We start from the raw sequence: 134,253 nt of genomic DNA on the forward strand, positions 1-134,253 counted from the left end.
CGCAGCCAGCATTTCCCTCTATTCAGAGCAATAAGCTTCAGCACATGCCCACCTTGTGAGGAGCAGTTGCAGAAATGGACTGACTGAACACACACACTCACCCCGGCACTGAGCACTGAGCTGTGCTCCCACAGACCCGCTGGCAACGCTCCCCAGGGACCCCCACGGGTCCGGTCTGAGCAGGCTGCAGGGGAACAGAGCGGAGGTGCCGGCTCCCTGTGATCAAACACCATTTTTTTGGCCTCGCTTCAGAAAGGTTAGGAGACTGTTTCCCTTTATGCATGAAGGAGAGTAAGCGCTGCAGGGGGAAAGGGTGCGGGCAGGCCGGTTACACTGCGGCACAGCAGCCACAGAAAGGATGCAAAATAAAAGTGAACAATGCTCCCCTCTGGTTCATTTCTCAGAGATAGGAAATATTAGGAATGCAGAGTCTGATGGCTCTATTTAATCTTTACTCCTAGGTAAGCAGTTGCTTTACAGAGCAGTTTTTCACCAATCATAAATAAACTTTGGAGGCGAAGGGAGAAAAACATCAAGTAATTATTCTCTGCCTGCTTGTGGACTGAATTTACAGTAGGCAATTTCAAGAGACGTGGCCCTGAGCTTTCTTCTGCTGTGTTTGATGTCTCAGACCTGCAGACCAAGTAAATAATTTGATTTCATTTATTGGACAAATTCAGAGGTCAAAGCTGACAAGCCTTCAAGACCACACAGGTTTCCTCCTCGGAAGCCAACCCGAGGTGCAACGTGCCATTCAGATACCGCAGGGAAGAGCCTTCGTCCCCTGACATATTTCCATCAGCAAGGCTTGAGAGCTTGCAGCAGCAGTTTTATGATGTGTTGGCAACTTCTTCCACCTAACGGGTACGTGTTCAGAGCTTAAGGGAACCAACAGAAATGAGTGGGTACCATGGAGCAGCCTTATGTTCTGACCGAGCTATCCGCACCGCAGCCAGTCCCACCACAGCCGTCCTTGACGGCAGTAGTTGTAAATTGTAAAGATTTTTATTGTTTTACAGTAGCAAATAAAGGTCTGATTTGTATCGAGGAGAACTACTGCCCTAGCTTCAAACTGTGCAGCAGCGTAAAACTCTTGAGTTTCACGAATAAGCACTTGGCTTCTTGTTTCACAGAGCCCTAAGAAAATAAAAGCTTGCAATAAGTACAATAAGCATGAAAAAATAACCCCAATAGTGATAATCTACAGTGCATATTTCACGTATGAAAAACCTTGACTTCTTTTTCTCGAGAAGTACTCCAGCAAACACATTTATAGGCCGACATGTTCAACCTGACATTTAAAGTAAGTGTGGCAAAAATCCAAGCATTTTATTTATAATTGTGGGTAGTCGTGATGGATACTGCTGCTAAGTGCAATTCAGCACAACCAGAATTAAAGACAAACCCTGCGACCTGTGTCCTAACCAAAGCAGCTTGAATTTTGCATCTCCAGCTTACCCAATACACAAACAACAGTAGCAGTCCTTATGTGGGAAACAGCATGGAAGAAAGGTGCTATAGCACTATGCAAAGAAATCAAGAGGATTTTATGTTTACTCAGTTACCTACACACTGCTGTATTAAAACAGCAAGCTTACTGAAATATTTTTATTTCTGTAGATTGGGAGACTTAAAAATCCAGAAGAAGTTTGCCTTCCAGAATATTTTTGCAAAATATTAAGCATGGACACCACGAGCCAGGCCTGCAGAGCACTCCCACTGCAATGGCTTGGGAGGCTGAGGGCCAGACCCTGCCCCAGGAGCTCAGCGCCCACTCAGCACCACAAGCACCCATCGGGGATGGCACAAAAGCCCAAAACGTGGTTGAAAGTGTGGGGCCCCAAACCCTCAGGGAAGAGAAACCCAGTGCTGGCTGCAGTTCCCAAACTGAAGACTGACTGAGCAAGTGGAATTGCATGGAGCAGTTGGACCCTGTGTAAGGAAGACAAGGATGAAAGTTTAGAAATAAAGAAGAGACTCAAGGGATTTGCAAAATACACAAGTTAACTTGGAGTCTCGTTTTAAACAGATTTCCTTTAGAGCTAGAATTGAGATGAATGCACTGGCACACTCTGAACAACATCCCCAGATGTCCCAAAGTCCCTATAACCAAACTCTACACAAAGCTGCCCTCCTCCATAGCTTACAGGGATCATGCTGGGACCTCGATCTCACGACATGCTTCATGCTCCAGAGCTAGCTCTGCAACAAGCTTTCCAGGTCCTCAGCAAGATCTGGAAAACCAAACTGAAGTGTCTGCGATGCTGAAAGCAAGTACAAGAATTAGGCAGTGTGATCTGAGAAGAATACAAACGCTTCCTTTCAAACCAGTCTGTTGCAGTATAAATGTTGTGTGTTTGTTTTTTTTTTTTTAAGCCTGTTAGGGGCAAAAGACACCTTGAAACCTTTGCTTTGGAGACGCAAAAGCAACGCAGCTGCCTCCTTTGAGGCCGCTCCACGCTTTTCGCCAAGGTGACGCGCTTGGGGGAAGGTGTGCACCCAGCCCGCCCCAGCGTGGAGGGAGGCCGCACAGGAGGGAAAGAGGCAGGGAGGGAGGCGAGCAGGGAGGCGAGGAGGCCACTCAGGAGGGAAGGAGGCGAGCAGGAGGCAGGGAGGCCACGCAGGAGGAGGCCGCGGGCGCTGAGCGCGGGGAGGAGCCGTGGCCGCCGCGCCCTCTCCATTGGCTGCGCCCGCGGGAGCGCGGAGCCCCCAGAGCAGGCGCGCAAATAAAGACTGCACCTGGGGACACCACCTTAAGTGGGCAGAACTTCCCCTCGCCCGCTCCAGCGCTTTTTAAAGATTTTTTCCCCTCCCTTGCACTTTTTTTTTTTTGGTGCCTCTCCACAGCTCTCTGCTCCTCTCCCTACCGTCCCGCTCCCTCGCCCCAAGTCTCCTTCCTGCACCTTGCCGCTCGCTGCCTGCCGCTGGGAGAAGCCGGCCTGGTGCACCCAACGAGGGAGCCCTCCTCTCCTCCCATCTGTTCCACCTCCCTTGGAATTCTGCGCAACAGAAGGAAGAAAAAGAAGAAAACCATAGCCACTGACAGTACCTATTTACCAGCTGTTTTATTTTAGTTCCCTGTCTCCATAGCCCTCTGTCCTGTCGAGTTGTTTTTTTTTTTGTTTTGTTTTGTTTTTTTTTTTTTTATTTCGGCTGAAGGGTTCAGTAAAGCAGTTGCCAGCCGGGAGTTGTGCCCAGCTCACGAGCCAGGTGAGTGCAGAGCGGGGCACCCGCAGCGTACCATGCTTGGAGCTGGGGGAGCGGCGTGGCTGGGAGGCTTTGCGCATGGCCGGGGTTTCTCTGGAAGGCTGCGGCACGAGGAGGATGCAGGCGGCTGCAGCCAGCGGTATCGGTCCTGCTCCTGCAGCAGAGACACTTGCTGCTTGTTCAGCACCAACACCAGAGCCGCTGCCCTTTGCTGTCTGGAAGCTGAGGCCAAGAAAGCGGCTTAAAGAGGGAAAATTGCAAACATCTTAAGCGTTTCGTATTGGTGTTTTAAGTTGTTGCAATTAACAGCTAACTCATTCAGAGCTAACTTATTCAATTGATGATGCGTCAAGAGCTCCCCTAAGAATACTTACTGCACTGGTGCTCGTTAGGAGCCATGTAATTCCATTAAAACCCACGGAGTTGCTCTGGATTTATACCAGTGCAACGAATAACAGGTTTGATCTGCCGTATGTAACAGTTTAGCTCAGTTCAATGAGTTGATTTTAACTCAATTTTCTATGCAAACCACTTGAAAAATGGGTTCTTATCTATCCAGAGATACAATGAGAAATTGGAGAGCTTATTGAGAATGTGGATTTGTTATTTTTCCCTAGAAAAGTTTAAACAAACACGAGCTCAATGATGTTTGCAAAGTTCTCTGAAGTCCTAAATTCCTGTACTGCCGGGTGGCTTCAGGGACGCTGAAGCATGAGGGTAGCTGAGCACTCTCCTGAGCAGGCAGAGCTTATCTCTGCGATCAGAGGAGCCAGTGGCCTGAGGATGCTTCTTCCCCTGCTGTGCACGTCTACTTTCCTCTGGCTGCTGTGTACGAGTGAAAGAGAAGAGTCCAAAGGCCTTCTCAGTCACTTAAAACAGAACCAGAGCTTTGTAAATGACTTCAGCTACTGCTGTAAGAATGGGGTCCTCTCCTGCAAGCAACGCACAGTTGCAGAGCTGACCACATTTAAATTACCGTGTTGTAAAACTGGCTCAGCAGTAAGAGAATAGAAAGCTGTTTTATCTCTAAAAACCAATAGCAGCTGATTTTAAACAAAGGCTTTGCAAAAGTGTGGAGCAACACCAGAGTGAAAAAGAACAATGGAAAACCCAGAATGAGCAGACCACACTTTGAGCATGTTCCCTAGAAAAGGCCGGGGCAAAGGTCATTTGCAGACATAGCTGAAGCAGGTAAGGGTAGCAATGCATTGCTTTGGACAGTCACACTTGGTGACAGCTTCAAAGAGTAGTTTCACTGATGCTAATTTTAAATGCAAGCCTATGTTACAGTGAAACAAGTTATCATATACTTTTCTAACCAGGAATCCCATTTACAGGCACTTTTGGGAGCATGAAGGGTATTGGACTGAAAATTTCAAGGGCTTGTAATCCCTGGGCCTAATGCAAAGTCCTTTTAATACAACAAAAATGCTGTAGACCTTGGTCAGTGCATCTCTCGGTGCCCCTATAGAGAGAGAAATATAGAAACATTTGCTCACATTAAAGTTCAGGGAAGTCCACTACACTTTATCTGACCTTTAAAGGGCTGCCACTTGTGAGGATGCAGTGGATCGCAGCTGCTGCCCAGGTAGGAGATCCCTGCAGCAGGCTGCAGCCTGACTCTCAAGACTTCTCCCCAAGGAGAAGCAAAGACCTCATGGTGCCTAATTAAAAAAGCTTAAAAAAAGACACTACTGTTCACCTTGAATGTAGTTTAAATGAGTTATTCAAGATTGAGGGGTAGTCAGTCAGATACAGGCCTCTAGAGCTTGTATTTCAGGTTTTTATTACCATGTTTTTATGCGAGGCTTTGTTGATATGCACCTTGACTTCACAATCTGAGCTGTTCCCAAAGAAAGCCAAAGCCAGATTTGCAGCTGTTGCCTTCAAGAGAACAGAAAAGTGGATTCCAGGCACCAAGTGGTTAATAGCTGGAAGCTGTGCATTAGGCATTTATGGCACTGAAGCCCGTTGCAACTTGCCTGATAAAAGGCATTTCAAATAAGCCAGGATTGCATAGAGGAATTTCAGTTGATGAGTTCCTGCCTAGGCCACTCTTTCTCAGGACTTATCCAAAAGCTTTTAACATGTCTTGACAAAGCAAAGGGAGAGGCTTCAATGCAGCAGCAGACAGCAGGTTTATGTTTAAAAGGAAAAGAAAAAGTGAGAGAAACACCCTAAGCTATTTGTTCTGTTAAATCCTCTATCAGCACCTCCATAGCGGGTTTCTTTTTTTTTTTTTTCTTTTTTAAGTGCAGCCAAGCATTGCAGTTTATCTTCAAATTTTTGCATCCCAACCAATCTTTTCCTAAGCTGCAAAGTTTAAGCAAATTAAATTTGAAATTTTCCTAAGTTATTCAAGTGCTTGGGAGTACCAAGGCGTGCTGCTCGTCAGAACTGGACCCTGCATTTCACTAGGCACTTGGGGTACACTTGGTATATTAGAGGCACTTGGTATATTTTAACAGTTTTTTTTCTTTGTTTCACAGATAGGAAGTTCTTTGGAAGAAGATACACGTCTTCTGGAGGGTTTGGACAGCGCTTAGCTTAGGGCTTCAAATCTTCATAGTGCTTCTGGCACTCCCATAGCATAAATTCACAGATGCACTAAGGTGTGTGCAAGAGCAGCGGTAGGTTGGCACCACCATGTCGGGACAGGCAGAGTTCTCCCTGTTCTGCCTGCCCACGCATCACAAGAAGCCTCCAGCATCCATCTCCAATTACCATATCATGTGAGGCCGTTCATAAGATTATTTCTCCCCTAGCTAGGCTAAAGGAAAGCAGTAGCTTAACACAGGCTCAGCATTGCAGATACAACCAGGCATGTAGAAGAAAATGTCTATCTGCATTCTTTGGGTTTTGTAGATTTGGAGGTTTAAGGCAAGAAGGGACTATGAACATTATCCTGTTGAACCTCCCTCTTAAAAAAATGTAAATTCTCCATCAGTAGAGCTACAGAATATCATTTGGAGAAGCTTTCAGTAGTTTAAGACCTTCGAGAGACAGAGAATTGCCATATCCATTGGTAAGTTTTTCCCACAGTTAACATTACAAATCATACCTGGCAACTTGTTACGGGATAAAGGTAAAAATTGAAAAGAGGGAAAGAGGAAACAAATTAATCAGTGAGCAAACAAAAGATTCAGGCTTTTACATTCCCATGAGCATGGATTGTAGACAGTTTCACACCTCCTACGTAGAATTTGAACATTGCAGATGCACCAGCTGTACTACCCTAAGATGTATATTAACATGCGATGAGCTTGCCTGCATTTTCCAAGTGAAATAAGGATGATCCATGGGTTCTGTTGTCCTTCATTCCACCGGAGTCTGTCTCATACCTAACCAGATTTCAGTGGAGTGAAGCACAAGAGACATGGAGATGAATCAGCAACAAGAGGAACTGCTTCCCACTGCCAAAGAAAGGAAACTACATGGAAATTTGGATACACCAAGCATCCAGAGATCAAGCATGCTGGGAAATGGAGAGGAGCAGTACACTGAGCACTTTAATAACCTGAGTATTTCTTGAAAATCTCCAGTAAGAGCCCGTTTTGAAAATGTACTTACTTTTTACATAGTACACAAAAATTAAAACGTCTACAAAGACCGCAAGCTGCTTTCTTGAAGGCTTAAATACCTTATTAGCAGGAAATTAAACTCTAACGTGGATAAATTAGATGTGTAACCATTGCTTTCAGTCATCTTCTCTCTAGGATAGTACAGTCAAGTAAAGAAACCAGACTATAACTTTGTTTTAGGGCATATGTACCACAGTGCATTTCCTTAAGGATCTCTCTCTAAGCATCCATGGGCAATGCCTGCCTCCCTCCAACACCCCCTGCCCCAGTACCTTCACAACGTGGCAAAACACCATTAAAATTTTTGGTCCATTTATTTTGTAATAAAAGGGATGTAAATAAAACTCAAGTTGATGGAGAATTTAGATTTTTTCAGGCTGAACACAAGATGGTTCTTTTAAGGTATCCGTGTAAATTCCCCACAGGTTAATGCAGTTAAACATTTTGATGCGTAAGAGCATTGCATTCAACACACATCATTCACCAATTGTAATTGCCTTTTTGAAGTCCTCACCTTCCTGAGATGAATGCCCAAAAATATTAGGTCTGGCAGCTTTAAAACAAAACCAAAACGTCCTTCTACCACCAGAAGGAATTACTTGCTTTGATAGACTTAGTGCTGGATTTCAACAAACTATTATTCTGTATTACTTCTCAGCTGCTTGCCTAATCAGTGCCCTTCCTTCCTCCCTCTCTCACCCCCCACATTTTATTTGACTGACTTTAAAAGCACTCAAAAAATCTATTTGCTGACACTGTTTTCTTTCAAATGCAGACACCACAGGGTACGTATGCTCCTCAGAAAGCCAGCGGCCAGCCTCCACAAAGTAGCACCAAGCCCTTTCAGTCAGCAGTGAAAGTTCCCAAAGCTTCTGACATTTATTGCCAGGCTCATTCTTAAGCATAACACGCAGCCTGTCTTGGACATCTTACAAAAACGAATCTTCCTGTTTAATACTAATAATTAAAGTTACAGTCTTGATTCCAAACCAAATCATTACAATACCAGGAGCACAGCATATATTCAAACCAGGATCCTGCCAATCCTTTTTTTTTTTTTTAATACACTTGTCCATCAAGCATTCCATATCTGTAGGTATCTTGTAATACATAACCAAAAAGATTTTTTTTTCATTAAATATTTTTCTCAGGGAATCTCAGAACTGAGATTTTTAACCAGCCATTCCTTAGAGTTCTGGTTGTGCTTACTGCATGGCAGTAACAGGAACACTAGCAACAAATTGATCCCCTTCCTTATCTTTTTAAGTAAACAGAGTAAAAGTGCAAAAGTATAAGTATAATGTGCCAAACATAAGTAGATGAAAGATTTGGTAAACAAGAAAACTTGTGTGTAAAGGTAATAAAATAAGTGTACCTACCTTCCTACTGCCCGGGCAGAAGCTGGTCCAAGGAGCTGCACCCAGCACGGAGAAATTGCTTGGTTTTGCTCCAAGCCCCCCAAGGTGTGATGCTGCACAGGCTGGTGCTGCTTCCTTCTGATTCCTTCCTTCTGAAGGAAGCTGATGCTTCCTTCCCTGGCTGGCTTCAGCTTCCTGGGCTTGAGAGGCCTTCTTTATGGGGCACTGTGAGCTCTCTGAAGACAGAAATACAGTTGGGTATTAATGATATGCTAGGGAATGTTTACAGCACTCATAGTAATGTATTACCTAGCCATTTGTTCCCCCCCCTCCCCATACGAAGGACACTTTGGCTAACAGCTTTCCATACATTAAAGCAATGAACGTCCATACATTAACGTGATGAACATAACGAGACAGCAGACAACCTGCCAGAGAGGCACAGTGCTATGGCCAAGGCTTTGTCAATACACGCAGTTAGCACAACTCCTCGGCGATGACAGGCACTATGTAAATGCAGGCTCGTTATCAAAGAAACCACGGCTCATTGCTCACATTGATGCAGCACCACAGACAAGAAAAAACCCTCAAGTTACTCTTCTGAGCAATATGTGCAGTCTGAAGACTGAGTATTTCCAAATCTTAGCACCTAAGATGTAAATTTGGCTAATTAGACAAGAACTTACTTAAAGGTAAAAGGAATGAGATCAAAAAGAAAACCAGCCCAAGTATCACCAACACTCGGCTGGGCTCATGTGTTTGGCAGCCTCTTCTTGAGGTTGCCACTGCTGGTACCTGGAGCCTTCTTAGCTCCAGGTGCATCCATCCCCAAGACGCAGCCCTTTCCCAGCCCCAACAAGCCTGCACCTGCAGACTGCCTGGTGCTGACACGTGAGGTTCGGTTCCACACCGAGAACCTGGGACCCGGGGCCCTTCCCTGGGGATCCTGCGTCCTGAGCAGCGCCTGGCACTGAACCCCTGCTCCCAGGGGGCTTTGGCACCTCTCCAGCCATGGCCCAGCCCTCTGCTGTCCCAAGGAGCATTAAAAGAAATCCAAGCGTGGCATAGGCTGTAACTCGTACTGTTGAAGAAAATATTTCCAACGCCTCTACCCAGCTAGGCAATGCTCTCACTCAAGATTCACCTCCTGGGCAGCACACACAGGAGGCCAGCCCCAAGAGCAGCAGGTACGCAGCCACTCCACAGAAGTCCTTCCCTGTCAGAAGCACTGGGAGCTGAAAGATGCTTGGAAGGCTGTGAAGCACAGCTCACGCCAGCAGCCTACCTGCCCCCAGTCATTCTCCCCCACAGGGAGAAAGATCAGCAGGAACCCCGATGCCTGAGCTGAGGTGAACAGCCAGGGACACAGCTGGAGAAAGCAAAGTTTTTGACTCAACAGCTGTCTTCTAGTGATGAAGCGAAATTCCTTACCTAAAAGTAGTTTTATTATTTTACTCGAATACCCTCTGCTGTCTGCACTACAAACCCCGCAGCCCTTTCTTTGAGCCCTCGTCCCACAAGCACTGCCTTGTGGCTGGTGGTAACTCCGCCGAGCTCTGAAGCAGAGGGGAGGCTTGGATAAGAGGCCCTTTAGAAACCCTTTACAAATGTAGATTTGATTGACTGACTGATTGAACTTAATTGCAGACATTCTCTTAATTGTACACTTAATTACTGACACTGTGTCAAAAGATTTCTGATGCAGCACCTGGAGGACAACCTTGCAAGTGCCAGTCAAAGCCAGCTGCACGAGACATCGGGGAGGTGCTGCATATTGCCTGCAGCTTGGAAGGGGAAAAATCATAATATTTTAATAATATACAATTAGGTTTCACCCACCCTCAAGCGCGCGCGTGCACGTACACACAATCACAAATCTTTTTGCAGGGAGGGCATCTAATGCGTCGGGAAGAGAAAAGAGACAAAGAGTGCTAATTATGGGACCACGTGGCAGTTCCACCCTTTTGTGGTCTCTCCTAACACCCACAGTGCTGCGAGCGGCAGGGGAGGGCGTTATGCCATGGGTTTTGGCAGCAACGACACAGCTGCTGGCCACCCAATCTAGGAACTCCAGATTTTGTGCTCAAATTGTAATTACCAATAAAAGCCGTGATATTTACTCAAAGGTTAAAACTACACATTCTCAGCAATTCTTTTGGGTCACTGCAGGCCTTCCTGAAAACAGCCGTGCAGGAACACCACAAATCACAGCGTTGGTGCTGGTTGTAGTGAGGAATGTCTGCAGGAGCTTTGTGGCTACGACTCCTGTATTTCTCAGACAAATTAGCATTTTACTGAACACAAACCTTAAACCCCTGCTGGAACAGCTTGCATGTACAGAGCATGCAATGCACAAACAAAACAGATCTGTTTTTACACATCGTTTCTGAGTATTTTTATCACTAAAAAAAACTAAATTGTTAGGATTTCTCAGTAAAATAACAGAGTAAAGTCATATTTAGAAAATCTCCTCATTAACTAGGTGTGGCAGTTAATAAAAGGAACAGCTGCAGGGTGTTGGATGCTTCCACTGCTGCAGCATGTGAATCGTTGCGGGAACCCCCCCCATCAGCACACTCACCCTCACCACAATGCCAAGCACCATTACCACCGCCAGGGATCTGAGCACAGACTGACCTGTGACTCTTGTCTGCATCTCTGAAAACTTTCCAGGGCAGCAGCAAGCTCAGGCCACCCAGGAGCTCAGTGGCAGACCTGGAGCAACGTAGCAGAGGAGGGTGAACCGAGCACATTGTGATCCTTCCAGCACTGCTCCCCAGGAAGCATTTTAGGGTCGTCCCACAGGTATTGAAAGGTGTGGATCAAAGGGGAGCTGAAGGACTGCAGAAGGGATGAGGAGAGGGGAGGATGTCACCTGCAAAGCACAGCACAGGTGCTGCAGTAGGAAATAAGATCTGGGCTCCTGCCTCTGAATCCACCCTTCACACCGAGGCGCTTCTTGCAGCAGCTGCTGAGGCATCTCCTTAAAGGCCATGGGAGAGGCACCAAAATTCTCTGAATTAATGAGTGCTGACCTCAAAAGCAAGAGGGGACAGGGCACACAATTGCACCCGCTGGGCTGCTGGTTCCCAGTCACTGCCCCCATCACCGGCATCTCCCTCCAGAGGGCCCCAAGTGTGGAGCCATCAAACTGCCAGCAGCTGCGAGACTGACAACAGTCTGGATGCACAGGCTGGGTTAGAAAAGGGAACCTTTTCCAGAAAATAGCAGTACAGATTTTAACAACTAGAATTGAGGCTGTGCAATACACAGCACATCACAGACGCCAGTGCAAAACTGAAAAAATCCAAAAAGCGGCACACCAGAACTGCACAGACAGCTAGCAGAAAGGAGAGGAACTGTTCTACACCCACAGAAATGCAATTTGCTCAAAACACCTGGAGTCTTGTTAATTTACCTGTGACATGTTGCTACACTTAATTGCCTTTGACAATTAGCAACATTTCAACACCTTCTTTAATGGCCCAATTATGAGAACACTTGTCTTCCGTGCAGCAGATAGAAGAAAATAGATGGGTGAATTTCCAGAGCAAAACTCTCTGCGTATTGTAACAAAGAGCTTAAAAACAACCCCCAAAAAGACAATCCTGGGATTTTGTTTGGCTCACGCTGCAGACACACTTAAAGTGTGTGCATGAAAGGGACGGGCAGGCCCAGCCACACGTGCTGGTAAGCGGCACCTCCTCGCAGGCTCCACTCTGCTCCAGCAGTGGTGCAAGTGGGAGCGCTGTGTGACAGGACCAGGTTCTGCAACCTGCACTAATATCTGCTTGCTTTCCCTCTCCTCACTCCTTATGCTTTGTCAGCTTCAGCTCCAGTCCCCTCCTGCAGGCTCGCAGCTGAGCAGCACGATTCATCCTCAGACCCCTGTGATGCTGTTGTCAACTCTCCATCTCAACTCTCTGCTAAACACCGTTCTTCCTCTCGCTTCAGCACCTGCATTCCTCCTCCTAGATTTATTTCATTCTGTGAAGTTCCATGAGCTTATGAAGTTCAAATTCTCCACCAGCATCAATTGGTGCAACCCCACTGATAGGGTCAAGGCAGAGCAAGCGGCACGGTGCACACGGGTCACGTACCATGGAGAGTTTCACTGAAACCTTTCCTGCTTTTCCCTGCGGGCTCTCACACCTCCTGCAGAACAACTGCTAGAGTCAGGGGTGCGACCACGACAACCCACCTCTGCTGGTGATCTCCTCTGCTGGATAGTTTTTTGACAAGTGCACTAACACCAAGGGGAGCAGCTCATTTCATTCTCACTGCAGGGTGACAGCTCGGTGTCTCAGAGAAGGAAGGAAACCTGCCCTTGCTCTCTGTGACCTCCAGGAGGTTTCTTTCAGAGGAGCTGCAGCTGTGTAAATTGCGAGCAGGTTACCAGGAAGCTCACCGACCACAAAGCTCACCAACTGGCTTCTCCGTGTAAGCCAGGGGAGTCCTACTGCTGAATAGAGTTTATGAATAAAACAATGTTTTATTAAATTACTGTTACATTTTGATTGAACAGCATTTGGACTACATAGGAGTCGGCATATTCCTGAAAGTAATTGGTTTTCCACATCTGCTTTCCTTTCTAATTGGACTAATTACTTCAGTGTAGGATCATGTTCACTACTCTCCAGAAAGCAAGAAACCTTGATTTACAGTGAGAAGAGCAGCAATTAGAGAGAATTAATTCATACAGCAACATCTAAATAAATCATATTATGAGAAGACAGCAATGTAATTATTGTGACTGGTGGCTCCCTTGTGGAGAAACATCATCCTTAAGCCTAAATCAAGCAGTTCTGCCCTCCGATTTCTCAGAGCATGTACTACCCATTTTATTTAAGACCTAATTGAGGTGCATTGTCAAAAACAATAGGGTCTAACACTCCTCTGGCAGGTGAAAAAAAAATCAAATCCTTGACAACTCCATGTTTGTCTTCAGAATCAAATATGTGTTCAACAGCCACGGATAACAAATGCCAGCAGCAGCCTCAAATTAAAGGTGCAACATTTTCAGGGAAGTAATATCCTCCACAATGAGACAGGCTTTTCTTTCTCTCAAATCCAGCCCAACCCATCCAGATGGCCAATTAAAAGGTTTAGTGAGAAGGAGAACATGCTGAACTACGGGGCTTCAGAAGATGATCCAGCTCCTTATGTTGATAATTTATCTTCCTACTTATACATTAGCAGTCTGGTCCTATCTTGCTGATTGAGATGAGACGTCTCTTTCCTACCTTGGCAAGCTGTGAAAGCCATTTCGTGAGGCTGAGCTCCCTTCATCTGCTTGTTATTAGTTCTGTCCCTAACGTCATGCTCACTGAGTTGCTGGGACTCTGCCTCTTCAGAACACACTCAGCTTGGGAGGAATTCATCTCCCCAAGAGTCTTTCATTTGGTTCTCCAGCAAGCCTGCAAACCGTACAGAGACAAAGCGCACAAGCCCTGTGATCCCTTCTGAGCACACTCAAAAAATAGCTTTTGTTTCCAGTGTGAAGTGACACACAGCTAGACATCGTTCTGCTCTGCAAGCTGCTGTGACTCCCATTAGGCTGACTTCGTTTGATAGGCGCCCCGGGAATGTGCAGGGGGCGCTTCCCATTAGAGACGCTTGCCACTTTTACATGTTAGGTAGTCACATCGCCCTGCACCATCGTATGACGTGCGTGAGCATGACAAGGATTAGCATGCTGTATTATACTTTATGTCCACAACCTGACACATCATAAATCCCTTACGTCAGAAAACCAAGTTCACATCCAAACAATTACCCTCCTTTAGCAAGTGCTTGATCCATTAGGAGTTAGGGTGATAAATTGTCGGTTCAGACAGGTGGAAACTTATCCATCTTGATTTGCCATTCTTCTACCATGGCAGACAAATACAGCCATCAGTTACAGCACCCGCCTGCTACAACCAGGACTATGATTTGAGGGAAGGGTGTTATCGCTAGGCCTGAAAAAAAAAAAAAGCAGAGCTTGTGGCTTTGTGGTTTGAAGAATACATTTAGGAGCCTTAGCTTTTTCTGCACTTAGTGCGATTCAGAACTCCTCGCCCTTTACTTCAGGGTAATAATTTTCATGGCTACAATTAAAACAAGCATTAAAAAAAAATAATCAAGAAATCCAAAAATCAAATTGAAAGCGACCAAATTCTCAGGAGTTGATCCAGACTGTCAGACATTTGCACACAGGGTTCCCCTTTGCTGAGGCCCCTCCATGCTGCAACCTGTAGGGTCATTGATATGCAGAAGAAATACATGATGGGTGTAAAAAGCTGCCACCTCACTCCCGTTGCATTTCATAGTCCCTCTGCACTCATAACAATATCCACAGCTGGTAGAAATTTGGACTTCAGTGACAAGCAGCTTAGCAGCTCAGGATTAAGCCCACCTCTGCAAATACCTACCCAGAAAGTATTTGAGCAGTACAAAGTAGCCTGTTAGACTTCCCTAGATCATTTTTGATACCAACATATTTGGTGCATTATCCCAGCCTCAAAACAAAATAATGTACAAAGTGGATCTGATTGCTTTAGAAGCATGGAAGAAAATCAATTATTTTAGCCTCCTATGCCCATAGCAAAAATATGGATGCAGAATTATCATACAGGTCCTAAAAATATAATAAAACCCCCAAGAACCACATGTGTATTAAACAAAAGATGTACAAAAATAAATACATTCAAGTATCACAACAATGTAAGAACTATTTTGAAGGTAAGTGGAACAGCTAATAATTCACAGCCATTATTCTTTTATCATTGTTCAGCTGGAGGTTGAGAAGATTTTAAAACTGCAATTATCAACGATAGATTTGCATTGAAATAAGCTTCTCCACTGCAGTTCTCACTCCTCCACCCTCCTCCTCAATAAAGAGGTGGAAGCAACAAAGAAAGCTGCGTTCTTAATATAACAGATAAGACCTTTTCCAAAAATATCCATGCAATCAGATATACCAAAAAAAGGAAGAAAAGTAGAGTCACACTTTGGTCATTTTTCAAATGAAACCAATAAGGTATTTCCTTTGTGTCAGGTTGGTGACATAGGGAAAATATAAAATTTATACATGATGAGGATCAAGGAGGAACTTTTTGTTATTAAGCTACAGGGAAGCGTTTTTAATACCTTTTTATTCCTTTTGGCCAAGTTTTAGTTATTAGGCCTCGTGGGCCTCTCCCATCAGCTCACCAGTAAGAGGAAGTTTTGCACACTTGACTATAGGGAAAAAGGAGAAATTGGATCCAAGAAACCAGGCTGAGCAGCTGGACCAGGCTCGGGCTGGGGAGCAGGCAGCAGAGGTCTCCCAGCAGCTCGTGGAGCAGAGCAATTCTGCCACTTCCCCAGCCTCGACTGCACAGACCAGCTGGGGGTCTTCTGACAACATCCCCCTCCCATAACATAACCTATAAAATTTAAAACCCCTTTTCTAATAGAGGCATCACAGGAAAGATGCTACTCACTTTGGGTTTTTCCTTTTCTGGTGCTTTCTTCTACCAGTCTCCTAATAACCATAGATTAATGAACAATTACAAGGCTTCATTCTTACTGCCATGTAATTCCAAGAAAGGAAGAGCATCTTTCTGGAACATTATGCTTGAAAAAACAAAGGAGAGCTTTGACTGTCAAGTCACTGATGTTCCCTCTCCACTTAAAAGCTTTCCAATTTACTTACAAATTATAGTGTTTTTAATGCAAATTAAGCACTAGAGAACATTCTTTCCTTCCCCCAGATTAGCAAGAACCAAATTGACCAAGAAAGCCAAACATGGAATCGGGACACAATGAATATTTTAAATAATGAGCCTGTTTAATTATTCTGATTGGTGAAGTATGAGGTTATTAAAATGCCTCTGAACTGATGATGGGGTTTGAGCATATGGTTTTGCTTTCTGAACACAGAGAAAATGTTTTCTGATACTCTGTGTTCCAGTATTCTTTGTTGAATTAACTACTGGGATGAAATACAGCTACACATGCTCAGAGACCTTTGGGAAATATCTTTTGCTTCAGAAGCAAATAGCACATTGCAGAAGGCAGAGGCACTCTAGAAAACGGAACGACAGCACCCAATTGACCGGTTTCTACATAAATTACCTGGCTCATTCGAGCTACTTAGGGCAAAAAACAAAGTTCATTCAGTTCTGGTTTCTGTTCATAAAGCATCAGAAAGGTGACTTGCTCCCAGAAAAGAGGATAGCAAAGTTATTTCCTTGCTCTAAACATTAGGGTAAAATTTTCCCTGCTCTGCTGTTGCAGTATCCATCTGCACACCTCATCTTAGCTAAGAAATTATTAGGCTGTCATGTTCCTTCCCCACTACACACGAGTCAGCCCCTCCCTTTTTGGTTTTGCAGTTTTGTTTCTGGAGAGTTTGTTTACAAATGCTCTCAAGTTCAGGGTGCTTATGTCCAGATAGAGGGGAAAAGGTGAACCAGTTCCTACTGGAGGTGCCAATTGTTCCAGGTATTGATCAGCTGATGCTTCTCCAACTGCATGGACCTTTGGGGTCAGTGCTGTCTGCTTCCTGACAATCATCCATATAGGAAACCTAATTACTCTAAAATAACAAGCACACTTTGCACAGAATCAAGCCCAGGCTTGTGACCCACCTGCTCTCCCCGTGATAATCTCCACCAGCTCCTCACCTGGCTCTGGCAGCAACCTTCCAAAAAGCCAGCAATTTCAGGACAGCACCAAGGTCTCACTGTGCCCATCAACAGATTATGAGGGTGAGAAGTTCACGTCCCTGTGGCAGCTCATTCACACCTCCTGATTCCTAATGCCATCTGCTCATCCCCAAACCTATTTTCAGATTTAATTAGAAATTTTGGAACTTCTGGAGACTGAAGGGCATAGAGGTGAATGAGCACATCTGGTCTGTGCCTCCTGGCTCGATACCTTGTACTTTAAACATCTCTAACATCTAATGACTCCGAGCACTGGGTGACTAACTCTGCCCTTTGATGTGCACTGAGAAAGGTCAGAACCCGATGGAGAAATTCACTGTTCCGTGGCTTTTTAGTATGGATTCCCATTCTCCTGGTTTCCCAGGTTCCAGCACAGTCCGTACGCACCTGACTCCCATCTGCCATCCCATCTCTTGCACTGCACCGCTTCTGTTCCCTCGAGGAGAAAGCTGGAAGCAGCAGAACAGAACGCTGTGATAATTACCTTGTTGACATCTTCTCCTAAACTAGCACACGGAGCAGTTGGGAATTCATCTGAATTAAACTCCCACTTCCTCTTCCATTTCCTCTTGGCTTCATGCACACCAATAATGCAACATGTGAAGAACATTTTAACCTGAAGCCCCAAACAGGTGCCGTGAAACAGCACGGGGAAACAAATGAGAAAGAGCAGCAGGCGTTACCACACGGGCTCAGAAGGACCAGACTGAAAAGTTTTGGTTGCCGAGCAGATTTCTCCATTATTCTGCCAAGATTTTTATTGGTTTTAAATACTTACAATTCAGAAAGCTTTAAAGAAGCCTGATGCCCAACAGGCAGGATCACAGCCCCTTCTCCATGAGCAGGGCAACCAGCTGCTGAGCTCACAGTGTAGCCCCAGGACCCGCAGCCAGGTCTGACACTGCGCACACTGCTGCGAGCACAACGCTCCCTCATGCAGATCCCAGGGAGCTTGCCCACTGATACCAGAGGCATACAAATTTCCCTCATAAAAATAAAAAATAAAAAAATTTCAAGCCTCTACCTACATTAGCTACTGAGTGGAAAAAAGAAAAAAAAAAAAAAAAAAAAAACACAAAACCCACAAAAGCCAACTAGACAAACAAAAAGGAGATAAAAGCAGTTTGCTTTAAAGCAGCAGCTTTTCTGAAAGCCCACAGTAAATCTTTAAGATTATCAATAATGAACACATTCAGTGTCTTTTCTTGTTCTTTTAAATCACTTCTTCCAGTGGAGAGAAATCAGTCTGGGGGGTTGTTCATATGCGAGCTGCATTTATTATCAAGGGATTGAGACTGCTAGAGATGGAGGGAAGTGAAATGAGCATCGACGAGGCTTGGGAAGAAAGCACGCAGCCACTTTATAGTCCTTCCTCCACCTATTTGTCACAGCACCCCAGTAATGAGCACTGGAATTCATCTCTCTAATGACATTCACAGTGGTAGATGTTTTCCCAAATTTAGTCAAGTGACAATACAAAGTCTTTAATATGCAAAGGAGGCCTTTGTGTAACTCACCATAACTTTGGTGTCTTGTCATACTGTACAGAAATTTCAGGAGAAACAAATTGCAATAATCACAGGAGTGAACAAGTTGGAAGGAACATGTCACAGCAGTAATGAAATCTTCTGTTGATTTTCATGTATGTGTAGACATACATTACAGAAAACTAAATGTAGTTCCATGAATTTCTTATAAACTACAATAATTCAGCCGTATGGATACCACAGAGCTATCACATGCCCAAACAACAGTAAAGACTGATGTCACTTAGTCAGTTCCCCCATTTTTCACCCGCCTCAAACACAAGTATTCTGCCTTGAGCTCTATCTGCTATTCCTGTCACATAAATATTTTCCTCAGCTACGAAGGCGGTATGAAAACCTCAGCTCACGCTCTTTGCATATGTCAGATATTAGCACATTTAGAAACTAAGAGGACTTCTTCACAGGATTGTCTCCAAGCCACAATAAAAGCAGTGTTGCCCGCCCTCAGGTTATTTAAAGCACAAGCTGGGCCTTAAAATGATGAAATGATGAATTGAAAGGAAAAAAAATATGAGGTTAATGGTTTTAGCATCTAAATTTCTGACTATATTCACTTTTTTTTTTTCAGCCCACTGTACACCAGTGACAGGATGCAGCATTACCTTGTGCCAGCCAGCATCAGTTCAGCGGGCGGACTGTGCTACAGCAAGCACATCAAAAAGGAGCAGGGGTTAACTATCATGGACAAAAACACAGTATCAAGCAAAGCAGACACCCTGTACAAGTGCACGCTGCTACAGTACTACTTCAGGCCACCTCCCCGCTCTGCTCCACCAGCACAAACCAGAAGCTGCCCCACTGCATCACCAGCTCGAAGCTGCTTGAAACCACACCAACCTGATCCAGCCCAACGACTGCCTGCAGCCACAACGCGGCCAGCTACCGCAGCGGAACAGCACACAGCCTGCTCAGGGAATGATAAAATTCCCACAGTGAAGTTGTGTGAGGAAAGGATTAATCTCACCTGAAAGGAGATGTCAATTGTCTAAAATAAACAGGGAGGAGAAATCAATGGAGAAAGAGCAGCACCTCCAGAGAACAATTCATCATATTTTAAAACTTGCATCTGCTGCCCTATCGGAGGTATCTGTCTCTCTTTTGACTGCAGAGAGAAGCTAGCACAGACTTCAATCATTACTGATGTCCAATTGATGAATCCCACCCTGGATGTTTTCCATCAGTGTTTGAGGTGTTGTCAGGCTACCAGTAAATATTTTACAGACCCACACTACCGAGAAGTGCTTACAGTCAAGTGAGTACAGTTTATGCCGTTTGGCTACCAGCAGGCTTAAATCCACTTCTGGTCATTACACACCACATGAATGCAACTTTCTCCATCGCTGTGCACCTCCACCCTGAGTTTGCTTCCTACATTGCCAACGAGGCGATAGCAAGACAGTAAGTTTCCCCTTTAGTTAAATGGGGATGAGATTAAACAAAAGCACATTCTCCATCTAGCCCCTAATCTTTATGCTAGAAAATCCTCCTGGCTATGCATGTTATATTAAAAGAGTATGTCCTTTTCTCCTGATAATTCTTAATTGATCACATCTACAACATAGACAAAGCTGCTTGGCTAGCAAAGTTCCATATGAAAGTGTCCTATTTGTTGGTGATTTCCCTAGGGCATCTTTTAAACCATTAAAATTTACAAACAACTTGATTTCTTATTAACACACATTCTTAATTGCTTTCCTGGGAACACAGTAAAGTTATATGGCTCCAGGGTTTTAAAGCTAACATTTAAGAATAGCTTTTAAACAAAGTAAAGCAGAAGTACTGCTCGAGAAGCAGTTCAGGCTCAGATTGTAAACAGAGCTGTGTCCTCCTGACTTGCTTGGATCCTATACATCCTACTAGGCAGTTTTGAATATCAAAGCTGATGAATTTCACAAATAAATGGTCTGATTACAGGGACATTTTGTTGGCATGTTGGTGGACACCTGGCTATTGGCAAGACACCTCCAGCCTGCCTGGACTGCAATTCTACAAAGACGCACGAACTGCTAGCCACTTCTGCTGCTTGAAACCATTTCTCTTTTTAGGGCTAAATCCTGCTATCCCTGGTTTCGATTCTGCTGCAGTAAATCTTTCCCACAACATGACAGCCTTTTATCCTTCCCTCCCCATGTTTGATCACTGGAAACAACAAACCTATTTAAGCAGGAATGCTCATCCCGTAGGATGGTTCAGGACAGGAGAACCCTGAAGCACAAAGGAAGGTGTGGTGGCTTTACAAGGCTGCAAACACAGCAAAATCCACCCGCAACACCGGCACGGCACCGCTGAGGCCTCCCTGCCAGGAGGCCCACAGGCCCAGCATGCTCACCTCCTGTGCCACAAACTGCAGCTATTTACCACCCAGCAGCCTTTCCCAGCCACAAATACATATTTTCATTTGCACATGAACACTTCTGAGCACAACTGTACAACACCAAGCGCCTTTCCTGCCCCCCCCTTCAGCCAAAAGGCTCAAACAAGGGCAGCCCCAGAGACCTCCACCTTCAGACCCTGCAGTGGGGTTTTGGCAGAGTCAAACCCACAAAAAGCTCCGTGTTGACAACAATTCAGTGAGGATCCCCCTCAGTCACAGCATATTTCAGAGCACCGATCAGGAAGCACATTCTTATTCCAAGCGAGTACCTCATCATTTTAATGCATTAATCAAATCTGTGTTCCAGGCCTGAAGTCCCTGTATTCATCATCAATTCAAGATGAACCTATTATTTAGGTTCAGAAAATTACTCACTAAACATAATCAAGCATTACTTCTCTGAAGTCTTCATACCAGGAGCCCTCTGTCGCCGAGAGCGAGGCCGCAGCCGCTCGGCCCCTGCCGCCAGGGGTCCCCTCAGGGCCGGGCCGCGGCCTGGCCTCGGCCTCTCTCCCGCGCTGGGGAGGAGTTTTCCCCAAAAGCCGAATTTCCTCAACTACCTTTTCCCTGAGAGAACAGAGGGACGTGTTCTCAGCTGCTAAAATCCTTCCCGTGTTGACCATCACTGGCCCAGAGAATTGCCTTCGTGTGGTCAGCAGGCTGCCTCTGCGCAGCGCAGGCAGAAATTGCAGCAGGCCGAGGCCCACCCGCAGCCCATGAAGGGACACGGTTCCCCCATGCGTTCACCCCAAATCCGGGTTGTTTTCCATGGGCTCACAAACAGCTTAAATCATGGTTCAACAATTTTTCAGCAGTACACCCCATTTTTCACTAACAGAAATGCTTGTGGAAGGTGCTGCATTCCAAGATTTTTCATGTATGCATTTCTATTTCAGAAATGATCCAGGAGGATTTTTTTTTTTTTTTTTTTTGGTCCATCAGCATTCTGTGGGAACAGATTTAAAGGAAGTATCTTCGTCTGTAATGGAAATCCCCAACTCCTCCCACACGTTTTCCAAGCAGACCCACCACTGCCCTAGTCGGTCAGCTGCTCACTCTCACAAACCCCACAGCAAATGGCACAATTTGCCATAAGCTGAAAAATTACAAGTGCACTTTCCATATAAAGACTAAAATATAAATCCCAATGCTATCTCAAAGCTGGATATCACCCAAAAGTCAGGAGTCTGTATTTCTTGGCTTTAAATATCACTGAGAAGTATAAATGGATCCTTTTAGTTAATAGTAATTATTATTCAGTCTGTCATTAACAGCAACTGCACGCACTTTGATGGATGGGTTGAGAAGAAGCTTTGTTTCATTTTATTGCTGATTCTGTGACTAGTTGCCAAACTTTTCTTATTACTGATAATTAGATCCTGTTAGCCTAGCATCTGCTTTTCCTCCAGCAGCAAACGCAGAGGATTCTTTGTGCACGAGGGGTCTGCACCCAGGACAGGAGTGGTGGCTGAGCAGACTTGCCACAAATCTGTGTGAGCAGGCACTGCTGCCTGCATGAGGGCAGAAAGAATAATAATAATAAAAAAAAGAAGTTCTTCACCTCCCTGGATTGAGCTGATTTTAATCAGGTGGCACTTGCAGAACATTAAACTGCTCGTCATCTTTCCAGCATATATAATAATGTATACACAATAAAATGATTGGCAAATTGCAAAATTTAGGTTCCCTGCTGATAAACATGGAATGTCTCGGGTTTTGGTTTTGCACTTAGGACACCTTCATCAGGGTATGGTAAAAAGAGCTGGAGCACAGGCAGCTCATTGCAGAAGCCTGTCTTGGACTTCCTATCAGTTAATTCATTTTTTTTTTTTTTTTTTTTTTGTAAAATAAAGACTGTGCTGATCTCATGTCATAAGAAATATTTAGAAATACATATTACACATAGGGATTATGAGCAATTTGGAGATGTATTTCATATGTAAAAATGATAAGATCTCTAGAAAATTTAAAACATTAATTTTACGAAACACCAGCTTTGCAATTCCTTTGTTCTGAAAGACAATAGTAAACAATGTTCCAGTGACCTCCAGTGGGGACCAGGGAAAGTACATCCTTCCTCAGCTCTGGCTTAGCAGAAATCTTTTTTCCTCCCACAAAGCCTGTAGCATTTGGACTGATGTGTCCCTGGAAAGACTGTTCAGTTTTATTGCCTGATGAACAAACAGGCAAAGTGGTCCGAGATATCCTCCTTAGCATTTTTTTTCAATTCCAATTCATACCAACTTTTATATACAACTAACATGTAGACAACTCCAAGTTGAAAGTCTTCAGTGATATGACAAGAGGAAAAGAGTAAAAAGTCATGGAGATTTTGATGCTCTCTAAGCCTGGTTCTTGTTTTTGTGGGCTATGGGGGGGGGAAACAAAACAAAACACATGAGCAACATGCCTGGAGAAAAACCAATGGATGACTGATGTAAGGAGAAAAGTAGCTTTAACTCCTTTCAGCCCAAGAGCATTAATCTACAGGAAATAAGGACACTCTATTCATAAATTTGACATTACAGTCTTAAGTTCAGAATACTTTAACTTGTGCACTTAATTATTTCAATTGGTTTTCTCCCCTAAATTGAGTATATAAGGAAATGCTAGCCAAAAGCAGTGTACAAAAAAAAAAAAAAAAAAGTCACCCTTGACTCTCTTCAGTGGGGATGGGTGATCTGTGCCAAAGTTATTGGACATGTGTGGTCTGCAGAGCAAAGATCATCTCCATCAGCAGCTGACATTTTAAGGCTGTACTCTATCCTGTACAAAGCAGCCTGATCCCAAATAAAACATAAAAGCTTCAAGGTGGCTCACCCTTTCTTCTGTCAACACAAGTCAAGGTCTCTTACATTAGCCTCATTATTTGCTTATCCTACTACTGACTTCGGGAGGCAGGCATCAATAGAAATGCCTCTGGTCTAAGAGTAATCCTCCCCCTCTCTTTCCTGTGTGGGAAAGGAAAGGCCTAGGAGGAAAGGGAAGAAGGTAACTTAAAGCAGAGTAGTTCTTATCACCATCTGGCCCTCATGAACATGAAAGGAACTCCGCTGATACATTAATACAGCCAATATCACAGGTTGCAACAGACAGCAGGAAGAATGCGTCAGTCGTCAGAAAAGCCTCTGCTAAACTCAGAGCAATGACCTTGAAATTAAGAAGGAGCAGTAATAGTAGGGGAGAGCCTGTGTCACATAACACTTGCTGACCCTAACTCTGGAGCAGTTTGTTGTTTAGAAAGCCAAAAGGACTAAACACTTTTTTTTTTTTCCTCCTGATCTCATTTTTCCTTAGTCATCACCTGGGCCTAAGCCCTGCAGTAAGGTTTACCTACAAGTGGATGGCCTGGACCTTTAATGCCCCTATAGAAAAGTACCACAACTTCTGGATCTAGGAGAGAACTCCTACAGTTTATCACTGGCTGTGCTACCTCTGATTGACCCTTGTAATCACATAGCGATGCCAGGACCCACAGCGTGCTGTTTTCAGAGACATCACCTCACACCATTCCTTCCTGATAATGCAAGAAAAACAATTGTGCGTTTTGCCCATTTCTTTTTTATAATGGAACAACTAAAATTTCCATAAGGAATCATTTAGTGTCTCCAAAACATCATTCCTCATTGAAGTGAAACTTCACAGAGGGCAATTCTTCATCATGGGGGGGTGGGGGGGGGAGTACCAACACTAGCAGAGAGTCTCTATTCGCTACTGTCTGCACAATATTAATGTAGAAGATAATATATTGGCTTGAATCAATATTTCTATGACTTCTCCATCCATCAGCCCCCCTTCATTTGATAAAAGTCCTTCCATGTCACATTCTCTCAGACTGATGAGATCACAGTGCCTCTTTCTAGCATGACTGATGGTGTGTAGATGTGTAATTGCCCAATAAATCACCACCTCTGGATCAAAGATCTGAGATCCTCCGCACGCCAAGGAGGCACACGAAACATGATAACATACAATAAGTTAATTACAGTAAGATTTTAGTACTTTTAGACATGCTGGGTGTTATTCAACGTATACAGACATCTTGAAAGACTCAGCCACAACAACATTACTGCAAGAATCAGGACCTGAAACCATGGACATTTTGGGCAGGGACTGACCATTCACGGAAGCAATGTAGGCCAAGGACTCAAATGCTGTACTGCAACACAGAAACCCAAGAGCTATAAATAAGACAAATATCACTGTTACTCTATGCCTGCACAGTGCCTGCTTTAAGGACTTCAAGCAAGGCTTGTGGCTGTTACAGAGATCTATCTGCATCTCAGGAATTTCGTCACATGAACCACAACAACAGATTGGGCAAAGCCAGGGAGAACAGGTCTGCAAAAGGTACATCTTGTCCAGTGTATGATTTCCAGTAATGGGCACTAGAACATGCAGTGGGCTAATGCTGCAGACACCCTCTCCCTGGCATAATCCCTGCATGCAGCCCTGGGGTTCCCAAGGCGCCACCTCCTCTCCACCCCTCTCACCCGTGTTCCTCAGCATGCCAGCGCTATGGAAACACACATTCCAGTTTGTCCCAAAGTGATGGAAAAAGTATATTTCTGCTTGCTGTCTCACGGACCCTGTGCAGGTGCCAGGGGCAGCACTCAGGTCACCACGGCCCTGCTGGCTGCAGGAAGAGGAGCCAAGCAGACGCGTGCCATGTGCCCGCACCCCGCAGAGCTTCCTAATCCCAGCAGCAAGGCCACTTAAAAAAAAAAAAAAAAATTTTGAAAGATGATATTTCATAGCCCCAAGGCTTAGGCATTGTTTCAAGTATTTTTTAGTGGAATTTGATACCATTAAAGCATGAAGGAATAGAAATATTCCTGCCTGTTCCCAAGCCCACATATACCTTAACTCACACCAGCACCAACAAGCTCACCCATCCGAACCTGCTAACTTGAGCACAGGAAAATAGTGCCCACAACCCTTCTGTTGTACAGCCATCTGATCCCACAACCTTTAATCCTCTCTGTCATCCCTGCAAGATCAGGCATTAACATCTCTGTAACCTCTTGTACTAATTAAGATAGCAGATCTATGGTATTCGGCTCCGCGCTGGCTTCAAAGCCGAGCACTGACAGGCTGCTGAAGTGTTTGTGCATTTCAGTGAGTGGCCCTCGTAAGACAAATTATAATGAACACACCACAGGAAGCTTTAATAAAGAAACATGCAGTCATTAGAGAGGGGCTAAAAGTAAGAAAAAAAAATAATCCTGAGCTAGGCTTTGGAAATTAACAGGTGGGAAGCTTGCTGCTGTGGAAAGCAGCCCCTGTTTCTAAGCAGCTTGTAGGCACTCTGAAATCTGGACACCCTGTCCAGGCTCTGTCCTTTCTACAAAAGAACATTTAAACGGTCCCAGACCATTTGCTTCTCCAAAGCATGCCTCATATTACAAATGACCTTAAAGGCAGCAATAGCTTCCAGTAGACTCCCAAAAGAGAAGCCAAAGCAGTTTAAGGTAAACGTGAGCAGCGAATCCATCCCCTCTGTGCTAAAACGATTTCAGAGGTATGTAAGATATGTAAATGCATCCCCAATGTTTTTACTGTCTAACTCATTTCTCCAGCCCAGACTGCTGCAGCAATGCGGGGTGCTTCCTTCCCAAACCTCCCCCAAGCTGCACACCCAGAAGGGCTGCACCGCTGGGACCGACCGCAGCCCCAGGCTTTGGGATTCAAACAGCACTGCCAGGTCAGGAAGGTCTGACTCAGCTGGAGAGGAGGTTTGAGCTTAAGGCCCAGCCCAGGATACAGGATTGAATAAAGTTTAAATCCTGAAAGCTGCTTAAGTCTTCGTATTGCTATTTTTCACTTCACTGTACCCACTCATGCTGCACTGATGAGAAACCAAGCAGTCCCTGAATTTACAGGCTGAGACACCACTGAGTTACAGGGAAAAAGGAGCTATAAAAGACATTTCCTATGTAAATACCACTAAAACTCTTCACAAGCAACATCAGAGATAGAGGATACAACTGGCACAAGAAGAAACATTTGCAAAGAAGGCAGAGAAACAACAACAACAAAGCTGTAAGTGGCAGGAACTAGAGTAACTCAGGTCTCACTGAATGAAGAGAAACCTATTTGCTTTGCAGTTTCTTTGGTTACATAAATTGAGTTTGGTAAACAAGCTCCTGTCTCATAGCTCCAAGACCAAACACAAAAGGAAAGAGATACCAACTTCATCCCTTCTGCAGCTTTAAATAGAAGAATTAATAAACATTAAAAATATTACGATGCACAGATGCACAGAAAAGCAATTCTCTCTTCCTCTGATTACCCCTTCCAATAAGAAGGTTCGAGAAAATTTCTTCCAGACTTTTCTAACCACCTATCATAGAATAAAAAAGAGAGAGAGAGAGAGAGAGAGAGAGAGAGAGAGAGAGAGAGAGAGAGAGAGAGAGAGAGAGAGAGAGAGAGAGAGAGAGAGAGAGAGAGAGAACAAGAAAAGAAATGGGGAGAAGAGAAAAAAAAAAAAAAAAAAAAAAAAAAAAAAAAAAAAAAACTCTTTTCAATGTCCTGAACAACTTTTACTTTCCCCCTACTACCTTGACCACAGTCCTTGCTAAATAGAATTTGCTGCATGTGGCATTGGTGGAGCCTCATCATTTCAATGCCATTCACCTTTTTTCTTTGATTCTCCATCTCCTCCACCTGCTGGCTCAAGCCAGTGCCAGCCCTTCCCAGAAGACCTGATAGCAAACCAACTAATTTGGCCCTAGAAGTTCATATTTCTGTGCTTGCTTTCCCTGCTCTGCCCTTTTCATGGAAGCAGAATCAAAATAAAGTATTTTGGGAATAATAATAATAATAATAAACATAACCATAACTGGAACACTGAGATGAATTTAAAATAGGACCCCAGAAAACTTTCTCCCATCAAAAAGTGCCCCCAACAGAAGCCTTTGGGTACACCTGAACTCCCCAGGGGAGCCTTTACGCAGCCCCACATGCAACCGGACTCTGTCTTTGCTCTTTCCAAACAACCCTAAACGTTATAATAATAAACTATTTGTTTAATTTCATTACTTTCCTAAACATCTCTACTGGAGTTCACTTCATGCTAGTATACTTTGCCAACTTAACTTTTTAAAAAACTTTTTATTGATATAGTGTTGCACAGACATTTACATTTCTTGGAGGAAGGGAAAGGCAGAGAGGAAAATTAAATTACTTTGCTTAGTGATCTTAATTATCTGAAATAATTACCTTCAGTCAATTCTCAAACAAGAACCCTCTGGAGAATGGCATATTTTAGTTTGGATAAAGGAAAAGGAATTGAGTCCAAAGGAATACATTTTGTAACTTATTTAGATACACCTAATTAACCATCTGACTGAGGAATCCAATCAAAGCTTCTCTATTACACTTAATTATTAAAAGCAATTTAGAGGGGAAAAACTAAATGAGGGGTCTAAAAGAGCTCTCTATGACTCAAAGGAAAACTTCAGCAAAGAACTGAATAAATGGGTGAAAGGAGGCCAGAAGCAAAGTGTTTTTAATAAAAGTGATTCGATTCCTAGCCAGGCTCCAGCACGGAGGGATGGTAACCCTGGTGTTTTGTATACAGCTCTCCTCTGGAAGGAGCATAAAGATTTTTAGGCTTCCCAGAAATGGGCAGAGCTTCATTAAGACCTTTTCAGTGGAATGTGAGGGAAATGCTTTGTTCTTTAAGCAGAAGTGGTTGACAGCTTGCAGAGACATTGGCCAATTAAAAGAAATGATCCCCATTACATTAATTACAGAAAACTTTTAAAAGTCCTCCTAAGACTTTTTGCATGGATTTGTGCATCCAAATGTGTATCTCCCTGTCTGGAAAGGGAGAAAGCAAGTCTTGCTACTGAATGCTTATGACAAGATGTGAGAATTTGATTGGGGTTTGTTTTTTTAGCCAAAACACAATGGGGAGGTATTAGAGCCAAGAGCGAGGAAGCAGATGCCAGGGCTGGCAGAGGTGCTTTCTTTCACCCCACCTGAGCAGAGCATTGTTCTCAGCAGTGTGCCTCCTTCCTCATCCTGCTTCAGCCTTCACAAATTCATAAGGCAGAGAACAATATTACTTTATTTTGATGTGAATATATTTAGCAGGAGTGTCTCATTCCAAACGTGTAATGGATTCCTGCTCAGTGGGATATCCTATTTTTGATGCAAAATTGTATTTCTTTGTCTGTATCCCTGCGTTACAACTGCTGCATCTCACCATCCGCCTCGCCTCGCTCCAGCTCTGCAGGGAGAGGCTTCATGTGCCTCTGAGGGTGTACAGGATGGGGACTGGAAAGCAAGGAGGGTGCACAGGATGGTGCAGGCAGGACAACATTCCTGTCTCAATGCTGCTTGTACATCTTTTGCCAGTGACACAGAGAAATAAGGCTGAAGAAAACCTTACACGCTCATCCAGCCAGCCTTTACTGCGATGGAGTTAAATTCTGCTGTCTCCCCTTTTCTAAAGTGAATAACTCACTGCTCAGTGTGCCAGTTAATAGTTATAACAAACTCCAGGTCTCCTGGAAGCAGAGTAAAACATTGTTTTCATACAGCGGAGATAGCTCCTCTACACAGGTAGCTTCTCTCCTGAATTTCCTTGCGCAGAGAAGTTCAGCCTCACTTGTCAGCCCCCAGGGCAATTCAAGGACTTAAAAGCAGGATACTGTTTAAGGGTTCAATCAAAGCAAACAAACTGCTAAAAATAAATTGGCATCCCATCTGTTACCAGGCAGGGAATTTAGTCTTAGCAGTCAGGGGACGGGATGAAAGGCTGCAATAAACACCTTGAAATGGATATCTGAGAAATTCTGTGGCCTCAGGTAAATGGTCTGATTTTCTCTTCCTTCCTTTGCACAAAAAGTTTTTTTAATTTATTTTTCCTAAGGGAGAGAAGTGAGCACAGGCTTCTGTGGTACGAGGAGGGAAGCAAACAAATATTGAACATCCAAGTTTAATAATGTTCAAATGAACTACTGCTGATAAACATGGTTTCACTGGCAGAACATGAAGCACAGGGGGTGATCCAAACCTGGTGCCAGCCCAGCCTGCTCCCAGCGAGCAGCATGGCAGGCAGCGTGTTGAAATGCACTCCTGTAGCACCCAGGGAAACTATCTGATATTCTGGTCTCTCCTGACAGCAAAAGCCTTTCTGTGGCAAAGCCTTTCCTCAAGGAGTAAATATTTTGCAAATTAACAGCATGCTAATGGACTACAGTGTATGTTACTGCTGCAGCAAAACACGGGGTGCCTGTGAAAGTCTATTTACATGCGAGAGGCAGCAAGCAGCAGGAACCTGCCCAGTACTTCAGATAAAAGATAGCAGAGAGCTGTCTTCAGGCAAGCAGCACTGTTTCCTAAAGGTGTATCCAAAATATATTAAAAAGACAACAAAGAGAAATGGGCAGGAATTAAATGCCTGCTAACATGAAACGTGCCACCCTGCCTGCAGTGGGACCAGGCTGCTGCGCCCGCAGCGGGAGCTGGGAGGGAGCCCAGCCCGAAGGAGGACCTTAAACAGGACTGGTGGCACGGCCAGACACAGCTTCACGAAGAGCAGACAAGTAATGTGTGATAAAAAATAAGAACTCACTATTGAAACCCCAAAATGCTTCATTCTCAGCAGAGGATGTAAAGGATTTGGTGGGCAATAGCTGGGGAATGATGGAAAGGGTGGGCTGTGGTGCTGGTACAAACTGCACGTTGCATGACTGGTGCACCCCATTGCTGCTGACTTTGTTAGTTCAGTCGTAATAAATCAAAAACAAAGTGTTTTGTGCTGAACAAGCACAGATAATAAAGCCATGTTGAATCAAGAGTTTTCATACCAGTGAGATGCCTGGACATACCATTTTGGGATATGTCTGCAAATTCATTAGTAACTTCTGGAAACTCTCTTCCTTTTGGCAAGCATCCTTCTTGTCCCCCGAGGAGCTGGCATCCACATCCTCCAGGATATTCACTGCTTGGCTCCTTGTGTTGGCAGTGATCTGCATTAATATATCATGTCTGATTGGATTTACTTTTTCTAAAACCAGAGGGGGAAGGCAATTGAAAATAAAAAGTAGAAAGTGCTTTTCTAAGAAGTGTCCAGTAAAGCACAGACTTTGCTTTTCATCTGGTGAAAATATTATCATTTTAATTCAGGAAAACACCATGTGAGAATGAGTTCAAGTCCTCATTTGAATCTACAGAGGCTTTTCTTTTCCAGAAGGACCATATTTTCTTAGGGAGCTTGGTTTTTCCTGGCCACGATTCCCATGCCTCCTACCAGCTTCCATCATGTCTGGCCTTTTGCCTTTTTTTTTTTTTGAAATCTGGTTTTACTCTGTATCTCAAGAGAAGGCAGCACTCACTGATCAAATCACACACATGCACACAAGAAATATAAAATTTGACATTGTAATTATGGAGTTCTCATATTAAATCTATGTTCATTTTGTGTAGAAGCAGCTCTTGAGCATTATCACCATTGCCTTTTGTTGATTTTTCACAAATAGCCTTATGAGAGCTGCTTAGAGTTTTTGTTGCCATTCAAGCTGTGAGATCATTATGAACCAGAAGATTGAAACTTTAAGATGCAAGACAACATGGATCATAGCCAAGAAACATATTTGGGAAGCAAAAATAAAGCAGATGTTTAAAGTCAGGAGAGCCTGACAGACAGAGATCTGTGGAGCTCAGAAAATACAGGCTGGTTTAAGCAGAAAGAAAAAAAAAATAATAATAAAGTGCCAGCTCCTCCTGGTGCTGTCTGGGGCTGCTGGTGAGCACACTGACAGTGTTATGCTGGGGGTGCATTCCCCCCAGCATGCTGGTACGCTGCATGCAGCCCTGGGGCTCTGAAGCAGCCTCTCACGTGGAAATAGCACTTCCATTCCTGATTTTGCTCCTTCTAAAGCAGCCTCTTGAGCAATTTGCCTTTTACACCTTACTCTTTGATAGGGATGCTCAGAATACCCTGCCTTCCTCTCTGCCATTGCCAACCTGAAAATGGACACCTGACAGCTATTTCTAGTTCCTGGCTATATAAATAATGAATGGTTTCATACCGGGAGGAATCAAATAGCACCAGATGACTCTGGTAATAAATCAGGAGAAAGGCAGGTGGTCTCTTGTCAGGCATCTCAAAACCGATGTGCAGCTTTATGAGGAGGGAGGTGGCTCCAGTACAAAACCCATCAATATAAATCTCAGATGCTTAGAAGTTACAGCACTCTTCAGTGCTGTTTTAGGCATTGTCATAGTTCTGGTCTTGTATGAAGAGTTCTCAGCAAAAGGCTAGTTTAAAGAACAAACCTGCACCCCCTAACTTGTGGGTTTTGTTCACCACTGTTCCCTAAGCCTAACTTCATAGCATTCACTGGGGGAACAGCTCCCCTCCGCCAGGCTCACTAAAGAAAAAATCTAGTAAATGCGTGATACTTGGGGTGGGAAATTAAAACTCGCCTTCCTCCCAGTGACCACTAGGTAGCTCTCTACTCACTTTTAGACCTTGACAACAAGCAACCATTTTCACCACGTGCAACTGCTAGCACCTCTCCCATCGATCTACCCCCTGCAGCTGGTTTGTCCCTTCCTTTACACAGTTCTTCTAGTCTTAGTCTCTGTTCTGCTTAGAAAAGTTTTACTTTTAGGGGAGAAAAAAGGCAGGCTGAGGTCAGCTGAGCACGAAAGCCAGCATTCGTCTTTTACGCTGTCAGATGGGATAGGAAGGAGGTGGGAAGGATCCTGCTGAAAAGAGGTGGTTTGGATTTAATGCTGCTGTAACGAACTGCACGGTGTGCCTGAAGATGACAGAGCACCTGGAAGGTGGTCTATTTACCCATAAGGATAACTGTCATCTACTTACACAGAACAGAGAAAAGAGTGTCTAAATAGGCTTGGATATATGCCCTGTGCCACAGCAGACCATGGTAGCTGCCAGCAGGTGTCCCAGAGCTATTTCCGAATAGTCAGAAAACAGATACTCTGAGTAACTGCATCTAGCAGGATCCGGGAAGATAAAAATTTCTCCAAACATCACAAAACCAAGGTAATGGCTTATTAGGAGTAACAGCACCTTGGGAAATCATACTACACTGTTTCTTTGGCCAGGTTACACATAGGTGAGTAAAGCAAACGCTCCCGAGTGCTGCTGGTCAGTCTCATGAAAGTGTGAGGACAACTTCACAAAGTGCCAGTCCAGGGTGCTAAAGTGCAGTTCACGTTTTCAGACAAAGCCGGCTTTTATCAGTACTCCCACATGCAGAGGGATGGACTCTGTGACTGCTTATGAAATGTTTTGTCATCTCACTTCAACTTTTCAGTAAGCTGATGAAAAAAAAGCATAAATCCATCAGACATGTTGTCTTACCAATTCCTGATATGTTTTGGCTACTTACAGAGAGTATGAGAAGTCTTCAGAGCAGATGTGAGATTCAATCTTGTTTGCTCACTTGTCATCACTCAAAAACCAAAACAAACACGCCTGCTCCTGCAGGAGTTAGCCCCCGCGTCCTGTCTGCTCTGCCTCGCTGAGCTGTGTGCTTGCTCGTGCTGCCCTGGCTTTAAGGGTGACTTTTGGTCTGTAGCTCAGTTTTGTGTTCCTTAAAACTTGCTGCAAAGCAGCAATAGTGAGCCGAGGAAACTGTGGAAGAGGAATATGTGGCAATTATGCTGAAGACATCACTCATTTAACAAAATCTCAGATGACATCATACTGCACTTGAAAGAAAGGTAATCTGGAAGGAGTCACAAAAAGCTCTTTCGTGCATAACTTCCCAAACACTATCCCTAGTCTGTAGGTTTGTCAGCATTTGCACTGAGTTCCTCTACGTTGCCAGGGGTATTTCACAGGCAAGTGGAGCTCCCTATGAGCTCAGAATAACATAAAAGCAGACAGGATACAAGTTTATTATGAATGCCTGTTTTCTCTCTGATATTTCATCATGGGTTCCAAACTTACTGATGATTCTCATGAGAAGCTTAAAAATGCAGAGCTGGTTTGGTAGGACTTGCACATGTTTCTCCAGAAGTGCTGCATGCAGTTTTTCCGGAATTTATTTTCATACCTGAGCTGTCCCTTCCCAGTGTTTTGCCCTGTTCCTGCTGCACTGGCAGAGCCAGGGACCACCGGCTGTGTGACGCCAGCAGAAATAGAGGCAATGGAAAGCCAGGTCCAGGCTGTCCCCATCCTCCTCTGGGACTGCTGAGCAGAGCAGGCAGTGGTGTCAGTGTCTCACCTACAGACAGTGCAGAGGGTTTTTTTCTTGTGCTTGTGCCCGTAACTGCAGATAAAACAGAAAAAGTGATTTGAAGCTGCTATCTGGCCCAAGAGGGAAAAAAAGCTTAGCAAAAACACACATAATCCCAGATGAGACAAGATGAAAATAATCTAATTAGATTCCTTCTTAAGCTAAATTCTACAGTACTGTTATCTCCTTGGTTATTTACTGCACACAGTAATAGGCAGGCAAAATAAAAAATGTTCTTAGTATTTCAGCCAGATTTCAGCATCTTTAAATATTTATAACTGGAGAAACATATTTTTACTGGGAATTATTTAATACATCTTTTATATTTTTTAAAACATCTGCCTCAGGTGGCAAAATAATCGCTTGGAAACTGTGAATTTCAGGTGCACCTATTGATCTGTGAAGACTGACAGATGTAACTTTCCCCAGCAGACTAGAGAGGGGCAGCCCTCCCTACCCCTATCCCCCATCAGTTACCTCCATCCTTTGCTCCCTCTGGTGCTCCCCACATGCTGAGAAGCCCCAACCACAAGAGGCCGCAGAGCTGCACATCCCAAAGCTTCATGCCCACAGCTCAATAGCCAGAACTTGCCATGATTTCCTGGGCTTCTCCTCCCCCAGATGCACAGAATGAAGTTTTGCTTTTTATGGATGCATAATTAACCCCTTGAGTAAATATCTATTCAAACCTACATAATTAGTACTTAATTTTTCAAAAAGCTAATGAAAGGCCCTTTTAGGTTCCTAATTGGCTGCTACTTCCCATTAGTCAACATGGAAATTATCAACATGGAAAATACACTATATCACAGAAACTATGCAGACAGTGAATGCCACGCTAAAAAGCCCACAAGCAGGACAGCCAAGCATCTGGGGCATGATCAAATACACCCACTGTGGATTGCAGCTGTGCAATACAAACTAAAATTGATTCAAAAGGAGACATTCTTAACATGAAGACATTCAGTCTCAAACCCAAACCCACAGTGTTTGACCTTCAGGTCATAGGTTTGTTGTAAATTTGGGGATGGTGGATCTCGTATCACATCAGGACATGTCCCCAAAAGACAGGTGTCTATGAAAACAATGGCAATATAAGAGAAGTGCTACCCAGAATTATTTAGAGGCAGGTAATCAAACTATACAGTAAATGTACCACTGAAGAGCTTAATTAACAGCATGTGCTTATTAGGAGCTACTTACATGATTCTTTACCATTTTGAAATGAACGGTTACCACTTAGTTCACAGAACCTTAATTACCAGGTTAGGGAGAATGTGAAAAACCTGCTGCTAAATTCTTTGGGTATCTCAGTTAACAATTTAACCACTTCATTTACAGAAAATAGTCTGTAGAAAAGAGCAACTCTTTCCAATAAAGCCAGTATAGATTCAAAGAAGCATCTAGTTCCAGATCAACACACTCCAGGTCACGCTGTAGATGAATGAACCTCCTTGCCTCACAGCCAGTGCCTGTGTTTTACTCTTAAAGCAACAAAGGAAAGCAAATAATGCCTACATCCACTTGTGAGTAGTACATAATTGAATTACACGGTACTGCAAGGAGCTTGTCTAGAATAATACCTTCCCTTAACCGCTGCTCAGAAATACTGGCTACACAGCTTATAAAAGTCCCTATTTATCTATTTTTGCTCCAAACTCAGTGTTTTCATTGGCTGTGCTGCAGTGCTCTCTGCTGGCACCAGCCTGGGATTTCCTGCGATGCCACAGCAGAGCAAAGCCAGCAGCAGGGCCGTGCCGTGCACCCTGCACCCCATCACCTGCACCCTGTCCCTTGTCCCCAGCCCAGGGTGCTGGGTGGGACTTGGCACGAAACTTCTGCGTAGCAGGGGATTGCCCCGCTGGTGCTGTGCCAGCCCTGAGGGCTTACAACCCATGAGTCAAGCTCCTGGAAAACCCTGAGACTACCAACACTAGTTCTTGGTATTTGCTTTCTGACCTTGTGTTTACATTTCGGGCGTCACATCTCAAAACATTGCTCTGCTTGAAAACCACCCTGCTGATGCCTCCTGCACAAACAGCCTGGCTGCCCTGCTTGCCTTCTCACTGATGGTACTCACAGACATTTCCTTGTTTCACTTCACAAAAACAGAAGCGTTCCAGGTCCCTTATCACCAGCAGATACCTGAGCCAAGTCCCACCGCTTTATTTTTTCCAAGGCAAAGGTTTCTGGCATCATCTGGTGGCAAAACCCAGCACCAGGACCAAAGACCGGACGCGTTTTTCTTGCATGTCCCTCGCAGGCTGCTCCCTTCAGCCCCCTGATGCCAGGGCAGCAGCCGAGGCCTACGCGGGGCCGGGGCTGCAGGTGCCTTTCTGGCGTCTCCGTGAGGCCTGCATTGTGCTGCAGTTTCCATCCCACCTCCTCGCTTCTGATTCATGCTGTTAAAAACTAGATTGTTGCTGGCTCTCTGCGTCTTTGGTTAATAACTGCTATTTTAACGCAGGCCCATGGAGAGCTCGGCAAAAGTCCCTGAACTGACTCGCTTGTTGTCCCAGATTTCTGCCAGGCAAGGTCGAGAGCTGCCATCTCGATGGATTCTTTCCACCACAAAGCACACAAGGGGACTTTTTACCTCTCGCTCCCCCCGGGTTGCTGGTATTTTTCTCAGTGTGTTTCTGAAGGCCAAACCCAGAGCACTGATGATCTGGGAACTTTGCAGCTCTCACCATGTTTTCAAGCAAGTTTCTTCCTGCTTTTACTGTGCCTGGCATTGTCCTGCTGCAGCTGTGCTCTTTCCATAAGATTTATAAGACACTGACAGCAAGTGCTACAGGAGCAAAACAAGGAGTGCTTACCCACTTCAGCTGAGTTTATCGCAGGCCTCTCATTTCCAATAGAGCTGACAGCAGCACCCAGACTCCAAGGACTGGAGTGCAGTAAATGCTTCCCTTTTGTTCTCATTATCTCTACCTTAAACTTCTCTCAAGGCAATCGCATTATCCTGCATAGCGTCACCATTAATTTCATTTCCCCTTAATCACGCTGTGACCATCTCAGCCTGGCCTGACTTGGTGCCCCAGCTCTCCTGCGTCGTGCTCCCCAGCACAGCCATGGGCAGGGGGTCCTCGCACCCAGCCCCACTCCCAGCCACCGGCCAGGAGAGGCTGAAAAGATGGAAAATGAAGCAGCCCTGCCAAGCACCCAGCTAGCCTTCACCTACCAGCAGCTACCCACCAGCAGCACACAGTTGCTATTCAACTGCTAGTTAGCACACGACTTGCTGATAGCATGTAAGAAAGTAGATGAACTCCAAAGGATGTCAATAAGAAAACCAGATGAGGCCACTCAGTGCTGGGCTGAGGACCTGCAGCTCCTGGTGCTTCTATTCCAGAGGCATTGAAGGCAGGAACAGGTGAAGCTTTACTAGGGTTTCAAGATCAGATCAATGCAAATTCCACCAAAACCTGGAGCTGAAGGAAAGCTTAAGATTTGAATCCACATCCAGAAATTTTGACCAAAATCCCTCACACTGTGGAGCTTAGATTGCCAGAGTTCAGCCAAAAAGAAAGGGAGAATACTAAACAGCCTTCTTCTTGGGATTAAGCTAATGAAGATTTAAAAAAAAAAAAAAAATCTTAAAAATAAAGGATTTCCTAGTATTGCCTCAGAGCTGATTTCTGCCTGACATAAAACTAAACTTTGCAATGGTATGTACATTTTTCATGCATTATTCTAGATGGCAGTGTAAATCAACTGAGAGTGCAGTCAGTAAAGTTGTTATTGCCAACCCTAAAAATTCTACATTATAGAAAAAAATAGCAAATAATTAGTATTTCCTATATTCATATGTGCTGTGCTTCTCAGGAAGGCAGGGGTTTTGAAAGTCAAAATAGAGGCAATGAATGGTTTAAAATAGTCCAAAACTCTGTGGGTAGAGATTAATCTCTGCTGCAATGATTTTTCTCCATGCTTTTGTGCCATATAAAGATGGTGGAGAGCATCCTCTTGCCAGCCCTGGCGATGAGTGCTGAGGTGCCGGAGCACCCAACTTGCCCAGGTCAGTCCCCAGGGAGCCCTGTCCGGTCCCGTCCCATCCTGCGCAGCCCCACGGCCCTTCCAGCCTCACAGGAAGAAAACACGGTGTTTGTCTGATTAAGGCAAGTTACATTTGCATTCCACCCAGGACTGTTTTAATACCAAATTGGCTGCTCGAGGGCAGCTGCTGCAGCTGCGAGCGCCCGAGCATCCTCCAGGCAGCGGAGCAGCTTCCTCAGCCCTGCTGGGGAGCGCTCCTCTTCCCGCACCAGCGCTGCCAGGTACCGCCGCTGTTATTGACAGAGACGTGCACGCACATGCACACCCACAAGCAGCTTATTCTCGTGTCAATTTACTCCCCTGTAAGTGCTGCCTAGCTACCGGCACGGCGGAGACATCTCCTTCCTCCCTCCCTGCCAGCCGGCTGCCTGCCAGCGCCCAGGCAGGCTCCAGTCCCCCAGACCCACGGGAGCCGAGCAGGAGCACGGGGGAGCAGGAGTTGCTTTGTTTCTGCTGACTTGGGTAAGCGAAATATGATTTCCTTAATAACCGTTCGCCTTTCTGGGCAGCAAAGCAGGTGGGATTCTGGCTAACTGGTTCGTTTTTTTTTTTAATGATTTGTATCTCTTAACAGGAAAATCCTGGAGGACCTCTGTGCACAGGCTGTTAGTCCTAGTATCCTACTGCACTCGTGTGTTATATTTAGCAGTTTCATAGAAAGGTGCCTTCTGACATTTTACTTCAAAAGTATTTTAAGAATCTGACATATTTATATTGAAAAATGTGATTTTGCAAGTGGTCATCAAGGGCTACTACGTTAACACACTTCTTTTGAAACAATGGGGTGGCTTAATGTAGATTTGTTTTTAATGGCGAGCTGATGTTTTCAATTTCTTGTTCTTTTGTCCCTGAACACAGAGGCTGGCCTGTCAGTTAATTCATTCACATGCAGATTGCTTGTTTTGGTGTATTTTTTTAAAGCAAATCCTTTGACTTTGTATTCTCCCCCTTATTTTTCTTTAAACTTTTTTTTTTTTTTTCTAATTCTAAAGGCAGAATCATGAAAGAAGCATGTTTCTTCCCCCTACACATGTAACTTTGTCACAAGACTATTAATCATGCCTTACAATAATTTTGCTAGTGCAGTATATCCATTCAGAAGCAGAGTGTCTGTCTGCAGATGGATTTGTTACTGTGAGATATGAAAGCTGAACAAATTTCTACAGGAAATATTTAAGCAAGGTCATAATAACACTCATTATATTCTAAGCAATGATGTGTCATTTGCTGGATCAGACAGAGTACAGCGGCAGTCACATTTATTGACTTTGCCTGTGAAGAGCCCAAAGGTTAGACATTCATTTTGAAACTACTTACTACTTTCAGCATATACTTATTAGGCTGAAGTCCTGCATACTGCTTAATTTGTTATGATGAGGAAAAGGAAACTAAACAAATTAAAGCGGTGTTAAGTACTTTTTTTTCATCTTCAAATGTCTTTACATCTATTAATAGGTATTTCCATTTTATTATGTGATCCCAACATATCATTGCTATTGCACCATCAAAAGTGGATGGGCAAATGGGCAAACCCAGACCTTTCTCTGGATTGGGGGTTTAAAATGGTGCGTTCTGCAGGTGTGTGTCGGGTGCGCTCCATCCCATTCTCCCTCCACGCATCCCACTGCTGTGGCTGGAAAAGCTGCCCACTGAGGCAGGGGATGCTGCACAGGCAAAGGGGGTGTCAGGATGGAGCTGACAATCGACACGTGCTAGGAGCACGCCAGGAGCGTGCAGACGGACACATCACACGGCAGGAAAACCTGCCAGCCCAACCACAAAGACTGTTTGCCCAAGTTTTGTTACGATGTTTTCCATTCCTGTGGAAAACAAAGCCGCTTCAGCTATGCGAATAAATCCATTAAACCCTGTTTACCTGTACACTGTGTACTGGCACTGAGAAAGGTCTGGACATTGTTGGACAAGAGAATGAATAAATAAATTTACGTTTTTAAAAAAAGGACAACAAATGTATCAAACAATGCGTTTTCTCAAACTGTTGCAAAGTGCAACAGGTGGCTTAATCAGATCAAGAGATGAAGTGAAAGAGAAGTTCACAAAGCCTGCACCAGGAAAATCACAGGTCCCGTAATCCAGTATCATGGCCAGACTGCGAGGCCTCTGTGTTCTGCACAAAGCCCCCGTGCAAATAGCTCTCTGTGCATCAGGAGAGAAAAAAGTATTGAGAAGAATCTGATCCAGCATGAGGAAGGAGGAAGGTGGGCAAGTGTTTATCACTTGAGTACATATGCGGCTTTACATTTTGGGCAATTCAAACATTGCATTATTTTGCTCCCAAAATAGCACCACTTACTCCCCTTTCTCTCAGAAAGGCGAGCTGAGGCAGGAAATGACTTGTTCATGATGATACAGAAAAACTGAGAAAGCAGGAAATCAAATACACGTGTATGGAGTCAGAGCTATTCATCCAGCCTTTCCTCCAGATATCAGCAAAACCAAAATGCTGTAGACATGGAGTGACAGAAGGAGAAACTATAAGACGAACAGATGATTCACAGGAGACCAAAGAAAACACGTTACTATCTTCCTTCTAGAAGCAAAATCTATCTAAAATAGAAATTGCTTGAATTCATAAGGAGTGAAAAGTGAAAATACTAAGAGGATCAAGCTTAAAATAGCCAACATTGAGCGAATCTTACACTTGTGCTCACGCGGGGTGAGGTAACAGACACCCATCAGTTTCCATGATTTCCCCACCCTTTCAGCCACATCCCACAGCTCCCTCCAGGTTCTCCCCCAGCTCCCCAGGCCCTGGGCAGCACTCAGGCCCCTCTCGTGGGGTCTCTGGACCGGCTGCGATGCAGCGGCAGCCCTGAGCCCACCTGGCTGCAGCTCCCCTGCACGGCCTGGTCCCTCCTCGCTGGGACAGCGCAGCCCCCACGGGGCTGGTGGGACCAGAGGGAAACACAGCTCGTCCCCAGTGTCCCTGCTGAAAATTCTCTTTTGGGGAAGTTCCTGTTCTGGAGAGGCTTGAAGGGGTGGGATGGATGGATGACTACAAAATAAAACTTAACCGTGGGGCTCAAAATATTGGCAGAAAGAGGTTTCTACCAAGTCATCATCATTTTTGTGAAGAATTTTTGATCTTCACTGATTCTAAGGAACAAGTTATGGCTGCTTTATGTAAGGATTTGTATTTTTAACAGTTACACATTGCATTAGAATACATAAAGTAAATAAAGGTCAAGTGCACAGTGGCCTTTAGTGATTTTATAGACTGAAGCCCTCAGCTGTCTGCAATGGAGCCAGTTTTGTTTTCCATACTGTTAAATTAACCTTTAAAAATTGTGTCAAGGATCTCAAAATCCTGAACATGCTAATTAAGGAGATAAACTAGGTTCAGGAGGAAATCAGTGCCTGAGCTGTCTGTCACAAAACAAGATCTTTCAGCTTTTTCTCTGCTTTCGTACTTCCCCCTTTTCCAACCAGTTGTACACGAGAGGTTTGGTTTGACTTTGGTTCAGCTGCGCCCTGCAGGGCAACTGTTCTTGTTGCTGGGAAGGGAGATGCTCCACGTGCCAGAGCTGCTGCTGTTGGCACCCAGTCAGTTCCCTTTTGTCCAGGGATATTTTCAGTCCATTTCTTCTGTATCCCAATAGTGCGACAAGCCATGTTTGTTGACTTGTTTTCCTAATCTCAGGGCTTCTTTTTCACCTTGCAATGTACTCCCGGATCTGTAACGTTAGACCTGATCTTATTAGGAGCGTTTAGATGTTTGTATAACATTTCACACCTCCCAGACCTTGTGTAAGCTGTAACTAATTCTCCCACCATGCCGGCGAGCTCCCGCACCGCTGAGTCTTACCTTGTGCATTACCACAGTGCTGCTCAGCCCCGGCTCTAAAGCGCTTACAGGTGGGAGGGGAGGTGGGAGGCGGGCTGGGACCCGGCCAAGGGCAAGCTGCCCGGAGATGCTGCCAGACACATCGCAGCCGGGTGCTGACCCACAGGCAGCATTACGTGCACCCTCGTACTCCAACGCTGATGATGTGCTCGGCCGCCACCCAGCAGAGCAGGGGTTTTACCGCACGAGGCTGCGTTTTCCTCTTTCTCTGCTCTGACCGTTGTGCCACTGTGAGCCAAGGATTAGTCAGCCTGGTAAAAACCCGGCTGTGTTTCCCTTTTGCCTTCGTCCTTCCCTGAGCAGGGGAGGCTCAGAGAGGCAGCACCAGGCTCCCGGCCCCGTGCAGGGACACAGGCACCCCCTGCCACACCAGCAGCGGGCACTGGGGTGTGGGAGCCCTGTGAGGAAAAGGCAACGGGAAGGTCATGACTGAGAATGAAGCGAGCAGTCATTAACAGCAATTAAGGAAGACAGCATTGCAAACTGTCCAAGGCAGATCAACAAAGTGTTTTATATCAATTCCCTTCCCTGCAGTCACGAGCTCTTTAAACTATTTATTATTCAAGCAATAAAGCAGCTCAACTATAATCCGTCTGCATTGCTAGTTGTACCTAACTTTTTAATCCATTAAGTCATGGATGCTTTAGCTAAAATTAGCAACCATTCAGCAGGGCTTTTTAGCACTCAATATGAAGCGCAATATAAACATTTGTAATTGCCACCATGCACTAAAGGAGTGTACTGACAGGACAGGATTGCCATATGGCCCTGGGTTCCTACCCAGCTGATCTGGTGTTGCTCTGCACGGGCAGCTGGAGCTGGACGTAACGGCAGGGACACACTCAGCTCTAACATCTGTTAAGTAGCAAAAGTAGTACAAAAAGTACAAAACTTCACATCCTTCAAAGCTGTTGTAAAGTCTGAATGCAAGCAAGCACCATGCGTGGCAGCCTGGCTTGTCCTGTCCTCCCTGCAAGCCCCCTCCACCTCCCTCAGCTCTCTCCTCCTCTTCCTCACAGCATTCCCTGCTTCCACTCTGGAGGAGATGGGCCGCAAGGAAGAGGACGACAGCAGCTCCTGGAAGAAACAGACGAGCAATATCCGAAAAACCTTCATTTTCATGGAGGCCCTGGGATCGTAAGTACCGCAGCTGCTCCCCAGGCAGAGCCACACCAGAGATCTCCTCCCCAACAAGTCCCCCCTAGGGCAGTGACTCCCCCCATGGTGTAGGCCAGTGCCACAAGCACTCATCTCCTGGCGAGCCAGCAGTGCTCTCCTGATGAGCCTGGGGTGCTGCAGCCCAGCACAGGTTTCCTGCTGGTGCTGATGCTCACTGAGTGGCACCAGAGCCGCCCTGCATCCCCCTCACACGGCACCCCATGAGCTCTGTGCTTCCCTCCTTGCCCTCCAAGCCTGCAATGCAGCGTGTTTGTGATTCTGTGTGATTCTGGGCTTATGTTTTTGCTCTTTCCATTCTGAACGCACTGGTCTTCGCTGCTGCAAGGTCGAGTAAGGTCAAGGGATGGCTCTGAGAGCTATAATAACGTCTTGTATTTAGCTCATAAACCCTGAATCACTTGAGGGATGAAACAAGAACAAGGATGTTCAAGTTGTACGATATTTCTCTGTGAGTTAACAGCTTAATTTGCCTATTTGTGTGAATGAGACGAGAAAGCGTTTCCAAGGTGGCGGAGGAGGAATTGAATTACCTCCAATAGGAGATTCTGCCACGTCCAGATTTTCCCTGACTTTAGAACCCACAGCAAAGCTTCCAAAAAACAGCTACTCCAGAGCTCAGCTATGTTTTAAATTATCGTGTTCCTGGTCAGCCTCCGAAATTACTTAAATTACCCAGCAGTTTCCTGTAAAGGAATGAGGCTAGAAAAAAGGTTTTGCCTCTCCTAGCCAACTTGTTGATTCATCATTTTTTAATAAGGGGCATAATTATTATAAACTGTTTGGGACAGATATATAGAACAGATGCCCCAGCATCTGATTTGTAGGTTGTTCATTTCCTACTATTACATTAGTAGGAAAATTTAGTATAAGAAATTGGGATTTTTTCCACATGCACCACTTCAGCTAGCTGACAAAAATAAATGAAGATCGGGGACTTAAAAGTACCTGGAAATTTCCCATCATCTTCCCAGAACATCCATAACTGTTGGATTAGGGACCTTAGAGAGGACACCCCTGCCCATTCCTTGTTTTCAGGAACATGAAAGTATTTCCATGAACCAGCCTTCAGAGCTCAAATGGATAAACAGAGGCAATGTGTGAAACAAGGAAAAAGTCCCCATGCCAGCTGATTTTTGAGCCAGAGGACAGAAGGCCATTACAAATAATTCACTGAGTGAAACCAAGATTCAAATTCATCTGTTGGGGTGCTTTCCTGAAAGTAAACATTTTTTATTTTGTTGTTGCTTTTAAAGGAATTCCTTAACCTTGCTGCGAAGCTGTCCTGGCACAATCCTAATTCCTCACAGCCCCCATGGTGTTTCAGGTGTTTTCACAGCACTGAAGCAGGAGGGAAGCAGGGCCCAGCAAGGAGCTGCCCCGGGCTCCTGCTCTCCCTCTGCATCGTTGCTGGCTGCCAGTAGCTAACACAGACACACGAGCAAAGCAAAGCGCCAGATGGGCACAGCTCTGTGCTCACCAAACCCATCTGCACGGTGCCCTGGGTCCTTTGTTAGTGGATTACAGGAGGTATGGGTTTCCTGCCCTTGTTTACTGGGTTTGCTGCAATAGCATCCCAGCTGACAGCACGTTTCCACCCGCTCACCTTCCTCACTCTACCTGCTAGGGCCCTGCAGGGCTTGCAGACTCAGTGGCTTGTCCCATTTAACTGCCATCAATTAATCTGTTGTTCATTTGATGAGGATTGTTGGGGAGTGACCTGGCAAAGTATGCACTGTCACTGTCCCGAGACACGTGTTCTGCTGCCTGAGAAAAACCTTTAACAGGATTGCAAGCTTAAGACATGTTATAAATACCCGCTTGTCAGTGCACTGAGCTGAACCCCCTCAGGAAAGTACTAGGCACTCACTTGTCACGTTGTGACTAAGGTTACGCAGGTATAAACAGAGAGAAAAACCCATTAAATGCTGAATGGAAATACTAAGAAACAGGCTGTGGTTATCCAGTCATTTTCCTCTCTATATACACAAAACTTTGACTGATACACCCCAACTGCAACACAACTGGGCTCTCCTCACTGCAATTTGTCTGCCTCAGTCCTCAGGGCAATGCTGAGCAGGGAAAGTGAAGCACTGCTTCGGCTAAAACAAAGGCCCTTTGAGGAGACACAGTCTGTAGTAAGCAGGAATTTGACCTGGCTGGAACAGAGGTCTCCGATCATTCCCCGGGGCCATTAGCTGCAGCAAGCACTCAAGCTGCAGGCAGCCCCATTAGAGGGGTGGTTGTCTCTGCAGGACTCGCACCTAGCCTGGGAAAATTCCCCGTGGTCCCAAAGGATTGGAGAAGCCTGCTGCTGGCCGCCTGCCTCGCCAGCAGCCTGCTCCAAGCCTGGACAGCTGAAGTTCATCAAAGCCTGGCACACGCAGACAGTCCTGAAAAAAAGTGACTTAATTCCATCACAGGAGCAAATTCATCCACTCCCTCAACATAGCTTCTTGAGAAACTATGCAAATTTAACCTTTTCTCTACAGAGAAATTTTTTATTATATATATACATATTGCAAAATCTTTTATTGCATATCCTAATTTTGGGGCTGCTGGAAATGTAGTCCCAGCTTTACCATCAGCATCCACTTAGAGTTTGGTTTTCCTGCTTTTTTCTCTTTCTCTCTGTAACTATCCTCCCAGTTCACAGGAGCAGCATCTATTGAAATACAACTTCTCCTCTTTGCAGAGGTGCCTTTTCAGAAGTTTTCCTAGTGAAACAAAGAAGCACTGGCAAGCTCTTTGCTCTGAAATGCATCAAGAAGTCTCCTCTCACAAGGGACAGCAGCTTGGAGAATGAAATAGCAGTGTTGAAAAAGTGAGTATGTATACATGGTGTAAAGCGAAGTGGAACAAATATCCTTTCCCAGGATGTGGCTCCAGAGCGAGACTAATACAAAGAAATAAGTATGTCTTTTTAAAGCATATACAAATACTGGTGCCAACTAGTGGAGTAGGAGCATTCCTTCTCTCATTCCCCTGCTGGGTTTGTAACCCCACCACAGCCACGCTGTCCCAGCCTGGGAAATGCAACAGATTGGGCAGAAGAGCAGGCAGGGAAGGGAGAGCCAGAGTTAATGCTTTTACAGTCCAAGTAATACCCCTGATGCCGAGAAGGCAGCTGCTCAAAAACTGAGGGTTTGCCGCTGGGACAGAAGGTGCTCTGAAGGAAGCTTGCTGGGGCATCAACGATCCTGTGCTGCATGGATCAGCCACAAAACAACTCAGTGAACTTGCATTCACGATAAAAGCAAGACAACTGTTGGGTCTTCAAACTTTTTCCTTGTCAGCTTTGTTTCTGACCCGTGACTATCTTTGCAGAATAAAGCATGAGAACATCGTGACTTTGGAAGATATTTACGAGAGCACAACCCACTTCTACCTGGTCATGCAGCTGTAAGTACGAGCAGGGCTGTTTCGTGTAGGCCTCAGAGGAAGCAGGAGGCAGGAGCAGGGCAAGGCACCACATCTCAGCACAGCCCTGTGTGAATTTGTGGGTTTTACCAGGGGTGCTTGCTGGTTGCTGGTGCTCCCAGGGGAGTCTGCTGGCTCTGAGCCCTGTAGGGTGCTGCTGCTCAAGGAACTGCTCTTCTAGGAGGAAGTCAGCTCGCCTCAGAGGTGAAAGCACAACTGCCTTTGTTTAATTTTCTGGCTTTTTCTTTCTGAACTACCACTGTAACAGGGTGTCTGGCGGAGAGTTGTTTGACCGGATTTTGGAGCGAGGGGTTTACACCGAGAAAGACGCAAGCATCGTGATCCACCAGGTGCTGACAGCAGTGAAGTACCTCCACGAAAACGGAATAGTTCACCGCGACTTAAAGGTGAAGCCTGTCCCTCAGCCACAGCACTGCCTCTGCAGCCACCTAGCTTTCCCTTCTCTGTCCCATGACTTTCTGCTGTTTCAGTTTTCTACCACAAATTTCAGCCCCTGACTCTCTGTATTCACAGCCTGAAAACCTTCTTTACCTTACTCCTGAAGAGAACTCCAAAATCATGATCACAGACTTCGGCTTGTCTAAAATGGAGCAGAATGGCATCATGTCCACTGCCTGCGGGACTCCGGGATACGTTGGTAAGCCAAGGACCAGGAACGGGGTTGTACAGGTGGATTGTCAGGGAAAAAGGCTTTGCATTTACAGCACACTGCCTAGCAGAAAGGAAAAAATACATAATCACATTAACAACAACACATCAGTCACAGATACACTGCAGAGACACATAAAGAAATGGATTGCAGATGAGTTTAGAGACTGCAGAATCCCAGAGTGTTTAAAAGCACAAGAAAAAGATAATTCTAAAAGCAATAGATTTCTCTGTTACTCATGTATTTATTGAAAATTTACAAAAATAATTTTAACACAATGGGATGTTGTTTAATGTCAAACTGCATCGGCTTGATCAGCAGCTTGCTGGTCAAACCCTCAGGGTGCAGGCAGACGTCCTCAGTGGTTCTTTCTGTTCAATGCTATAAAGTAGGTACAGAAAGCAGAGACTAACTGGTACAGAGGGCTGTTAATGGCTTCTGCACTGATACCTCAGAGCCAAGTGTACAAGAAACTCCTCCGTCTCCCAGTATTGAGTCATTTACTATTGCTTGTAATTTTCATTTCTTTCTGCTTTTCTGCAGCCCCTGAAGTCCTCGCCCAGAAACCATACAGCAAAGCCGTGGACTGCTGGTCCATTGGAGTCATCACCTACATCCTGTGAGTAGAAGCAAAGAGCATCCCATTTTTTTCATGAGTTTATCAACTTGTGTACTGCTTCGTACACCTCTGCAGTGTGGAAGTGAGAGTGGAGGCGATGCCGAATCTCCTCCTTCCCTGCGGTAACAGCACATCATTCTTCCTTCGCACAGATTCACCACACCATAGAAACAAAAGGGATGTTGGGAATCAAGAAACAGAGCGGAGATGAAAGGAATCACATTTTTCTCTATTATGTGCCTCATCCTATCCTTTGTTTTTTGTTTTTTTTCAGTTGCCTACAAGTATCATTCGATCTTCCTCTGTACATTTTGTTTCGTTTCCTCCCACACCATGCAGTTATGTTCCAGCTGTGGCTTTGTCCTTTTGCTGCTGCAGTTAAGTTTTTAACTCTTTTCTGCAGCTTTCCCAATGCACTCAGATGCGAGAAACAGATAGATTCCTAGAGCAGCCTCCTCTGTCACTCACTTTCTCGTGCTGCATGCATGTGCCCAGCCCACCCAGGCTCAGGGGGATTGTGCTGACAGGCACTGAAGGCCGTCTGTCCGGCTGCTCTCTTCCAGGCTCTGTGGGTACCCACCTTTCTACGAAGAGACCGAATCCAAACTGTTTGAAAAGATTAAGGAAGGCTACTACGAGTTTGAGTCTCCGTTCTGGGATGACATCTCCGAGTCAGGTAGGGCTCAGACACCGGCAGCGCGTTGCTTCCCCTGCCCTGCACAGCCGCCGTGCTCCCGGCCCCTGCTCTGGAGCTGCTCCATAAAGCAACTTCTAAAGCTGCTCAGTTCAAAAATTCAGTCCAAATTCACCTAATCTAAGCATGAGGTTAGGTACATCTCCAGTACACAATTTTTCATCAGGAGCACCTCACTACAAACACCTCCCTTTACCAGCGTAACAGGGCGGTACGAACGCCTCCTTCTCGGGGCTGACCTTTGCAGTGTTTGTCTGCCAGCGTTTGCCATGTCCCATTAGGATCGCATCCTGGAACAGGGAGGAAATAACCTTTTCTCTCTCTGCTTCTCCTCTCCTCCCAAACAGCCAAAGATTTCATCAGGCACCTGCTGGAGAAGGACCCGAACAAGAGGTTTACCTGCGAAGAAGCCCTGCGGCACCCATGGTGAGCGGAGCAGGTGCTGGCAGCGACTGCTGCCCCTGGGGGTTTGCCAGCCACCGTGCTGGGTGGTAGCTGAGAACGGAGGTGTCCCCCCAGCCCCTTGTTAACGTCACCGGCTGCCTCCGCATGGCCCTGGGTCTTTCTTTCTTCTGTGCGAAGAAAGAAAATGATGAATAATTAAAGATGCAATTTGTGTAATATTTGTCTCCATAAACAGAGGCAAGGAAGAAATCCCATTCTGAGCTTTTCCAAGCTTTGAAGTGTGTGTTTGTGTTACATTTTGTTGCTGTTTTTCCTTTGGGTTTAATTATTGCTGATTGAATGTACAAAGCAGTTAGTTGCCTCCAGAATGTGGAATGCCTTACAAATGCCATCTGCCTACGAGCCCATTTTCTTCTCTCCCCATCTGCAGGATTAATGGAAATACAGCCCTTCACCGTGACATATACCCATCTGTCAGTGCTCAGATTCAGAAAAACTTTGCAAAGAGCAAATGGAGGGTAAGTTGTTTGCTGTTGGGAGCCTAGAGCCATTTCAATAACAAATGCCAGTTGCTGCCATCTAGCAATGAGCAAGGCTTCGGCTGTGTGGGTAAGCACCCAAAAGCTGAGATCCTCCAAAGGCTGCCTGAAAATCATGTGCAGCTACTGCTTATAGTGTGTTTGGACCAATATTCATTGCTGCATTGCATACTGGTACATTTACCAAATACATTGTCCTGTAGTGCCCTTGCCAACAAAATAAAGGCTAGGGGAAAAGGACTCTTGTCTCTGTCCTAGGGAAATGAAATAGATGCTCCATCAGCAGGTTTGTGAGCTTAATCCAGCTTTTCCTTCTTTCAGCCTTGGACATAAATTGGTTCTTCATCTATATCAAGAGTTTTTGTAAGAATTTAGGTAGAGAGAGGAATGCCATAGGAACCACTTCTATGATAGTATTCTAAATACTTACATTCAAAATTCAGCTCAAGCCTCCGTTTCACACTGTGGGGTAATTTACAGCTGTTCCCCCTGATTTCCTTATCTAGAAATAGTTGTAATCTTCAAAAGCATCAGCAGTTTGCAGTCAGGGGAAACCGCAGTGTTTGTGCCAGGAACGAGCACGTCCCACTTTCTACAAGTTGTGCAAACACTCAGGCAGTGCTAACCAGTACAGCACCATCATCCCCCCGTGCTGCTGCTGCTGCAGGGAGACGTCCCTTCATCCCGCAGCAGGGAGACATCCCTTCATCCTGCTGCACCCACACAGCACCACACCACTGGGCACTCACCATGGGCTTTTTATCTTCCTCCCCAGCAAGCCTTCAACGCTGCAGTCGTGGTGCACCACATGAAGAAGCTCCACATGAACGGCCACGCCACGGCTGGAAGCACCCTCCCTGTTATACAAGCTTCAGAAACATCCAGACCCAGCACGCCCAGCACCACCCGGCCACCAACGCCGAACAATGACAAGGACACATCGCTCCCTCTGGTCCCTGCACGAGCCTGTCCCAACCCTCCTGCTCTGCTGGAGCAAGACACAGGAACGAGAGAGGGAAAGCTGCAAAACCCCCCGGTGAACGGATCGCTGCCTGCGGGCAGCAGCTCAGTCTCACCAGACAACCAGAGCCCACCAGCCAGAACTTGTGGCTGCAGCCCAGCCTGCATGGGGCACGAGAAAGCCAAGGCGTCCTTCTGCTCTGAGACGGTGCTCCTTAAAAGACCTGGAAAATCCCAGTAGGTATCCAAATCATTAGGCGTAACTTCTGACAAAGTGTATGGGACGAACCCTCCCTGGAAGTAGTTGCCTGGCACATAAGTTGCCAGCTCCAGGTGGAGTAGAAAGGAGGGAGAAAAAAGGCCAGAAGCAAACGTTGGACTGGATAGGTGGCAGTGCCCATCCAAGCATCTTCTGTGCTCGTATGAGCATGAGGTGAGGCACGGTGCCCAGGCTGCACAGCAAAGCTTGCAGTGAGCTGAGGGGGCAGGGGTTTGGTTGCCACACTCCATTTACATCAGTGCATTTGCTTTCCAGAAATTGAAATTGCCTATGGTTAAAGCTGCTGATGCCAGTTATTCAGCTGCTGCTGAGTGAGCGCACCCTGCCTTTGCTGCAGTGTTGACTTGCACCCCTACTCTGCTTTCAGCAGATGATATTCTTTATATTAAAAATACAACTTTGGTTCACCTGCAGAATGATCAATGATATTGCTATTTATATATATATTCTTTTCAATTTTCCTCTTCCAATTCTTCCATTTTTATCCAGTCATTTCAAATCAGAAGTTCTTGTTCCAATGAAAAACAGTAAGCACTCCTCTCACTGTGGGACTGGGCAGACTGGAGTTTGTTTGATTATGTGATGAGGACGGCAGCCACCAGGCTCCCCCATCGCCAGCGGTAAGTGCACCACAACCCAACGACCAAGCTGCTTTCAATTAATCCCATTACAGCGTGAAAAAGGGAATGGCAAGAATAGCAAAGTGCTCGTGCATTAAATAAATTGTCTTTGCAGTTTTTCTGCAATAGAAAAACGCCTTAACTAAATCATCTTTCAAGAAAGAAATCATCTTTCAGCTTCCATTTAGGCCAGTCCAGTGACTCTAAAACCAATTGGTTTTAAAGGCAATTATTGCCAGCCTTTTATACCACAACAAGCTCGAACAAGAAGTGTGTGAAAGGAAGCAAAGCATGAACCTGGTATATCAAACACTTCAATTATTAATAGCTACTCTTTGAGAATCACACTGGAACCAAACAGCTTCATCAGCTGGGACCGGGGGCTTCAGCTGGGTCTCAGCAGTGGCCAAGAGCAAAGGGCTGACAACGAGCTGCTGGCTGGTGGATGAGCACAGACGGGAGATATCCTGCAGCCTGAACAGCCCAGCCCTTGCCCAGATTCAGTCCAGGCAAGACAGTTCAGGTTGCTCTGTTACCAGAGAGCTTTGCATGGAGATGTTTGTTTTGTAGGTGAGCAAGAAATAACAACGTACAGAACAGAAAGTTTCCTCTGGTCTGACTGTAGCTCAGATAACTTCTTAGCTAGTCCAGAATTAAATATTTGCCCCACGTTGTATACAAGCAGTAAGGCCTATTGCTATTAGATTCTGGGAGAAAAAAAACGGTCCTCAAAAGGTGAGCGTATGCTAGCATAATTCTCCATGAAAACTACATCAAGAGAGCTATGTCCTATCATCTTTTATGACCCTCTCTACTGATGAGATTATACGGACAGAACTGTAATGTACAAAGGATCAATAGATGAGACAAATGCAAGTAAGATCCACTACAGACTCCAAACAGGTCAATTCCGATGATCAGTCATGGAATAGCCCTTTATAAATGCAGCATACAAAAGGATCTAAGCTGTTCCTAACCCCCGTGCTGCTGCTTATTAACAGAGCACATTGTGAAGGCAGCAGTCTAATGAAACAAAGTTCAATCCCCAATTGAAATTCTCTCTCTTGCAGAAACAGAAGGGCTGTTTTACTCTTTTCTGCACTTCAAAGCCAGACATCAGCAGTGCAAGCAAGAAGAAAGGAGGCTGCGTCCCGCCAGCAGCGGACGGGCAGCAGCATCTCGGAGAGCAGCGACCAACGGGTGATGAGCGGCACATTAGTCCTGGGAATCCATCAGTGCAGCGACCTCAGCGTGTTTCTGGATCGTTAATGCTGGGACAAGGCACTTTAGCAAGGGAAAGTCTGAGGCTGCTGCTAGCATATTCAGTGTATATTATCCATACTACATTGCTCGATGCTGTAAAGCTTTTGTTTTCTGTATACTGTTTAGTTGTCCAATGCATAAGTGCACTGCACAGCACAGCATAAATCCTATAAACCAAAGCCATGCAGAGTTTTATTCAGTGGCAGCTCAGTTATTTTTACAACATGCACCCTACCCCTTTGTCGGATTTCAGTTCCTCCCAGGCTTCAGCTCTCTGCAGCTTGGTGACAAGCAGCTGCCCAGGCTGTGCAGTTCTCACTTCAGCTACAAAAGGAGACAACCTGCTAGCAACTTCCATATGTCTGATAATAATCACAGCGAGGTCTAAATTCCCTGCTTCCAAGTCCATAATTGCACAATAAATACTTGCTTAATAAAGCTGACTTTTGTTTTGTAAAGTGCCTGTTGGTTATTCATAGAAATTTGATGTGGTAACGGTCTATTAAGTCCCTTCTAAAGCGTTCCCCATGCAGCTGCAGACCTGCTCCCTCTGGTACTTTCTGGCAAAATGTTACACAGTAAATAAGCAGATTGTGGCAGAAAGTCAAACGAGATATTTGACTTCACATCTGAATATGAGATCGCGTTTCTCTTCATAGTAGAAATATAGGTATGTTGTACAGAAACAGTGGAGATAAAATTCTCCATTTCTGTGACCTGGTTCTTTGAAGAAAGAGCTAGGAGGGAAGTACTGAAGCCATGGCAAGTTGTGAAGATTAACTGCAGTGTGAAAAGCCCCAAACAAGGGTTTTAATTGGAACAGCGAAATCCAGCTACAAGAGCTTGAATTGGCTAAAACATGAAAAAGAATTGGGGGGGAGAGGGGGGAGGGGTTGGAGGAGGTGGTTATAAACCCTTCTGGAAATAACAATGTTGGAGACATGTTCATTATTTGTCGTTAATGATCGATGTCTCTGCCCCTTTCCTCTGAGCCCAAGCAGCTTCAGCCAGTCAGTCCAACGTGAACCTCTCCATGGTTTCACTGCAGCTCCTCTCCAAAGGGACCGAAATTCCATTTGCTAAATACGCAGACGTTAGGAACATGAGAACTGCAGCCGGAAAATGGGAGTAAATACTCCAGTCAGTGTGTGCAGCGGAGGAAGGCACCGCCTCGCTCAGGAGCAGCTGTCGTAGTAGGCGACTCGCTTGCTGATGGCATCCCGAATCCTGCCCACCCGCTCCTGCAGGCCTGACAGCGTGGCTGACTTGGACAGCAAGGCTCTGTTGCTTTCCTGAATTTCTGTCTCTAAAGCTGAGGAGAGAGTGCAGGAAAGGGTAATGTGAAATCACAACTGGAGGAAGGCGTCATGTCCAGTTTTCCTCCCCAGCCTGAGCCTCCCCCTCCCTCCTGCACCAAAAAAAAAACAACGTGACTTTCCTCTGGCACTCAAAAGCCCTCCCCTGGTGCATGAGACCATTATACTGAGCTCACAGGCTTACCTGCCATCCTAAGCATCATTGCCGAAGTTTCCTCAAAGAGATCTTTTGCCTCCTGGCCTATGCTCTGTACCCGGCTGCCTTGCCCTCCCAGCACTGGGCTCTGCTCCATCCTACTCTTCAGCTCAGCGTACATTTGTTTCACCTGTTGCAAAGACTGTGGAAAAGCAAATAAAAATAAATAATAATAATAATAAGCAAATAAATGAGATTTTCCAATGTCGAATTGACTCTAAAAAGACAGAACCCATTTTAAATATTAAACAGATACTGTGCTCGAGCTCTGTGGTTACATTACTAAGCAGATGCATGACAGTTTGCAGTGCACTTACATCGAAGCTGACCAGCAGCTGTATGAGCTCCTCTACCTCAGGTGGGGCAGAGAGCAGAATCAGGGAATGGCTCGGGCCCAGCCCTGGGTGCAGGACTCCAGGTGAAGCCTCCCAAGGGCGGCGCAGAGGGGCACAATCTCCTCCCTCCCCTGCTGCCCACCCCTCTGTTGGTGCAGCCCAGGACTCAGTTGGCCTTCTGGGCTGCAAGCACACACAGCAGGCTCACATCAAGCTAATAAGCCTTCAGCAAAAGGCAGAAAATGTAAAAAGGTCCTGGAAAACTTGAGTAGTTGGATCCTGCACCAGATGAACGAGGCAACAGGGTTGTGCCTGGATGGTGGCCTCCTCGCCCCATCCAGACCTGTACCAGGACACAGCTGGCTCGGCTGTGCCATGATGTAGAGCTTAGTGACATAGTTTAGTAGGTCAGAGGTTGGACTAAGCGATCTTGGAGGTCTCCTCCAACCTAGATGGTTCTGTGTGTGTGTGTGTGTGTGTGATGATGGGAGCATGACGTGGCTGTGGTACCTGCTGTGCCCTGCCGGCCTTCTCGCCCGCTGCCGCCGCTGCCTGTTGCGCATCGCTGGCCCGCAGCCGGTTCTGCCCCGCCGCCTGCTGCAGCTGCCGCAGCCCTTCCCTCAGCGCCGCCAGCTCCTCCGCCACGGCCTGTGCGTTCCTCTCGGCTGGGCCAAGAACGGCCTCGATCTGAAAGCAGAGAGCCACACGTCAAGAAGGAAAGCGCAGCCAAGATCTGTCTGCAACGTGTTTTGCACCATGCAGGGAGCAGCTACGTGGCCTGGTGGACACGTCCCAGACTTGTCCCTGGGATTTTCATCAGGGACCATGGCTGGAACTCAGGGAAGAAGGCAAATGAGACATGCAGGAGGACGGGGTTTTGCACAGAAAGCCCCCTTTCTCCAGTTCGCCAGTCCAGTCCTCTACCAAGCTTGGGATTTTCGGAGCAGCAGTGAGCAGGGCCCAGCGCTGTTCCTCAGAAGTCACCAGCCCCCACTCACCTCCTCAACACGCTCTTGGATGAACCGGAGCGAGGAACTGGAGCCCCTGATAGCCCCCTGCGCCTCCAGCAGCACCGTGTTTGCTCGTCTCAGATACCCAACCACCTCTTCCACATCGCCCTCCACGGCATTTGCCCGGTTCCTGGGGAAACACAGAAAGCAGAGAGTGGGCATGGATAATTGCATGGACTGGTGGTCAAGGAGGCAGAGGCAAAATAAGCTGGAGAAGCAAGACAGGACTGTAACAGAGAAGGCTGCAGTCCACACACACCATACAAATCTGCCACAGAGCAGCTTTCTGTTCAAGAGAAGTGTGACTTCCATTTCACATCCCCCAGCAGAGAAAACGAACTGAGGAGAGAGAAAAGCCTTCTTTTAAATGATCTAGAAACACCTATTTTGCAAGCGGTGCAAGACAAAGTATTAGAAGGGAAGCAACAGCTACTGAACCAGTTTCAGTGAACACTTTTCTGCTTGCAGTGGGGCTGTTCTGACCAGGTGACAGAGCTTCCCACAGAAAGGCAGACTGCCTTGTCTCTTCCAGCAGGCTAAGCAGGTGTCAGACGCTATCAAGGAGTTTACATACTTATCCCGCTAACCTTCTCGCTGGGATATTGCTGCAAGTCAACACGTGACAGAGCAGATGCTCCAAATTTGCAAGGGCACTCTGTAATTGCTTTTTAAGGGGCCATGGGATAATCCTTCCAACTTTCACCCAGAAAACAAATAGCCCATTTAATCCCCTCATGCTCTCTTGTGCAACTAGGATGTAGGTCACCAATATCAAGTAATAGCAGAGCAAGCCTGTCATCTCCTGTCCTAAGGGCTCAAGGAATAGAGAAAAGCCTCTGTTACTTTTGGTAAAGACCTGCTTGTTTTAGTATCCATAACAAGTTCTGTCATTGGCAGCCAGACTCTTATTTGTATTGGGGTAGCAGAGAAGTGTATGTAGAGATTGCAAAGTCACTCTTAGCCACTCTACATACATAGAAGATTCTGGGCTAAAAGTAAGTCAGTCCAGCTCCAGCCAAGTTAGATTTCATCCTAAGAATCACCACATTCACTCCAGCTGAGTGACCAAAAAAAGCCCTTCAAAGCTGCCAAAGCTGCCAAAAGCCCTTCAACCAAACCAACCTGGCTTGTTCTGCCTCCTGCTGAAGCCGCTTGGCCTTCGCGATGTCCTCGGCTGTCTGGGCCAGGATGCTCTCTGGGCACTGCAGTTTAGTAGCCAAATTTTGGATCTCGGTCATTTTTCTCAGGACTGCAGCAGCATCCGTGGGGAGACGCAGTGAGAGAACAAACTCACTGATTTCCTGGATTGTAGCAGGGTCCGTGTCTTTGTCTGCAGAGCAGGCAAACAGACGGACAATGTCAGAAGCAGGAGAGGGGAAGGTAGGAGTGCAAACACAAGGCAGGGTGGAGGCAGATGCCCAGCTGTGGATGCTCTCACACGCACAGCCTCTTCCTTTCAGACAGCTGTCAGGGTCCACCCCAAATTCAGTCCCCCCCACTCAGCTTCCATCACAGGGCAAGCTGGTGAGCAGAGCAGCAGAAACAACCCTTTACCCAGCTCTGCCCTTTTTCATTCCTTTCCTCTATGTTTTGGTGCGTAAGGACGGGATTCATTCCTGCTGCCTATGCCAGTTTTGTGCCGTATCTTCAGGGGGTTTAAGCAGCCTGTTGATGCTCTGTGATTCTTTCTGTTATTCTGAATAACATTTCTGACATCTTTTCCCAGCCTGACTCCGTGTTACCCCTCAGCATGGCTTGCCCTCAACATGCTGGTCAGCATTCTCTGGCACTTTTGATGCTTCAGACTTCCTGAGGCTCTTATGTGTTGTTACCTGGCCCTGGAGATTTGCTCAGGGTCTTAAACTTCAGACTGAACTAAATCTCCCATTGATTACTGTTACAGATTTCCAGGACTCTGTTGTATTTAAAGGACAAATAAAATAAACACAAAAACAGTGAGACAAAAAATTGTCTCACTATTGAGAAGCTTCCCTACTGCACAGAATGAAATAAGAACTGTTTTATATTCGATGTGAACTTCTCATTCATACCAGCAAAACTTCCAGGAAAGTACCGAAACACTGCCTTTAATTTGGCAAGGATTAAAATATGGCTAAGCCCAGAGCAGAGTCAGGTAGACCTCACTGAGTACATGAGGTTGTGTTTCAACACAAGGCTGTTTTATTGCACAAATAAAAGTTAATAAATTTGAGGAATCAGAAGCAGGCAAAGCCCAAGGGACATTAGCCCAGTGATTAGCTCAGAAATATCTTCACTCATCATTAACACCAGGCAGCACCAAATGACCTGAATTTCTTATTCAGCTAATGCTCATGAGGCCTATTATGTTATTACAATCTGTCTGTGAACAATAAGTCATCCCACTGGTTTATAGGACAATGAGGAATTCTCGTGTGATTAACAGTCTGCTCCAGAGATCTGTCCATTTATCTCCCTGCGGTCAGTGAGGGTTGCTGGTAAACTTCTCTGCACCATGGTCAGTGCTGACTACAAACCCTTGGAGAGCACCAGCCATGGGCATGGGTTTGTCCCCAGGCCCTGGGGATGGTGAGAGGCACAGTGGCAGAGCAAGGCACCAAAGCAATCTGGATAAATTGGACAGCTGAGAGCCTAACTGGGGTGAGCTGTTCAGACGACTCCCTTGTACCCTGTTCTCATCCATAACATCACTGTAAGGATTAAATTTTCTATGTGCAAGCCAACCTGCACAGGCACAGGGTGAGCTTGGCAGCGCTACCTGACAAGAAGTTTCGCACTTGCTGGATGAACTGCTGGATGCGCCGCACATCTCCCTCAATCTGGGTTCTTGTTACACTCATCTGCTCCACCAGCCGCCGGACATTGCTCTGAATCTGATTAGCAGATGTCTCCGTTGTTTTAATCTGCAAGCAACAAAACCCTGATGGAGTCGCTTCTACTTGACCTGGAATCCCAGCAGCTCTACCCAGGCCCTGAGTGAATTGGACAGGACACTTTGCAGTTCCACCATTTCCCATTTTTAGCGTGCCATTGCTTTAAAGGATTGCAAATGTTAAAGACCGAGGGCTGGATTTGCAAAGGAAACCCTCAAAGAGGAGCAGTACTGTTTAGCTTCATAAAACACATTTGAAATGGATTTTGAATGACTTTAAAAACTCATTTCATCTTTGCAAGCCCTCCAAGGCTGTAGAAAAAATGTGCAACAGCACGAACACACACTCACCAGCTGCGCCGTGTCCCGCAGCCGCGCGCTCAGGCTGCCCAGCTCCCTGGAGGCCTTGGTGGCCGTGCCGAGGGCCCCGGCGGACCGCGGGAAGGCGCCGCGGCAGGAGAGGCCGGCCCCGCAGGCTGTGCCGTTGTCTCGCGGGCAGAGCAGCCCCTGGCACTGGGCAGGAGTGCACTTCTCCACGCGGAAGCCGCCGCAGATCTGGAGAGGGACGAGAGCAGCAGGGTGTTGAGGGCACCCAGCCAGCTGGGTGAGACCTCGCGGAGAGAAACTGGTGATCCATGGGGATGGTGTTTCCACAGACTCTCACTGAGCTGGGGAACGTGGCAGGCTTGTGCAGCCGGAGCTCACCCGGGGACATGGACAGAGCCAGCCCACCCAACAGCGTTGGCTGAAGCACCTTGGCTGCCAGCACCAGCCCCGAGCACACCGCACAGCCCAAATGCACAAGGGGCACCAGGGCTAGGTGTGTGGATGGCTCACAAAGTGTAAGAGCAAACATCTCAGGACAGCTACTCTTCCCCTCGTGGCATGGGAACCCCATCCAACTGCTGCAGTTTGCGTTTAGGGAGAGAACGGGATGAGGAGACCTGACACCAACGGCCTTCATTGCCTGGCATCTTCTAAATGTTTCACCCACTGGAGGGGGCACTGCAGCAGGGGCATGTGCAAGCCCAGAGCCAGTGCAAGAACCAGCACTGGCTGATGGCTTGGGAATGTTTTGGTGCCCTGAAAAGCAGAGAGGGGAGGCTGGTGGTCTCCACAGCAACCGTGCATTAGGAGGCACTGAAATGGATCTCCATGGCAATAACAAAGCAGTGAAGGAGAAAGAAAAGAAACCTTATCCAGAAATTAAGTGGGTCTTTGAGATACGAGAACTGACACGTGAGAGTCTTTGGAGGAAAAAGGCACGTGCCTGGGAGGGGGGCAGGGGAACACTGGGTATCTGTTCTCCTTTGGCAGGGGATGCTCAGACAATTCTCCCCTGACGTCCCAAAGCAGCAGTCTGCCAGGATGCCGCTGGGCTGCATCCCTCTGAGCAAAGACGTCACTCTGCCACGCTGAGTGGGTTGACCACAGCGTGAGGCTTCAGCCTCCCGAGCACGACAAGGCTCACTCAGTGACCAGCCAGAAACCCACGTTGTGCTTTCACCTTGTTTGCTGCAGGGGTGAGGTTGGGGGACGAGGCCACCTCGGCCCTGAGGGCCAGCAGCTTGGTGCTGTGCGCGCCAGCCGCCCCCTCCAGCGCCGCGGCGTTCCTGCGGTTCTCCCTGGAGCGGGCCAGCAGCGCGGCAGCGCCGGCAACGAGGCCGCTGGCATTGGCAGATGTCTGGTAAGCAGACCTGATCGTCTGGAAGGCTCCTGCAGGAATGAGAGCACTACATGACACGGATGCCTCCGTGACTCATAAATGCAGCAGAGCTACCTAAAGGAAGGCGTTGACTACACCCCGCGAGTGGATGTGTGCGCGGAGAGGAGGGGGACACTGAGTGATTAGTCACTAAGGCACAAACAAAAAGCTCCCTTTATTTCCAAATGCCTTTCAGCCATTCCTTCGCACTGAGCTGCAGAGCTGTCCTGAAGGACTGACCTCTGGTTCGGGGCTGAAGGACTGAAACAAAACTAAAGCCAAAGCCATGCCCATGCTGAGGCTGGGCTTTGCTCTGCGCAGAGCAGAAGGGCTTGGTAGGGGCAGGACAGGGGGCCCCGTGAACCCTTTCCACTGCCCCTGGGCAGCCCCCATCCCATGGTGAGGGCGCAGACCTCTGTGCCTGCTCGGGCTGCAAACCCCCACGGACAGCGGCCACGCTCTGCAGCTCAGCACGGGGGAGACAGCAGACAACAAGGCACTCGGAGAGAATTAGCTGCTGCAGGGATTTAATGGCCACCTACCACCAGCAGCATCACAGGGCTTAATTAGCTCTTCTAAGCGCCTGACAGCTCACTGCCTGGCTCCCCTCCCCACCTCTCCATCTCTTCCATCTGTGCACAGCCCTCACTGCTGCAGCCACCCCCCGGCTCCGTGCCACCCCCTCTGCTGTCCCCCACCGGGCCGTGGCAGTGGCAGTGCTGCAGCACATGGAGCTGTGCTGGCCGGGAGGGACATGGCCCCAGCAGGACATGGGGACACTGCATGCCCAGCTCCCAGCCCCAGCCACCACAGCAAATAACCCAAAATCATCGGTCAGTGGTGAGAGGCTGGGTAGAAAGCATCTCCCGTGTGGGAGGGAGGGAAGGAGAGAGAGAGGGAGGATCTGTTTGCTGTGCCTGTGCTGACAGAGGGTTGAAAACTTCATCTCCTCCACCTGGCCGGTGGGAAACCACCAGGCATGCAGTCACAGCGAGGTAAATTAACAGCTGCTAATTAAGAGATTTTAGAGCCGCAGCGCTGTACCTGACAGATCTGTGCTGCGGCTGGTTTCAAACTGGGTCTTCTTGCTCTGGTACTGGTTGTTAATAATAACCAGGCTGCTGTTGATGGCTTTGAGCTCGCTCGATAGAGAGGCAGTCACATCCAGCAACTGAAAGTTGGGGTTGATGCCTTGCATCTGCTCTCTGGGAAAGAAAAAGCAGAAAACGTGAATCTGAGTAGAGAGAAAACCACCCTCAGGCACAGACCAAGGCCCTCTCGTGCAGGGATGCTGCGAGCACACGGTGAGCAGCCACTTGCCAGCCCCAGCAGAGAGGGGCACAGGGCTACAGCTCCCCATGCTGGGTGCCTCACAGGGCCCGGGCACGCTGCCTCCAGCCGAAGCTGCCCAGCAGTTTGGTGCAAGGACAGAGAAGCCAGCACCTCCTCCCAGTGCAGGAGGGACCCCCCAGCACATCCCTCATCCCTCACCTGATGGCAGCGAGCGCGCTGCCCACCTGGGCCAGGCCCTGCTCGGTGCCGGGGGAGCGGCTGAGGATGCCCTGCGCCTGCTGCGCTGTGCCCTCCGCCTGCGCGAGGCGGGGGCCCAGGCGAGAGCCCCCAGTGCCCCCGGGCAGCAGCACGCTGGAATTGCTCAGGGCAGACTGGTGCAGGCGCAGGCGCAGGCGCTGGATGTCACCGTCGTAGGCGTGGAAGCAGGGGTGGCAGGGCTCGCAGCTGGGGTAGGTGCTGCAGTGGTCGCGCTGGCACTGGTCGCAGCGGGGGCCGGTGACGCCCGGGCGGCAGAGGCAGCGGCCCGTGGATTTGTCACACCCCGCGTCCTCCGTGCCCTGGAAGTCGCAGTTGCACTCTGGGGGATGGAAAGCGGAGAGGAAAGGAGGGTGAAGGCCACAGAAAGGGGAAAATGGAAATAAGTCAGGTCCTGCTAAGTGGACACCAACGCGATGCAGTCCATCCCACCCTGCAGTGCCTGGGACGGAGGTGGTGGGGCAGAGGGGATGGAGCAGCCCCTAACCCCGCTGCTCGCCCAGCCCCTGACTGAGGGTCCTGCCCCGGCTGCCAGCAGGGGACACGTGGAGGGCAACAGGGATGAGCTGGGGGGGCTGCTCTTGTAAAACAGTGTGGGAAATGCTGCTGTCAGGACATGGGCTGGGTGCTGCTCTTCCAGAACAGCCGTGATTTCACAGCACTAAGCACCAGGCCAAACCAAAACCGATGCTCCCTACCTGTGCACCCTACCCTGGCATTTCCATAGTGCCTGTCAGGGCAGGCCTGCTCCTGCTGCGCAGCAGAGCACGTCCGCCCCGCGAAGCCTTCTCTGCACGAACACTGTCCTGTGAACTGGGGAAGGAGAAAGCCGTCAGGGAGACCCAGCCCCGAGCGCTTTCCTGGGAGAGAAAGTGCTCGGCTCCCTGGCCGCCTAGCCTGGAGTTTCCAGCCAGGGAGAGGTGCCCAGGGAGAGGGATGAAGCAGAGCAGAAGAAAAGCAGCACCTGAAGCAAAAGCAGCAGCTTGTTCCCCACGCAGCTTCTCTGTGGGGGCAAAGCAGTGAGCACTGCTCCCCGGTACAGAGGGGGCGAGATGGAAGGAAGTGTTTTTGTCACCTGCTGTCACTCCTCTCCTCAGCCCCTGCCCTCAGATGTGGCCATAGGCTCAGCAAAGAACAGAGCCGTGGGGCCAAATCTGCAGAAAGCCTCTGCTCACGGGCACTGCAAAGCCGAGCAATGGTTTTGTTCCCAAAACAAAGGAATCGCCCACAAGCAAACAGTTCGTGGGCTCAGGTCTCCTCCCTGCACTGTTTGGGCCTATCTTTGGCTCTTAGGTTTTGTCAATGCTTTTTTACATTTAGCTTTAATTTTCTCAGCTGTCTATTAAGACAGAAGTGACACACATGCTTTGCATTGACAAATGAGGATAATTAACTTGCCTTTACTGTGTGAAGATCTCTTATTAGGATTTCCTTACTAAATAAATATCAGGCCTTTTAAAATGGCTTAATCTTGCTTTCATAATTACCACCTCCATTCACTTTCCTGAACACCCTATCATAGGCTTCTAGGAAATGGGAAGAGGAAAACAAGAGCAGAACGTGTTAGGAATCACACTGCCCCTCTGTGGAGGCTCCCAAAGGTGGGACGGGGCAGACGGAGCCACAGGACAGGCGCTTTTGATGCTCTGAGCGATCAATAATAAATAGTGCTGATTTTTTCGCCAAAGGAAAATCAGTGCAGAGACCACTGGTGACCACCCAAGGGTGCTCGGGGCACAGTGGCAGTGGTACCTGGTTGCAGTGGGTGCTGAGGGAGCCGCCGGGGTGGCAGTCGCAGGGCCGGCAGCCCCGGCCGCTCGCCATGTCCCAGTGCCCGGCCGCGCACTGGTCGCATTCGGCGCCCACCACGTTGGGCAGGCAGGAGCACTGCCCCGTCTCGTCGTCACAGGGCATGTCCTGCCGCGTTCCCAGCACGTTGCAGGAGCATCCTGAAACGAGGAGGGTTTCCTTGGATCAAAATCGGGTGCTGAGCAGCAGCCTGGCTTCCCACGAAGCTGGGAAGCTGCTGCGCAAGACGTGCTCTCCTTCCCCTCCCTTCGCAGCACAGCACAAAGGACACATCCCTGCTCTAGCACCATGGTTCCTGCCTGAGCCTCGCAGAGAGACTCAGCAGCCTGAGCATCCTCCGTGTCCCCAGCGCAGCTCGGCGTGTTGGAGCTGAGCCGTGGCTGCCCTCTGCTGCGCACAGCCCGGCTCGCCCACACGGCATCGCCTGCAGCATCCCCGCAGCTTCCCACACCCAGGGAGGCGCTCGTCAAGGGGACACAGCCCACCACGGGCCTTGAGCTCTGCTTTCCCTCTGCTTGTGGCCAAATGTGTACCTGAGACAGGCTGCAGCCCGAGCCGGGAGCTTTATAAGCTTTTGCAAATAGTGCTCGGTCTCGGAAACCCCAAACCAGAGCTGGCTGGGAAGCACGGCCCTTTCAGAGCCGCCAAGGATGCCAAGGGAGGAGGCGGGTGGGAAGCAGGGGCTGCCTCGGGGTGTACTCACTGCGGCAGCCCATGGGGTTGGCATGGGCCAGCTGGGCGAAGCCCGGCTTGCAGAGGTGGCAGCGCTCGCCCTGCACGTTCTCCTTGCAGACGCAGCGCCCCGAGAGCGGGTCGCAGATGGAGCCCGGCACTGTGCCATCAGGGTCGCACTCACAGGCTGGAAACATGAGAGAAGTGGCGTGGCAGAGGAGCCTGGGGAGCAGGAGGGGGGCTCAGGGAGGGCATGACGAGGGGTTGGCCAGGCACTCACGCAGACAGGCTTCAGGATGGGTGAGATCTTGCCGCTGGTTGCGGAAATAGTTCGTTTGGCAGCGCTCGCAGTTGTTCCCCGCCGTGTTGTGCTGGCAGTTGTCACAGACGCCCCCGCTCACCCCGCCACTGCTGCGGAAAACCTCCGGGTCGAAGTGGCACGAGGTTGAGTGGCCGTTGCAGTTGCACCCTGAAACAACCCCAAAACAGCTCATCCGGTGCTGGAAGCGTGCAAGACCCTCCAGCAGCCGGAGGGCACGCTGTCACTAGAGGGTGCCCGAGTCCCCTGCACGGTGCACTGGCACCCAGTAAGCACCCCAGTATGGAGCTGGAGCCCACTGGGCAGAGTGGGAGAGCATGACTGCACCCTTGGCACCGCCTGGCCGCAGCCCCAGTGAAGCAAAGCCAATGCCAACACTCCAGGAAGGCGTTCTGCAGAGATGCTTTGTGCTCAGGGGGAGGAAAGGGGAAAGGCTGTCACCGTACGCTGGCACTCGTGGGGGTCGTTGTCCTCCGCGGGGGCCCACGGGCGGGCGTTGTAGAGGGCAGCGCAGCGCTCGCAGTGGGGGCCGGCGGTGTTGTGCTGGCACTCGCAGTGTCCGTGGACCTGCTGCAGAGACCAGGCTTTACCCCACCTCGCCGGCAGCATCTGCTCGGGTCTGAGCTTCGCTCCCTCACTGCCCTTCCAGCAGAGCCACCCCTGGCCTGACCCTGCCCAGCTCCCAGCTGGAGACGGGGCTCCAGCACCCAGGCAGCCCCACCATGGCACCCGGGATGCGCTGCTGCTCATCCTCTGAGACAGTGCAATTCCCATCCCACCACCTGCCCACAGACAAACACCTTCCAGAAGAGGACAAGCAGAGACTGGGGATGAGACAATCCCACAGCAGCGAACAACCTGTGCTGGCAGGAGCCTGCTGAAGCCTTCTGCGTGCACCCTGCCAGGCCAGGAGACCCAATGTGGGTGCAGCAGTTACCCCCAGAGCATGAACTCCCACAGCCACTGAGCTCCTTAACTGAAACCCCTCTACCTTCATCCCATACAAGACGTGGGTTTGTGCTGGGGTAACAGAGGCTGCTGTGTCACGGCCACCACCCCATTTCTGCAGGCAAACTGGGCACCGTTACAAACAGCCTGCTGGGCAGCACTCATGGAGGGGGGGTGACGGACCCTGGTGTTTCCCCCAGGCTCAGGGAGGGTCTGACACCACGGCACCATCTCCGGGCTCACCGCGGCGTGGGGGTCTCCCGACGGGGTGCAGCGGTCGGCGTGGCCATTGCAGAAGCAGCTTCCCAGCACCTGCATTTCCGTCACGGCGTAGAAGGTGCTGGGCGAGTGGTAGCCCTGGCGCAGGACGTGCGGGAGCTGGGTGAAGTTGATTCTGAGGTTGGTGAATTGCCCCAGCCCTGTTGGGGACAGAGACGCGATGTGAGGGGGCGGCAGGCACCAAGGTACCTCTACAGAAACACCTCGCGATGCGCGTGGAGGGCTTGGAGTGATGGGGATGGCAGCGTCGGCACAAAGAGCAGCGGCTGAATCATCAGTGAAGCCCCAAAGCTGCTCCTCGACATGTCAGAGGTGCCAGGGCAGCCTTGGGACATGCAGCAGCTCAGGGCCTGGCTGCTCCCCGGCGGGGCCAAACCCTCCATGGCACCACAGAATAGCCAGGAGCTGCCTCCTCCCTCCCCTCCCAGACGTAAAGGAGGCCGGTGGCTTACTGCTGACAGCCTGGCTGTACGAGGTAGTAATGGTCGATGCCAGATCTTGGACACTGAATTTCACCTGAGAAGGGGGAAAGAGAAAAAAATAAAAAATAAAAAAAAAGAGAGAGAAAAGTTAAAACCCAGGACACGCAGGGTGCTGTTCCTTCCTGCCCTGGGCAGTGAGGCTGTGTGTGCTCCAGGCCCACCTCCTCTGCAGAGCCATCACTTAAGGCAAGGAAAAGGCCCCGGAGGGTTTTGCAGGAACCAACAGAGCCCACAGAGCAGGGCTTTCCTCTCAGAGGAGCTCCCCCCCAGCAGTGCTGGATGCACACCAACTCTATCCCTCTCCAGGTGCAATACCTGCAGGTTTCTGGGCCACCACAAGCTTCCAGGACATCACGCTGGCCACCCTCCCCAGACCCAGGGTCACGCTGCAGGGCACAGGCACCTGCTGGGACCCTTCCCCAGCCCCCCAAGCCCCTCCAAAATCTCACCTTGCCCCCGTGCGCAGGGTACCCGTGCTGGGCCTGCAGCGCCTGGCACCGAGCGTCCCCCCAGCTCTCGGGGGAGCCCCGGGGGACGTGGGGGAAGGCGGTGGCACAGTCGGAGGCCAGGTACTGGTACACCTCCCAGGTCTTGCCGAAGTCGGTGGAGCGCTCGATGAGCATCGCGGTGGGCAGCGGCGACTGCAGCAGTGGGGAGAGAGGCACACGTGTAAGGCCGTGCCCCCAGCTGGCTTCCACACGGGGCAGGATTTTTCAGCAGGATGGGGGCCCAGCACCCTGCTCTGCTCCTCCCAAACACCAGGGGAATGGGGGAAAGGGAGAATGGGGCACTATCGCTGGCCTGCTTCCTATCGGGAGCCTGGGGGGAGCCATGCACTGAGACCCCCACGTGTCACTGAGAGCCAGCAGTGCCCATCCACCGCCACCCAGGACATCCCCACGCTGCATACAGACCCTGAAGTCAAGCACGATGCCATCGAGCTGGTACTTCTCATCCAGATCCAGCTGCAAATAGACGCGCTCGATGCCTGCGGACACAGAAAGGCAGCTTCAGAGATGCAGGCTACGGACTTTGGAAAAACAAACCATTTTGCTGCCCGAGCCGAGTCGCCTTTTTTCTCTCTTTCCCCCATCCCACTGAACTCAACGCCTGCCCTGGCCGCTGCCGGGGGCCGGGACTCACCGCTCTGGGACTGCCACCAGCGCGAGCGCCCAGCGGAGGACAGCACGTTTGCGACGCGGTGCCCGTTGTGGGAGTGTGGCAGCCGGGAGTCGCACCTGCAGCATCTCATGTTCCACTGCAAGGAGAAAAGGTGGGTGGGAGCCTGGCCGGGCACGGACCCAACAAAGACCCCACAGGCACCGGGCAAGGGCCCAGTGCAGCAGGGACTGAACCGAGGAGCGCGCGGCATCGATGGAGCTGAGCTGTTGGAGGCCTGGGGAACGATGCTCAGGACCTGAGCGGTTGCCCTCACTCCCCATAAGATAAAATAAATTAAAAAAAAAAAAGCAACTCATGAATTTAAGGATTAAAAACCAAAACCAAAATTGTTTTGACTAAAACATATTTTTGGCAAAACACCAAAAAAATGTCTTTTTCAACCCCCCCCCCTCTTTTCCGCAATGACAGCTCTTGATAAAAATCTCTTTGCAGCTTTTCAGCACCAGCGTGCCTTTTGCACAGGGCTGAGCGGGCTGTTTGTTTGGGCTAACAGAAAGGCCTTTCTCTCGCATCCAAAACCCTGCGCGGGGCTCGGCCCCTCTGCACTCTCCCCTCCGAGCAAAGCGGCAGCAAACAGCTCGGCGGGTGAAAAGTCAGCGGGTGGAAGTCGAGTGGCTCAAAGTTCAGCCCTTCACTTGAGCAAGGCATTCAAGGAGCAAACAGATGTGGCCCAGGGAACACGGGGTCTGGAGAAAACAGGGTCCCCGGGGAGCAAACAAATCCCCAACCAAGCAACGCGCCGTGCCGGTGCTTCCGAACGGCTGCCGGGTGCCCGCAGCACATGAGCAGGCTCAGAAACACGCGGAAAGGGGCAGAAAGGAGATTGAGCAAGAGACGGGACAGAGCTGGAAAGGTCCAGAACCTGGCCAAGGGGAGAGCTGGGCATGGAGAAGGGAGATTGGCTGGGTGAGGGCACCACGACACGGGGGAATCCTGCAGGTGAAGCTGAGGTGGGGAGAGGAAGGTGCCGGGGGACGGTGCAGCCGTGGGTGATGATCGAGCCTGTGGCAGACCCGCAGGGGATGGCCTTGGCTACAGCACCCGGCACCGAGCTACGGTGGCCATCAGACAGGGGAGAGCAGAAGAAGGGCACTCAGCACCTCCAGCCAGGCACCATGAGGACGGAGAGCAGATGCTGTCTGCTGGAAATGGTCCCAGGGCTGTGCACTAAGGCGGGCAGTGAACGGCATAGGGCAGCATTGTCCCAAAAGCCAGAATGATGTGAATCGTTTAGGCTGGAAGCTGAAGTCATCGGGCACCAGAGCTGTGAAGCAGCCTCCCAAATGAAGGGGTGGGGCACACGTTTCACCCTGATGCATCCCAAAGGCTGAGAAATTGGAGAAGATCAAGAGCTGCATTTGCCCACGGTGTCAGGATCAGCCGGGACGGCGCAGAAAGGTCGTCCCGGAGGAACTGGGTTTGATGGGAAAGGAGGGGAGCCCCTGGCACCGGGCACAGCAGCTGTCACTGGGATGGCAACACGACACCCCACTGCGAGGGCTGGTGGCCGTGAGATGGCACCGGAGGCGCGGGTGGATCTGGGACCCCAGTGATGGGATCGGCTTTCAGCGGCAGAGCCACGCAGCAGGCGGCAAGCAGTGCTTTGTACCCCTCTCCATGCTAAAATCGCCCCATCTGCTACTTAAACAAAGGAGCACGTTCCAGCTGATGATCCTACACAGGCTGGGTTTGGGAGAAATCTGTGCCTGGGAGAGGCAGCAGGAGGCAGTGGCCCAGAGGGTGCGGTGGGACGAAGGTTTCTGTTTTCCCTTTTAAACCACGGAAAGGTCAATTCATAGTTATAATTATTTCCTTACTCCTGAGTTAGGATCATCTAAGTCAGACGAGTCTTATTTCTACAAAAAGGGACTCAAAACCATCAACACTCTTTTTTTCCTTTTTTTTTTAACTTAAAGACAAATTAACGGGACAACTGCCCAGGGGTCAGCTTCCAGCACCCCCCGAGTTGAGCTCCCTGTCCAGGCCCAGGAGCCTCTCGGCACTGCACTGGGCAGGGAGAAGATCCTCAGCGTAAACCAATCTGTTTCCATAATATTTTCCACTCTTTATGTTCTCTGTCTATAAATATCCCAGAACAGGAGTTGGCTAACTACAATATTTATAACAATATTGCAGAGTAAGCAAACAGAGAGGCTTCAGACTATATAATCATGCAATTTCCCTGGCTTTACCAACTCCTCCTGGCTCTGCCAATAAAATCAGAAACGTTATCTGATCCAGTCAGAAGAATTCATTGCAGATAATGACTGCTAGCAGCAGAGTGTCAGGAAAGCTACGGCAATTATCCCCAGAAATAATCTAGCCAACAATTGCCAATAATGATTAAACTTCACAACGGTTCTGACTGTGATTAGAGCAGGGGGGAGGAAGGCTTCCTGCAAGGGGAAAGGTCAATGTCAGCTAAATTATTCAGTAGGAGTTACTCATGCATACTTATGAAGACCATTCATAGGGCCACAGACACAAACACATCCTAGCCACCACGAAGCAGAGCTGGCAGCAAACCTTGGCCAATTTATGGTTTCCCTGCTTTATCAGCGGGGCCCTCCCAGCACATCCCAGACCCCTGCACACGCTGTGCCTGCTGCCAGCCCCACAGCACCAGGGCCCAGGCTGGATTCGGCTCCACTCCCTGCCAAGGGGGGGAAAAAAATATTAAAAAAAAAGAAAAAATCCTCCCACAGCTCCAGACCTGAGTGTGAAAAGAGTGTTGCTGCCCCCCTCCCCCTGCCCCAATTTTTATTGAGGCTAAAATTAACACTGGAAACAAAACTCATTTCATGTACTCTGAGCATATTATGAAATTCCTCTATTGCACAACACAAGAATTCACTATTACTGCCTGTGACTATGTGTCTCAAAGTTCCTTGGGACAGAGGGAATTACCAAAAATGACATTCCAGCTCCGGGTTGAGGGGAGAGTTTCCAGGAGCCCATCTTTCCCCAGTTCTCCCCCTCATTTTCAGCAGCAGAGCAGCAGCCTCAGTAGATTGATCTGAGCCGGGCTTGCCAGGAATAGACCAGGGCTGTGGGAGGACGTGACGGGAAGGGAAATTCAGAGGGCACAGTCCAAGCTTGGCCACCAAGCCCCTGGCCCTGGCTCTCTGTCTCTCCTCCCCTCCCTGCCAAACAGCAGAGACCACAAACCGAGTGCTACCGGCACGAAGAAGGGGCGTGAGCTCCAGTAGCTGTCAGACCCAGGGCTGGAAAGGGATAAGGGATATAGGAAAGCAAAAGAAAATGTAGGTCTGCTTGGAAACTGCTAGCTGCCCTCCTATCAGGAGAAGGACATTTGAGAGAAAAAGCTAGCGTGTTGAGAATAAACAGGTTTGTGTTTTAGAAAGAAATGGTGGAGGAAAAATAATTATGCAGAGGAACAGCCAGCTGCTGGGGATGTCTGTACATTACATGGAAAAGCAGCCCAAACTGCAAACCGGGATGCAAAGCATGTGCACGATGTGCTCCACGAGAGGAACGAGCCACGTCTCTGCAGGTGACCACCAGCTCTGAAGGTTCCCCTGTGGCTCTGCTTCAGGGTTTTGCTGCTCTCCTGCTCTGACCTTGTGAACCAGCCACCAACTCACCTCCCGCGCCTCCCCTCCCCTTTTTTTGGGGCAGAAAACCTCAAACCATTCGAAGCTGATGGACTCTGCCCAAAGTATTTCACATAGCCGCAGCTGCCATTTCAATACAAGCAGAGAGCCCTTGAAACATAACCTGCTGGCAGAAGCGCGTAACCCAAAATAAATCCCATCAGCAAATATGGGAAGCTGCCTCTCTCCAGTGATGAAATGGAAACCTTTAATCGCTGTGGAGACCTTGGAGGCCCTGTTCTTGTCCCAGCCCGTGTCAGTCGGAGGCAGTGTGTCAGTTGGGCTCCTGGCACGCTGCCTCCCACAGGGGACCTTGTGGGGTCTTGCACGCTTAGTACCGCCCGGGACGGTAATTACTGTGCCAGGTTTATTTGGGGACAGCGTGGAAGGTGTTAGGAATTCGTATGTATATGTGTGCATAGAGAGAGGCAGAGCATTATTTGAAAATAGGGTTGGCAGCAAGACGTTATGTTAGGAACAAGGACACCTGTTAAAGCTGAGTTATGCAATTCCCTTTTCCAGCCCGTTTGACTTCCCCGCTAGCACCAGCTGCACAACATTTCCGCACCGGGCCAGCGGAGCAGTAAGAGCTCCATATGCTTCCCACAGGAAGATGCTGTAGAGGTTACCCATGGACGTCATCGTGGTTAAACTTCTCAGCGAGCAATTTGGAGCTGCAAAGCTGGACCATGCTTCAGCTCGAAGCACAGGTGGATGTGTTAGCCACAATATCCCACGCCACCTCCTTGCTTGGCTGGTCAGAAGTGAGACCGTGCACTCTGAGGTCATGCTCAAAACATGAACAGAACTCTGTCTCCCCGTCTGGTTTTACTAGCACCCCCCAAATTCAGAGGTGATCGCAGGAGCAGGACAAGCATCCCATGCCTGAGGCTTAAGGAAACGAAGTTCATTCCTCTTGCTTAAAAGCAAGCATGTGGGTGCCTGTTTTCCTCACCCAGTCTGTTCTCGCATCATCTCCCCTCAGAAAAGCTTTATTTAAAACCTGCCAGGATGACAGTCTGCAAATCCATACTGCACGAGCTGGGCCCAGCTCTCCACACGCTGCTGGGGCCCGGCTGCCTCTGCAGCTTGTCTGCGAGGGGATGACGTGATGTCTCAGAGCATATGTGGCAATTTGCACTTGTGTAGCAAAAAAAAAGATACAGAGAACGGAGGAGGAGGGGGAAAGAAGTGGGAAATTGCCTTTTTTTTTTTTTTCTTCTGTATTCACTGCAGGTAGAGACACATCCCTGCAGCCAAGAACGAGGTGTGTCTGGATGCCAGAGCAGGATGTGATAAGCACAGGGCAGCAACCCATGGCTGCTCTGCTACCTCTGATGGGTCAGGAATACAAATTATTCGGCGTGAACCTTGACATTATGAAGCAACAGCCTACACCAGGAGCCCTGCGCTGAGCAGGGGGATCCCCTGCGGTCCCATCCGACCACAGTCATTTCCCAGTTCTGAGGATGATTTTTTTCTCTGCAAAAGACTTGGGTTTGATTCACAACTGGGGTCTACAAAGCAAATGAGCTGGGGGGCACAGGGGTGCTTAAACACAATGGGGAGAGATGCTACCGACCAGCCCTGCCACCAGCACCAGGAGAAGCCCTCTGCCACTGCCCGGTGGTCTTGCACTCCTGCACTGAGTTGTGCACGGATTAGGCTCCTGGGGTGCCTGCCACCTCACATCCTCACCCAGCTAGCCCCACATCACAGCATGAGGAGGGTGATTCTCACCCTTCATTGCTCACATCCTCCACACGCCCATGAAAAGCAGGTGAAAAAAGGCAGAAAACCTCAGTCATTGACCTTACACAAACAACATTTTCCTATCACAAGTTTCCCAGGGTCAGGGTGTGAGGACCCATGTAATTGCCACATGGACACAAACTGCTTTGCTCTAGGAAGTGGAACAAACAGAAGGAAACCCATTTTTTCCTTATCTTGCCTCTTTGACAAAAGATTTCACAGTGATGTGGAGGGTGCTTCGGATACCTCCGAATTAAGAAAATATCCAGAATAGTCTGTAGCTATTTTCTAGTTCTGGATAAGTCCTCAAGCTGAAAACATTGCAGGAGCCCAGAGGACAGAAGCATCTCTTGAGAAGTATTAATCTCATGCAGCAAGACCCAGCCAAGGCAGTAGTGTTGCAGAGCCGAATGCAGCACGACGCCTTTGTGCTGTCCACAGAAGGGGCAGCCGGGCCAGGAACCTGATAATCCGCGTGAAAACCACACCACACCTTCCCTCAGCTACAGCTGGCGGCGTCAGCTGCCCATATTGCTACCAAAGCACTATGCTTAGCATTTAAATACAGAGATAAGTTAACAGGGCCTTGAATCACCCCTCCTTCGGGAGTCTTGCCACATCCACCAGTGCCTTTAGGACTCCAAATCTAGGGCCACCTATTTTTCCCTTTCATTTTCCATCTTCCCCTCGCTTCCCCGCTGACTCCAACAGCCATTCCCTGAGCACTGAGTGGTTTCCATTGGTCTGCCTGGTTTCCACCCCCCATCACTTTTCTAATCATCGCTGCAGTCCCTGTGCTATAAATGGCCATTCCGAGGCTCTCCTGGCTTTCGCAGCCAAGGCATGGAGCAATCGGCGGTGCAAAGTATAAAGGTTAGAGGGATCTGGAGCCAGAATGCTGGAGCAGACAACGGAGCAGGGGCCGAGATCGGTGCCCACAGCGAGCAGCCCAGCAGCATTGCAAAAGAGCCCCCGGAGGGCCGCGGGGCTGGCGGCGGGGCCAGACAGCTCGCAGCCGCCAGCTGGCACGGGGGCATCGGCAGCCAGAGCAACCCCTCATCCCATGCCCTCTGCTGAGATTGCAAAACTGACTCCAGATTTGTACCTATTTGGCACCAAATCACGAGCAAGACAACAAAAAAAAGGCAGAAGAGTCGACAAATAAACTGTCCCACTTTTCCACGGGATGGGAAAAGGAAAAAGTGAGTTCAGGGGATTAATTTTTGCTTAAATTTGGAAATGTTTAATACATGAGGATTTCTCCTTCTGCTAAGATAGGAGCTGAAGTATAACTTGCAGTAGGCATTACAGCTGCAAAGCAGAACAGAAGTGAGGGGCTCTGATTCCAGTAAAGGAAGGGGTCACATATGTGAGGGCGCTGGGTGCCCAAAGGCCCTAAAGCTAGAAGTGGTGAATCCAAATTAACATACCACTGTTAATTGTTCCAAAATCCTTTTAACCCTGGTAGTTATTACACACACAATTCTGCTCCAAAATTAACATAAACCATGAAGAAAAAATAAATTAACTCAGACCAGAAATAATTCCTTGCCTTTTTCCCCAGCTTTGAGAAGCAGCAGGGGTTCTGTGCTCTGCCCAGGAGGCGAGCAACCAGCCCTGCTCCTGGGAAGCCACTGGGAGCCTGAGCGGAGGCGATGCCTGGCTGCAGATCGCAGGCCTGACAAAGGCCAGCACTGCACCAGGAGAGGAGCCAGGGGATGTGATGCTCACGCCCGTCGGCCAGGGAGCTGTCCCAGCTTCACACCAAGCAGCAGCTCCCAGCTGCACACAGCAGGAGGTCTGCAGCCCAGCGAGACCACCGCCAGCTCGCTGCCACACCTGGGCCTTCAGGTTTAGGGGGAACAAAAGCAGAAGAAAGCTGACTCACTTGAGCTGGATTTCACTGTAGAGAGCCACGTGGAGGTCTGCCATTTCCTTTCCTCTTGAGCACCTCTTACAAGCACCGTCCCAAATCCCCTCTTGCCTGCCCTGCGCTGAACCCGCTCCTTCCCGAGCTCCCCCCGCTGCAGCTGCATTTCCAGACCAGCACAGAAAGGCTTTAGGAAGTGTTCACGTCACAGACATCACCCTTGGCAGAGCACAGAGCTTAAAATGCTACAGAATTATCCATAATCTCTGAGTTTGATGGTGGCTTTGGAGCCTGGGAATCTGCAGCTGGCTGCAACGCTATCCCCTGAGCACGACTTCCTACCCCCACACAGCCGAGGAATTGGAAACAGCTGCTCAGATCAGCAGCTTTTCCAGTGAAAGACCTGGAATGCTCCCACTTTGACAACTGAAATATGAGTTCAGTTTATAGCTGAAGAGGCTGGGGATCAGAAAGCTTGGGATTTTTTGGATGCAGAAGCTTCCATTTTGGCCCCTTCACAGCCCCTGCCCATGAGCCGTGCTCGGCTCCTCTGCTCTAACAAGGGGGCAGAGGAGGACGCCGGGGCTGGAGGGGACACGACAGACTGTGCAGTGACCCAACAAGACTGGGAGGGGAATAATACCTGAAGTAGATTAAAGACATCACTGTAAAGGGCAGGACGGATGGATAGAGGCATTAGCATCCCTCCAGGGGGCTCAAGAGCACGGAGGAGACAGGAGCACGTACCTCTCCGTGGGGTGTGCAGTACGTCTCGGGCTTGGTGAGGCCGCAGGTGGAGGAGGCTCGGAGGTGCTGGACGCGTCCCAGCAGGAGGTCCCCCCTGGGGGGGTAGCAGGCACCTCGGGAGCAGTCGTGCTGCGCGCCCAGCAGCCGCAGGGAGGCTGGAACAGCAGGAGAGGACTTGGGGCTGCGGCAGGGTGGCACACCGTGATCAGCCAGCAACCCTGCCACTTCCCACGGCAGGTCAGCTACCAGGTCATGCGTGGGGCAAAGCCACAAATGCACATGCCAGAAAGGACAAGGGTATTTTACCCCAAATTGCCTTTGTTTTAAATAGTACAAAGCACTTAGAACACCTTCTGTTAGCTGTTACTTCTGAAACTCTTCCTTGATGTTGTGCCTACCCAAAATCCCCAGTGTTTGGGTTTCAGGGATGCTCGGTTCCCTGCCCATTGTGCTGAACAGCCCAGGCTGGTTTTCCCCATTTACCTCCAGACCCCTAGAGCAGGGTGCTTGGGTCAGACAGAAGCCTTTTGCCAAAGGACCAGCACTGTTACTGAACACCAATCTCCCAGTTGCTGCCACAATACTGCTACTAATACAACGCTTACTCTAGCAGCATTTATTAGCCTCATATACTTCCTATTATTCACTTCTCATCAATAAACTTAATTTTCCAATTCTCTTTGCAAGAAATTTAGCTGTATATAAACCCACCTCACTTAAATCATGGTACACATGGAGGCTCTAGGCAATGTAACTCACTGCATTACTCATGTACAACCCCAATTAAAAGAGAAAGGTCATTTCCAATAGGCAGTAAGCATTTAGTCAGCTTTCCCTCATCTTTCTAGAAACACTGCATGGCAAGCCTTACCCAGCAGGACAAATAATGCCCATGGCCAAAGCTGGCAGCGAGACTCCATGCTGGCAAGGACGAGGACACACCTATGGAGGAATATGCAGCATAAGCAAAAACGAGTAGAAAATGTCAGCTTAAAGCTCTGCCCGGGTCCTTCACATTCCTTATTTTTCTATGGTGAGGTAATTTTAATTGGTCGACAACACAGCATCATGGGTGATAATCAGGAATAACAGAGGATGATCAGCCCCTCAGACCGTGCAGCAAAACAAACCCACACAAAGGATCCCGGCTTCTCTTCGGACTCAGGAAGCACACCCAGGATCCTCCCCAGCTGTGCAAAGACAGCCCTCTCACCCAGACACTATCTTTGGATCTTCAAGGTATTGCAGAGGTGAACCGCAGAGGCGAGCACAGCCCCTCACCCTTGGCAGAGCTGATTTCTGCCTGCCCGGCTCCCGGGGACCTCAAAGAGCCGCAGACCCAGCACAGCCACCGCAGCAGGCAGGGAGCGGTGCCAGCACCAGCAGGGACGATACAGAGATGAGCCCTGCAACCGCCCTGCCCCGTGCTTTGTCCTCCAGCCCCACCCTTGTTGTGCTTCCAGATCAAAGTGCCCGATGGCCGGGAGCCTTGGTCTTGCAGAAATGCTGCAGTGAAGTGCGTGCCGCAGGGTTTCTGCAGAGAGCCCTGCAGGACAGCATGTGGGAGCAGCCACCAGCACGCTCCTGCATCGAGAAGTTTCCCCTGCCACCAGGAGCCCCAGTTCCAGTCCCCACGATGTCCCCAGGCCCCTCGGTGTCCCCACATACCTGACTGCCAGCGAGGGCTCTCCCCCGTGCTACCTGCGGCTGATCCGCAATCGCAGCAGCCTCTGAGCGCTGCCTCCGTCCTCCCTCGGTTTTTAACAGATGGCTGCCTCACCTGGGAGAGAGGTGCCTGTGGGTGTAGTAACGATAAAGGCGTGATTCAGGCGTCCGCAGGCATCCCCACCCAGTTCCCAGGGAGCTCCGGACAGCTCCCAGACAGGGCGCACCGCCGCAGACAGCTGTCACTTGGGACGGGGATGACGGCAGCGTGAACAAGCGGCTGCACAGGTATCCAGCAGCGAGCACCTCAGGACACATCCCTGTAGCCACAGGACATGCCTGAGGTGTGCCTGGGGCTCGGGTGGGCACTGCCAGGACACCACCAAGCTGCCCAAAACCCGCTCACACCAGTGCCAGGGCTGCGAGGCGCCCACCCTCTTGGGCAGGTTTTGTGGGTTTGTGTAGTGGGCTCAGCCCCGCAGCGACAGGGCAGAGCCGCTATCAGTGCCTGAGTCCGGCAATGTAAAGCCCGATCGGGGATGTCTGTGTGAGTTACAACTGCATCGTGTATTCACATAGCAGGCTTCAGCCTGCAGCCGACCTTGAGCACAGAGACGGGGCTGTACAGGGCTCACAGACCCTCTCCTGCCTCCAGCAGCAGAGTTCCTCAAGGCACAGACCAATTCTCAAGCTCAGCTTACGTTATCTACAGAATGTAATACCATAAACTAACCAGCTATGAAAAAAGTCAAAAAAGTCAAATTTTCTAAGAAACAATTTTCATTTGGGTACCTGGAAAACTGCCAGGATTTCCACAGGCACTCTGTATTTATCAAACCAGGATGGTTTCAATATCACCTTGGGAGCCCATGGAAAAGCCAGACCCATAGCTTCATGCCCAGCTGATGTCAGCAGCCGGTCTCCCTGCTTCAGACCTCACTCAGACCTCTCTTATGCTTTACACCTCAGTGGTCACTGCTGCTTTACATCAGAATTATTTGAAAAAGTCTCATAAGTTTATTTTTTTACTATGCCAGCAACAAGTATGAGGTAGCACAAGAGGCTTTTTCTTGCCCCGTTTTTTTCTTTTCTCTCTCTCTCTTTTTTTTTTTTTTCTTTCCCCAGTTTCTATTCTAACATCTGTTTAAACTGGCAGCTGTTCCATGTGTGCACTGGGGAGCAGAGCCCAGCAGCTCGCTGAACCCCCAGTGCTCCCAGGCACCGCTCACACGCTGCGCTGCAGCTGGAGCCAGAGGTGGAGAGCTCCGCATTTACCTTGCCAAATCCCCCAAACCATGCAGACCCCCCCCAGACTCTCATTCTATCAAACTGTTTTTATGGTCTAAGCCAATACTCAGAAAAAAAAAAAAAACCTCGCACTGAGTCTTTGCTATTTACTTTACTGACTCAACCCCAACATCACATCCTGCCCTGCTGCCGGGGGCTCAGCTGATCGCGCCGGACGACTCTGGGTCCGCGCGCCTGTTCCTGTGCCATGGGTGCTACCTACCTCCCCGTCCTCACCGAGCAGCACGGGCACTGAGGCTCAGGAGATCAGAGAAAGCTGGAAAAAAATCCTGTCCCTAAGGCTACAAAATGTGAAGCGTTGGTTCCGCATCCGCCTCTGCCTAGGTGTGCCCGTGGCCTTGGTGAGCAGGGAGCAGGGCTGGGCGTGCCGGCCCTGAGCCACCGCTCAGCAATGCGGTAACGCCGCATTCCTGCGCCTGCTGCGAAGATGCCCCCTCCTGTAAGATGCCTCCTCCTGTCTTGGCCGGCTGAGCAGGGGAAGCGGAAAGAAACACTGGAGTGATTTTCAGCGAAAGAGAGAGGAAATGCACAGCCAGCTCAGGTACCTCCCTGCGCACCGCACGGTGGGCAAGGCTGCGGGTGATGGACACAGCAATCCTGTGAGCCTTGGTTGAATGAACGCCTGCAGCTGGGTGCCTCTTTGGTCTGGTGTAAAGTCAAACCCATGAGCACTAAGCCAAACAGGTTGGTTTGATGCTCATTCCTTCAGAAACTGCACTGCTGACGCTGGGGAGGACCAGCTGCCCTCCGACCCATCCGAGCTGTCCCATCTGCATGCAGGCTGTGGCTGAGCCATTCACTTCATCTTCCCACCAGTTCCCTCCAAACTTTCCTCCCCCAGGTAAATCAGGCTCAGCAGCAGCAGAACAGAGGCACCGCATGGTGACACCTCTTAGGAAGCCCACCAACGCCGCAGACCGACCGTGCAAGAGCCAGCAGTGCTGAGCTCCAGGCTGCTCCAAAATGTTGAAACTCCAGCCCAGGTTACTGCAAAGCACGGGCTGCTGCGATTCACCCATGCAAACAAAGGTAGGCCGGAAAAATGCTACCTTAAACACAAGCTTCTCAAATGAGCTATCCAAACCACCTTCAGCCAGCCTTTGCTCTTCCAGGCTGTCCCAGAGGCTTGCCAAAACAAGGTGAGCATTCCAGGCTCTGCAAGTTCAAACAAGAACAAGAGTGGGAACAGCCTCAGTTACGGAATACCTACTGCAAAGCAGTAAGTCACACACAAAAAAGAGGAGAAAAAAAAAAAAAAAGCCATTGCTGGAAGCATCTCCTCCAGATGAGATGCACCACACGGAGCCGCTGCCGCCTCGTGCTCAGTGCTCAGTGCTCAGTGACATTCCTGTGGACAGGATCATTTCAGCTCCTGCTCTGTGGTGAGTGTGTGTGATCAGCCTTGCAGCTTGTGTATCCTACCCCTGAGGTGCTCATCAGAGGCAGAAAAGCCCCACTGGATGCGATCCTATACCCATGGCATGGGCTGGCATCAGCAGGTCCTAGTGCCAGCAATGGTCTGAAGGAGACACACGACAGAGGACCCTGTCCCTTCCACAACAGCAGCAACCAAGAGAGATGCTGCTGGGTTGGGTTTAAATTTCAGGTGGAAAGAGGCCACAATGTTTAGAACAGAAACACATCGCAGCCAGTAGTTTAAAAGCTCACCTTCCTGTGACGGTGAGCAGAGCAGCCCGTGCGCATTGCTCAGCGTCACAAGCTCTCACTGTAACAGCTAGCACACACCAAGCCCCTGCTTTTAAAATTAAGGTCCCCAGCTTGACAGGCAGCCAGGGCTCAGCACCACGTGCCCTCAGGTCACCGGGCTCTGAGCTGGGTGCCGAGGTGGGATGAGTGGGATGAGTGGGATGAGTGGGATGAGCCACGGCACGAGGGAGGCGCCCCAGGCAAATACTCCCCAGGTGCTGTGCCCGTGAACCCGGCAGCGAGTGCCCCTGGGCAGCCAGAGCTGAAAAGGATGTGAGTCGTGTGTGAGTAGCTTTGTTTTGTTTCCTCCCTCCTATGTTTGCTGTCTGTTGGAGTTACAGCACACAAGTACCTTAGTCTGTCAGGAGCTTTTCCAGGGATGCCATCCGAATTCAGCAGCTTTCCATCCAGTTGTTGAGGTGCTAACGGGCAACTGTAACGGGTGTTGAGGCTAACACCCGTTAGCAAGCACTGACCAGCCCTGAATGGCTGTCTTCAGTCACTTTAAGTCTCTGCTGAGCTACGAGGAACACAAAAGGAACTGGAAATCAGGGGCAGAGCACGGCTTGCAAGGACACTTAATCTCTTGAAACATAAAACCTCCATTACAGGAAAAAGGACACTAACTGGGGATAACTCTGTAGCACTGGAGCTACACGAGAAGAGGAAAATTGGGGAAAGTCTGTTCAGGGGTAAGAAACACTGCCAGTGTCACAGCTTTTGGGCAGCTGTCTCCGCTGACTTGAGTAACAAAATGATGTTTCCTCCACAGAATCTTTTCATTTCTCATTTTAATTAAACCTGGCCAGAAAACCACCTCCTCACTACGGCACATGCAGATGAGCTAAAACACTTCCTTCGCTAATTGTCATCTTCTAAAAGCAATTCAGGAACTTCTAACGCAATTCCAGCTCATCTCCTGAAACCCCTCCACCTGCTTTGAAAACAAATAAAACTTTGAACTGAAGGATCGTTGACCTAGTTTAGGTCTAAATTGGGTTACCCCAGGGGCTTGTTGCAGGGTGCAGTGCCCTCGGGCCCAGCCTGAGGCCTGCTGCCCCTCCACGCTCCTGCTCTGCGGCCTGGGCAGCCTGCCTGCTTTCCACTGGCAGATTTGACACAATTATCATTGCAGGGGAACATCTTTATTTTTGTCATGTCCCCATTGTCTAAAGGAGAAAACATCCTGTTAGGAGAGCAGGCAGCTGCAGGTGGATGATTTGGAGGTGGCTTTTTCGGGCCATAGCAGGGGAGCAGGGAGGGGGTTTCTATGCTCCCATCCCTGCTGGCCAGCAGGGACCCTCGACACAGCCCCGCACCCACCACAATCAACAGCAGGAGGGTTAAAATAATTTGATGGAGAGCCATCACGCACCCCAGCCTCCCTGCTGCTGGTATTTAGGTTAAACCTCAGGTGCTTATGCCGCTTTGTGAATTCAGGCAGAGCTCTTCTTCCAGATGACGTTAAACTCTTGTCATTTTCCCGGCTATAATGCCCAGCTTAATCAAAATTGCAATTAAGCCTGACAACCTCCTTGTGTGGACTCTCCTAAATAAGATTAGGAACAGCTAAAATTAGTCTAATTTAATGTTAATCATTAATCCTTTTATCCATTCTTAATCCAATTTAAATGTCCACACAACGAGCCTGCACAGACTTTGTTACTCCAGTTTAAAAGAAAACTGAATTAAATATTATTTAGTTAAATCAACACAACTAGAGTGCTGCCATAGGAGGCGTTTGCCACCGAGGAGTATCAGCTGCTTGGGTAACCCTCAACATTATCCTGAGCACTGCGTGCTCCCTGCAGCTCCAGCTCTTAGTATGCTGTGCTTGCAGACATCTCCATCTATATTTTATGAATACAAAGTTCCTTTTCTAGCCCCCTGGTTGGAAAAGAGGCTTTCAAGTAAAAGGTTCAGGAGGCAAAGAAAATCTTGCTACATTTTTTATTTTATTTTTAGGGCAAAAATGTCCTGATTCAAGCACTTCACGCTGACCTTTGTTTCTGGGATTACACCCTGCACAGCTCGGCGCTTTCTGGTGTTTGTGCAGGGCCCAAGCAGCTTGCAGCACTCACCCGCTTGCCCAGGCTGGAAGGGGAGACCACATCTCATGCTGTGGCAGCCAGCCCTGGCTGCAGAAACAGTGACCTTGAACTTTCCCTGTTTAATTGCTGTCTCCCCCAGCTATCTTTTCTGCAACGTTCATTTTTCAAGGCACTGCAGAAGGGAAAAATGTGGCTTAAATATAAGAATTGGCCGCAACCTTTGCTGCCAAGTTGGCAGAAAAGATAAGGACTTTATTTTAAGAAACAAAAAAGGAGGAATAGACAAATCTTTAGCAACTTTTACAGCCAGTCTTGCAATACAATTTCCTAAGTGCATTCAAAACTTGCAAAAAGAAAAAAACACCCCCAAGTTTTCCCTGCCAGAGGTTCCTTGGAGCCTTGCTTGCAGCACAAGCTCTCCCACCCCATGTGACTGTGGGGAAACTTTCAGCCTCCCCACTACGTGCGGGATGTGAGGAGCAGGAGGTGAGTCACTCGCTCTCATGTGCCCAGGGAAGAGCTCAGCAAGGAAGAAAAAAAAAAGCCAACACATTTAATGAACACTTTCCTTTGTGAGGATCTCAGGCATTTGCCTCCCACCACTGCTGATCCTCACATGGCCAGTGAGTCGTGCACCCAGGTGTGCCAGGAGAGAAGGGGAGGAAAACAACACAACTGCAAACAGCAGCTTGGCACTGCTGTCCTGACACAAGCCAGACTTTAGGTTCATTTAAGGGTGGCCCAGTCCAGTGATTTTAGGGCATAATTTGGGCAATATCGCCTCTTAGAGCAGTTTTTCAGAAGGGAAGGTGTTTAGATCCTTGAAGGAAAGGAAAGAAGAAACATGGATAACCGACACGAGCTCAAGGAATTCCCAAATTCCTTCTTCTCTCTGTGCCTCTTCCCACCCAGAGAGACGAAGCCAATGCTGGCTCCCAGGCTGTGTCCTACCCACTTGGGGTACAGGGGCAGGGAGATGCCAGGCTGGCTATGCTAAAAGCCAGCTAAGGGGCGTCAAGCCCCCACTCCCTGCACCACCATCCCTCCTTCCACGTGCTGTGGGGAGACAGGCAGAAAGCCCCCCTCAGTTTCCCCTGCTGCTTGGAGGATGAGCCCTGCTTTAGTCCCTGTGGGGCTGAGCCTCACCAGGGCTCGTGGCCGCCTGGCCACCCCAAAGGAGATCAAGGGGAGCCAGCAGTCTCCTTCACAGCATCGTTCACCAAGGCTCCTTCTGGGCTTTACCTCTCTCCACAGACACCACCAACCCCTGCGCATCAGCTTGCACCACATGTATTTACACAGGCTGCCCCAGCAGAGAAACCCCCAGCATCTCAGCCATACTGATCGGGTGGGAAGCCTGTCCAGACCCTGCTAATTCAGAAGCTGTCGGTCCCAGCTGCTCCTCGTGGCCTTAGCTAAGGTGAGCAGCAGCTGAGGGGTACGCAGCTCTCCTGGCCGGAGCAGCATACGTGCGCTGATGGAGCCGGCAGCAGAGGGGCAGCGGCGCAGATGATGCAACGCGCTGTGTGCTATTGATGCAACGCTCTTGGGCAGCGAGCCAGCGAAGAAGTGTGACAGCGCTGAGTTCTTTACTCCCCAAAAAGGAAATACGCTGTCCTTTTCGTGAATCATAAGGGAGTTAAGATTACAATGGGCTGTTACGGAGTTTCAGCATCAAACACGGGGAAGTGACAATGTGATCTAACAGGCAGCCTGGAGCTTTCCCGGCGGGGGTCACTTCCAGTTACTCTGCTCCCCAGACTGCACCAAGGTGCTGTCCCACGCGGCATCCAGCAGCTTTCTGCCGCTTCCCTTTGCCACCAGCCGTGCAAGAAGCCTTTAACAAATCCCCTTACACCGCAACACCTCCCTTGTGCTTCACCATATTTCACCTCCCTCACCGTGCGAACGGGCAGCGTGAGGTTTTGCTCACCCCACCGGCTGAGAGAAGCCCAGCCCCGAGCCCCCCACCCCAGCACCCCACTTGTGAGCTGCCCACACGCTCCCTGTCCCCTCGCACCCACCCCCCCGCAGCACGGCTCCCAGCAGCTGCCCGGTGCTCGGGCTCGGGCCAACCCCGCTGCCAAGCGGCCCCGGGGGGCTGTCGGGGACTGGCCCCGGTCCTGCGGGCAGCCGGGGGGGGGGCACCGGGGCACCGGGGCACCCGTGCTAGCGGCGTGCTCGCGGCGTGCCCGGCCCCCCCCCGCTTCAGCCCCGCCTGCCCTAGCGGCGATATAAGGCGTGGGCAGCGGGCGGCCGGCAGCAGCTGCAGAGCCGAGCAGCGGCCGGACCAGCAGAGCCCAGACCAGCAGAGCTCAGACCAGCAGAGCTCAGCAGAGCCGAGCCAGCCCGCAGCGCTCACAGCCCCTGCCCCGACCCCGCAGCAGCCGCCTCTGGTAAGGGGGAAGCCCGGGGAAATGCGGGGGGGACGCTGCGGGAACCCCCCTCTCCCTCCCTTGCCGCAGCCGCGAGCATCTGCTGAGCCGCGGGGCTCCTCCGCCGGCTGCGTTCTCCTCTAGCTGAAATTAAAATTCCCTGTGTATGTGTGGCCGGGGGTGGCTGCGGGGAGCGGGGGCCGAGGGGAGCGCTCTGACGCTGCTGGAGAAAGCCGCTGGATTTAACTAACATGCCTCTCCCTCGCTCTTCCCCTGTAGAACTGACATCTTCCAAACCTGCTGCAAAAAAAATAAAATAAAAATGGAAACCATGCATGAGCTGATCCCCTTTGCCAAAGAACTGCTCAGCCAGAAGCCCAACAGGAAAATGGTCAAGCTGTACATGCTGGGCAGCGTGCTGGCCTTCTTCGGTGTGGTCATCGGTCTGGTGGAGGCAGTGTGCGGTCCTTTCACCTCTGAAGGGAGCCTAGAGGAGGAGGAGAAGAAACCTGCCCCGACACGAGGGCAAACACTTCCTCAGAAACAGGAGGATTTGATCTTGGAAAAGAGCAAGAAGCCGGTGGTGATGCAGCGGGCCCTGGTGACCAGGCAGCACGCCTCCTAAGAGCCCCACAGCCCAAGAAGTGTCTGCTGAGCAACCAAGCACAAGAGACTCTGCTGTCCTGTTGTACCTGGTGGTGGTTCCAGCAAGAAGAGCGAAGGTTTGGCTGAACGAGGAAGACTGCAAGTGCAAGACTTGAAAGAAACGAACGGTTATAATTTGCTGCTGTGCAGCAGTAGGAAAAAATACCTTTTGTTGGTATAAAAATGTGCAAGATGCACAGCATGGTTTCTTATTTTTATTACAGATGCATTTTACAACATTTTGCAAAATCAATAAATATTTTATATGGTACCAATGCTCTCTAGCTGCATTCATTTCAAACTCTCCTCTCATGGATTTGCAAACGGGTTTCACTTGCAACTCTCCAGAAGCCTCTTGCCCCCCTCGCTGAACAGCAGCGGGCAGTGACCAGACCCGCTCCATGGAGCTCCCTCCCTTGGTGTGGCTGCTCTGGGGTGGAAGGGTCAGGGTTTTGCAACTCCAGCTGCTGCTTCCTTCCAAAAATGGGTCAGCAGGGGTGGGGAGGAGGTGGCCTTGTGTGACAGGCACATTCCTGAAGTTAGAGGTGGGTGTTGCACCTTCCTGGGGTTATCTGAGTTTGATGGCACAGATTCCTGTCTCTGCCATGAGATCTCTCACTGGGCTCCTTCACAAACCTGCCACTGACACCTGATCGCAGAAAATAATATTAGCTGCCACTATGACAGGCATGTCATAGCTTGAAAAGCTGCAGCACTGGCAGACATAATGGCACAGTCAGCCTGAAGCAGGTGGAAACAGGGACCTGAGCCTTGGGGCTGTACCCAGAGCACTGCCAGGATCATTAGAGGACTTCCACCTATTTAAAATCTTTCCTGGGCTTAGTTCTGAACACAACAGATTCTCACTATGTCATGTAAATTCAACTCTCCAGACAGCTACAGCTGAAAGATCCTAACCATGCTACAAAACAGAGGGAAGAGAAACAATCCCTGGCAGTCAGAAGTGGGGGAGAAAATCCCTCTTTATTGGTTCAATGGCAAAGGCAGAGCCAGTGGGACAGGGACACACCACACACCCTGCCCAGAATCTGGGAGACAAACCCACCAGTACCGAGCAAAAAGCAAAACAATTGTTACCAACAGCACGAGGTTATGGAAAATGAAGCAGCGCTGCCTGACACCAATGCCAAGTATAGAGCTCCTCCTAGAGCTGCACAAGTTAGGGTCAGAATCCAAAAACCTAAGAGCATAGCTGAAGTTCCCTTAATTTCATACATTTTTCATAATACATAACCATGGAAATCATTTTGCTGATAAATATTTCAGTCAAAACAAATGAACACAAACAACAGCAGCTCTTTGTGGAGGAGAAATCCCACTAAGCCCATGCAATAACTCTTTTTGGGCTTTGAACCAAGTGTAAGGTACCTTTCCCTCAAGGGGAAGAAAGAGCAGAGTAATTTAAAATGTCCTTTGATAATGATTTGATTTAGGCCTTAACCAAGCACTTTAGTCTCTGGCAAGGCCGTACAACCCAACACCTCATTGACACCGAGGGAAATGTCAGGGCAAACAGGAACAGAGAGCTGAGGCTGAGCGCCCCGGCTCAGAGCCAGGCTCAGCGGAGCTGAGGCCCTGCCCTGCGTGACAAACCAGGGACCTGAATAAATGCCTGCGGCTGTGTCAGGCATGGCAATGCTGCCAGGTCTCAGTTCTCACACATTTCTGTAACGCAGAAACATCTTTGCTGTGGCAAGCAGAGCTAATAAAATGGATCAGACTGAGATGAGAATCGCTTCTTTGTCCCACTCAGCTGCAAGCTCTGACAATCACACGCTGATCAGCCCTTCCCAATGAGGTACAGGTCTCTCAACCTGCCCTCAAGGAAAGGGAGAATTTAAGAAATGAGGTTACGGGGGCCCAGCTTGCAAGGCCAGTGGCATTGAGGACGCTCAGGGTGAGCCCACCCACTGGTCCCAGGTGGTGTGTTCACGCCATGTACACGGCCTGCTGCGTTGTGCCAGCATCCTGCTGCCCTCGCCTCCTCTCCACCGTTATCCAGTCACGGGGTTTATGAGCTTAAAGCAAAGAGGTTTGTGGAACAATCAAAATAGCTCCTCCTAAGACAGCTAATGGGATTAGACTGCTAAACCACAGCGCCGTGCCGGTGGTTCTGGAGCCAACTCGGTAAAGCCATGCCTTGCTGAAGGCGATCTCCTGCCTCCTGACGTCCTGCAAGGGCCGAGGCCATTGCCTGGCACACGTTGCCTGATGGGTCAATCTGCAGGGTCAAGCCTGTGCGTTACCACTTCCACAACAGCTTGCCTCAGATTTCAGACAGGACTGCCTCTTGGCAGGGCAGCTGATTAGATGCAATGGCTGATTTTACCACAGTGACCACAAAAAGGCCCGTCTACGCCACACAGTGACAAACTCCATGCACACAGGAGATTAGTAATCCATTTAACATCACTTTAACTATGATGAACGGCAGGCTTGCCAAATGGAGTTGATTAAAATGCTTCAGCAGACTTCCTGGTCTTTAAACCACAGCAAACCTCTCTAAACCAGCCTGCTGCCCAGCTCCATCTCCCAAGCCCCTGAACCCTCCCAACCCAATGCTGACAACAGACAAACGGCACAAAACCCTCCTGATAACACCTGCCAAAACCACGTGCAATTGGCAAAATCCATCCACGCATCCTGGCAGCGAAGCACGGCAGAGCTGCTCCAAAAGCTCAGCTATGAATTGCAGAGGGAAACTGCAATCATAAAAGCTGGGATAAACCAGGGAGCAACCAGGTGGGATATGTAAGCCGTGCAGTCAGTGCTAGTGAGGACTTCTGAGGTGAGCCACAGCGTAGAAACATGTGGAGCATTTAAGACCGAGTTAAACCAAAGTACTGAGGGATAAGCTCTTGAGGAGAGCCACACGTTGCCTAAGGTGTGCAGCATGTTGCTGAAGACACCTGAGGTTGATTTCTGTTTTTCTGTTTCTTTTAGGAATTGTCTGAATGCAGTTTACTCCAACCTGTAAATATGTAGATTTCCTGGTGCGCTAAATCCTAAGGAAAATTGCAGCTGGCATAAGAACTGATACATATTTGTCTCTGTCCTCCCTGCAGCACATCTTCAGAGATCTGGTGTCAGCTTTGAGTCATTGCCCAGGCCTTCAATAACTCAAGCACCAAAAACGCGGAGGCCCTCCCACCCAAGCCAATCGCTTCAAGGACACGAGCTGAATGCCTTCAGAGTCCTAGCTTGCTATTCGTAGGCAATGGATGTTTCAAAAGCTGCCAGGCTAAATTTAGGGGCCCAGATAAGCATATCAGCCTCTCCCACCCAACACCAAGGGCATTGGGAACATGGAGAGTGGCCAAGACCCGACGCAGCCACAGCCACGGTACCAACAATAACATATCAAGGCAGCAATTCCTGATTTGGTCACACAGGAAAAAATAAATGTAGTGCTTAGGAATGGCTTAAACATCACAGTATTTTCCCTAAACTGGTAGTGAGTGCAAATACCCTGTCAAACCCAGCTCTGTCCTACAATCATCGCACGCCTCCCTCGGGAGCCAAGAGCACATTTCTCAGGAGCGGTGCCGCGGCAGCGACAGCAGTTGCAGGACGGGGGCACTGCCCGCACGCCGTGCCCAGGAGGCTCCACGAGGCTGCCTGCACCGTGCCAAGACACACACCGACCTGCTGCAGCACGACAGCATCACGTCACCCTGCGCACAGCCCCAGTGTGAGCATAACCGAGGGTAACCCTCTGTAACGGCGATATCCCTGTTGTAAGGAAAGGCAGTAGACCTGCACTCATGATAACGTACTGGGAGAGCCAGGTGTGAGAAATAATGTTTTAACGTCTACACGATAAAGGGAAGCAAGGGGGGAAGAGAAGGAAAATTATCTGCAATTAACAAAGATTTGATAATGGGTTAAAACCAGTCAAATATCACTCAAAAGAGAAAAAAAAATAATGTGGTATTCCAATCTCTGCCAAGTGTTTTTGAGTTCCTGAGCTGCATGCACGAGCCTGCCTAACCCCCAGCCCTGCCCCCGAAACTCTCCTTCCCTGCTGCGCCTCGCTGCCGTGCGTGGCAGGGACCCTCCAGCAGCTGCCCTTTGCTGCTCCGCCAGTTTTTGTCAGAACAAGCTTCTTCGTGCCTTCATTTCCTCCAAGTGAGCTCCAGGCAGCACTACGTGGAGAACCTCCCGTGTGCAGAGCAGTTAGCACAGCGCTAAGCACTGCACTGTGGAAAACACGGCTGCAAACAGGTGAGCGATGCCGAAGCAACCTGCAGCAGGGAGAAAGTGTCCAGGATAATTCTGGTGAATTATTAATTATTATTAGAAGCGGGAGGCTGCTTCCCCCCCCACCAGTGCTCAATCTCACTGGGCACACTGCCGGCCTCTGCCTGTAAAACTTGGAAGCTTTGGCAGCAGTGGGGCCAGGACCAGCCTCGTGGGTTGAGTTCAGTCACTTGTATCAGAAAATATTTCTCTGCAGTTGCCTCTTCCTGCCCTCCTCTCCCTTTCTGCACTCCCCACCCTCAAGAAGAGGTTAAAAACAAGTTCTTAAGTTGCATAGAGCAAAACAAACCCAGAAAAAGCTTCAAGTGGGAGTGAGGAGCCGCAGCGCCTGGCCGGGTGACAGGCAGTGGGGAGGAAATCCAGGCAGGCAGCAGCAGCGAAGCACGGCCCTGGCTGGGGGCTCCAGGGCCACCACGGCCCCCCCAGTCCTCCCAAGCCACAACAGCATCCACGCACACCCCTCCACCCATGCAACAACCTAATGCCAGAAATAAAAAAGATCGTCTTAAAAGAGCCTCTCTCCTTGCCCACAACACAGGGCTCGGCCGAGGAAGGGCTAACTGGCTCGTTGTTTTCAAGCCAAGGAATGAAATGGCTGCCCCATGATCATGGCTCAAGTTCAAAGCTGCAGGACTCGGGAAAAGGCAGAGTTACCGTACTGCTGTTATCTGACCACAGGCGGGATAAGTGCTTCTTACCAGGGGGTAAGAAGAGACTGAAGTAGAAAGGCATAAATAAGTCTTTAGAGACGTATTATAGCAGGATTAATACCTGAGAGCCCCTCTGCCCTGCTAAGTATGTTATTAATTTAAACCATCTTTATTTTAAAGCTCCAATAGATTAAAAAAATATATCTTTTAGTAATTCTTTCTGGTTCCTTATGGTGTAGGAGTCTGTGAGGAATAAAAACCACTTGCATACAGTGTGCCTGCGTGGATCAGACCCTACTGCAGCTCTGGCACTGCCAATGAGGCTCTGGGCATGGTTATCACAGCTTCCCCGGGCCGGGGCAGCACGGGATGGAGCACAGCAGGCTTGGTCTCCATCCCCACCTAGCACCGCAGGTACCAGCACTCCACGAGGCAGATCCCAGCGCCAGACCCACGCTAGAGCATGATTTAATCCTATTACGCAAGATTGCTGACATCAAACCTGCTGCTGCCCGGACACAGCACGACAGCGGACGCTACGTGTTTTTTCCTTGGACTATATTCACTCACAAGTAAGGAGGAAGCTGCGAAGCTCCTGCAATACTCCAGGCGGGAGGGAGCTCAGCAGCAAACCCCGTCTCAGCAAAGCAAAGCCTTTTCTGAGCTGGTGGGTACGGGGACGCCCTGCGGGGTCACAGGGCAGGGATGCCCCGGGCAGGGGGTCCCGGTGGCTGCCCCCCCCCATGGTCAGACCCGCCCAGTCCGGCACCAGTGGGAATAAAAGAGGAGCTTCAGCCACCTGCACTGGGCTGCCTCTGATGTTCTGCGAGTGAAACTTGATGCTGTTCGGCAAAGACACACCTCTTCCAGGGTGTTGTGCGAAATTCTGCATTTTATCGTAGGGACAGGAAATATGAAAAGAGCCGGGCAGAGCTCGGAGCAGCACCGCCGGTTAGGCCGAGGCTCCCCAGCTCCAGTGGGGAGCAGATCAAAGGTTTTGCCTCGCTTAACAACCCCACTGTGATTTTCCAGTGCTTTGGAAGTTGTAATTCCTTCTCAACAGGTTTTGAAGGATTGCCACTGCTGCTTCCTTTGGGAGCAGCTCTGCAGAGGTTTTATTCCTCCTTTCTCTTTCATGCTCAATTTCCAGGGATGGGTTGGTTACAAAAGATTCTCATTCCTTTTTTGGGACTGGTTTTGGCCTTCTGCTTTTATTCTGCGAGGGATAATTTCAAACCGGGTAAGTATTAAAAGTAAATCTGTCCTTAAGTAAAATATTAAAAGGCACATCCAAGTGCTTTGCATGGAAACTGTACAGAGCTTGGACCAAGCCAGGTCCAAGCCTTTGTGGCAGGGCTGATAAAGGGGCATTGTTTTAGCAGAGATTCAAACTCAAATTGAGCAAGTAACATGCAGAAAGAGTTACTGAGGGAGCAGGTGAGGCAGGGGCTTCTGAAACAGAGAGGACTTTGAACAGTTCATGTTCAAGTCTGTAAAAATTTCATAAACATGGCTTTTAAATGTTGGATTTTAAGTTTTGAAGCATGTACATAGTGGGTGTTTTTTATTGCAAAATAGCTGTGTTTGTTTATAAGTTGTTTTCTGATCCATGAAAAAGCTTCTGAAAGAGCCAAGAACCATCCCCGTGTTGCTGTGGTCAGTTGGAGCCGCAGCTGCTCCTCGGTGCAGCTCTTCCAGGAGAGGGAGGAGATGGCTCGGTGCGAGACGGAGCACGAGGCTCCGCGTTTGCAGGCAAGCTCGCTCAGCTTGCAATCAACTGCTGCTTGAGGGCATGAGGGGATGTTATTTGCTTTTTAAATAGGGTTTGGATAAATTAAACCCGTGTGCCTTGGTCCCCAGAGATGCTGAAGGGGAAGCGTGTGATTGTCACTGGAGCAAGCACTGGAATCGGGGAGCAGATGGCGTACCACCTGGCGCGGATGGGAGCCCACGTCCTGGTCACCGCACGGACAGAGGCCAAGCTGCAGAAAGTAAATGGCAAGCTGAGCACTCACACCTGCATGCTCATGGCAGTGCACACACAAACGTAGGCAGGCCAATCTCACATCACAGGTACACACATAAATACATGTGCATGCAACTGCCCCGGCACAAACACCAGATGTGCACGGGTCTGTTCACGGGTATGCAAACTTACGGTCTCTGGGGCTCCTGCATGCTCAGAAATCACTTTCCTGCAGGCACGCACTCTGCACGGCACGTACTGCACTATTTGAACTTGCTCGGTTATGTACACATCTCCCCGTATGCACAGGCTCCATCGGCACACACGCCCTCATTCCACTGCAGTGAAATATCAGCTCCTGCTCGCCCTGCACACACGCGGCTCCAGCACAGACCGTGCCGATAAAGAACCGCCTTGGGTCACGCGTTCCCCAAAGGAATCATTTCTCAGGCTCCCTTTGAAGCTCAGAGGCTCCGAACACCCCCCCACCCCAGAAGCCCTGCACTGCAGCTTTGGGGAAGGGGCACGTTTCGGGGAGCAAGGCAGCGCCCGGACCCCGGTGCGGGTGGTCTCTGACGCTCTGTGTTGCCGTCGCAGGTGGTGGAGCGGTGCCGGGAGCTGGGGGCCGGCTCGGCGCGGCTCGTCAGCGGCAGCATGGAGGACATGGCCTTTGCCAAGCGGGTGGTGGAGGAGGCCGAGGCCGAACTGGGTACGTCCGCAGCCTGCTCCCCGCCAGCCAGCGGCAGGTTAGAGATGCTGGAGCTCTCCAGCACGCTGCTTTTTGTCGCGTGCCCACTGAGAAAAAATTGGTACCTGCGAAGAAAAACGCAGGAGAAATGGGGGTGGGGAGAGGTTTGCCCTAATTCTGCCCCCTGCAGCCCAGCGCTGCCCCTCTGCCCAGCCTGCACCGCTCCAGCGCAGGCTGAACTGCGCTCTCAATTTCATCTCGGTGCCCTCGTAACATCCTGTCCCAGTCTCACAATCCTGGATTTCATCACTGCAGGCTATTGTGGGCTAAAACCACCAGTCAGGCCCGCAGCAGCCTTGCTACTCTGGTCATGGGTCATCACTGCGGAAATGCAATGTTTCAGCTTGGTGCAGAGCACTCCCTCTCCCAACAGGAGTCCACTGACAACTCAAGAGCAGACTCTCTTGTGCCATATTATTCGTGTTTCAACCAGGGGAAAAAAGTCACACCAGCTCTCTTGCTTAGGACAAGTCAGATAAGCCCAGCACATTTCTGCTGGCAGCCACCACCCAGACCATCCCAGCTCTGGAGATGGCAAGCTACAGCTCTGACCCAAAAAACTGACCCTAAAAGACTCTGACCCCCAGGTTTTTTGCCTGCATTGATTCTGCTGCCAGGAAAGGCTCCGTCCTGCCCACGGCAGCCCTCTCCCACCACACACTAATGCCTGCTCCTCTGCTTTCAGGGGGCCTTGACATGCTGATTCTGAATCACGTCGGCAAGTCGTACTTCAGTTACTTCGATGGGGATGTCAGGCACATCCAGAAGCTCCTGGACATCAACTTCCTCAGCTACGTGGCCATGACGGTCTCTGCCCTGCCCATGCTGAAGCAGAGCGGGGGCAGTATCGTAGTGGTCTCATCCATGGCAGGTGAGTGGGAGCAGGGTGGGGGACACGGGACTGCCATAAAACACTGCGGGCTCGTTTTCGTGAGAAGGAAGCACACAGAGATACCAGGTATCTCAAAGGAGCCAGGACTGCTTAACACACTCAAAGTAACCAAAAACAGCAGGTCTTTTTCACATTTTCTCAGTGGAATTTGTTCTCTGATGCAATCTGATTGCCCCCAGCTTGCTTTTGGACTGGCCCTGTAATTAAACCCCATACCCTGGTGCTGAGCTTATTAGCACAGCTGAGCTTGTATAGCTCCAGTTTTGTGAAGAAAAGTGGAAATGTAATCATTTCATGCTGCATTGGTCCTCTGACTATAGGTCAAGTGCTTGACCTACCAAATATTCTTCTCTGCAAATATTTGTAGAGTCAGTTATTGACTGACCTAATAAACTTCTAAGTCAGGGGACTAAATTAATAACAGCTGTCCCCACTCACAGCTGGCCTGTTGGTTGGTCTTCTGGTGATCAGCTTAGCTCAGTATCCAGAGACAAGAGATTAAACTTTGCTCCGTCTCTCCCCTCTGAGGGTTTCGTAGCTGCTGCCTGCTGCTCATAGCCTGAGCGGAGACGTGAGACGGGCTGTTGGACTTACAGCCATAAAAGAGCTGAACCCTGAGGGGAATGCTTTGTAGTCCTGCTGTTGGTGCCAGGATGATGTTTCCCTAACAGCAAACTCCCTTTGGGTAAAATACTTTGTCTGATGAAGTGCAAAACAGAGGCTTACGTGGCCCAGCTTTCCGTGCTTTAATGGAACTTCTCTCTGTGTCTAGGTAAAGTTGGGTTTCCCTTTACCGTCCCCTACTCTGCAACTAAGTTTGCCCTGGATGGATTTTTCAGCTCCTTGAGGCAGGAATTCAGCATCCAGAATGTAAACGTTTCCATCACGCTCTGCATCCTCAGCTTCATTGATACTGGTAAGATCCGCACTGCTTGGCCTGGCTGAGCAGGAACTGAGTGTCGCATTTTCAGCTCCTTACCCTCCCTGCACATCTGGTGCTGCTTTTCCTCTGGCCCTGCCATAGCCCAAGTGCATGCAAAATAACCTCTGGTCCCTGCAGGCTCCTACCTCTCTGCCACCAAAAAAAACACTCTCAAAACTAATTTAATTCCCCGCACTATATAAAATCAGCCACTGCACAGAGGCTGGCACAGCCTAAAATTCAAATTTAAATGGATGTGCCAGCCACGTACCTCCCCTTAGTCTCATCTAGTGATGCAACAACCAGCTACAGCCATGTGAGCACATGCTGAGAACGGCTTGAAAATCTCTGCGTGTGTTGGACCACAGGGAGGAATGTTGTCTCATGAAGTTGCCTCTGTTTTCAAGTGCATACTGATATGCCCAGTTTTAGTAAATCCTTCCCAAGTTCCGCTACCTCCATTCACGTTAATTAAATGCGATGGCCTTCCTCAGCCCCTCGGTTTGCTCCTCACAAGGCAAACTTTGGGGAGAGGATGAGCAGAGGGCAGCCCGAGCCTGACCGAAGCTCCCCTTGTTCCCCGGCTAGAGAGCGCCGTGCGCGCTGCCGCCGACGTGCTCCAGATGTCCCCGGCCCCCAAAGAGGAGTGCGCCCTGGAAATCATCAAGGGGGGTGCCCTGCGCCAGCGGGAGGTGTACTACAAATACGCCTTGACCAAAATCCCCCTCCTGCTGCGGGACTGGGCCGCGGAGCTGCTGGACTACCTGGTCCGGCAGCACTACCGGGTGGAGCGCCCGCCAGCTGCCTGAGCGCCTGCACAGCCCCGCGCCTGCTTGCTGGTGCTTCACTCATCCCCGGTCAGAGATCTGAGCCTGGGCTTTAAAAGGTTCTTCAGTTATCTGTCAGGTAATCGCATCGCCCCAGAGGGCCCGGCTGGGACAACCCCGCGCTGTGGTACGGGATGTGGCAGCGGGGAAGTGCCCGCGCCTGCAGCATCCCACCCGGTTAGACCCGTTCCCTTCCCCTAGACTTGGGAAAAGTAGTAACAAACTAATTATTAAATAAAACTTAATAGCTTTACCGTGGTGTGTTCTGTGTTTGTTTTTTATCCCCTCTTTCTCCGTTACTAAATGCTGTTGTAAATAGGCATAATTCCATTGACTCGCCGTTCTCAGAAAATTGACCCTTTGCAGTAATCCTTCATTGTTTCATTTCAGGAATAACAGTCTCTAGCCTATTTTTTGTTTAGCTTAACGACCAAATTACATGCAAATCTGTTCACCGGGTTTATTCTTTGGGGTACAGTTCCTGACACAAACGTTGTACAGCAAAATGCCTTCCAGACACACAGAGCTGCCGTGAGCACGGTGCCAGGCACGAGCCTGCAGCCAGCCCGGCACAGCTTCCCTTACCCCGGAGCTTTCACACCTAACCTGGCTGCGGCCACCTGAGCAACATCCATGACATCCCCAACCAAAAACCAGTGCCTGCCTTCCAGCCGTCACCTGGTTCCAGATGAAGAAAGGAGAAACCTCCCTCGGGCCCTTCCCCAGCATCATTTTGCTCCTTTCCTTCTAACGGGAACTGGGAACCGGCATCTCTGTTCTCTTTACCCCGACACCTACTGCTCAAATCAGTGCACGCAGAGCAGGTTTTGCCCTTTGCTACTTTCTCTGAGAAAATTGTTTGCAAATCAGTTCGCCATATGCCCAGGCAGATGCTGAGCAGTGTGACACACAACGCTTGTGAAAGCTGAAGATCTTTATTATTCACCCGCTTGGCTCTTTTACTGCCTTTCACAATCTGCCTCACTGGATTCCTCAAGACTGAGTGCAGTTTTTTAGGTCTAAGAGCCACCACCCAGCAAACTATCAGCATTACACCGATAAGAATATTACACAGCATAAACCTGGAGCGCTGATAAGGATCTAGGAACACCAGCACCAGCTTTGCCAGCCCTGCTCTCTCTAGGTATTTGTGTGAACCCGCACCACAATGATCACCACCGATCGATAAATCCTTATGGCACCCAGAGAGGAAGGAAGGGAAGCTCAGACGCAGTTTCAGACACAAAGCAGCAGAGAGAGAAAGCTGACTGTCCCAGGAGGTCTGGGCTGGGGGGACACAAGTGTCCCAGCCCCAAAGGCAGTCACCAAACAAGGCACCCACTGCTCCACTGAGCTGGAAGCTCTCCAGGGCTGGTCTTCAGCACCCCCAGAAAACACTCCTGAAATTCCCAGCAGGAGAAGGGTGCAAAGGGACAGCCTAAAGTCCAAAGCAATGCTCTCTATTGGGTTAATGTTTGCTGAATTACAGGAAGCACAAAAGTGAAGTCCAATAGGCACCAGCAGCTTTGTGTAAGCAGCCCAATTCGCACCGCGCTGACACGGCCGCCGGCCTGTGCTGGGAGCTGTGCACTCCGTCCTGCTCCCACCCGGTGCTGCCAGAGGGATGGGTCTGCTCCTGAAGGTCATCATCCCCTTGATGGGGCTGGGGCTGGCCATGTATTTTTATTCAGCACCCGAGAATTTCAACGAGGGTAAGTGATTGAACGGGCACGCTGCAACCCCAGCCGACGAGGCTGCTGCCTGCGTGGCAGCGTGGAGCTGAGCAGCCCGGCCCGAGCTGTTCAAGGGCTTTCCAAAGCGCAGCTGGAAGAGCCCAGGTGTGGGGGTGCGGGCTGTGGGGGCAGCACATGGGTGCTGCAGGTGGTCGGAGCCCCCTGTACCATGCGGGAGAAGCTCACGGGATTGTGCATGGGTCTGCCAGGCTTGCATTCTTAGATCTCAGCACATTAATTAGTTTAGGAAACATGCAGTTATCAATTTTAAACATTTAATCCTTGCCGTGAATGATTGTCAGCTCTTGGCATTTCCAAAAGTAGTTCCTGACCGGGCTGGACACAGCTCGAGCCTGTTCAAACCCAGCTGCAGCCCAGGCAGGGTCCGCACCAGCGGCCGCACGGAGGAGCCGCCTGCAGGGGCCTGGGCAGTGCGGGCCGTGCACGGCTCTGAGCTCTGCGTCCTCTCCAGAGATGCTCCGGGGGAAGCGGGTGATCGTGACGGGAGCCAGCAGCGGCATCGGGGAGCAGATGGCGTACCACCTGGCACGCATGGGGGCCCATATCCTGATCACGGCTCGGACGGAGGCCAAGCTGCAGAAGGTGAGCGCAGGCAGCACGCGGCGGGTGCTTCCACTGTGCCACAGAATCGAACTTCAGTGGTCATATTCCTGCTTACAAACATTAAATATCTAGCTCAGGGGGGGCATTAAGTCACTGCAGAAACTTCCCTCAAGCAATGTCTCTCCCCCGAAGGCAGGGGGATGCTGTGGGACAGGCAGAGGCACTGCCTGCCCACCCCAATTCCCTCGCCAGCACTGCTCTCGCTCTCACCACAGGTCGTGGAGCGGTGCCTGGAGCTGGGCGCCGCGTCTGCCCGCTTCGTGAGCGGCTCCATGGAGGACACGGTGTTTGCCGAGGAGGTGGTGAAGGAGGCTGAGAACACCTGGGGTGAGTGGTGGGTGCTGCTCCTCCTCTCCCACACCGCATTTCGGGGCCGTCCCGGCCACCAGAAAGCAGCTTTGTTCTGAGATGCTGGCTACCACTAGCAAAGGTGCTCTGCTTCCAGGAGGCCTCGATATGCTCATCCTGAATCACATCGGCCACTCTTACTTCAAATACTTTGATGGGGATGTGGACCACATACGAAAGCTCCTGGAGACCAACTTCCTCAGCTACGTGGCGATGACCGTGACTGCCCTACCCATGCTGAAGGAGAGCGAGGGCAACATCATCGTCGTTTCGTCTGTGGCAGGTGGGCACACGAGGGGCCAGGCTCTCCGTGCCACGTCCCTTCCCTCTGCCTGCTGCGGGGACAAGGGCCGTGAGGCTGAGCCACCCCAGCAGGAGCCCAGCGTCAGCAGCTGGCTGACATCCTGGATGCACGATACAAGTGCTCTGGGCTTTTACAGCCCCTGCCCTCAGAGATCCTGTATCACAGAATCGTAGCTACTTGAAGGGCAAGAGGAGGGGAGAGCCGTGACACTTTGTACCTGCCCAGCACACGTGAACACTGATCTTGTGCCTTTGCCCCAGGTAAAGCCGGTAGCCCATTTGTTGCTCCCTATTCTGCAACAAAGTTCGCCTTGGATGGATTTTTCAGCTCCTTGAGACATGAGTTCATCATAGACAACGTCAATGTTTCCATCACGCTCTGCATCCTGGGCTACATTGACACCGGTAAGCTCGATGCCACCGGGGCTCGTGGCTTGGGGAGGGCACGGCCAGGCAGAGCCGAGCCCAGCACCACCAGTGCGGGGCTTCACCAGCCCTCTGCCCTGTGCAATTTGGGAAATGGAGTCTCAGCACTAAAAAAAAAAAAAAAAAAAAAAAAAAAAAAACAACCTTTGTCTCTGCTACCTTTGCAGTAAACTCACGGGAGGTGGGGATTTATCATCAGGAAAGGGAAAGGAACGGGAAGGATACTGCTATCGCTTTGCAGCTATTCCATACCCTAGCAGACCCAATCCCCGGCATTTAGGGGTTTGTTAGGGGAAGCTACAGGCACCCCGGTGCCCGCAGCAGCCCCGCTGTGACCCAGCTCTTTGCTCTGCCCCCCCAGACAGCGCCATGCGGGCGGTCTCGCATGCCATCAAGGCGACCCCGTCGCCCAAGGAGGAGTGCGCGCTGGAGATCATCCGCAGCAGGGCCCTGCGCCAGCACGAGCTGCACTACCCGCCCGGCATCGTGAAAGGGATGCTGCTCCTGCGTGGCCTGGCCCCCGGTTTTCTCGACAACCTCATCAGGAGCAATGTCATCGCGGAAAATGTCCAGAGAGCGCCGCCACCCCACGGCACCAGGGTGCCCCCGGCCGGCTCCCCAGGGTCGGGGCGTTAGCGCAGCTCCAAGTGCCCAGGGTGGCCCCACACCGACGCGCCCCACGCACAGCGGTGTCTGCAGAAAAACCCACCCCAAAACGGCACGTGGGGATGCTTTGTGAAGACAGCACAGCTGGGAACACGGGGCCCCTCCGGAGCTGCCCACACAAGACGGGACACCAGAAAACAACGACATGGCACAAAAACATCTCTTTTAGTTAGGACGCTTGGAGCCGGCCTCTGCTGATCAAGAGGAGTGTGCAGCAGGGCTCCCCCTCACCAGCCATTCTCTTCCCCTGGCTCCACAAAAGCCAAAAAATCCAGAAATCCACAAGGCTGGAAACAGAGAGGGGTTCGGGAAGCATGCTCAGGCCGTGTGCTTCGCTGCACGTGTTCTCTGCATTTCATTGCATCCCTCTCAAAGGGGGGATTAAGTAAAAGGTAATTAACATGAAAGGCAACTGGGCCCGCAGAACACAGCCTCCTGCTTTTGAGGGAAAGATGATGGGATTCAGAGTGGCTCAACTGAAACATGAAAATCTTCAGTGACCTACTTAAAATTAGATATTTTTTGGAAAAAAAAAAAAAAAAAAAAAAAAAAAAAAAAGCAAGAGTTATTTAGACTTGGGGAAGAGGATTATAAATCAGAACTGCATGGGTTGAGGGCAAAGGGGACCAGGCTCCTGAACAGGGATTTAGGCCAACCCATGCAAAATACCCAGAGAAAGCCACAGGAGAGGGTCTTTGAAATGGAATATTTTTTTCCTGTATCCTCTCTAGGATGGTCTGTGGGAAAAATAAACCTTACATTCCTTTATAGCATCTCTAGTTTGAATTTTGTTCCTTCTCCACTTGAGTATGCGCAGAGCCCTTATCAGCATGCAGCTGGTTAAACCAACCTTGCTGCATGATTTGCATTAACACAGCTTTCACTTCTCTAAAGACCTTAATGAATTTCTGCCATTTGTGACCTCCCCTTGGCTGCTGAAATATACTTTTTTTTTTTTTTCTTCTCCTTCCAATCTGCAAGAGGCCTTCAAATAATAGCATTACTGCACTTGGCTAAGTCTGGATTTCTTTACCCCAAAGCAGCCTGGAGAGATTCGGTCAGCCGGTGCCACAGGCAGCTCCTGGGACCAGCGCTCAGCCTCCAAGTGTCAGAGAGCGATAAAGGGAGATGGCCCAAGAGATAGCCACTGCCTCTGCGTGGAGGGAAGCCGCAGCCTTTGGCACCCCAAGATAACCCGGTCTCCCCGTGCCGGGCGCGCGCACCCCCGGCCTCCCCGCCCGCCAGCAGGACAGGAACCGGGGCTGCGGCTTCAACGTTTCCTGTTTGACAGAAAGAAAAAGGGCGAGGGAGCAGCACCCTGAAGTTGCTAGTACCACGATGACAGCGGCAGTGCATTTGCACCCCACAGCCCCGCACTCGCCCCGCTGCTCTGCGGTGGCTGAGTAGGAGCCGGGTAAGTGCCCGCGGCACCGGAGCTGCCCTGCTCAGCGCCGAGCACCTTTTTTCCACTTTTTTTCACCCGCTCTCAGCCTACATGATTGACACGGGGAGGCTGTAACATGAACCGGCAAGAAACAATTTTTTTGTTTGTTTCCCTTGAAGCAAGAAACGTTAACAACTTGGAAAGCAGAGATAGAGGACACGTTTGTTAATTAGAGAGGGTTATTTGGGGTAACAGAAGAAGGAAATAAAGTATTAGCTTGTCAAGAAGGCCTCAACAGCTTGCTCAGCTTGGGGTGAGTAATGGACCGCGCATTTCTTTAAGCTTTACCTTGCTTTAAAGCCCATTTTGGGTTAACCCATCGGTGGGATGGCCGGGTGGGCTGGGCACGGGGCTGTGCTGCTTCCCACCGGAGAAGCCGGATGGCCAAGGCCTGGGTGCACCGTGCAATTAGGCCACTTCTAAAATTACGAAAACTGAATCAAAAAAAAAAACACTTTTATCATGTCCTGAAGAGGTTGGAGCAGGTTTGTCTGCAGATATGTGTTTTGTCCCAAGCCGTGGAGCTTGCTGGGTGTTCAGGCAGCGTGCTGTGGGGTGCAGGTGGGTGCCCAGGGTGGCTCGGTGGGGTGAAGCTGCTTGCCTGGCCCCGCCGTGCCCACCAGGCGAGGGGACACAGGAGTGTGAGCACGGAGGGGAAAGGCCCAGCTGGGCACAGTGGGGTCATTATGGAATGGACACAAAGGCTGCACGAAGATAAGCTGCTTAGCCTCTCGTGGCCCCAGACCCCTTCATCTTAAAGTGCCTGGCAGTAAGAAACACCCAAACAGCGCAACACTGGTGCGACCCTTTGGTAAGCTTAAGGTAAAATTAGAGACGCTCCAGAAGCCATTTGAAGCTTCAAAGAGCGGAATATGCAAACAGATATGAATGCAGGGCTCAGCAAGCGCCGCCTCCTCTTTCAGGAGCGCTCGGCTGCAGGGCACCACGGCCCCACGCCCCGGCGGGCCGCGCGCTCGCGGCAGCGTGCTGCCGGCTGCTGCAGCTTCCTGAGCCCCAAGCAGGATCAGCCCCGGCAGCGCTGAGCACAGGCCCCACAGCGAGCAGCAGGCACTAGCGACGTGCCTGCATGGCAGCACATCCCGACAGCAAAAAGAGCGAAGGAGCAGATCTTACCACAGACTAAAAAGCATGGAAGTGTTGCATACGTAAATGGATTTTTACTTGCTCACATTTTCCCCTCCCATTAGATGTAATGACTTCCTAATTGCTTGAGACAGAGTGACACCAATGAATTTTCTTGGTTTTGGTTTTTTTTTTTCCTCCTTCCTACATTAACATGGCTTACTAAACATGAGAACAAAACCCCACACACAACATGGCCCCAGGCTGAGTAGGAACAAGGCACAGAGCCCAGGACCCTCCCAGCCACGCTCCCTGAATGGCACAGGGACAACGAGCCCCTTCCCTGCTGATCGGCGAGGGGCAGGAGGGGATGAGATGCTCGCTTGAGGGAGGAAGGACAGGATGCTGCACGTGGTTATCCCTCAGCTTTCTCTTTGACTGATGCAGAGGCAAAGGTCCAAACACAACCAAAGCCTTGTAAAAAGGAAAGCACGGGTGTCTGGCAGCCATGCAAAGCTGGAGGACAGCAGCACCCGGCAGCTGGGCTCTTTGGGGAGTGGGGGCACCCCGACCTGCAGGGCACTGCCAGGTTCTGCACCCCAAAACACCCCTGGCCCCACAGCCACAGGCTGCACACAGGAAGGCAGCCACCACTCAGAAGCACCACACTACTGCTCGAGGCGTGAATTACTCAATGGCAAGGCTATTTTTGGAGCTATTGAAAAAGTAGGACAAAAGATAGGCACACTTTATAACTTTACTACAGAAACAGCAGCAGCTATTGTACTTCCTGTGGCTCCATCATTTTCTTTCAGTTGGCTAAAAAAAATGTAACTGCACGCATGCAAAAATTTGTCTAAAAAACAGAGGGGTTTTATTTTATAGGGAAGAGAGCTCTCCCAGAGGAAGCTGGGGAAGCACTACTACTTGGTAGTGAAGGCAACTTCACAAGGTTGAGCTCACTGTTTGCAATTCTGCTCCAAGCATCCCCTGGGTCAGCAGCCACCCCACTGAGGAGCAAAACCAGAGTGGGATGTTTTATGTCGCCAGCATATACAAGCTCATTTTCCACGAATACCACTCACATCCATTGGATAAGAACTCCAGAATTAGTCCGCCTACAAATACCTCACATTTACTTAGTCTTAGAAATGCTTGTTTTTCACTCAAATCCTGTCTCGTCCCTTGGTTTTGGCAGGACGGAGGCCTCAGGGCTGTGGTGGTGGCCCAGCAGCGCAGCCCCAGCATGATCAGCCCTCCCGAGCGGGCCCGGCCGCGGCGCACGGGCGAGAGCTACGAGGAGAAGTGCGAGCGGCGGCACGAGACGCGCGAGGCCTTGCGGCGGCGGAGCCACCCGCTGAGCTGCCGTAGGCCCGGGCGGACGGCGGAGGAGCTGCCGCAGAGCCCGCGGCAACGCGAGTTCCTCCGGAGGAGGAATCTGTCCAGCACCATGCTGGGGGTTCCCGGGGGCCTCCATGTGCGAGGGGACCCCAGCCTGCCCGGCCTGCTGCAGGTAACGCCAGCCCCGCGGGCAGCTCTGTTCCTCTGGTGCAGAACCGAGCCAAAGTGCAAAGTGAGAATGCACCCGCAAAAACCCCACGTTTCCTTACACACTGCGGAGTCAGGCACGGGTAAACAGCAATGCCTCCCTCCCAGCACGTTCCTTTCCTGTTTTCCAAGCTCAACTTGAACCAGATGGAGTGTTACTGCCATTGCTCTAAATACAGCCCCGCGTCCTAGCTGCCAGACTAGTTTTGCACTCACATAAATTACTTTTCCCTCATGAAAACTGCGCTCTGAACACCTGGCTTCCCCCAGCACCTTCTTTGTCAGGAAGAAGGACACTCTGTGGCCCCGCTGCCTGCCCAGTGCTGCCCAGCTAACGGCAACCCCGAGAGTCAGAAGATTTACAGAAAGGCACAATGCAAAACACCCCAGAGTCAAACAGATTTCCTTCTAAATTTGTATCCCATGCAAAATGAATAATTCCCCTGGCATAGAGCAAGTTCATCCTAGGGGCTTTGTGAACTTACGCTAGCAGAGGCAGTGGAAGGCGAGGTGCCGGTGGGACACCAGCACACCCTCGAGCTCCCCTTGCAGCATGTGGGCACGGAGAGCTGTTCCCACCCGGCAGGCTTTCACCTGCTGGTAAAAGAGTTTTGGTGCTGCTGCAGCCAAACCAGCAGGTCCACATAGAAGCAGTCCTGGTTTCTCAGCATCTCTTTGATGCTCTTCCCTAGCCACTGGAGGTACAAATCCTGACCCAGCCGTATCTCCTTGCCCTCTGTTTCGGAGAGATCCTGACATAAGCCACCCTTTTGTTCCAGCGCCCGTGGAGCCACCCCGCGTACCCCCCTGTGCTCTCCCCGCTCGGCCTCGGCAGCCCCCTCGACGTTTCGGCAGAAGCCACCCTTGGGCCACACGTCTCCACGAACACCCGAGGTAGGTGAGGGATGCTCAGCAGTCACAGGACAGGAGCTGAGCACCTTCCTGGTTTTGCCATCCCGGGCTGAGCATCCCCACCAGGCTGCAGGCGTTAGGAATATCTCCTTGTCAGCCAGCCTTCAGCTCAGTGAGCAGAGCTCCCCAGCAGGTGCTGGGGGCTCCCTGCAGATGCCCCAGATTATCCTGGACACACAGGCTAACTGCAGGCTGCAGAATTACACTACTCTTTCCCCCTGAGCCCAGAAGCTCTCTGCTTCTTGTCCCTGCTGGGCTGGGTGCCCCAAGACACAGTGCCCTTTTGGAGAGCTCAGCACACACTCACACAAAGAGCTCCAGGGCCCCTCCATGGCAGGGCGTCGGGCACATCCTCTTGCTTTATTTTCACAGGAACTCAGACGCTCACAAGTGCAGGGGTGAAAGACTCGAGCCAGCAGACAGAGTAAGCCACGTCCCCCCTCCTGCCCTGTGCTCTCAGGCCCCACAAGGCTGCCTTGCAGGGCCCAGCCCGTGCCCGTTCCCTGCATGAGCTCCATGAGCATCCACGCGCTGTTCCAGCTGGGGGGAGGCTGGTGCCTGGGCTGCTCCAGAAGCCTGCATCACCTTCACCTCATTTACATGCTTTCTTCTTCCATTTCAGCTGTGGAACAGCGGTTTTAAATAAGGTAAGCAAAACACATGGACAATAACTAGACTTGAACTCCTGCAAAAGAACACAGTTACTAAAATTTCTGACCTGAACACCAACTGGTGCTAAATTTCTGTGGTTTCCTGAATAACGACACGGCTACTCCAGACACTGCATGGCAAAGATGCCATAAGGAACTGCAGAAAGAATTTCCACTTCCCTGGAAATGTAGATGTTTGTGAATTGAAACAATCCCGTGGACTGAAATATTTCCCCTTTCCCTTCCAGGAAATCATACAGCTGTCCAGCTACCTGAAGGTAGGCACCACATGCTGTAAGCGCTTCCCTGGAGAGCAGCCCTTGAGCAAGCACAGCCATGGGATTATTTGTTATTAAACAACGGGGTGCCACGTGCCCAGTGTTAACACTGCCAAGAAAGCACACGGACAAGCTGCCAGACCTGGGGACACCTCGAGCCCCAAGGGGCCCCCATGGGGCCACCTGACCCTGCTTCGCTTCCCTGCAGGAGGCCCTGCACCGCGAGCTGCTGCTGAAGCAGAAGATGGTGATCCTGCAGGAGCTGCTCTCCACGCTGCTGAAAGCCTCCGAAAAATCCTGGCAGGTACCAGGCGGCTGCTGGGGCTGGGGAAGGCTTTGCCATGGCAGGGACCAGCTTGCCTGCACCAGCAAAAACCCCGCGTGCCTCCTTTTCCAAGCTGTAGCTCAGCCTGGCCGCAGTGCTTTACAGGTTGGAGATGCTGCGGGTCTGAAATGCAGCAACATTGCCACCTGGAAGACAAGGCACCATGTTGGACTGGAAGCAGCTGCTTGCTTTTCCCCCTTCCTTGCTCCCCACTTCCTTTTCAGGGCAGGTTGAACACAAACTCAGAAAGAAGTTAGGGGGTTACATTGCTTGATTTTTTCCCTATCATCCCCTACAAAAAAAATGCAACAGCATTTACCTTGCTTTCAGATTAACAGAAGGTGTAAAACCCTTCTCTTCTGTAAAGTTCCAAGTTGTGTTTTTTTTTTTTTTAAAGCACTTGTTTTTCCCACCTTTGCTCAAGTAAAAAGACAGTAGAAGTAGTTAAGTAGGGGAAAAAAGAAAAGAAAAAGAAAAAAAAGAAAAGAGAAAGAAAAAAAGAAAAGAGAAAGAAAAAGAGTGAATCCAAGCAACCACCATACACCTTGTTTTTCTCCCAGTCAAGTCTTAGACATTTTTAACCAAATTTTCCTGGCCAAAATAAAAATTTTATCTGCTCCAAACTGGAGAACCTGCCCAGCCTGGGGTATGCTGCTGAGCTGTGGCCATGCATCGAGCCCTTTCCCTTTAGCTCAGACAAAATCCTCCAGGCAGCACTGAGCGAGGGCTTCCCCTCCTCCTCATTGTATCAGGAGGTAAGAGGAAGGTGATGAATTTTAGGACTCATTTTATGGTGACCCGTGAAGTGCTTTAAATTGGGTTATTAAATCAACTATTAATATACCATTTGGTGTGCCATCAAAAAAAAAAAAAAAAAAAAAAGTGGTTTGAAGGTTCTGTTGGGGCAGAAAAGCAAGTGATAGGATGAGATGCTGTAAAAAAAATGTGTTAGATGTACTGTGGTTAGAAACTTCCGCCTTCGCTTGCTTCTTCAAATATAATGCGAGCAGGAAAAAACACTGACACACACTGCAGGAAGTAGCCATGAAACCTCAGATTAGAAACAGGTGGGTGCACTTTGCTTCTTGCTATCTCTGCCGCAGAAGGGAGGCTTTGCTGCTGATCTTGCCTTCAACCTTTCATCAAGGACTAAGAATTAGCTCACTGCTGGCTCTGCACCACCTGGGGAAGAAGGCAGGGGCTGTGCCGGGAGGGGGCCGGAGGGGCAAGGGCTGCTCGGGAGGTGCAGACGGGTCCAGCAGCGTGAGCGGTGTCTGGGTGGGCTGCCCCGTGTGTGCTGCAGCAGCTTTTAAATCCTTCCCAACCAGCCAGCAGTAAGTCTTGAAATGGCCACATGGATGTTTTTTGAGTTGTTGCTCATGTTCCTGGGTGTTTCTCATTTGATGGAGCAAGTGAATGCTGTGCAGGAGGATGGGAGCATCGTTACCCTGCAGGGATGGGTGCCCTGTTCCTCCTCCCTGTGGTTTTACCTCCAGACTGGAGCCTGTCCCACCGCAGGTCCGGCACTCAGACCCCATCAGTTGTACAACTTGCTTCGTTGGTTCAAAAACAGTGCCAGGTGCAGGAAGCTAAGTCAGTCATGGTTGTTAAGATGGCACTTACTTCTGAGCTGTGCTCTTCTTAAAGAGAATTATTCCTTTAAATCATTTGCATCCCTTTCTGAGCTCTACAGTTGAGCCTGGCTCTTGGAAATGCCTTGGAGCCCTGCCGATTTTAAGCTCTTTGTCATATCCAGTGCATTCCTGTGACTTTCTGGACCCATTTTTCTAGCACAGGCATCATGTTTGGACAAACTGGAAGTCCTCCAGAAACAGCACTTAAAAATTATCGCTTTAAACCAGCTATTTAAAATGGCTAGCAGAAAGGAGTATCAGGGGAAATTCACCGGTCACAGGACAACCAGACCACTGCGGCTGCTGGCCCAGAACAGTTTTAAAGATGTGTATGGCACTTGGGTGACAGCCGCAGAGAAATGCAGAACGGTTTTAAAGCAAAGGTTTTTGGAGCTGCTCAGGCTGGTAACTTCAGACTTGAGGGCTTTGGTAAATTCAAATCCTGCATTTGCAAGAGTGCATTTTGAACACCAGCCCCAGTGCTCTCCTCTGACTGCGTTTTTGTTCTTGGGCTCTCATGCAAGGATCCCCAGGTGGTGTTCAAAAACAGCACCACGTGAGACACTGCAGAAGACAGGAAAAAAAACAACTGCCATCTGACAGCGGTAGCAATAAGGTTTTGTTACTGTGGGGTGGTTTGGGGTGGTTTTCTGTTCCTGGGGGTAGTGGTGGTGCTTTAAACCAGCTCCTTTCGTGTCCATAATCATCGGCACAAGGGCTCACCCAAGATTAGCTCACACAACTTTCCTGGTCAGAGGCACGACTGCTCACGCCCTCCCCCGCGTGTGCACAAGCCCACTCGCCCCTCTCCGACATGCTGTTCTGGCAACAGGCAGTTTGTTCCATTTAGGGAAATCTCCGTACCGTATGTTCTTTCACCAATTTGTAAGCTGTATCCTCATTAAAGGAGTTTGCCAGCACATTTCTGCTCCCAAGCGTAGGAAGGGCCTGGTGCTCCATTGCCTGGTACTTTGCAGAGTCATTTACATCTGTGCACAAGGGCTGTGAACCACCACCACCACCACCCTCCCCTGCGAACCTCTGCAGAGAGCAGAATGAAACGCACTGCAGAGCAAAGTTAGGCATTAAAGTCTACATTTAAAATTGCTTTTCAAAATTCCACCTACTTTCTAAGGGGATATAGCCTTCAGGTTTTGTTGTATTAACTGAACTGGGAAGCTTTATTCTTTGGGACTGTAAACTGACTTCTGTGCAAATCTGAGCAGTGCTAAGACACCAGAGAGTCTGGTTTTGCTTGGGTCTGACAGCTCTTCCCGTAACATCAAGGAGCTGCTTATTCAGAGGCCTGACTTCAAACAGCAGCAAGCAGAGATGATACTGATGTTCTCAGTATCAGCGGTGGAAAAACAGCCTACGTGAACCCTTTGCTAGAAATTTTTATCTGAATTTGCATGCAGTCTGGTTTCACAAAACCTAAGTAAAAAGTCTGACTAACACTGAGAGGAGATGATAATAGGGAAAATGAATCACCACTACTGCCGTCCGTCCCCCTGCCCAGCTGCTCGATGTCGCAAGGCAGACACGGGCCATTTCCCAACGCCAGCAGCAGGAGCAGAGCCGGCACTGCGGGGCTGCAGGCACCGAGCAGCACGGGGAGCACGGCCTGCAGGACAGACAGCGGCCGTGTGTCCGACAGTCCCATCCCACCTGGTGTGAAATCACTTCATCATCTTTCCTTCTTCTACTGCAGGCACCCACACTCTGCCTCCGCAGGGTTTTCCAATGCGTAAAGGTTTTCCTTCCCCCGTAACCCACCTATTCTGGGATTGTGAAGGATTATTTGAGCTCTAAGCACTGAAAAGATTTTGACCAAATTTAGCCACAATATAGAAGAAAAGGGAGACAGAGAACAAACAAGCTAACAAAACATCAGAGGTGTATTGTATAATTTTTGATTTACAAACGCTGGGCCAATTGTTTTTCCCCAGGGTCAGCTGAATGAAGACAAACTGAAGTGCAAACTAAGGGCCCTTGAAAATCAGCTGCAGGCCTGCACCCAGGTAATGCCTGATTCTCTGAGAAACAAACACGGGTGAAGAAAGGCATGAAAATGAAATACTGAATCATGTAATTAGGTCGGGTCTCAGTTTCCAGAGCAATCTGATTAGATATGGATCTGAAAAGTATTTCTCCTCTTTGCTGAAGCAATGTTTCACAGTAAATTAACAGTAGCGCTTACACACTGTGGATTTGCTAACATTCAGGCTTAGCAAGATTAGGAATATGCCAGATAAGACCCTTCGAGCACTTCTGTTCCTCCATTAAAGAGTTACTCAAAGGAGTGCGTGAAGAAGATCCTGATAGAGATGGAGGACCAGAAGCAGACCTACGAGCAGAAGGCAAAGGAGGCTCTTCAGAAGATGCTCGAGGACAAACTCCAAGCAGAGCAGCAGCTGCAAAACTCTCAGGTAAGAAACGTGTTTTATACCTGATTGTTTTTTAAGTTACTGAGCAAGGTCAGTTTAGTGCCAACCTGTGTTCACGTAAGCCCCACATCGGGTTATTAAGAACAGCACATCTGGAGACACACACCGCTGCTCAGCAGTTTGGAGGGTGTTCCCTTTGCTGCCCCACTCCTCACCCCATCCCCTCGCCATGACCACCAAGCCACAAGCCACACACAGCATCCAGCACACGAGGTCTCTGGAGATGCTTTCTCTGGTGTGATTTCACATCCAAACAGCTTTTTTCCCAGGAGGCATCCTGCGGATCAAAGCAAACTGCTGGCAGGCATTTTCAGGACACTAACCAAATCGTGTCCCAAGTCCTACCAGCCTTCCCCGTCCCCACGGAGGCTCAGAGCCGCAGGTGCTGCCCAGCAGTGAGCCTGCAGCAGCCGCCCCCACAGCAAACCCCTCTGCCCACCCGACAGCATCAGATCCATGCCAGGTTATGACAGGTTGGAGCAGCGTGAGGCTGGGGCAGCGTGAGGCTGGCCGACCCCTGGCCTCCCGCAGCACAGTCCCACGGGCAGCAGGTCCACCCGCTGTCCCCGCTTCCCCCAGAGATGCCTGGAGGTGACGAGGGAGGACCTGGCCCTCTGGAAGGTGCACTACACCACGCTCAAAGCCGAGTGGACCCAGATGACCAAGACGCAGAGCGAGCTGGAGAGCAACCTCCACGTTCTGCAAAGCAAACTGCAAGTACGTCAGCTCCCCTGCGGGAACGGCACCATCACCCACCGAGCCCGCTTTTCCCAACTAATTTAAAAAAAAAAAAAAGCCACTTTGGTGAAGCACAATTACTCCGTCCTCCTCAATTCGGGTACCCCCCTCATGTGCCCCCACTGACACCAGGCTCCTCTCGCCCCAGCACACAGCAGCGCAGAATGAGCAGCTCCAGCAGGCCCTGGACCACCTGCAGCAGGAACACGCCGAGCTCCAGCAGCGCACCAGCGCCTTGCAGGAGGACAACCAGCTCCAAGCCGAGCACATCAGCACCATCGAAGGTACCGCACAGGGGGACAGGGCCGCTCCTCTCAGTGGAGTGCAGATATAAAGCAGATACTCGTAAAGGCCTGATCCTGACAGCCAAGCACACCCAGAACTATCTTCGTCTGAATGCATTGCGCATCTCAGCTTGCAGAGAGCCTCTGGTTTCCGAAAGGGCTCCGAGCGTAGCTTCCAACCAGATTAGAGGTGTTTCAGGAAAGCCAAGTGACTTCCCAAGAAGACAGAGTGGAATGGGAAACCTAGAATGTCAGAGATCAGTAATTGTTTCTCATGGCTATTTTAAAACAAAATTAAGGAACACCAGTTGGGTGGCAGTTCAGCTTTCACAATAGTCTCAATTAAACGAGTTTAAAGCACATTCAATTAACTTATTCATCATTTAAGATACACTAGAAGAAGCTACCAAAACTGCAAGTGTAATTAATAGCTAAAAAGTACATTCCTTCAGAGATTAAATTTCAGTGGACCCAACAATATCTGCTTTACACATTTGGAGAAAGGGAAATCTGCCATACTTGCATAAAAACACATGGAGATCTGTATCAACCCTGATTTTCTTATTATTTCAGGTTTTCTTACTATTATTATTTCAGGTAAACTGCAAAAAGAACAAAATCAGAAGCTAACATTACAAAGCCAGAAGCTATCCTTGGAGGCGACAATCAGCCACCTACACAGTAAGTAACACAAAGAAGCACAGCACGAAAGACCTGCGTTGGTGCCGTGGCCACTGACGGTGACTTTTTATGTCCTCAGACTTGCTGCAGAACCAGACCAACGAGCGGAAAATGCAGGAAGTGATGGTGCAAAGGAAAGGTCAGCAAACTTTCTAACTCCCATCTAGCACTCCTCTAGCTGGACGTGGGCATGTTAAAAGTGACTCTAGGAACAGTTTTTATTTGTTTAGAATAAATGATTATTTTAAAACTGTGTGAAATTGGTTATATTTTGTTAGTTAACTTTAAATTTCAAGTGTATTTATGATGGCAAGTACTTTAAAAAATAAAGGGATTTCATTGCAAATTCTACCTCAGTGGCTATACTTTTTTAAAAATATATAGATTTATAGATAGATTCCAGTTTGTAACTGCAATTACAGCTGTACTTGAAGTAATAAAAGGCATTTTAACTCTCCTTCCCTTCCATTTCTGGCAACTACTTGGAAATACTCCTCTAAAGATGATTAACTTGCATCTGCAGGAGAGGCAAGGCTATGATAACTAACTCAGCTCCTCTCTGTGCATAGCAAGCAAATATTATCTTTAAACTGTGCTGAGTATACAAGATACAAAGCAAACTGGAAGCCAGGACCTGTTTCTCATCAGAAGCCTGACTGTTTTCTAGATCAGGTTTTCACCACGCAGAGCCCACCTCTCACTCCTGCCAAGGAAACACAAAATGCTCTGTTAAAGCACCCTGAGGAGGAGGCAGAAGAAAGCCTGAAGGCTGAGATGCAGGAAAGGACATCCCAGCTTACAGCAAAGGAGAACGAGGTGAGGAAGCACTGAGTCACAGCTGGGATGGAGTCACCCCGCTAGGGACTGAGCTCCCAGCAGCGAGCAGGAAAACAACGCATTAAAGCTCCTGAAGGCAGCCAGGGCTCCAGACTGCTCCTGGAACCTGCTCCAAGGATTACCTTTGCTGTTTTTTTCTTTTGGTACCAGCCTCAGCTAAAGCCCACAGCACGTGTGCACAAGGCTGGGGCACCGAGCAGCTTTGTGACCAGGGGCACTGCTTCAGCAGCTCCGGCTGAGCCTCTGCAGGTGAACCCAGTTCAGGGAGAGAAATAGGGAAAATCCAAAGCCACGCTTTAAGAGCTGAAGTCCTGAGCACGAATGAACCAGAGGAAAAGAAAAGGTTCACAAATAACACGGAGGGTCTGCTAACACTAAAATAAATAAATAAATAAATAAATAAATAAATAAATAAATAAATAAATAAATAAATAAAAAATCAAGAATGTAAAACTTGACCATAAAAAACTCAGAGTTTCCTGACCTCTTGCATGGTCTCTCCCGTATCAGAGACTGCTTCAGGACTCAAAACCACAGCACAAATTGCGCCCTCTACCCGCCACCAACAGTCCTCTATTTCTTACAGCGCAATTTAGGTAATGGGGATTTACAAAAATAAGATTTGCAACATTCCATAGCAGACCTGAGAACGGCACAGGAGGAGGAGTTTTCCTACGGCCCAACCCCTGTGAGGGCACCAGCGGTATCAGACATCACCCTGCCCCAGCTGGGGACAGAGTTTGTAAAAGTGCAACCCCAGCGATAGGGACCAGCTGCAGGGACCAGCTGCAGGTGCTGGGGATGCAGGGCAGCCGGCACCCAGGAGATGGCAGGGTCTTGCACCGTGGGGCTGGTTGGGACCGAGGGTGTTCTCTGGGATTTGGGGACGTGCAGCGTGACCGAGGCACCCGCCCTATGCATCCCACTGCTCTCACAGAGCAAAGTGAACCCCCTCCCATGATTTTATACCCCGTTCTTCCTCTTGACCTACACACAAAAAAATAGCTATTGCTGTTTTCTCCCATGAAAGATGGCAGCGAAAGCAAACAGGTCACAGGATGGGAATACCCAGGGCACGGCCTGCGTTACCATGTAACCCTGAAATCTGCTCTGTCCCGTGCAGGTATATGCAGGCACACAGGTGGCAGAAGTGAAACTCCCCCATCACCAGGCTGCCAGTGCACGGGCGAAGAGCCACGGCTGCTGCGGGAGCCCTGCCGGTCTCGGTGTGCCCGGCGCCGCGGGGCTCGCTCCCGCTAACGCCCCCGCTAACGTCCCCTTGCAGTGCCAGGAGCTGCGCGCCGAGCTGGAGGCCCTGAGCGAGGAGTACCGCTCCTGCCTGACCAGGCTGCGCCAGTGCCGGGACGAGCTCAACCACGTCCAGAGCAAGCCAGCGAAGGTGGGAGATGTTCCTCGCCCCTGCCCCGCGGCACGTGGTCCCAGAGCTTCCCTGTTGTTTGTTTCTACATGGGTCTGGGACAGTTCTCCCGTTTATCCGGGCAGTGTTTAAAGATGAATGACGTCTGTTAGGAACAATGAGAAGTTTCTTCTGCCCACCAACTTCCTGATAATGCTTGCTTCTCTTTGCAGAGACAGTGTGGTAACTGGCTCCCTCTTCTGCTGGCAGTGATAGCAGTGGCCATGGCTGCCTTCCTCGCAAACTACCAACCGTGAGGCACCTTCTCAACAACTTCTGTTCGGAACTGACTTCTGCTCCACCAGCAGCAACGAGCGATGCACCTTCTGCTGCTCTTGTACTTACCCTGGTTCGTACCCTGGGCTGGGCTCACTCCAGGCAAACTGACACAGCTCCAATAAACGCAGGGGGATTGCCCCTTCCCTTCACTGCTCTGGTTATTCTTCTTCAGCTCAAGACTGCACTGCCCAGTTCCTGCCCTGAAGGACAACACCACTCAAACTGACACTCAAACAGCTCATGGGGAATGGGAGAGACAGGGCAGCAGGGACCCGTTGTCCCGTGTGTTTGGGAACCATGTGTATATGTTTAGAGGAGTACTCAATTCCCTTCATTTATTGTCTCTGTGCATGGGAAACACAGAACCCTAGACCATTTCTTAATGCTGACAAAGAACCAGTCCTCAAAGGGGCTTTCTGTATCACCCCCATGAACCTCATCCCAAGCAGCTTCCCCACCACCCGCCCGCCTGGCCCGATTTCAGCCACCATTCCTCCAGCCTACCAGCGGCCTGTCTCATGGCAGCATCCCCACAGCTGTGTCCACTTCCTTCATGGTCAGTGCCACATTAATTCAACAGACAGTGTTTTTTATCCCCTTTTGGAGCTGTACGGCCAGTTTTATGGCAGCACCCAACCCTTGTTCAAGTGCAGGCTCAGCTATGAGGTGTGTGACAACATTGTATGAGTACTAAATACAGCATGGAGCCTACAATAAAGTTTTGTGTATTTTTTAAACGTGGTGTTATCATTTTTTATTAATCTCCAGTTGTTTGCAGAAAATAAATATACCCGACAGAGCACAGTCAGGATCCAGGCTGTGGATCCCACAGATTTGGGATGTGCACGGACTTGCAGCAACTGGCCTGAGCATTTGGGGCCCAAGCTGCCACAGCGCAGCCCCCAGTGCTCGGGGCCTCTCGGGAGCCTCTCGGTGAGGTTTCTCACCTCGCTCCCTGAGGCAGGAGAGGCATACGGTGGAAAGTCAGCGTGTGTTCGTGTTATAAGGCAACCGCCGGCAGCGACACCACCTCGCTCGAAATGCAGAGGTCCACAAAGTCACTCTGTGCGCGGAAACTGTCCCTCAGGTCATCGCACCAGGCGTCCAGCACCTCCCGCAGCTCCTCACGGAGGCTCTCGGGGATGCTGAAGGAGTAGATCTGCACCCCGAGCCCGTCCTGGATGCGGGGACAACGCGCCCGTGCCGTGAACACCCTGAGCGGCCTCAGCGCCAGGCAGTTCTCACCACCCTCCTCCACGGGGAAGTGGTAGGCAGCTGGGTAGCCCAGCAGCACCCCGAACACGGTGCAGAGGTTCCAGCCGGTGGCGACGACCTCGCTGCAGGAGACGGGGCCGGAGGAGGCTTCCTCGGCGGCCACCAAGTGGGCCAGCAAGGCGGCGAGGTGACCCCTGATGGCCTCGGCCTGTGCCGGCCCGCACAGCTCGGGGCTGCCCCTCGCCGCCGCCACGTCCACGAAGGGCCCTGGCCGGGCTCGCAGCGCTGCCTCCAGCCGCCTCCGGGCACCACCGGGGTGCAGCAGCAGCGCCGAGCCGCCGGCTCCCAGCAGGTGCAGGCGGTGCGGGGCCAGCCCGGCCTCCCGCAGCCGCTCCAGGTAGCGCCGGAGCTCGGCGGGGCCCTCGGCGCCGCAGTCGTACAGCAGCGCCGGCTTCAGCCCCGCCGCCACCGCCAGCACCTCCCCGGCCAGATGCAGGGCTCGGGAAGCCGGCAGCCGCCGCCGCCTCCGCCCGCTCCCGGCCCCCAGCGCCTCCCGAGCCGCCGCCACCAGCTGCGGGGCCGGGAGGGGCTCCGGGGGCTCCATCCCCCGGAACGGGTCCGCCACCCGCAGCCGCCTCCCGGCACCAGGCTTCCGGGCCGGCCCCCAGCGCCACGCCAGGCCGGGGCGGAGCGGAGCGGCCTTAGCGGGGAGGAGCGGCCCAGACCTAAGGGCCCGACCCCGTAAACACGGAAGAGGGCGCTGAGGGGGCGCTGGCTGCAGGAGAACTTAAAACCCAGCTTTTACTCCAAAAACGTCTATAAAATACACGTATATAGAAGATAAATCACGGTGGAGGAAGCGCTCGGCTGCTCTTCAGTTACAGCCAAAGAGAAATAAGATGACGACAAGATGACGTTCTTAATAAACCTTTTAATAAAGCAGTTTTAATAAAGCACAGATTACTTCTCTCCCCCCCTCTAGTGATTGAGTGTTTATATACAGCGTGTCAATAGTGGATTTTTAAAAAATATTACAGAATTAAAAATCTGATTTACATGTAGCAAATAGCTAAAAACAGCAGTGAAGCTAGAGGTATTCCTTATGCCCTTTATTTAAAACGCTCCCAAAACAGAAATACCAGAGACTGTTGAAAGTGAATCAGAAGACCAGATTTACAAATTTCATTCAGGTTAAGGCAAGGCACTCACTAACATTTCCCCATATGTACAACGTAGGAAACCCTGGGGCACCCTGCAGCAGGACAAAGTGCCTGTCACTGTGCTGGCAGCGGTTGTGCCATGTGCATGGCAGGGGCCTGCATCGGCCACCCCTCCTGGTGGGTCTGCAGCAGGCGGTACAGCTGCTTCAAGTGAGCCACGATGTTGTCCTTGATGTCAGGCGTAGAGATCTGGAGCCGCACACTGCCACTGTCAAAGGAACGCGTGAAGTCACCAGAGAACATTTCGTATATCATCCGGGCCACGACTGGAATGACCTGTTGAAGAAATAGTGAGCCTTTTTAGCCTAGCAGTCACACAGTACATCCCCGTTCCATGGCAGGAGTCCCCAGCAGGATGGTGTCCACAATCACCTAAAACACACAGACTGATGTAATTCAGGGCACAAAATCCACCAGCCCTGCTGGGGTTTCTCAGTGCCAATAACCATGACAGATAAGAACAGTTCTCTGGTTTCTGTGGGTATCAATCCAGAGCCAATGCTGTGGCCCCAGCAAGTCTGCCACATGTCACTTCAGGACCTTAGCTCCTACCTGAACCACAATCAGCTTTCTCTCCCTAGGTTTTCCATCAGGCCACTCTTCTCCAAAACAGAAGTAGATCTCATATGGTGGCTGTTTTTCAATTTGTCCTTTCTGGTGGGCAATCAGCTCTAGGAAGAAAAGCAGAATGCTGCAGTGTTGTCCATCTTTTGGTTAGAAACTCTATGTCCCACCTCGCTGTATTGTCCTAAGTCTTAGCTACACCTCTCACACATCAACAATTACAATTTATTTCTTTAACCCAGAAAAGTTTCCTTTAAAAGTAAGGCCCACCAATATTTTTCAGTGTTAAATAAGTGCACATGCACTTGATTCTGATGCATACATGCCCCACAGTCCACTGAGGTCAGGGGGAGCAGCAGCCACTACCCATGCTCCACACATGTGCAAACTAATTAACGCATCCAGACTGATCCCCATGGCAGACCACCCTTTCCAACAGTGTCACCAAGTACTCAGACCAGGCTCCGTTATCTTCCAGACACAGAAGCTACCTACCGCTTAGGAACGTTTCCAGGCAGAATAGTTTGACTTTCTTTTGCCTCTCAATCAAATTTGGTGTGGCAGCAGAAGGCGCACAGGGACCAGACCAGTACACCTTGCACTGGCAGAGCCGGACAGCATAGATGGCATGGCCACTGACCTCCAGGATCAGTCCCCTGTCCATAACATCCAGTAGCCGACTTGTGAAGATCTTTTGCCTTTCATTGGTGATTTGCTCTGTTCCTGGAAACTTCACTTGCTCCAAACTGATAGGCCCAAAGAGCTCTTCCTGGTCTGGCATAGGACCCAGCTCTCCATAGAAAAGTCTGCATCCCTGGGGGTTGCTTACAGTTGTCGTTGGTCCCGTCTCCTTTCCTCGATATTCAAACTTGATTTCTAGGTCTGTCACTGAGAGAGAAACTGTCAGTAGGATTTTTCCTGGACCTCTATGCATACTTTGTCAGCAGAAGACACACACCACAAAGCCCAACCTAGGGATCACAGGGATGTTCCAGCTATACACAGATCGTGGAATATCTGAGTTGGAAGGGGCCTCAAGAATCATCAAGTCCAACCCATGGGTCCCCAAAGAACCACACACACACACAAAAAAAAGTCAGATATTCTTGCTAACAAGCAAACAACCAAAGGGTTTTTAAAACGTTGTAACTTCTAAGTGACAGAAGTACTATAAATCCATAAACATACTTGGAAGAGAGCTGATCCAGAGCTCAGGGCTGCTGAAGAAGTCATGCTGCAGAGCTGTTGGGGGCATGTCCATATCTAGAGGTTCATTCTTAGGCCACACAGCTTCAGGGCTGCAGTTTTCCGCGCTGGCTGGAGCCATTGGAGAATCTATGGAAAGGAATCAATTATTTGCTAAACCAAGACTCGACTGCAAGCATGCACCAATATACAAGCAAGTAGCTTCACTGCTACATTACAGCCTATGCCACCAACCATTGATATTAAGAAATGGAAATGTCTCTTGAATAGGGACATGCTGAGATTGGTTCAGTTCTTCCTCTTCTTCCTCATCAAGATCATTATCCTTCTCGTCCCATGGAGCTGAGCCAGTGGAACCTGCAAACAAGCACAGAGTGACAGGTAGACAATTTGGTGTAAAACACTGAAATGCATTCTTGAAAAAGAACGTTATCTTCACATTGGTTTTGCACAATAGCAGAATTTTGTCTGTTTTCTAAGAAAAAAGACAAAATTTTATCTGTACAATATTATTTTCAGGTTAATACCTGGTTTCTGAAAGCTGAGGATACAGAAACTATTGACAACATTGGATTTTTATTATTATTTTTTAGCAAAAAACATGCAACTGTGTGCAGCTCTGTTAATTTTACTGTAGGCATACTATGGTTCAAAGTCCTCGAGACTTAAGCGCAACTGGGCTTACACATGGCAAGTGCCTTTTTATAGCACACAAAGGCAGCTCAAGAGTTAATGCCACAGAGAGAAAGGCACACGCGTTGGACAAACGCCTGCTCAGTAACCAGCACTGTGTCAGCAAGGCCCTCACCTGGATTAATGATTGATCCCTGGGACTGCGGGATATCGCACACTTCATAAATTTTAACAGGATTCATGGGCACCTCCTTGGTGCCATCATACATCAAATTAAATTCCCGGCTTTTGTTAAGAGCACATCGGAGCTGGGCTTTCCACTTCGCAGGGTCTGGCTCATCAACTCCTTCCTGGTACTTTCCTGTTTCCACAGCCCATGCCTGGGGACAAAGTACACCATGCTCAGTCCAGCCCTCGCAATAGAGTGGCGTTTACCAGAAATGAAGCTTACAAACAAATTTATTGTAAAATCCTTCTCCCGCAGAAGCTTTAACTACAGCTCTTCTGATAATGACAGTGGGCATTCCCTCTGTAATGGCTTTTCACACAATTACAGAACAGTTTGGGCTGCAATGGACCTTAAAGGCAGAGGAAGTCAAATCCCTCAGAGTAAAGGAGCTAATATTCTTCTCCCAAGGGGTTCATTTTAAGAACAGCAGTAACAATAACTGAAACTTTGTGCTGGAGTGATGTTTTTCCTTTCCCTGTTAAGATTTATATAAAAATAAATAACGGGTTTGATGCAAAGAACAGGGCAGCTGCCACATGGTAAACCAAGTCGATGAAGCAAGCAGCAGTAATCTCCCACAGTTCGTTCAACCAGACATTGTCAGGCCTTTGGCAGCCCGAAAGAGTTAAAGAACTAAACACCTTCCCAGCACAGTGCCAAGCTTGGCATTGAAGTGCTCAAAGTGGCATTTCAGAGGTCAAAGAAACAGGACAAAATGCGCCTGGAAGCAGCTACTGAAACGCCTATCCAGCTCTCGGCCAACAATTCAGCCCTTTGTCTCTGTGTAAGAGCCGTGGTACAGCCGAGCTTCTCCCTCCCTCACCTTGAAGATGGTGTTCTCCTCCTCGTGCTGCGGGCTGTGCCGAGTTGCGTGCTTCCAGGGGATCTGAAACCGCTTTGCTTCTCGATTTAGCCAGATAAGGCCCGGATACATGCCGCTATCTACCTGGGCCACGAGCCAGGGCTTCAAGCGGACTCTTCGCGGGTGTAACGCCATGGTCTACAAGAGACGGAGGTAATAGCAGACCAACTGCAAAAGGTTACTTGAGAGTCATATCCTTTAAAGATACAAAAAGTTAACTTCATGAAGTGCTCTACGTGGTGCTACTGTTATCGTTGGTTATATTACACATTGAAACCACTAACTCAGATTTAGCTAACTACCATTCTACCAGAAGGAGTTACAAATGCATCACGAAGTGATGTTCCTACACTGCTAACGTCTCTAGAATAACAACCTGCATTGTTCGTGTTAACTGAGCACATGGGAGGGTGAGCCCCAATCAAACTTGAGCTGTAAGTGCTGTGCAGGAGATAAAGCCACAAACAAGCCACAGCAAGAACAGACATTAGAATTTCAAAAGCCTCCACGTACCCCTTAGCAAACAGGAATCTCTCATCTAGTTTTTCTTCAATCCTGCCAGGCTTGCATTGAGGAAAAGAAAACTACATGCCAAATCTGAAGCTTTCGCCCCAGATGAAGTATAGGTGGAACCATCTGGTTGAAGTGGAGGGGACTGGTTTAACAGAGATGGACTTTCCTCCTGAAGTCATTTCATGACTTTTTCTTGATTTTTTTGAATGCAATATAATCACTTGCAAGCACCAGTGTAAGGTGCTGACCTATAACCAGGATGTTTATCCAGGAGGAGATGAACTTCAAGTCTGCACTGACACTAAAATTCAAGTCATATTGACTTTGTTGAATTTCTTTAAAAAAAAAAAAAAAAAACAAAAACAAAAACAAAAACAAAAACAAAAAAAAACACGCCACGGAATTAATGGATAAAATTTACTGTTTTTAAGTAGTACAATGCTGATACTATATTTGCAACCAACAACATTCTTCCTCTTCAGAACAAAGTCACAGATACGAAATTAATGACTGTCCCCTGCAAAAGAAGGTAGCATTTGGTATCTTGAGACTGGGAGGGAGACACACATTTACGCTACGTGTGCTTAGGAGGCGTAACTTGCATATTCATTTTGTAAATCTTGAAACCAATGAGAAAAATGGCAAACTTCCCATTAATAAGGCAGTTACAGGATAAGTAAATCCTTTGCCATAAGCCCTGAATACTGCCACGGGAGTTTCAAAATGCGTCTAGCAGCAGAGATGGAGGAGATTAAAAAAAACTATCCAAGAACTAGTCTAGGAACAGGTTTTATTTGTTGAAATACCAACAGATCCAATTTAAATGCAAGTATTCACACAAAATTAATCTGAACACAACTTATTTTATCTGTTAAGCAAAGAAAATGCTCAGAATCAATTGCAAATCACGTTTAAGTAATAGTTTGAAAATGTGCTTAGTCAAGGACCTGGGCATGTTAGCAGACTGCTTCACAGGTGCTGCAAACATCAGAAAGGAATCCTCTTTTTCATGCTTCTGGAACTGCCACATTAGTTATTCATGTTAAAAACCCTATCAGAATTGCACACTCAGTAACATGTTTGCAAAGACACAAAGTCCAGGTTAACCCTGGACTTAGAATTGAGACCAAAAACAGCACAACAGGTATTGATTTCACTTGCTAAGGGAAAAACAGCAACTTCTCCTTGCAACAAAGAGATCCTAACTAAAGCTTGTTCCACAATCTCCTTTACACTTTACTTTAAGCAGCTTCCTCTGTTTCTAATAAGGTACACTGTGTACACACACATTTGCAAGGCCAAGATTAAATACAAGCCCATACACCAGTGAGAAAACTTAATGCCTGCCTCTCAAACAAAATAAACGCAGTCACATGGACGGTGCGCTGGCGCTGCTGTATTGGGTTTGAATTGTCCCTTGGATCACAGACAGCCTCTATCAATAACAGACGTTACAATGCTTTACGGCCTTTTATCACCAATGGCTTGTTGACACAATAACAGAGAGCAAACCAACTTGAATCCCATTGCTGGGCACAGACAGTGAGTCAGCCCCTCGCAGCCTTCAACTTCCATCCCACAAGGGTCCCCCATTGCCAGAAGCCGCTCCCGCTCTCAGAAAGCTGCAAGGGCCAGACAGCTCCAGCAAATTCAGGGGTGAGCAGACATCCTGCAGCCACCCTGATGGCCACAGACAAGTGACAAAGGTCAGGGCCAGCTGAGGTTAATCGCGGTGACTCTGAGTGCCGGTGCTGGTAAGAGCAAAAGCAAACCAGGAAAAGACTACCCAAGTCTGCCTCGACCTGGCTAGAAAGGGGCTGAAATCCTGTAAAGCCCTGGGAACGAGAGGTTCTTTGCTCCTGATGCTGGGGCACAGGAGAAGCACAGCTACCCTGCTCCAGCACAGCTCTGCCCGCAGTGGTACCCAGAGCGGGGCGTGAAGGATGCGCGCGTCCCCTCCTGGCTCCCTCCTCCGCACCTCTTACCATGCTGCTGTGGCCCACGGGTTTTCCAAGCTCAAACTCTTTCAGCCTCTGCCAGCACGACCACGAATACTCAGCGCCTTCCCAACCCGTTCACAACGCCCCTGAGGAAGGAAGGGGTGCTCTCTGGCTTCATCTCTGCAGTGCCACAGGCTGGCACCTCAATCCTCGCTTGTTAATTTCATTTGATTACCTTATCCTATACATATATATATATATTTTTTAAACCCCAAAGGCTCAACCTTCAGCATTAGCGCTCCCCCGGAGAAGCACGCTGACCTCCCACCCACCTTTCTGGCACTTCACCACCTCCCTGCGCGGGGACCCGACGGCTCCCACCTCTCGGTGCTTTTCCCACCACCAATTCCCCAAACCCCGCAGCCCCCGGGGCTCCCCCTCCCTGGTGCCCGGCCGCACTCCCAGCCCCGCCGGCTGAATTCCGCCCGGTGCCGGCCCGGGACTGCCCCGACGGGGACACGAAGGATTTGGGCTGCCGGGGGGGGGGGGGCCGCGGTGTGGGATCTGCAGGCAGGGCAGGGCTGGGACCGGCCCCGGGACCACCCCCGGCCCGAAAGCCGTAGCCCAGGGCTAAACCGGGGAGGGCGAGCGGCCGGCGGGGCCCCGCGGCGTGCCCGGCCCCGGCTCCCGGAGCGCCCCCTCCAGCCCGGGACGAGCACCCAGGGGGGCACCCCACCGAGCCCCGGGACTCCCCCGGGACTCCCCCGGGTCCCCACCGCGTTCCGCTTCCCGTAACCCCCCCCCCCCCGACGGCTGCACGGCCCCAGGAGAACCCCGGAGCGCACCGGAGCGCACCGGGACCCCCCAGCACTTACCGGCAGCGCCCGCTCCGCACCCCCGGGGGCTCTCCTCGTCGGGATGGGGGGGATGAAGGGGGGCGAAGGGACCTCGGCGGGGGGGCGGCGGGCAGCGGGCGGGGGGCAGCGGGCACGGCGCGCCCTGCTCCCTCCCGCGGCCCCGCCCTCACCTGCCCAGGTGCGCCCGGCGCAGCCGCACCGCCCCGGCCCGCCCCCGGCCGCGGGGGGGGCCCCGCGCCGCTCCCCGCCCTCCCTTCCCCCCGGTTTTGGTACAAAAAAAGGGCTTCTTCATATTTCTGGCGTTGCAAAAATATATATATATATATATTATTTTTTTTTTTTACCAAAAAAAAAGGTTTCTTAATTTTTATTTATTTATTTATTTATTTATTTATTTATTTTTTCCGCAGCGCAAAACCTACCTGGCCCAGCAGATCCATCCATCAGGTTTTAGGGCAAAATGTAAAGCCGGGTGTGATTACCGCACAACCATGGGCACGCCGCACAAATGTTCCTCCTCTCGCCTCGTCCCTGCCCGCACAGCCCCCGCGGACACCCCGCGTCTCGCCTTTCAGGGCTCGTCCCCGTAGGTGGGGAGCCGTGACTCAGTGGTGAATCTTGGTTTCAAGGGATCAAATAATTCACTATTCGGTTTCAACGAAGTGGAAAAAAACAGTGGGAATTTCCCTTCTACTCATGGACACCCTGGATAGTGCTGAGTCCTGGTTTGGGAAAGGCTAACCTACAGCCAGCGCTTAATCCTACACCGGGGGGTTGGAATTATGAATGTAAAACGCTGAAAATCTTCACACAAGCGGAAAATGGAACTGCATTTTTTTCTTGGAAAGTGTGCCTTGCGAGGTGCCAAGTGCCAGGTAAACATTTCAGCCTTCATTCATCGCTGAAGTGTAGCCACTTGGAGGTAACATTGAGCAGGAGTTTGTCAGCATGTAACAAAATCTGTCTGGCAATAAACACAAACAGCAGGTGAGACTCTAAAGCTGGCGTTTCCTTCATGGGAAAGAAGAAAATTTGGTGCTGCTTTGGTGAATTTTAGATGTGTTGGGCTAGTTTTACCTGACCATTTTTGATCTGGAAGGCGAGGGACGGCTGCTCCTGTAATAATAACACCTTTGCCACGTCGCAATTCCTGCTGCAGAAAAATGTGTGAAGGAATGGCAGCTCGGTGAGCACCTGAGAGGAGACGCGCGGAGGCATCAGGCTGAAATCCCAGCCAAAGTCTGAGGGATCTTTGATCTATCCCCAAGTGGCCGGCACAGAAGCTGCCGTACATCCGCCCTGCATTCCTGCTGTCCGCACGTCTGTCCTGCTGGCGACAGGAGAATGTAGGGGTGTTGCAGGTTTGCTTTCCCCTGTGGCCAGATGCTCAGGGAGCCTTGGAAGTGGCACTGGGCAGAGCTCAGCTCCTTCTAGGCCTGCCCCGAGGACACTTCAGCTTGCCCAGCCCACTGAGAGCGGTCTCGGGGCAGATAAGGGCTGGTGAGTTTAACAGAAGGGAACAAGGCGGCTTGGCTACACGAGGGCTGCTGCAGCGGGGGCAAAGGAACTCAATTTGCCTCCTGTCTCATTAAAGCCGGTCCCTTGGGAGCGGGCAGCTGTGCCCGCCTGCACCCTGCCTCCTTCCTCCAGCCTCTGCTGAATGGCAATGCAGATGCCAAGCCAATGAGTCTTCCCAGCCCTCTGCAGGGCTTTTTTTTTTTTTTTTTTATTGAGTTTCTACCAGCCGTTGCCGAAGCATGTGGCAGCATGTTGTGTTGGTGAGCTGACGGGAAATAAGCCGTCTCTTTTTCCATCCTCTTGGCTGGGAAACTGCAGCTTTTAAACTGTATAGGTGATAATGTTGGGATAGCTTGCTAGGCAGGACACGTAACCAGATATTACCTGTTTGCAACTAATCATCCAGTGCTCTTTGGGTGTAATATTCTGTTAGTATGTATCGCCTTATAAAGCATTGATCCTAAACCTCCAAGGAGCCAAATAGCACCAACCTCTTTATTCTTTTTATTATTGTTAATTATCTCTACTTATATTCACCTCTACCTGCATCTATTTTTAAAGTCATATAAAGAACTCATTTAGTTGATAAACTGTACATCATAAAGTGATGTTCTGCTGGCTAGGAGACAGCAGCTCTATCAGCAGTCTGCAGACTACGCACTTAGGACAATGAGAGTGTATGCAGAGGAATTTTCTTACCAGGAGCTATGGGATTTAATTTCAGTGCCAAAAACCATCAGCACTTTTATTAACGTGATTGTATGTCATGATACCAGCAATAGCACCAGTTAGACTCTGTAACTCAAGTCTCCTTCAGTCCTTTGTTCCTAGCTGAAAAAGATTGTAGTCATCAAAACAAAGAGGAACCATTTTCTCTCCTGGGAACAGATCGCTGAGTTCCCATAAGGCAAAACAAAATTATGCAATGAGGCAACATAATGTCCCAGGCATGCAGAGTCTTGTTCCGTGCTCCCAGCGCTCACATTCCAGCCTGCAGCCGCGGCGCAGGAGCGCAGCACAAAATGGTGGAAGGCTCCGCACCGGCGTGCAAAACGTGCAGAGCCCTCCCTGCCTGCACCCCAGCAGAAGCTCCTCTGCTTCTTGAAAGCTGTTTGTCACCCGGGTAGGGAAGCTGTGACCTTGCCAGCGTCAAGCAAAATGAAAAAAAATATCGAGGGGAAAAGTCCTTCATACGGTAAAGGCAACTGAGCACGGGGAAATGGAAAATGCAACAAAACAAACACGACAGTAACAGTAGTTGGCAAAGACTTCCTTCTAGGAGGCCTGGCTGAAAGGCAAACACCGGTGGGTAGACGCAGTGTGACTTCTTGATGAGCCAGATGTCACACTGCTCTGCGGCATACAGGCTATCTTAGATTCAGGGGTTGAAGTTTGTCTGCAGCAGTTGTAAAAGGAAGGATTAAGCCTGTTGATCCTGTTGCATTCTTCTAGGTCCAGAGAGGGAAAAAACGCAATTCCTCCAACTTATCAGGTCCACAAAAAATAATCTGTTTTCATTAAAAGAGAAGAGCTTAACCTTGCTGATAATTCTCTTGGTCTTCTCTACCTATCGTTATTTCTGCTGTATAGCTTTTATCCTCTTCTTGCTTAAGACTCTTAAGTGAATCCATCCATTGCCAAGGCACACTTAGATATAAAGAAGAGAAGCATAAAGTTGGGCTATGTTCCAGCAAATCTGTGTGCATATTTTTTATATCTATATTTACACAATTATTGATAGGGTGCTTAGAAGCATAAGCAGATCCAGAGAAAGCCTTATTCCAGACATGAAATACTTCTGCAGTAGCGTTTTTGAGATGACTCTTAACCTGTGATTTTCCAAATTAGAAACTCTTCTTTCCAAAACAGTCTATTTCTAGAAAAGAACGGCTTAAATCCTGGTGGTCTTTAGCATTATTACAATGGGGAGACCATTGTTTCCCATTAACATTACTCCAATCCTCTTAAAAGGAGAATCCTATCTGCACATCAGCCTGGCTCAGGCACATTTATAGCTACAGGTCATTTCTTTCCAGCTGACACAGATAAATGGTTGGATTCGGAACACCTGGTATGATGTGGGTAAAAGCTGGTGGCTCCAGCAGGAAGGGAGAACAGGAGGTTTTGTGTAGGGATTGGGATCTTTGGTAGTGGATGGTTCTGTAGAGCCCCATACTAGGCTTCTTTGGTAAGCAAGTACCCAATTGAAAGAGGCTCTTGATAGAGCTGTGTTTTTGCCTAAAATCAACAGGCAGAAGTACTTTAACAGAAAAAGGCACAAAAATAAAGAGACCTCAACTTTGGGTGTGAGTATATAGAAATAAAAGCTACCTATAACTACCAATTGAGAATTTCAGTAATGAAATATGAAAAGCAGACAAATAACCACCTCTGCCTCCATGTGCACTTAATTATTTTCTCTATTATTTTGTACAAAATAAAGTCTGGGGAACTTGCTCGATTTACCTTATATGCTGGTAGTCCTATTAGCAGTTTTTCCTTATGTAAGTGGAGTGGTATGTGCTTATTTTTATCAGGATTTCCTCTTAGTAAGTGTTGTTTGTTAATATGCCCTATTTCACTCAAACATTGGTGCATCCCCTACAAACAGGGGGCATATACCTTTATCAGAGAAACTGTTAGGAAACTTGCTTGCTGTACTTTTTTTCTTCTTTAAGAAAAACAATGATGAAGTAAGCAGGGTTATAGGTGATGTGTAAAGGGAAGATCAGCTCCCAAATGAAGGTATTAATGTGCAGAAGTGCCCTGAGCCTCTGGAGTCTGCTTCTAAATAGGGCACAGCCCAGAACATCTGAAGGTCTCTGTGACCCATGGGTGGGAATCTCCTAATGATCTTAGTTATTTTTATATGTCTGCTACCACGTGTTATTCTTCCCTAATGAAGAGAAGCAACTCTACCATCACCAAGTGAGCACACAGAGCTGTGGAGGTGAATGCAGCCTGTAGAAGGAGGAAGAATAAATTAAAAGACAAAATATCAAATAAAGGCACAAAACAGCAAGAAGCAAACAAGAGGGAAAGCAACTAAGTGTTAAAAGGACAATACAAGCAAAAGACTTTGGATTTTCTTTTTGTTCCTTTTCTCTCCCTTCTGATTTACGGAGCACAATGGGACAGCAGTTCACCAATGCTGAAGGGGAGCAAGCAGAGATTGATGTTGCTGAATTGCAGGAATGGTATAAGAAATTTGTGGTTGAATGTCCCAGTGGGACTCTCTTCATGCATGAATTCAAGAGGTTCTTTGGGGTCCAGGATAACCGAGAAGCAGCAGAGTACATTGAAAACATGTTCAGAGCTTTTGATAAGAATGGGGTAAGTAGCAAGGAGTTTTTATGTGGATTTGTCACTGCCTTTTCCTTCTGTAAGCTAGAGGTCTTTCAGTGCAGTTTCCACCCTCCTTATTGTGCTTCGTGAGCAAGGTAAGGGTGATGGGGCTGCTGGAGAAGGAGCACGCTCCAGTGCTCTGTATGGACTGGGGTGGGCTTATCTCATAAATCTATATGCTAAATAAGGACAAAATACTCTTATTCAACTGTTGTGGATGGATTAAAAGGTTTAAGGTTAGGCGGTTATATTTAAGATCATTAAATAGCCAAGGCTGCTAACTGAAAAAAAAAAATATATATATATATGTTATGATGGGAGGGGTTACAGTGGAGGAAAGTCCAACTCAGGCTTGATATGCAATGGAGGAAGCATGCATGCATATATGCAGTCAGAATAGGTGGCACATAACAAAATATTGATTTTAGATACTCGAAAGTAAAGGCATGTTTGCCAATTTGGACATTCTGGTTTCGACTTGCCAATGCCTCCAGCACCAATCCTCCTCTGCCTCCCCATCCTCCCGTGATCTGTGTTGTCTGTCGTCTCAGGGTGTTTAAACTTAAACTCCTCTCTGGAGTCCTGGCGGGTGCCCCCAAGCACTGCACGGCAGGAAAGTTGTTTTGCTCTCCACTGTCATGCCTGGGGACGCCTGGGTGCAGAGAGGCACGGCTGTGCTCACTGCTGCTCTGCTCCTCTAAATGGCACAGAAATTACTGTCCCCAGGAGTGTCTTTTGGCAGTTTCTAATCCAGGTTTTATTAAGAGATTTCTGTCAACTGTACACAGTTGTGTAATTCAGATCCTCTTCTGTTTCTTCAGGACAACACCATTGATTTTCTGGAGTATGTGGCTGCCTTGAATCTTGTTTTACGAGGAAAACTGGAACACAAGCTGAGGTGGACGTTCAAAGTGTATGACAAGGATGGGAATGGCTGCATAGACAAACCTGAGCTGCTAGAAATTGTTGAGGTAAGTAGGCATTACCTAATCAGTTATTTCAGCAATCATTCTTTGGCAACATCATGATGCATCCAGTTTTTATGATAACTGGGTTTCAAAGCAGCTAAAGGGTAGTGATGAAGGGAAAATCCCTGACCTTGGTGAAAGGGTCAGTGGTTTGGTGGAGCCCAATGGGATGAGGGGTCAACTCCCCCAGCAATGAGCAGCTGTTGTGGGGGTCCTGTGTCTCTGCTCTGACTTTACTTCCAGACTTTTTACACCAAAATTCTCTGCCCTAGGTAGTGGAAGGTTTCACCCCCTGCTCCTTACAGGAGCAAGTTTTCTGCCTGAGCAGTGGACAAGAGCACAGTGGGAGGTATAAATTAGCAGAGTAATTCCATTTGTAATTATTCCTTTCTGGGTTTATGTTTAGTTTTAATTAGTGACTGTGAAGGTGTGAGAGGAGGCACGTGGTTTGACAGATGGACACCAGGGTTTTTACTGCTATGTAACTTCAGGTAAATACTTTAGTGACTGTACTGGTCACCCCTGTGATGTGGGTGCTGTTACCCTTTCACAACAGGGTTTGTGAATCAATGGTTATCAAATATTTTAGGATTTGTGTGGAAACACAGAGTCAAGAGACATCATCAGAGAAGTTGAGTCTATGGAAAGCAAGTTCTTTAGAAAGTCAGCAGCTGGTAAAAAGCAACTAGGTTGTTACCTGCCTCACCAGGGGCAGGTGGGAGAGCATTTGGGGAGCCAGACTGGGGCAGGTTCAATTATAGTTTTGAGGTCAGACAGGAATTGGCCAGAGCTGTGTTAGGCCCTTGCTAATCCCCTCTCTGGGAAGACATCAGACAAAACCCTTCAGCCTAATGAGCAGAGATAATAATGAACAGGTGGTTGTCATGTTTGGATGAGATGGGAGGAACAGATAAAAACCTGCCATTTTCCAGTGGCAAAGTGGAGCGGAAACTGGGGGGGGTCAAAATGTGTGTTAATACAGGTTTGATCTTGCAGCTTGGGCATGAGCTCCCTGGGAGAGAGGGCTGGGTAAACCCAGGTGTGCCTGGCCTCAGGTCTGCTCAGGCCTTAGAAAAAATTGCACTGAAAAGTTGGATTTTTTTCTAGTGAAAACTCTTGCCTTGTGAGGTCTGATCCGTTTGTATAAGGCAAACAGATGGGAGGCAGTAGCTTCAAGGCACAGTGCATGTGAGCATAAGATTGGAGGGGGATTTTTTAAGAAAAAGATTAAAACTGCAGCCTTTATGAGACCTCTGCACTGCTGGTAAAATAACAAATTTCATCACTGCTCTTTTTCCAAACCTTTTTTTCTAACCTATGATCTTCTTTTCAGTCTATCTACAAGCTGAAGAAAGTGTGTCGGTCAGAGGTGGAGGAGAGGACTCCGCTGCTCACACCAGAGGAGGTTGTGGACAGGATATTTCAGTTAGTGGATGAGAACGGGGACGGTAAGGAATTGATGGCTCAGATTGCATTCATGCATAATGAAAAGTTATCTGTGCTGGGCAGGCTAGTTTTAATTATGTTTATCAAGAAATCACTTAGGATTGTCTTGTTACTCATATTAGACGTGTTGGATTTGATTTTGGTCTGTTCGTGGTCAGAATCAAGAGCAACTTGGTACAACAGGAGGAAATAATATTATTTTAACGTAAAATACCCAGGGTTCACTATTCTTTCTGGATTTTGAGGCTGCATGGATATTGTTCTCTGGAAGTCCCTGGTAGCCAGAGAGCAGGTCCCAGCCTGAGTAAAGCCAATGCTCCAGCCAAATCAGAGCCTGCAGGACCAGACTTGCAGTGGAGCTCCTCCTGGAGCTGCATGTGTGAGCCAATGCAACACTTCGTGCTAGCCAAAGGGACAGGGCAGGTGTGAATGGGTTGGGTTATGGTGTGGTTATTTGTTTTTTTAGCTAGCTGGCCTATATAGTTTACATGGGGAGATTTAAATATAGCTTTTGTCTTATTAGAATATTGTCTCCTGAACTATAGGAGGTGGTTTTGGCTTCCTGTTGTCCTCTTATCTGTCCTGTTCTGTTTCCCCATCTTGTGTCCTCCTCATCTCATACACAGGGCAGCTGTCCCTTGATGAGTTCATTGACGGGGCCAGGAAAGACAAGTGGGTGATGAAGATGTTGCAGATGGATGTAAACCCTGGGGGATGGATCTCAGAGCAGAGGCGGAAGAGTGCTTTGTTTTAAGAGCACCCAGTTTGGACATGACAGAAAGCGTGATGCAGACTACAGCTGTGGCTCTCTTACTCCAGGGCGGTAGTGGCTTTCCTTGTTAATGCAATCTCAGCATCCAAACGAAAACTTCAGTGGTTTAAGAAGCCGTATCTCAATCTAAAACCCGTGCGCTGCAAGGACACCTGGTACCCAGAGACTATTTTTGGCCCATGAATAAGTCTTCCTGTGTACACAACACCATGTTTGCCAGCTCTGGCTTTTGGTTACACCCCAAGGAACAAACTTCTCGTGGCTAACTGCAGTGGATCCTGCGCAGTATCTAACACTGACGACAGAATCAGGAAGTGAGAAATCCTGATGCTGTGGTACCATCTCCAGCACAGAGTAGTGCCTGCGTCGTTAACATCCGCAGGTACAAACATCAAACCAAAAGGGACAAGAATTGAGGTGCTCCGATGGCAGACTTCATGCAGTCAGGAAGTCTGTTCTGTAATATGTACACGTTTAGTAGATTACACTACTAATAATGTATAATTCTTGAACACTGTTGTATCACTATCAAAGGAGAAATACATTATGAGGTTTGCATTAGATATAAGTTAAGATTGCACACAGTAGAGGGAAATACAATCTATGAGCTGGGCAGGTGGACCTGTAACTCCTTGTGTCTCCTGCTATGGACCAGAGTCTGCTCCTTACGCCCACTCAAACAGGTTTCTGTGGGGTTGGAAAAATGGCATTTCCCTGCCAAGCAGCAGTAGGAACTGTACCTCTGAACAGCCACATCTAGAGGACAGATTTGCATGAATGTGATCTGCTTTTTGAGGCCCTGTTTTTTACTGAATCATTGTTTTAAGATAGTTTTCTCTGCTTTGTGAAAACGGAACAAGCCAGGAGTACCTCCAGGAGTTTCCCTGCAGTGGGAGAAGTTCCCTGTGGAATGAGGATGCAGGAAGAGCTGGGTTTTGCTCAGCAGTCTCACCACGATGGCAGGGCTGGTGCTGCTTTGTCAGCAGGACCGTAGGATGAAACCAGTGACAGAAAAATCCAAGTGAGTTACTGAAGTAGTACAGTGGTTTTACACTGGACTTAATTTAGCTATGCTACAGATATAAAATTTGTGCAGCTTGTAGGTTGAGCTTTACTGTTTATACAGCTACCCCATATATCTATATAAGTATGTTTATATGGGAAGAATTTGAGCTGACTAATACTTTCATTCACTTTCATCGGATTTATTGTTTTTTTTTTTTTACAAGAAAATATTCATTTGCAAAATAACATGAGCTTTTCTGTTTTACTTATTTTCCCATGGGATCACTGGGCCAAGTCATGTCCATGAAGAGATCTGCAATCCTTTTTTTTTTTTTTTTTTTTTTTTGTGGCCTTTAATCACAACAGTTATCTTTCGTTAGGTGATCATTTTGCTAGTTTTGTCAATTTAACCAATGTTTAAATTCCAGACTGGGAGGAAGTATTCAGGGTAGGGCACAATCAGTGCTAGAGTTCAAATGCATATACATTTCCACTTCTAAATAGCCTTTCTGAGAGTTCTCTGTAAATACACTCGCTTGTGGCCTGTCTACTTATCAGACTAGATTAGACTTCTAGATTTTTTCTGCTGTTCAAAGCTCATTCAAGTCAATAGTTTATCAGTCAAAGACCTGAAAGAAAAACCTCACTTCCAGCTAACGTCAGGGCCTGGAAGAAAAGATTCACTTTGCTGATTTTTCAACTCATGGGCCAATGCTTTCACGATAGGTACAAATCTCTAATTCCCCAAGTTTCAGCATCTCAAGCAACGTAATGCACTTCTCTTCTGCTTCTCACAACTTTTAGTTATGGAGTTGCATACCGTAGTTTTATGTAAATGTTTTGAATTTCCATTCTCTTCACCAGGCTCTGGAGGAGCTGTCGGGCACCTCCCACACCCGCAGTCCTGTGCCGGGGTGGTAGAGGGCATCCTAACACTGAGCACTCGTGTGGCTGGTGGTAGAAATTTTGTAAGAATTTAATAAAGGATTATTAATTTGTTTTGTAGTGTTTTTGACTCAGAATGAAGCTGAAGGCCTGAGTGGCTACAGTTATGGTTTTAAAAACAAAGTGGATTTAAGGGAAGCGATGGGAGTCGAGTGCAGCAGCTAACTCGGGTAAGAAACATAAGGCAGAGATGGTGATGGTATTGCATGTAGAGTAGGAAAGGAATCTTTTCTGTTCTGTAATGGCGATGAGAAGCATGCATACGATAAATATAAATTTTCTGAAAGGAATTTGAAATAGTTGCTTGATGGTGCTGCCGAGAGAGGGCGCCTGTTTTGCCCCTGCCAGGACTGAAACAGGAACTGCAAAGTTTCGGGCTCAAAGTGAAGCGCTGGGCTCAGACACAAGGCAGCAGCAGTGCCCATGGGGATAACCCTTGTGTTAGAGCTGGCAGAACCCAGTGGAAAATCTCTTACCAATCTTGTGATCTTTTGTCGAGAAAGCACAAGGTGCTTTAGTCTTAGTCCTCTGTTTAAATCCACAGGTATAAACGCTTTGATCTCCTCCCAAACCCAACTCGACACTCACATCAAGGTACTGAAGCCAGACCTTCTGCATAATCCATTTTCCAGACTCTCAGCCCAGTGGGAATTGGATTTGACTGATCGGATTTCTTGTTGGTCTAAATGTGGAAACGGGATGGCTCGGAAAGGGCAAATGCCATCTGATTTTCTGAGCTTCTTACCACCTGCACTGATGCTTGATGTACCCAAGGCTGGGGAGGATTGGAGGTGGAATAATAGTGTTAGGAAGCTGAAGGTGAGGCTGCTGCTGAAGGGGGCTGGCTGCAAGGGTCTGGGAGCCGAGGAGGCAGCACGTCCTGGGGTGCTTGGGAAGGGACATTCCCAGGGAAGGTGCTGAGCACAGTCCTGGGCAGCAGCAGTAATGAGGCTGAGGAGGAAGGAGGATAATTACCTCGCTGTGCTTAGCCATACTCTTTATTTGTCTGACCTTGGTGTCCTGCAAGGGGAGGTTCACCTGTGGGTAGCAGGGTTTGATGGCTGCCCAGAGGGAGGTTTTGTGTCCAGGTCATCCCCAAAGCACCT

At 49.3% G+C, this 134,253-nt stretch overlaps 8 protein-coding genes across 11 annotated transcripts; 5 read left to right on the top strand and 3 right to left on the bottom strand.

Annotated features, from left to right (window-relative positions):
• Positions 1-42,958: 42,958 nt before the first annotated feature.
• Positions 42,959-51,259, top strand: CAMK1G (calcium/calmodulin dependent protein kinase IG; the record flags this gene model as incomplete). Its single annotated transcript, XM_084302097.1, has 11 exons — positions 42,959-43,050; positions 45,785-45,913; positions 46,417-46,491; positions 46,778-46,916; positions 47,044-47,167; positions 47,723-47,798; positions 48,362-48,474; positions 48,840-48,918; positions 49,328-49,415; positions 50,212-50,633; positions 51,166-51,259. 11 exons carry the CDS (start codon positions 42,959-42,961, stop codon positions 51,257-51,259), a joined length of 1,431 nt encoding a protein of 476 aa, XP_084158223.1.
• Positions 51,260-53,734: 2,475 nt separating this feature from the next.
• On the bottom strand, positions 53,735-76,141 carry LAMB3 (laminin subunit beta 3; the record flags this gene model as incomplete). The annotated part of the gene is made up of 22 exons (XM_084302080.1): positions 76,087-76,141; positions 75,216-75,370; positions 67,194-67,308; positions 66,965-67,038; positions 66,500-66,691; positions 66,021-66,084; positions 65,533-65,708; positions 64,788-64,911; positions 64,303-64,491; positions 64,054-64,209; positions 63,294-63,490; positions 62,240-62,354; positions 61,485-61,863; positions 61,038-61,198; positions 59,796-60,004; positions 58,640-58,843; positions 58,175-58,319; positions 56,539-56,746; positions 55,405-55,546; positions 54,917-55,093; positions 54,060-54,213; positions 53,735-53,871 (listed from the first exon to the last, which is right to left on the bottom strand). Exons 1-22 carry the CDS (start codon positions 76,133-76,135, stop codon positions 53,735-53,737), a joined length of 3,522 nt encoding a protein of 1,173 aa, XP_084158206.1. The 5' UTR covers positions 76,136-76,141.
• Positions 76,142-84,211: 8,070 nt separating this feature from the next.
• Positions 84,212-85,237, top strand: G0S2 (G0/G1 switch 2). The gene is made up of 2 exons (XM_084301733.1): positions 84,212-84,342; positions 84,601-85,237. Exon 2 carries the CDS (start codon positions 84,644-84,646, stop codon positions 84,944-84,946), a length of 303 nt encoding a protein of 100 aa, XP_084157859.1. The 5' UTR covers positions 84,212-84,342; positions 84,601-84,643; the 3' UTR covers positions 84,947-85,237.
• Positions 85,238-91,049: 5,812 nt separating this feature from the next.
• On the top strand, positions 91,050-99,322 carry HSD11B1 (hydroxysteroid 11-beta dehydrogenase 1; the record flags this gene model as incomplete). The annotated part of the gene is made up of 13 exons (XM_084301930.1): positions 91,050-91,137; positions 91,758-91,888; positions 92,461-92,572; positions 93,297-93,482; positions 94,276-94,419; positions 95,014-95,210; positions 95,731-95,783; positions 96,873-96,964; positions 97,458-97,588; positions 97,825-97,936; positions 98,055-98,240; positions 98,522-98,665; positions 99,048-99,322. The coding sequence occupies 13 exons, from the start codon at positions 91,050-91,052 to the stop codon at positions 99,320-99,322; spliced, it is 1,851 nt and encodes a 616-aa protein (XP_084158056.1).
• Positions 99,323-100,554: 1,232 nt separating this feature from the next.
• On the top strand, positions 100,555-114,312 carry TRAF3IP3 (TRAF3 interacting protein 3). 4 transcript variants are annotated; one of them, XR_014619138.1, is made up of 17 exons: positions 100,741-101,049; positions 103,078-103,392; positions 104,207-104,321; positions 104,712-104,763; positions 104,962-104,986; positions 105,238-105,267; positions 105,476-105,571; positions 109,176-109,247; positions 109,515-109,655; positions 110,253-110,390; positions 110,560-110,695; positions 111,293-111,376; positions 111,456-111,515; positions 112,044-112,192; positions 113,337-113,612; positions 113,804-113,979; positions 114,082-114,108. XR_014619138.1 is itself a non-coding variant. In XM_084301890.1 (16 exons), exons 2-16 carry the CDS (start codon positions 103,126-103,128, stop codon positions 113,885-113,887), a joined length of 1,725 nt encoding a protein of 574 aa, XP_084158016.1. In that variant the 5' UTR covers positions 100,555-100,766; positions 103,078-103,125; the 3' UTR covers positions 113,888-114,312. The 4 variants fall into 4 exon arrangements, 3 of the variants coding, with proteins under 3 accessions (XP_084158016.1, XP_084158015.1, XP_084158017.1); XM_084301890.1 differs by having other exon boundaries at positions 100,555-100,766; positions 113,804-114,312; XM_084301889.1 differs by having other exon boundaries at positions 113,804-114,312.
• Positions 114,313-114,658: 346 nt separating this feature from the next.
• On the bottom strand, positions 114,659-115,754 carry LOC311218865 (UPF0739 protein C1orf74 homolog). The gene has a single exon (XM_084301742.1). It carries the CDS (start codon positions 115,726-115,728, stop codon positions 114,910-114,912), a length of 819 nt encoding a protein of 272 aa, XP_084157868.1. The 5' UTR covers positions 115,729-115,754; the 3' UTR covers positions 114,659-114,909.
• A 644-nt stretch (positions 115,755-116,398) lies between these two features.
• On the bottom strand, positions 116,399-119,973 carry IRF6 (interferon regulatory factor 6; the record flags this gene model as incomplete). The annotated part of the gene is made up of 7 exons (XM_084301791.1): positions 116,399-116,620; positions 116,897-117,015; positions 117,404-117,796; positions 118,097-118,243; positions 118,349-118,471; positions 118,923-119,127; positions 119,800-119,973. 7 exons carry the CDS (start codon positions 119,971-119,973, stop codon positions 116,399-116,401), a joined length of 1,383 nt encoding a protein of 460 aa, XP_084157917.1.
• Positions 119,974-127,795: 7,822 nt separating this feature from the next.
• On the top strand, positions 127,796-131,179 carry GUCA1B (guanylate cyclase activator 1B; the record flags this gene model as incomplete). The annotated part of the gene is made up of 4 exons (XM_084301747.1): positions 127,796-127,999; positions 128,833-128,982; positions 130,313-130,427; positions 131,052-131,179. 4 exons carry the CDS (start codon positions 127,796-127,798, stop codon positions 131,177-131,179), a joined length of 597 nt encoding a protein of 198 aa, XP_084157873.1.
• Between the last annotated feature and the right edge of the window lie 3,074 nt (positions 131,180-134,253).

The sequence above is a fragment of the Netta rufina genome (assembly GCF_964035555.1).
Source record: "Netta rufina genome assembly, chromosome: 26".
Classification (NCBI taxonomy): Eukaryota; Metazoa; Chordata; class Aves; order Anseriformes; family Anatidae; genus Netta; species Netta rufina.

Bases quoted from the DNA above. Each gene is read 5' to 3' on its own strand.
- TRAF3IP3 (XM_084301890.1), top strand. From the start codon at position 103,126: ATGATCAGCCCTCCCGAGCGGGCCCGGCCGCGGCGCACGGGCGAGAGC. The intron at 105,268-105,475 runs GTAGGCACCACA...GCTTCCCTGCAG, and splicing joins AGCTGTCCAGCTACCTGAAG to GAGGCCCTGCACCGCGAGCT. The intron at 110,391-110,559 runs GTACGTCAGCTC...CTCTCGCCCCAG, and splicing joins TTCTGCAAAGCAAACTGCAA to CACACAGCAGCGCAGAATGA.
- G0S2 (XM_084301733.1), top strand. From the start codon at position 84,644: ATGGAAACCATGCATGAGCTGATCCCCTTTGCCAAAGAACTGCTCAGC.
- LOC311218865 (XM_084301742.1), bottom strand. From the start codon at position 115,728: ATGGAGCCCCCGGAGCCCCTCCCGGCCCCGCAGCTGGTGGCGGCGGCT.